The following is a 144,179-nucleotide window of genomic DNA, read 5'->3' on the forward strand; positions in this document are numbered from 1 at the left end:
GTAGTTCAATAGTAAAATGAGATGGATGTAGAAAAGATTTGTATCAAAAAGTAAAAAACAAAAAAAAAACAAAATGATAACGTAGAAAAGGAACGTTAATACACAAATTAACACGATAAATGTGACAAATAGAACAACAATAGAAAACGACTATGCATACACGTTTTAAGTATCCCTTTGTCCATGACAAAATGCGAAAAACAAAAGTGGACAAAGAGATCATAACGTGTTCTGCTAAAATGCATGCCTATCTTTACCTATTTTCACACCATTTTCTTGGTAGGGATTTTTGTAACAATTGTTTGCTCTAATTGTTTTATTCCAAGAAAAAAAATGTATAGGTAGTTAGAGTTTTCTTGATAGTTTATAATTAAGGCATGTAAATTATATGTTTTATAAGCCTCATTTGACGCTATGCCATGTTTTAATTTACATAACGTAAATTACATTGTTTGTTGCACTAATAATCATGTAAAAGAAAGGTAGTTAATTTGAATGTTCGTATAAGTAAACAATTTATTTATAATTAAATCTAGATTTCAAATTAAATTTAATGAATATAAAAATATGAAAGTACTTTGGATATTTGCTGTTACAGACATATTATAAACATACAACATCAGGTTTTTTAACATCGTTGTTCTTGATAAACTTTATCATATATTGTAGTGCATTTAATTACAATGGTATATTAGTGCGCATTTTTTAGAGCGCTTGTTGTTTTTAATACATAACATAAGTTTCTAACAATAAATGTTACATTATGGCTACGCCGCATGTAAAGTGTCACCTTATTTATAGAGATAAAATAGTTGTATTTACATAACGTAAATTACATATATTGTTGCACTAATAATCATGTAAAAGAAAGGTAGTTAATTTGAATGTTCGTATAAGTAAACAATTTATTTATAATTAAATCTAGATTTCAAATTAAATTTAATTAATATAAAAATATGAAAGTACTTTGGATATTTGCTGTTACAGACATATTATAAACATACAACATCAGGTTTTTTAACATCGTTATTCTTGATAAACTTTATCATATATTATAGTGCATTTAATTACAATGGTATATTAGTGCGCATTTTTTAGAGTGCTTGTTGTTTTTAATACATAACATAAGTTTCTAACAATAAATGTTACATTATGGCTACGCCGCATGTAAAGTGTCACCTTATTTATAGAGATAAAATAGTTGTACCAGCTGTGTAATAATAATTTAGGCATGTATCTGTTATATTTTATAGTGCTCATTTTACTTTATGCTTTTGATTTAAATTAATTATTGTGTTGCATTAGTATCAATGTAATTGAAGGGTAGTTAATTTGAGTTTTTCGTATAAGTAAACAATTTATTTATATTTGAGTCTAATTGCATTTAAATTTTAAAGTATACAAAGTTTAAACATTTTTAGTTTCTTATTGTAGTATTTTGAATATTTATTGTTACAGAAATATTATAAAACATACAACAGCATGCATTTTTTTTATATCCTTAAAAAATTACAGCAACAAAACAACAACAACAGCAGTATGTCTGTATCCTCTTACAAATTTCAAAAATAGAAGATTCATTTACAATACTACGTGGATGACGCAAATAAGTTGTAAAAATGCAAAACAACATGGAACGACAATTCTGAATATGCTTAAGAGAAAAACAATGCAAAAACACTGAAAAATAACTGATGCGCTGTGAAAAAAAAAGTGTTACCATATCAAAGTGCCACATCATACTATTATATTCGCGCTTCTTTTTTAAAATAAGTAAGTGTATACAGCAAGCACTTTTTTTAAAAAGCGTTTTTCGATAATTTTCAAGTAATTTCAAACTCTCAGTTCGTATTATTTGTATTCGTATAATATACTTGCATGATCGATTAAAAGCATGTTCGATACAGCGTGCTTCAATTTGGTTCAGACAACAACTTACAACCAGAGTATAAACATTGGTTATATTTCTCACGTACTGTTAACTTTCTACGTGATAGGTTTAACCAATGACAGTTAAATATGTTTACTACACATTATGTGTTTATATGGTGATAGGTTTAACCAATGACAGTTAAATGTGTTTACTACACATTATGTGTTTATATGGACCGAGTATATACACATTTGTATATAACGTTATCTACTCGTTTACAACTAAACATTTATATATACGTTTACGCCCATACTACATGTATATATATAACCTTACCTTCTTTTTTACAACTATTCATGTATATATATCTTAACACTCATACACGTTTTAACACGCATGCGTTTAAATTAAGTTACATTAAATGTTTAATATATCAATTTTAATTAATTATTAAATTATAATTATTGAGACTAAAACTTAATATATAGCCATGCCCACTTGTTTTACACTAAGCATGTCTGTACACATTAACGCACATACACGTTTATACACGATTTTTGAGCTACATTTAATATTTGTTTCCATTTTGATATTAATTCATCAATACCATTCTAATGCTATTGTTAACAATATAAGTATAGCGTTATGAGATATGTCATACTTTGAAGAAGTTTTATTATCGATTATATTCACTAATTTGTCAATGTATATACATGATTATGATATTTTTACAAACTGGCATTCGTTTGAGCTGGGGTTACAAAATATGTGTATGAACTATATGCTGGATATAATCAGCCAAAGTGCAGCGGATATTATCTACGCTTGACGTGTGTGTCTGTTCAACGCTCTGCAATGTCATCTCGGTTCATCTGTATACTTCAGCACAAAGATAAGGTTATGTTTACATGTTCATATCAATGAGGTTTCTGTACTGGGCAAACTGGATCACTCGTATGTCCCCACTTGCACTTTTATGGTGTACTTTCCCGTCCCACGACCAGACTGCTTCTTGGTCAGATTTGGTCCTCTTTATTGCCATAAGAACTTTCTGGTTGATTTGAGTCAAATCCTCATTTAAGAAGATGTCAGTCCCTTTAAATTCTCGTCTGTTTGACATGATGGTATTTCTTTTCAGCCTTGATACGAATTTTACTATAATAGGACGTGAATGACCGTCTTTGGGTTTTCCTAATCTGTGGGCGATATCAATGTCTGATTCTTGTAAGTTTATCTTTGGGAATTTTTCGTTCAATATATGTAAAATCTTATTGGTGGTTGTTTCAGCAGATTCATTTGTGTTTTTCTCTAAACTTTCAGAGATACCAGAGATGCGTATGTTGTTTCTACGCCCGTATTGTTCGAGATCGTTTAATTGACCAGTTTTATCATGCAGGATTTTCTTTAAGTTTGTGATGTTTTGGGCTTCATCTTCTTTAGTTGTCACTAATTGTTTTTCTAGCTGGTTTATTTTACTTTTGAGGTTGTCATTCTCTTTCTCCTTTTCGAAGAGCTTGCCTTCAAGAATATCAAGCTTGTGCATTACAGATTTTAAAATATCGTCTTTCATGAGGGTAATTGTATCCACAATGACTTGTTTAAGGGCTGAGTTTGTTCCTGAACAAAGGTTTGTAATCTTTACGTTTATTGCTGCCAATTCCTTTTTTATGTCTGTTTCTGCCATGGTCACTTCAATTTCTTCTGTAATGATTTCTTGTGTTTTACCTTTCTTTTTCTTTTGTTTAATTGTTTGTTTGTCTTTTTGTTGTTGTATACTGGTGTCTAATTCACTTCCACTGGAATCACTATGCTTTCTTTTGGATATATCTGACATCTCTCTACATGTGTTTACATTTTAATTTTGCTCAGTATAGCTGAACATTTATTGTGCGTGGATTGAGTGTCATAGGGTACTAGAGCATGAATATCTCGTGCACTTCGAGTTTTCACTGAGCAATGCTGTTTACAAAATTACAAATGGCTATCCATATACAACCTACGTTTTCCGACCATCGTTTGTTTATGCTGACTTTACTGTCATTTTCATGTTTTCTGTACTGTATAAAATGAGTAAGGTGTTACCGGTATATTTGTCGTCCAGTACAATCCAATTTTCACTATTTATGTATTCTATAAATCACTTAATTTCGTATATTTTATAAGCTTTGAAAAACGCGACTTATCACTTCCACGCATGCGCAGAACCTTACAATTACTTATAAACTATCAAGGTGGTAATAAAATGTATTGAACAGTATTATTTAAAATCGAATTTCTAATAACAAGAGCTTCTTTGATATATTTACATACATTGTAAATAACTGATTTATCACAGGAAAATAATAACTTTTGGAATTTATATACTGATGGGTTAATATAAAATATACGTTTTAAATATTTTTTTCTTAAATCCGTGTAACAACGGTATATACATATAAAATGGTATTCATCCTCTAAATCAACATAAACAATAGCGCTCATTTCGTGGTATGTTATTTTGGGCGTATCTGCCCGTTTGGATTCTCAACGGATGCGCAGAGACTCTTAATCAAAAAAATAATCGCAAACGACTGGGAACTAAGTCTAAATATGCTTCATAATCAAAACAGCTTTTAATAACTTTGTACATCACTAAAACAGAACTATTATTCAATTTACCGTACCACTCTTGTTTAAAATTATCAACAAGTCTACATTTGAATTCGCTGATAAAACTATTAACTTGTACAACATTTTGATTTTCAAAAACATAACTAAATCCATAATTATTTAACAAATTCTTTACATTTGAGACCCAGTTTCTACAACCTTTATTACAATCAATCAAGGCTTGTTAGTATACCGTTTGCATTATGATATTCTCTTTGTTGAGAACCTTAAATCAATATTTAACAATTTTAACAAATCTGTTTACATACAATGGGAATCTACCTAATTCTCCATAAACAGCAACATTACATGTATTTATTTTCACCTATAGCAATCGTTTACAAAATTTCAAATGTTCAATATCATCTGACTTGGTGAAGCCCCATACTTCTGAAGCATAATTTAGTTTAGTTTAAACATATTTATTTAAGCTCGATTGCATCGAAAGCCGAAGGCTTATATAAACGCTCTCGAGTCCGTTTCCTGGGCCTAGAACCAGTACTTGGTGTCTATGGGGGAGATCTAAAGAACGCTCCCACAGTGGTGATCGAACCTGTGATCTCCCGGTCGTTAGGCGGACACCATATCCATTACACCACGGCGACCTTTAAATAAAGCATAATTTAATATAGAACCCACAAATGAGTCAAACAACTGACAAAATATTTTTGGTTTTATGTCAAATTCATTGCATTTAAACAATAATGTATTCATGGCTTTAAGGGCTTTACCAACCAAATGCTCCTGAGTAAGTTTTAAACTTCCGGTATAATTTAACACTGTGCCTAAATAATTAAAGTTGTCAACCACTTCAATAACATTACCATTGTATGTCCATTTTTCGTTATCTTTTAGCCCGCCCCTCTTCCGAAAAACCATTATTTTTGTTTTCGCAGTGTTTACATTTAACCCCCAAGAATTGCAATATAAGTATAAGTTATCTAAATGAGTTTGCACTTCAGCTGGTGATTTGCCTAAAATAGCCATGCCATCCGCAAATAATAATACAATTAACACAATATCTTCTATATAAAAGCCAGAGTTAATGCTATCTTGTAGGTAGAGTTCAAGGTCTTCAACAAATAAAGAACTAAATCGGTGACATTACCTCCTCCCCTTGTCTCAGGCCAACAGCATAACTAAAATAATCTGAGTAAGATGAACATGATTTAACACGAGACTTGACATTTGAATACATATCCTTAACTATTCTAAGCAATTTGCCTTGAATACCAGACTTATACATTTTCAGCCATAATGCATTACGGTATATACTATCGAAACATTTTAACATGTCGACGTAAATAACATACAAACGTTTATTTCCATTTAAATAATTTTGAACAATTGACATCAGTATAAAAATAGCATCAAAAGTCGAATATCCTTTCCGAAATCCGAACTGCGCATCCGAAATAATAGTATTTTCATTGCAAAAACTTTCGATGCGCTTATTTAAAATCGTGGAAAATAATTTTGAAAAACAACTTACTAGAGTAATCCCTCTATAGTTATTGACATCGTTTACAGAACCTTTTTTATGCAAAGGGATTATAACCCCTTCTGTCCACTTATCGGGAAAGAAACCCGATACAAAGATACCGTTAAATAAGTCACACAAATGGGAAGATAAAATATCAGCACATTCAATAAAATATTCATTCAAAATACAATCACTGCCAGATGATTTATTACGTTTTAAATGTTTAATTGCATACTTAACTTTTTCAACAGATATAGGTACATCAAGTTCAGGAAATGTTGAATTTTCTGTCTGTCTGTCTATCTGTCTGTCTGTCATTAACAAATTATCAATTCTCTTATCTCACAATGACCTATTATATAAAATGAGTTTCATTAAACTACTTTATTCGGGAGGGTGGGACTGGGGAATTCAAATTTTTTAACGCTGTGTGTTCCACTCTTACAAAACAAGTATGAACTATTTTTCGAAAACCCGTGCGCTCGAGTTAGCAATTCGACCAATCATAAAAAAGTTGACAGTGAACATCGCTCAACCTTATTTTTAGAAAGATATAGTGAGAACTTGTAAACAGAATTAACTTGCGTCATAAATTAAACATTTTAATTCAAGATTAAAATTAGCCAATTTCTTTCCTTAAGTTTTCCTCAGTGAGAATTTATATAGAGCAATAACTACAAAGAATGACAAATTCAATAATAGTTAAATTTGTATTGTCCTTGTAACACAGCGAAATTAATTCAAATATTATCATTATCTAATTTCCAATTCGAACAAGAAATAATGTAAATCAAAAAGATAATCTGATCGTACATACAATTTCATTTAAGGCAATTATAAGTCACATGTAATAATTCATAGAATATTCATGCAAAAGCCAACATAATGCCAAACACACACAAACAAAAAATACAATAAAAGCAACACAATCAAACAATAGCACATAATAACTTATAATAAGCGTGTCCATTAAATTACTGAAATAATATAAAGCGTGCAAACTAAAGCAGCAATGACAGACAACCTATAGAACTGATCATATATAAACATCTAACGACAACATGCATTTTCTTACCTACTGTCTTTACATGACTGCACAATGAATCAGTCTATTCTGATTTCTGTGAAAAAAAATTAAAATTATTTACATATATACACTATTCGACACATGTTTTATATATGTCCAGATATGAATTCAACAATTTCAACTTTATCTTTTAAAGACATATGCAGATATCTTCTAAAAGAGTGAGTAGAATAAGAATTTGGATCTACATCACATTTTGATAAAATTTCACGCAGCTTGTTTAAATAAATGTTATATGTGACTGGTTTTCCTGACTTCAATACAAATAGAGGAGATCCAGGTCCAGCAGGAATTTTACTTATCATATCCTTAAATGCTGCCACAAGACATAATGTTGAATTATTAACAACTTCTAATGGACTGGTTAATACACGTTGTCCAAATTGTATAGTTTTAGTCCATTTCATTTTAACCAATAACTTATGCTGCTCAATAGACACATCACCCCTCAATAAGAATTTAGGATCTTTTAGGTCTTGTAATGTTGTTGGGACTAAATTAGATTTTCGAGCTAATAAAAAAGCGAAAAGAAATTAACACCAGAAAACTGACGAGTTTATGTCAGAATTATCTAGTACCGCATACATTTTTATCAAAAGTTCTGGAGATATGGGCAAAGCTTGTTTAACTTGATGACATAGCATTCTAGAAACGCCTTTAAATGTTAGATTCAATATGAAATTATTTACTTTATCTAAAGAAAACCCAAGGATTTGATGCATGGTTCGAACTCCACTGACATAATTACGAATTGAATCAACTGATTTAAATGATCTACTAAGAAACTGTACATATAATTGTAAAGTAAGGGTTGAAGCAGGAAGAAAAACTAACCAAAAATGTAATCAAAACAAAAGAAAAGATTCCCACTGGATCTTCAAATTTTTCCTGGATCCCTCAGCATAAGCTCGTCTATTTGAAGCTCTCAAGTCCTCACCAAGTTGACACATCTGTCTGTCTTAAACAACATGAAACACTACCAAGGATAAATAAATGTAAAATCCTTTTCTTGTACAACACTATTATACAAAGTAACTTCTTTTGTAATGTCTTCAAATGTCTTTCTATGACTTTCATTTAAATGCCACCTAGACAAATGATCTGCTATCCTGTTATCAACACCAGATATGTGTACTGCCTTAATTTCAAATTCATTTAAAGCTGCATAAAATATTATTTCTCTCAAACATTTTTGCATAAATTTACACTTTGCTTTTCCTGAATTTAAAGCAATACACACAGCCATGTTATCACATTGCACTACATTTTTTTTACTTTTGAATGTCATATGCCATAGATGTACACACACTACAATTGTCAACATTTCTAGTGCACTTATATGTAAGTCTAATTCTTGTATGAATGTGGGAAAAGTTGCATGAAAATAATGTCCTTGAAAGAACCCCCCACAACCACTTAAACAAGAATCACACGAGAAGGTTTCATCTGGAGAAGACCATTCTTCTACCGAAATTACTGAAATACCATTGTATAATGGCAAAAAAGTTTTCCACCACTTTAAATCCAACTTCACTTCATCTGGTATTGCATGACTATCATGTTCACAGTTCAATGCATATACCTCCCTAAGCCAGTTCAATAGTCTGTTGATAAATATACGGCTGGCTTTAACACACGCTCCAACGAAGTTCAGCTTGCCTAGTAATTGTTGAATCTCTTTCAACGAAGCGACTTCCTTACTTAACCAATTCTCCACTAATAACAATATTTCAATCAACCTATCTGGTGATATTTCCATAGCCATTTTTATAGTATCAAACATAACACCTAAGAAAATCATTCTTGTAGTTGGTTTTACAGATTTATCTGTAGATTCTTCCAAACCACATTTTTGTAAAATATTTTCTTAACATAAATAAGCAAACTCAGCATACTGTACTTTTTCAGCACCTGCAAAATCATCTAAATAATTTAAAACAATTACACCAAGTGTAAGTAATATATATGCTACAGCATTTGTTACTCTTTGACAAATGTTGACCTTAATACCATGGGTAAAACAGTATCACAAAATATGTGCTTTTTGTATATAATGACACTAAATTATAATCACCGGGACAAATGCTTATCTGTTTATAAGCCCGTTTAAGATCCTTTTTAAACAACAAACAACCATTCCACTTTGCTTTTATCAATTCACACATGTCATCTATTTTTGAAAACACTAAATTTATAGAATACCCTAGATATTCTGACTTGTTAATAAAGTCATTTAAGGCAGAACCTTTTGGAAAACTTTAGTCTAAAATTATTCTCCTATCTGAGACATCCTTTTTTGGCACTGAGTTTAACGGTGAGATTTTTAACTTACTACTAAAAGGAGTAGATTTAAAAGGACCTAACACAGCATTGTAACTTTTTTCTTTCAACAAATAATTTAGCATAGCTTCTGGACATTCATTAGCTCCTCTATCATTATAATACTTCCACACTGGAAGTATGGTTTCTAATTTATCATTATATTCTACTACACCAATAGGAAAACCATACTTTAACAATTCACACACTGTCCTATCATTATAATCATGTAGCATTGTCTTCATAAATTCTGTTTTGATTCTATTATTTACTGGAATTTTACAACCAATACAATTATATTGTGCCAAAGCTTTAACTTGTTCATGAATTCTTATCATCTCCTGCATATCATTATAAGAATTATTTGTACATGAACATATTTTGCATGATTTTGAATGTGAACACAGATGTTTATTTAAATTGGAGTTTAAATTATCTAATTCTGATTTAAAACAATATGTTGGTAGAAATTTGTCTATTATTACATCGTCTTTTTCAAATTTGTTTGAAATATTGTTTAGTCACATCAGTCGACTTGGACACTCCTGTGAACACTCAGGATGCTGAATCTTTTTGTCCTCTTTTTGCCAACATGTGGCACAAATATGTAGGGCGTACCGCATTTTCCCTTTCACCACAGCTGTGTGATCGTTTTTGTGTTGACATTTGTTTCTCTGGTAAAGCGAACAAAACCACTCATTTGACTCTTCTTTACCGACAGTGGCAGAATCTGGTTTCTTGCTTTTAAATGTTGGCGAAATTAATTTTTTGATATTGCTTGACTGTTTCATTTGAAATTTGTTTAAGATAGCAATTTCTAAGTACTGGAATTCATCATTCCATTTTTTTCTTCCCGAGTTCAATTTCTCTAAGCACAGCCGCGTTATAGCATTTCAGCCCTTCGAATTCATATGTCATACTAAGATACATTATGCGTTTCAGCAATTTCAATCTACCGTTTCGTTCTGTTGATTTGGTTTTAGAGTCAGAAATTATTTCTAATTCTCCTGCTATAAATAAATTTAAATCCAAACTTTCAAATGTCATGTTTTTGCTTACAAATTCATATCTTAGGTAAGTGTGTGGATATCTTTGAGAATGTTTAACCTTATCATTAGCTGTAATTGCAATGCCTGACTTTTTACTTTTAATTGCCTTGACTGACCGTTTTGAACTAATTTGGGATATTTCTGAATTAGAGCTAGAATCTCAATCAGATTCAGAATGCACAGACTCTTGTTCTGAAAAGTTATAAATGGATTCACTGTCAACATCCGATCCAGATAATGATTCATCTATTAAACCCAGCTTTGATATTTGCTTCTTAACTTTATTTGTAAGTAATTTATCTTTTCTCAAGTCATCAATTGTAAGCCTATGTTCATGATCACTCTTTTTACTACTTTTACTTTTAGTTTTATTGTATGTGTTACCGTTAGAAAGTACTTTTACTTTACCCTTCAGGGATTCGATCTTCGACTTCTGTTTTTCCAGCTGCTTTTTTGTTTCATGAAAGTCCTGTTTTTTTGCGCAGTTGTTCTTTTTGTCTCTTTAGATTTTCAATTTCTTCCTTCATGTGCAAAAGCTCGTCTTCATCGATTGCATTGTCCTCGAGCAACTGTAGGACGCCATTTTTGTTTACATGTACTTCTGCTGTAGCCTCTAACTGGGTTGCCTCGGTCGACTTTTCTATGTTTAAATTATGTTCGCCCACGTCTGCCATCCCTGAATCGTTCAATTTCTTGTAGTTGATCTTTTTTGTGTCCCTCGTGGAACGATTACTCATGTTTATCCTCAAAACAAAATTTTAATGTCTTTGGTTTTGGGTCTATTTCCATACGTCGTATCCGCACCATGCACTGTTCGCGGTTTGATGTCGAATTCGCACCATGTACTTTTTGCAATTGTTTATACATTAAAAACACACACTTTTAAAAAACATCAATGACTATTTACACAATGAATAAAGTCACAGTTCGTACTTCATGAATCTATTTAATATTTACACGATTCAAACGATTGGTGTGTCCATTTAATAATGTACAATTAATTAAATGAGGTGTCAGCAATCTCTACTTGACAAAAGATTCCTGGCTCGAAATGTTCCTCCAATTTATCACAACTTCCGATCATCAAATTTTTTATCAAAATTCAAATTTTTTAACGCTGTGTGTTCCACTCTTACAAAAACAAGTATGAACTATTTTTCGAAAACCCGTGCGCTCGAGTTAGCAATTCGACCAATCATACAAAAGTTGAAAGTAAACATCGCTCAACCTTATTTTTAGAAAGATATAGTGAGAACTTGTAAACAGAATTAACTTGCGTCATAAATAAAACATTTTAATTCAAGATTAAAATTAGCCTATATTTAAATCGAAACGTCTTCCACTGGGGACACACAAATAACAGCTACATGCCCCTTTCAAATCGTCCGCCAATATTAAACACATTTACAAGTATCTGATCATTATAGCAAAGCCTTTTTGAAGCACTTCTTTTCCAAGTGTTGTAGTACATGTATGTGGTTAAAATGTTTTTCAATATCGACTTCAGCGTTTAACCCATTTATGCCGAATGGACTCTCCCATACTTCTAAATTGGATCATCTCATTTCCAAAATTAGGGATGTCTAGTATATTTATTTCTATATTTAGAATATTTCTTACAGAAATTCCTTTAAGCAAACAGCGCAGACCTTGATGAGACGCCGCATCATGCGGCGTCTCATCTGGGTCTACGCTTTTTGCTAAGGCCTTTTTACTAGCCGCTAGGCATGAATGGGTTAAGAAAAAAAACGTATTACATGAACTTTAATTTCAAATTGAACCTGATAATTTAGAGAAATATACGTCATTTTAATCAAGAAACTCGGTATGCATTTAACAGCTCCTTAATGATATTATATTTTTTTGGAAAAAGAAGATTTTTCGAAAATTCAGCTTTTTATGAGTTGTGTGAAATAAGAAAAGGTTATCGAACACGTGTTCCTCCAAGATCTTGGCGAATATTACCTTTGCCGGCATCGATTACCGGTTTCCTACATGTATATAAGACGTAAAGGCTGAGGGATGGGTTTTCGTCGGCTCCACGACCAATCGAACACGCTTTGCTTCTTGACTAATCGTTGGAAACAAAGCTAGCAACATTTCGCGCACGTGAATAATTAGGAAGAATCTTATTGGCTCTCGTGTCCAAGGATACAGAGAAATTAAGCCAATCAAACGACGCATTTTCAAAAAAGTATTGTCCTATTTATAGTTCTTTATTCGCTATCAAGACAATAGCGTTATCGTTTACCGTTATCCTCCCACATGATTGTTGCTGCAGTAACTTCATTCGAAGAGTATCTAAACCTTAAGTGTGATTTTGTTGGTCATTAATTTGTTTAGATCCGCCCAATTTCCGTAAGTCTCGTTAATTGATAAGGACGAGTGCTGGGACACAATCCGGGTCCGCACATGATGCAGCTTAAGGCACGCTATGAAGGATCTCATCAGATAACATACACTGATCTCATAAGCGGACTCACTGATTTCATCAGATAGCACACACTGATCTCATTAGTGGACACACTGATCTCATCAGATAACATACAACACACATTGATCTCATAAGCGGACACACTGATCTCATAAGCGAACACACTGATCTCATCAGATAACGCACACTGATCTCATAAGCGGACACATTGATCTCATCAGATAACACACCCTGATCTCATAAGTGAACACACTGATCTCATCAGATAACACACCTTGATCTCATAAGCGGACACACTGATCTCATAAGCGGACACACTGATCTCATCAGATAACACTAACTGATCTCATAAGCAGACACACTGATCTCATCAGATAACACACACTGATATCATAAGTGGACACACTGATCTCATCAGATAACACACATTGATCTCATAAGCGGACACACTGATCTCATAAGCGAACGCACTGATCTCATCAGATAACACACACTGATCTCATAAGCGGACATACTGATCTCATAAGCGGACACACTGATCTCATCAGATATCACACAATGATCTCATAAGCGGACACATTGATCTCATAAGCGGACACACTGATCTCATCAGATAACACACACTGATCTCATAAGCGGACACACTGATCTCATAAGCGGACACAATGATCTCAACAGATAACACACACTGATCTCATAAGTGGACACACTGATCTCATCAGATAACACACATTGATCTCATAAGCGGACACACTGATCGCATCAGCGGACACACTGATCTCATCAGATAACAAACACTGATCTCATAAGCGGACACACTGATTTCATCAAATAACACACAATGATCTCATAAGTGGACACACTGATCTCATCAGATAAAACACATTGATCTCATAAGCGGACACACTGATCTCATAAGCGGACACACTGATCTCATCAGATAACACACATTGATCTCATAAGCGGACACACTGATCTTACAAGCAAACACACTGATCTCATCAGTGGACACACTTATCTCATAAGCGGACACACTGATCTCATCTGATAACACACACTGATCTCATAAGCGGACACACTGATCTCATCAAATCACAAACACTGATCTCATAAGCGGACACACTGAATTCATCAAATTACACACACACACTGATATCATAAACGGACACACTGATCTCATCATATCACCCACGCTGATCTCGTAAGCGGACAGGGCAGCTTCAGACCAAACTGTGCCAATGCACAGGGGCGTCTATGAGATCCATTTTCGCACGACGCGGCTCATATATTACTAAGTTAATTGGCTTCTTGTAGACAGTACTTTCAATTTGAATATTAATAAACAACATTATTTTTAACTGACAACTTCGCAAAGGAAATGTTTGGTTTGATGAAACGAGAGCACGGAATCGCCAACGCTTATATTGTTTTTCATTGTATATATTTTACTAATTTCAAACGGTTTTTTGAATTGGTATATTTTTTTTATTTACACATTCATCGTGGAATTTTATGAATAGCTTCTGTAAAACAGGGTCAGTGGTTTCCATGTTGTCGATTGCAATAGAAGGACAATAATCTTTTCAAACTGAAAGCTCGCATTGAAATTTTGTCAACGTGTAGCCGGAGCTATGAAACAAGAGATTATACCTCTTCGAACGATTTTGAATTATTGGTAACCGATAATTTCGCTGGCAAAGGGATATAGACTCTACTGGATCGCTCAATTATTTACTTAATAAACATAAATATTTTGTCGATCTCGTTATCACTGTCGATGTCTTCAAACCATGTCTGGTGTAACCTGGTATAAGAGACAATATTTGTACATGTGTATACGTAAATTGGGATAGCGCCTGTTTCGCTATATCAAAACACGATGAAAATCCGAGATAGCGTTTTTAAGACATGCTCACAATTAAGCGACAGTTGCTTTGCATATAATAATCATTGTGTCAATAGTGTTGTATTTTCCTCATGAGTTTATTTGACTGAAAAAGAGTGGATTGTATTAGTAAAAGTGAAACATATGGTAAGTTATATTTTTACTGTAAATGTATACGAGCGTTCTTTTCCCCGTATTTAACGAGGTGGACAGAAATTTAATTTAACTGTAACTATTTATGAGAATGTACGTGTACTATGTCACGAAATGTTCAATTCTTAAAAAAATCACTGTTAATTACAGAAGTGCACATACACGTTACAGAAAAGTACATTTTCTAATATTCTTAATCGGAAGTCGTATCGTTCTGTGCATATCAAGTAATATTTGGATTAAGATATTTCCATGTGAAAGCTATATTTGTTAATCTGTAATGAAACAACATTTTAATGGATTTATGTAAAGCAGTGTTGTTTGGAAAAGTAAAATAATGTGTTATTTAATATTCCACTTTTCTGTACCTATTAAATCTGCCTGATATTATTTGTTTCTCGAAATTAGAAAGACATCCATAACTACTTTACATTCGATTTCCTGACGGCGGGTTTTGGCCAAAAATGTATGATACAACATGAAAATGGCGAGGTCATGTTATAATTTTCAATAGCTAAAAACTGCAAAAATGCCAGTCAGCTAAATGTGTGTAATTGCATACAGTATGTATGGTTATTTTGAATCGTATTAAAGGGATCTTTTCACGCTTTGGTAAATTGACAAAAATGAAAAAAGTTGTTTCAGATTCGCAAATTTTCGTTTTAGTTATGATATGTGTGAGGAAACAGTAATACTGAACATTTACCATGGTCTAATATAGCCATTATATGCATCTTTTGACGATTTTAAAACCTAAAAATTATAAAGCGTTGCAACGCGAAACGATTGAATAATTTGGAGAGTTCTGTTTTTGTCGTTAAATTTTGTGAAACTACGAAGATTGCTTATATAAGGTATAAAATACGTCACATATGTGTACTCGGCGGAATAGCTCAGTAGGCTAAAGCGTTTTTACTTCAGGACTCTGGCAGGACTCCAGGGGTCACTGGTTCGAAACCTGCTCCGGGCAATGTTCTTTTCCTTTTTTTAATTTTATTCTTGATTTTTTACTGAAGCTTTTACTATCCAATGTTTACATTTATCAATATAAAGCATTTAATGAATAAGTTAAAAAATGCCAAAATCTGTGAAAAGGCCCCTTTAAAATATTCATAATTTAGAATGTGTGGTTACAAACGAAATTGCATCGATAGTGCATTTGCTTTTTTGTATCAGGCGATCTATTTGGTATCAAAAACATGTCATTTTTTAAACAAATATTTGTCATGCACATGTCAGAATCAAGTAAACGGAGAACTCATTTGTGGATTTAATGCAAATAATAGTTACAAGCGCTCAATTTAATGCGAATAATTGATCTATGACACGACGGTTTTTAGTTTAACAATATTAGAAACGGAAGAATTCGGATGAATATAAAACTCGGCCTTTTCGCCTAAACATTCAACAATGTAATCGATTCAAATCGCTACCCAGTGGTTCAATAAGTCCAAATGCTAATGTATTACCATAAAGTTGGGAAATCAAAACGAATAATGTCATAAATCACATTGATCTTTGTGGATTTTGCATTTTTATTATCATTCCTCGCACAGATTGAATTGTAATGAAAAGTGATTGCATCCGATCGAAGACTGCCTAATTGTTATCAAACAAATTACCAAATAAACCAATTACAAAATTTCGGGCAGTCAAGTTTAATGTGAAAGGAAGAGAACGACACTTTTAATATTTTAATTACATCACTAAAAAGATGCAAATCGATCCAATAACGCTTTATTTCGTGTGATTAACTTTCAGTCAAAGAAAATTGGACGCTTGATTTGAAAACTGATTACATTCAACAAAATCATTCATAAAAATGGAAACGGGTGGTTGGTTAAATTATAATGCGGTATGAGTGTTTGGAATAAGAAAAAAGAAACACAAAATGCCGAAGCTTTCTCTTTACAAACGAACGAGTGCAACTTGTGTTCGTATGTAAACATGTGAGATATGAAAGAACTGATTGTGGCAGTGACTTAACCCATTTATGCCTAGAGGACTATCCCATCCTTCTCAATTGGATCAATTTATTTCCAAAATTAGGGATGTCTAGTATATTTATTTCTATATTAAGAATATTTCTTGCAGACATTTCTGCAAGCAAACAGCGCAGAACCTGATGAGACGCCGCATCATGCGGCGTCTCATCTGGGTCTACGCTGTTTGCCTAGGCCTTTTTTTTAGACGCTAGGCATAAATGGGTTAAGCAGGGGCGTTCAACCAAGTTTTTGTGATAGACGTCAATCAAAATTTCGTTTCTAGTATTTTGTTTTCACTGACAGTTGGCGAATGATAGTTCAGCTACGGTAGGAATTATAGGGATTTTACGTGGAATAGTGTTTCCATTGAGGACGACGAAACATCTGAAACATCACCAGGCATTTTTCAAGTGCAATGGTATTTCTTAATAAGTTTTGTTTTTGTGCTTTGTATGTCTTTTGTATAGGGATAACGATATTTTCCAGTGACTGTTTATTTTTATATTCTAAAACGGTGGGCTGTTTATTATAATGTTCATATGATTTATGCTATTTTTGCGTTCAAAATGATATGTTTGAAGGTCATTATCCAACAAAATTAAGCAGTCATGTTTTAAACACCATTGTTTATTTATATCTATTTAAACATTATCTCTTATTTGTGCAGTCTGGTAAAAAAAAACTAGCTTTATTCGCATTACTATTCGCACAGAATTCCAGGAGATTATGTGACATACACAATAGGGTCATAGAGCCAATCGTTAATAGTTATTACATCAATTTAAATCCTAGGTACTACTAAAGGGCCTTTTCACCGATTTTAGCATGTTTTGAAGTTTATCATTTAATGCTTTATATTGATAAAGGCAAACATAATTGGATCTTAAAAGCTCCAGTAAAAAATCTAGAATACAATTTTTTTTAAAAGAAACAAAAGTTACCCTCAGCAGGGCTCGAACCAATTTGCCAAATTACCAAAACGTGATAAGGCCCCTTTAAATTAAGCCTAACTTTGAACAGAGTACTTTAAAATATCACGGATATTGTATATTACTATTATATATACCGTTCATCAATTTCATTTGACATGCGATGATAACATTTAAGGAAAACCCATTTATTATCTCTGACAAACGATAAAAAGACGAAGACATACATTATGCACATCATAATCTTGATAATCATAAGACAATAAAATGCAATGTGATCAATGATCTAAATGATGTATACATCTCTGTTATGAGATTGCTGTACACGTTAATATTTAGGTTTGAGCATGTATTGAAAAGAATGTTGTTTTTCAGTTTACATTTCTTTTCCATTTTGTTTATGGGTTTGTGAGCACAGTTGTAATAACGAAACGCCATGCCATACTTTTTATTGATAGCAGTGACCTTTTACTTAAAACAACAACAATATTATTAACATAAGCATGGCGAAGTAAAGACTAATTGTTTATTTAAAGAAATACGAGTGTCTTTGATATTTACAGGCAAAATAAACCGTGTACACATTATGCAACAGTGACTCTTTTTAACTTTTAAAACTTAAATTTAAATATCTGGAAATGAATTTCATTGAGCGATTAATAGTATATCAATATTTATAACTTGTACAATCATTCATACACTATTAAAATTAACAATGCTGAAACATGTAATTTCCATTTTTTGAAAATTCGCAAGTCAGTCCTTAAGACACTTTAATATTTGAACATATGTGGCCTTAACAAAGCTTACAACTCGCGACATCAAGTTTAATCAGGTGCAAAAAGCTAAGATGCGTTGCTTGTAAAGATTATAGTAAAACGTAATTGATTGATATGGACCACTTTGTTCGAAACGACAGGTATGCTCTTCTCCTCATCGGCCTCTTTCCCTCCAGCACCCTCCTTCTCCACCTCCCCTCTCCTCATTCTGTTCCCCTGCTTCTCCTCAACAATTTCCATCTCCTTCCCATTCTTTTCCACATCCTTCACATTCTCCTATCCCTCATTCTGTTCTCCTGCTCTCCTCAACAATTTCCATCTCCTTCCCATTCTGTACCCCATCCTTCACATTCTCCTATCCCTCATTCTGTTCTCCTGCTTCTTTTCAACAATTTCCATCTCCTTTCCATTCTTTTCCCCATCCTTCACATTCTCCTACCCCTCATTCTGTTCTCCTGCTTCTCCTCAACAATTTCTATCTCATTCCCATTCTTTTCCCCATCCTTCACATTCTCCTACCCCTCATTCTGTTCTCCTGCTTCTCCTCAACAATTTCCATCTCCTTCCCATTCTGTACCCCATCCTTCACATTCTCCTACCCCTCATTCTGTTCTCCTGCTTCTTCTCAACAATTTCCATCTCCTTCTCATTCTTTTCCACATCCTTCACATTCTCCTACCCCTCATTCTATTCTCCTGCTTCTCCTCAACAATTTCCATCTCCTTCCCATTCTTTTCCCCATCCTTCACATTCTCCTACCTTTCATTCTGTTCTCCTGCTTCTCCTCAACAATTTCCATCTCTTTCCCATTCTTTTCCCCATCCTTCACATTCTCCTACCCCTCATTGTTGTTCTTCTTCTCATCCTCATTATCATTAGCATTTGCGGTGATCCGAACAAGAGAATGCATTTTTGTTTTGAACCCATGAGTTTGGTTGGAACAAACGGGCTGTGCTAGGACGCACTTAGTCTATTGACTTAACGACCTTGCCTATGTTTTGCGCTTTTATATTAAAATATAGTTCTACTTTTTTGGAACCATATGTATATGACTCAAATACTTCAAAAACTTAACTAAACACTCATCTTTGAAACAAAATGCAGTAACTATAAAATTGCGCATTGCTCTAGACATATCAACTCATGATTTAATTATAATAATTTTCGCTTGATCGTTATTTATCAGTCAATAAAAGATTATCTTTTGTGTTTAGTGAATTTCTATGAAACAACTTTGGCTAACGCCGTCGTAGTTTTATTCTTCAAATCAGAAATTCGAATCGTTGCCTTTTGACCACCAAACAACGACGAATCGATGTTTATTTCCTTATAAACCTATTAGCTTTACATTGCACGTGTAAGTGGCAAATCGATGCAATGTGAGAATAAATTAATTTTGCACTCATCGTTTCGTTTAATGGTGATCCCGATGCGGGATTCAAAACTATAAAGGTTTAATCTTTATTATATATGTATAATGCCACATAGTGCCTAAGATATATTACTAAGGATAGTATTGATGTATGTTTGGTTTGCGAATAGTTTAATATCGTGTCTACCTAAATAGCTATAAGAACAGACACAACTTGTTCACGTCAAACTAGATGAGGAGAATACACCAATGTCAATTGCTCGTTTCGCTGATTAGCCATATCTTGGGTACGCATGCGACCCATTGATTGTTGTATAAACTCATGTAAATGGCGGACTGACGTTCATATACGTCGGCTGCATGCGTCATGATACGCCGTTACTTTTGGTCACGTGATTTTGCACACGTTCCCGTCGGAAATTGCACACCATTTAGTGTTCAAAACTATATAAATATTTTTCACTTGAGACATTACCATGCACACAGCCGCATATAGACGGCACACAATTTGTTGTTGTCGCGGGGCGGCTCCCGGCCGTTATGCCGCCGCATATAGCATGCAGTTCAGAATATTGTACGGACATTAGAAAAGGTGGTGTTAGAATTAAATGAACAGACATAATCGCAATGAAACCTGAAATGGACTCGTGTATTTTATTGTGTTTCACATAAAAACGTTAAAATTATCAAAGCCGAATAAAATAGTATTTAGCGTTTCATTTGTAGATGACATAGAACAAGATCGATGCAGGATTTGAAACTTTTATCCGTTAGTCTTTTAAATGCGTTGAAATGGACAGTTGCACACTTTGGGTTCGGGCAGATATTTTTATGAACAACATAATTTTAAAACGCAAATTGTTGTAATTTACCCTAAGAGGTGGGTGTATGTTATTCAGTGTTATCCAGCGTGGGTTGAAAATGAGAAATAATTTGGTATTTATTATCCCACATATTGTGTACAAATTAACTCGGCTATATTTTCTGTACATGTGTGTATATGTTTTACCTCATAAACTGGAAAGATATATATACAAAACTTTAGAATTCGCTTTCCGAATCTCGGATGATTGACAAAAATTATCATACAATTAAAAAATGTCAAGGTCATATAATTATTGTCAAACTCCAAAGAATTCAATAAGCCCCTTTAACAAAGATACATGCGTGTTATGTATGATGTTTGTATGGTTAGTTTGAACTGAATTAAAATATTTATAATTAAGCATATGTGGTTACAAAGACAAACTGTATCGATAGTGCATTTGCTTATATATATATATATAAGGCGATGTATTTGGTATCTAAAACATATGAATTTGTAAAACAAATATTTGTTATGCATAAGTAGGAATCAAGTAAACTGCGAACCCATTTGTGGATAGACTTGTATGCGGACAATTATAACAAGTGCTCAATTCAATGCGAATATTTGACCGAAAACACGGAGGTTATTAGCGTTACAATATTAGAATCGGAGGTATTTGTACGAATATTAACCGAGGGCTTGTCGACTATGTATTCGATTAAAATCGCTACCCAGCGCTTAACAAATCAGAATTTGAATCTATCAACATCAAGTTGGGAAAGATAAAACGAAGAATGTAATAAATCACAATGATCTTCGTGGTTTTTGATCTATTCTGAACTTTTATCGTTGAATGTTCATATAAAGTGGTTACTGGGGGTAAATACGATCGCATACATTTTAACTGTTTGCTTTCAGAAGTGACAACGTCCTTAAACCAGATGATCACAAAAATCGGGCCGTCTATTTACATGCGAAAGGCAGAATAAGTCACTTTAATGATGTTAATTACATCAGTAAAAAGATGCAAATCGACTCAATAACGCCTAATGCCCGATGATTAAGTTTGAGTCAACGAATAGAGGACGCTTGAATTGGAAAGTAATTAAATTTAACGAAACCATTCATTGAAGTGAATGCGGGTGGTAGGTGTGTTGGAATTCAAAAGGAAACACAAAATACTTCAACTTAATATATACAAACGACTGAGCGCATGTCGTGTTCGTATGCAAACACGTGGAGAATGGAGAAAGTAATTGCGGCACTGACGCTGTTTGTGATAGTTATAACTCAAAATTTCGTTTTCAACCATTTGTATTCACTGGCATAAAGCTATTTGTTACATGGAAAAGTGTTGTGGATGACGAAACATCTGAATGATCACTGGGAAGCTGTCTAGTGCATTGGTATTTATAAATAAGTTTTGTGAGTGCTCTGTATGTTCTTTTGTATAAGGATTACGAGATTTTCTGATGTGATTGTTAATTTTTCAAAGGGGAACTGTTCTTAAACCAATTTTACAAAACGCATGCTTTTTGCACACAATTTATTTGTTGAATATATTTATTAAATAAAAGTGAACATGCAAAGTTAAAACATTGTTCCATATTAATAAGTGGTCAAAATACCTACTAGTATCTTACGTGAAGAGTCGGAAAAAAATAAGCTTTATAGCGTTTCGCACAGAAAACCTTGGAATTAAAAGAAATTCAATTGACGAGCAAGCTTTCTTTTTAAAGATTGTTTCCTGTTAAAATCTACACCTTTGATGACATTTATTATCTAGATTTACATCATAGGTACTCCTGAACTGTCATATTTGAACATGTACAATGTCATACATTTATTCGGGTAAAAGATACTCAGGGATAAACTATTTAACTTCTGTATTTACCGTTCAGCAATTGTATATTACATGCGGTCTTTCAATAAAACAATCAATTTCTTATCTCTGATAAACGATCACAAAAGGGGAATGCACAAATTGTGCATGTCGCAATCTCGTTAATCTTATGGCAAGTTAAATGCATGTGTTCAACGTATCAGTGATCGAGGATTTGGAATGGTTTGATACACGTGTGTAAAAACATCGTTGCGCACGTTTATTTTTAAGTACGGTTGAAGAAGGTGTTTTTTCTATAAACATTTTTTAATTGGTGTATGGGTTTGTTAGCCGCTCTTGTTTAAAGGGTGTAAGTACAATCTTTCAAAATTCATAGCCGACATTTACCGTGTACATGTACTGTGAGAAAAAATCATGGAGAAGTAAAGACTAATTAATTAAAGAAATCGGAGTTTCTTTGTTCTCTACAGGCAAAAGAAGCAGTGTACTCATTATGCAACAGTGACTCATATTTACTTTGTTTAAACTTTTATATATAAGTTTCTGGAAATAAATTCTTAGAATGATGATAAGTTTGTCAATGTTTAGATTGTGTTTAATCTTTTTTTATAATTTTAAATAGTCACTCTTTAAACGGTCCGTTTCTTGTTTATACTCAAGCTCGGTCTTTAAGGCAATTTTATGATTGAACACATATGGCCAAGACAAAGCCTTAAAACTCGAGACATCATGTTTAATCAGTTGAACAAAAGCAAAGACGCGTTCCTTGTAAAGACTGTAGTAATTAGTAGATGATTGATCTGGACCGCTTTGTTCGAAACGACATACCCGGATTAATGCTGTCACACGATTGACATACTTCTTGACGAGTTTATATATTAACCGAAACGATAGCCATGATAAGCGTTGTCAAATATTGTTTAGGAATTTTAAATACCTTCTATTTCAAGTAGGTAACATTCATAACATAAATTATGCTACAATGTATATTAATTTGAAGTTGTAGGTCTTTAAAAACATATCACGATCCTTCTTATGACCGCTGTTTATATTTTTTCCCTCGCTTTCAATTATTTTTCTAGCTTTTCCTTATCCAATTTCGTCATTAGTTAGACAGTTAATATATTTAAAAAGAAAAAGAAGTAACCATCCTCCTACTTTCTCTTCCTTCACACCCTCGCCCTTCTGCCCTACTCAAAAACCTTTTTATTCTTCTACATCGCCTTTCCCTTTTCACTATATCCCTTCTCCTTACCTTCTTCTTTTCTTCCTTCTTTCTTTCGTTGTATCTTCCTTATTTCCGACTTTCTTCCCAACTTCCTCTTCCCCTACCTTCTAACTTTCCACCCCATTTTCTTCCCTTCCTTCGCAATCTCCTCCTTCTCATTCTCCTCTTCTTCCTTCAAATTATTCTGTTCCTCATTCTTCTCCCCTTTCTTAACAATCTCCTCTTCTTCATTCTTCTTCCCTTCCTTCACATTATTCTCCTCTTCATTCTTCTCCCATTCCTTCACAATCTAATCCTCCTCATTCTTCTCTCCTTCATTAACAATCTCCTTCTCTTCATTCATTCTTCTTCCTTTTTTTCCTTCACACTCTCCTCCTCTTCATTCTTCTCCCATTCCTTTACAATCTCCTCCCCATTATTCTCCCCTTCCTTCACAATCTCATCCGCCTCATTCTTCTCTCTCTCCTTCACAGTTTCCTGATCCTCATTCTTTCTCCCTACCTCCACATTATCCTTCTTCTCCTCTTCATTCAAATTTTCGTTCTCCTAATTCTTCTCCCTTTCCTTCACATTTTCCCCCCTCTCACTCTTCTTCACTTCATTCACAATCTCATCCCCATTATTCTTCTCCCTTTGCATCACATTTTCCTCCTCCTCATTCTTCTCCTTTTCCTTCACATTTTCCTCCTCCTCATTCTTTTCTCCTCCATTCACAGTCTCCTCTTCCCCATTATTCTCCCTTTCCTCTCATTTTCCTCATTCTTATTCTCCTTTCCTTCATTCACAGTCTTCCCCTCCTCATTCTTCTCCATTTCCTTCATATGTTCCTTCTCCTCATTCTTATTCCCTTCATTCAAATCCCCTCCTCCTTATTCTTCTCTCCTTTATTCACAATCTCCTCCTCCTCATTCTGCTTCCCTTCATTCACAATCTCCTCCTCTTCACCCTTCTTCACCTCCTTCTAATTCCTTATCAGTATCATCACTTGTATTTGTGGTGACCAAAAAGACAACGCCCTTGGTGTTGAACATATAAGTTTGCTTTGAACCAAAGGGCTGTGGTGCAATGCACTTCGTCCACTGACTTGACGACTTAAATTAATTCTCACACGTTTCTTTTATACGGCTATTTTATAAATAATACGTGAACTTCTTACCCTTATTGATACTCAGTTAAGGTTAAATAGGAGAAAAAAAATCGCCGATAAGAAACAAAATGTGTTTAACGCAATTGTAAAAGAAAGAAAAAAATATTAACGATCATTTATATTCGGCCTGTGCGACATGAAAATGTGCGTTACTTGTTGCGCGGCTATAATGAATATGCAATATCCTACTCAATGCGACGAGCTTTGATTTATTATAAGGAAATATTTGTCGACTTCTATTATGCAATGTTTTTTAATTTATGACAAAGTCTATTGTGTTGCGCTTCCTTTTGATGACATGTCCTTTTGAAGTTAACCTTTCCATTCTTTAGATATGATAATATTAAAACGAATTAATTGACGCAACACCACAATTTCAACAAACATTCCATTCAGTGTTAATGTATTTAAACCTGACCCACATTGTATTAAAATAATCCCATCATCTTTGTATTCTTATTGTGAACATTCAATATCGAGCAATTTTATGTTGATTTTTGTAATAACAAACGGATAACTATGTTTATGCAATTGCTAACAACAATACATATAATTATTAATCATAACATTTACTCACACGTACCTAGATATGTCAATATAATCGTTCCGATGAATTCAGAATGGCTGAAAAGACTAAGCGGTATGAAGTTTACTTAAATTAAGCAAAAATAAAAATGTCCAATAATTTACTGATTATACTGAGACATTTATTAAACGCATATATAACAAGGGCTGTTTGTAAAACATGCATGCCCCCCATATGGGCTCTCCGTTGTAGTGACAGCCATTGTGTGAATATGTTTTTTGTCACTGTGACCTTGACCTTTGACCTAGTGACCTGAAAATCAATAGAGGTCATCTGCCAGTCATGATCAATGTACCTATGAAGTTTCATGATCCTAGCCATAAGGGTTCTTGAGTTATCATCCGGAAACTATTTTACTATTTCGGGTCACCGTGACCTTGACCTTTGACCTAGTGACCTGAAAATCAATAGGGGTCATCTGCAAGTTATGATCAATCTACCTATCAAGTTTCATGATCCTAGGAATAAGCGTTCTTCAGTTATCATCCGGAAACCATTTTACTATTTCGGGTCACCGTGAATTTGACCTTTGACCTAGTGACCTCAAAATTGATAGGGGTCATCTGCGAGTCATGATCAATGTACCTATGAAGTTTCATGATCCTAGGCATAAGCGTTCTTGAGTTATCATCCGAAAACCATTTAACTATTTCGGGTCACCATGACATTGACCTTTGACCTAGTGGCCTCAAAATCAATAGGGGTCATCTGCAAGTCATGATCAATGTACCTATGAAGTTTCATGATTGTAGCCATTAGCGTTCTTGAGTTATCATCCGGAAACCATTTTACTATTTCAGGTCACCGTGACCTTGACCTTTGATACAGTGACCTGAAAATCAATAGGGGTCAACTGCGAGTCATGATCAATCTACCTATCAAGTTTCATGATCCTAGGCATAAGCATTCTTGAGTTATCATCCGGAAACCATTTTACTATTTCGGGTCACCGTGACCTTGACCTTTGACCTAGTCACCTGAAAATCAATAGGGGTCATCTGCGAGTCATGATCAATGTACCTATAACGTTTCATGATCCTAGGCATAAGCGTTCTTGAGTTATCATCCGGAAACTATTTTACTATTTCAGGAAACCGCGACCTTGACCTTTGACCTAGTGACTTCAAAATCAATAGAGGTCATCTGTCAGCCATTATCAATCTACCTACGAAGTTTTATGATCCTAGGCATAAGCGTTCTTGAGTTATCATCCGGAAACCATTTTACTATTTCGGGTCACTGTGACCTTGACCTTTGACCTAGTGTCCTGAAAATCAATAGGGGTCATCTGCGAGTCATAATCAATCTACCTATCAAGTTTCATGATCCTAGGCCTAAGCCTTCTTGAGTTATCATCCGGAAACCATTTTACTATTTCGGGTTACCATGACCTTGACCTTTGACCTAGTGACCTTAAAATCAATAGGGGTCATCTGCAAGTCATGATCAATGTACCTATCAAGTTTCATGATCCTAGGCCTAAGCGTTCTTGAGTTATCATCCGGAAACCATTTTACTATTTCGGGTCACCGTGACCTTGACCTTTGACCTAGTGACCTAAAAATCAATAGGGTCATCTGCGAGTCATGATCAATGTACCTATGAAGATTCATGATCCTAGGCCCAAGCGTTCTTGAGTTATAATCCGGAAACCATTTTACTATTTCGGGTCACCGTGACCTTGACCTTTGACCTAGTGACCTAAAAATCAATAGGGTCATCTGCGAGTCATGATCAATGTACCTATGAAGTTTCATGATCCTAGGCCCAAGCGTTCTTGAGTTATAATCCGGAAACTTCCTGGTGGACGGACTGACAGACTGACAGACCAACAGACCGACCGACCAACCGACATGTGCAAAGCAATATACACCCTCTTCTCCGAAGGGGGGCATAATTATGATTTAGCTGAAACGTCTTTTCGCTAAACGCATAAGGGACCATACATATAACAGCTACAAGTCCCGTTTGCAGTCGTATCCGTCAATACTACAGACATATTTCAGTATCTTAATATTATAGCAAAACCTGATTTGACGTACTTCACTCACTTAGTTTGGAAAATGTGTTTCAAACGTTTGTAAATGTCGACTTCAGTCTTTAAATGATTTAAGAAATCTATTGCACACTTTTGAAAGAGACCGATGCAAAATTTTATAGACTCGATCGTAAGAAATCACACAAAATCGTCATTTTAATCGATAAAATTTTATTTAAATTTAATAGCGCCATATCGATTTAATATCTTTGAGAACTGAAGAGTGCATTTTGAAAATTCAGCAGTTTAATGATATACATTAAATAAGAAAAAGGTAAAGAACACGTGATTCTTCGAGATCTTTGTGAATATTACCTTGCACGGCATCGGTTACCGTCAACATATGTGTCGTGTTCTGAGCAAACTGGTCATAATGCATGTGCGTAAAGTGTCGTCCCAGATTAGCCTGTGCAGTCCGCACAGGCTTATCAGGGACGACACTTTCCGCTTTCATGACATTTTTCGGTTAAATGAAGTCTCTTCTTAGCAAAAACCAAATTTAGGCGGAAAGTGTCATCCCTGATTAACCTGTGCGGACTGCACAGGCTAATCGGGGACGACACTTTACGCACATGCATTATGCCTAGTTTTCTCCGAACGCGACTCATATAGAAGACGTAAACGTGGGTTCGGTCATCGTCGGAACCCACGTTTACTCGAAAACGCTTTGCGTCTTGAATTACCATGGGATACCAGGCTAGCAAAATTTCTTAGCCATGAATAACTTGCGAGACATCGTATTGGTTATCGTGTCCAGTTATGCAGGGAAATTAAGCAAATTAAAGAACGCGTTCAAAAAACAGTTACTGTGCAGGCGGTGTTTCTTGTTCATTACGCACCATCATGCAAGGAAGAATCAAATCAACTTCGAAAAACACACACTGGTCTCATTAGATGTGAGATGGCTCCTGCACAAACTGCGCATAGGCGCAAGATGGTCCGAAGTTTCGCTTGCCGCATATGGCATACGACCTGTTTTCGTACTACGCGGCTCATATATTACTAATGTTTACCCATTTATGCCTAGTGGTCTCTACCTAGGGGATGTCTACTATATTTATTTCTATATTTAGAATATTTCTTACCGAAATTCCTTTAAGCAAACAGCGCAGACCCTGATGAGACGCCGCATCTTGCGGTGTCTCATCTGGGTCTACGCTAGTTGCCAAGGCATTTTTTCTAGACGCTAGGCATAAATGGGTTAATTGGCTCTTTGTAGACAGGTTTTTTTCATAATTTTGATCATTTTTAAACCCAGTAAAGTGGGAACTTTTCCAAGTAAATGTAAATTGGTTTGATCAAACAAGAACACACAATCTTCTTCTTTAATATTTCATATTCATTTTTTTAATTAATTTATTTGAAATGAATTGTTTAACTTGCTTTCTTTAATATTGACGCTCATATCACAGAAGTCAACTGATAGCCTAGAGATTTTTATTGAACACCCCTCCATTTATTTCTGTATAAAATGTATACGCCCCTCTAAAACAGTGTCGATTGTTTCCATGTAACGACATTTTCTATTTAAACTGACAGACAATAACTTGTTCAAACTGACAGCTCGCATTGAAATTTTGTTTAAGTTTAACCGGAGCTATGAAACACGAGAGTTTACCACTTTTAACGATTTTAAATTATTGGTAACCAATAATTTCGCTCGCAAAGGGCTATGAACTCCTCTGGATCGCTCAATTATTTACTTAATATACATCAATATTTTCTTAAGCTCGTTATCATTATCGATGTCTTCATACCACTGTATAAGTAAATTTGGATCGCGTTTGTTTCACTATTATAAAACACGCTGTTTGGTAAATCCGAAATAGCGTTTTTATGGCTTACTCTAAATGAAGTGACAGTAACTTGGCATAAAACAATCGTTGTGTCACTAGTGTTATAGTTTCTCCGGGAGTTTATTTGACTCAAAAAGAGTGGATTGTACAAGATAAAGTGAAACATATGGTATGTTATTTTTTACTGTAACTGTATACAGGATTTATTTTTCATGTATTTGAATCTATTTAAAGCAAGATCCGAAATATGTATTTGGTCGGTAGTGCAAATCAGAGATAATAGTAAATGAATCTATAAATTGTAATAATTAATTAAGAAATATCATTACATAAAACAACAGCCTCACAATTCAGATGTGGACAGAAATCTAATTTAACTTAAATTAATTATTAGAATTCAACAGTTACACAAAATAATTGCTTTTAAGTATATATTGTATAATGATGTCACTCAATCTTCAATTCTTTAAAGTTCAACATGAATATCAGATTTGTTTCATGTTTATGATACAATAACAAAATGCAGTTTCCAATTATAAACGTGAAGTCCAATTATTCTGAACCTATCAGGTAATGTATTGTATGGAAGTATTTTCATTTGAAGGCTCTACAATGATTGTTTACCTGTAACAAACGGTTTTATACGCTCATATAAAACCGCACGGACTAACAGTCTTTCGTTTATATACATAAACTTGATACAATAACTCAGCATCCACGTTTATCTATATATGGCAAAATATGAACACATGCACCATGATTAACTATGAAAATGTTGTTTATACTATCTTTTGTATGCACGTACATATAGAACTAATTCCATAAACGACAGAAGACCAGAATTTCTAAAGGCGATTTTTTAAAGAAATTTATTTTATTTTATTTTTACCAAAACGGGTTGTATGTTACACAGTATTATGCAGCGTTGATTGGATAATATAAATAACTTGGTATTGATTATTACAATTTAGTGTATTAATTAACTTAGCTAAACAAACCAGACAGCTTTTTCTCTCCCGGAAAATTAAAAAATACATATGATAAAAAAACGCTCTATAAACTCGCCTTTTCGAACCATGAATTGTGGTCAGGAATGCATGTCAGGCTTGTTTAATAGCACCCAATGGCCAAAGACTTCAAACTAGTCCCTTTAAGTAAATAAAATGCGTTGCATTGCATGCAGTTACCATTTATCTGATTCGAATTATATTCATAGCTTTAACATATGTTGTGGCAAAAGAGACCGCATCGATAGTACTTTTGCTTTGTTGGCATACGCGATCTTAAACATACGTAAATTCTTTAAAACAATATTATTAATGTAAATGTCGCAATCAAGTGAACTTCGAAGCTATATGTGGATAGTATGCGGTTTACAGCTACAAGTGCTAAATTCTATCCAAATAATTGATAGAAAATACGAGGGTTATTTGCGCAACACTAGAAACGGAGTTTAGTACAAGAATATTAAACTCGGAAATGTCGCCTAAAAATTCAACAAAGTAACCGAGTAAAATCGTGACACCGGCGGTTAAAAAAATGATAATTTTTTTTTCAATCACCGTAAAAAATGGGATCCAAAAAAAGAATATAATAACTCTAATCATTACTCTTAGATTTAAAATTATAATTTACGTTCATAGTACATATTAAATGTTCATATAAATTGATTAAATACGATCAAATACTTTGACGACGTACCCCAATAATGACCAAATGATGACAACAAATCGTCAGGTCCAGCTCAATGCTGAACGGAGACTGCCACTCTTTTATTATTTGGGTCTTGTTATGAGAAAACTGGGCTTAATTCATGTGCGTAAAGTGTCAGCCCAGATTAGCCTGTGCAGTCCGCACAGGCTAATCAGGGACGACACTTTCCGCTTTTACGGTATTTTTAGTTTCAAGGAAGTCCCTCCTTACCGATAATCAAGTTTAGGCGGAAAGTGTCGTCCCTGATTAGTCTTTGCGGACTGCACAGGCTAATCTGGGACGACACTTTACGCACATGTATTATGCCCAGTTTTATCAGAACAAGACACATTTGATTACATCATAAAAAGATGCAACTTGACTTCAAAACGACGCTTCATGCCCGGCTATTAAGTTTGATTTAAAGAAAACTCGACACTTTAATTGGAAACTAATTATATTTAACGATATTCATAGAAGTTAATGCGTGTGGCAGGGAGCATTACACTGTGCTGTTTCTCTTGGAATTAAAAAGGAAACACAAAATGTATCAACTTTATCTATAGTATCGAATGAGTGCATCATGAGTTCGAACGAAAATATTTGAAGTATGGAGTAACTTATTGCGGCAGTAATTCAATCAGAGCTGTTTACTCAAAATTTCGTTTCTATGCATTTGTTTTCACTGACAGTGGTAAAATTAAAATTAAGCTGCGGAAGGAATTATTGGTATTGTACATGGAATTGTTTGGAATGAAATGAGCCTCGCTCTGTGAAAAGGGGTTTAATGAACATGCGTAAAGTGTCGTCCCAGATTTGCCTGTGTAGTAGGCTTATCAGGAATGACTCTTTCCTCTTGTATGATATTTTTCGTTTAAAGAAAGTCTCCTCTTAGCAAAAATCAAGCTTTTTCGGAAAGTGTCGTCCCTGATTAGCCTGTGCGTACTGCAACAGATAATCTGGGATGACACTTTACGCACATGAATTAGACCCCCTTTTCACCGAGCACGGCCCATTTTTAAAACTCTGCTCTAAAGTGGCCATTATGTAAAAGCTACGTTGCCTTTCATTGCGTTTCGCATAGTATAACTCTGGATTATAACAAATGCAATGGAAGAGGAAGCTTTAACGATTGTTCACTTTTAAAATGTAAACTTTGATAACATTTATTTTATAAATTTACATGAAATGTACTTAAGAACTGTAACATTTAACAATGTACTTCAAACAAGTTACGGATATACTATTTTACTAGTCGATATATCGTTCATCAATTTCAATTTATACGCATTACTTACATTGAAGCAAACCTCATTTCTTATCTCTGACAAACGATCACAAAAGACGAATGCATACAATTGTGCATATCATTATATTGCTAATCTTACGGCAAGTTCAATGCATTTGTTCGCCGTATCCGTCATAAATCATTCGAATGGGGTTTATTCATGTTTGGGATATCATTGTTGTAGACGTTTATTTTTAAGTTTGATCCCCTGTTAAGAAGGATGTTTTGTGTCTTCATTCTTTTTTACATTAGTGTATAGGTTTATTTTCCTTGTTGTTTTACGGGTTTTATACGATATTTCATAATTGTAATTGATTTCAGTGAATGTGTTAAAGTAAACACAGGTATATCAATATGACCAAGACGAAGTAAAGGTAATTATTTATTTTAGGATATACGAGTGTCTTCGAACTTAACATAAATAAGTTGTGCACGAATTTTGCAACAGTGGCTAATATTAACTTGTCATCTATCTTAAATAGTTTAAGTTCCTTGAAATAATTTTCATATCGCGGTTTAAATTTACGTCAAGTTTAACACATTGTATATATGCTCTTTACTTGATCACTGTTTCAACATGGTTAGTTCAGTTCAAGAAGATGCGAATGTCTGTCTGTAAGGCGTCTGACCGTTTATGTACATATGAGTCGTGCTTTGAGAAAACTGGGCTTAATGCATATGCGTAAAGTGTCGTCACAGATTAGCCTGTGTAATCCGCACAGGCTAATCAGGGACGACACTTTCCGCTTTTATGGTATTTTCAGTTTCAAGGAAGTCCCTCCTTACCGAAAATCAAGCTTAGGCGGAAAGTGTCGTCCCTGATTAGCCTTGCGGACTGCACAGGCTAATCTGGGACGACACTTTACGCACATGCATTATGCCCGGTTTTCTCACGACGCTCCTCATATGTAAGGCGCCTGACAGTTTGAATACATATGTCCTTTTCAAGGCCTGACAACCTCGTGACATCACGTTGAATGAGGCGTACTAAAGCAGAGACACGGTGTTTGTAAAAACTTCAGTAATTACTAGATGATTGATCTGGTCCCCTTTGTTTGAAACGAAATACCGGGATTAACACTGTCACAATGCTGAGATACTAGTCGACGATTGTATTTAATCAGTTGGCCATATCTATAACCATAATAAGCGCTGTCAAATAAAGTGTCTTTATTTTTAAATATGCTCTGTTTTTAATAGAGTATTATTTATAATGTAATGTATGCTTTACACATTTGAACTGATAAGTCTTTAATATATATGTTAAGCCAGTCTGGCTATTAACTGGAACACTTCCACCATGATCACTACCATCACCAATACAAATACTACGACGTGACAACTAGAACTTTCACCTCCACAATATTCAAGTGTTACAGCGAAGCCGCTTCCAAATATTATTGAACAAAATAGATATTATAACAAATACCGAACATAATCATACGTAGGGATTATTACATTTTACAATCATGTTCATTATTGTTTGTGAATGTGCGTAGATCTGAAACTTGCCTTATGATAAGTCATTAATGAGACTGTTCATGCTTTAAATACGAGTTAATACTCGACCTCCCCTTCTTCGTTACCCTCCTTCTCGAGCCTAGCCCTCATCCAGACCCTTCTCCTACCTCAACTCATTTCCTCTTTATTTTCATAATCACTCAACTCCTCTACACCCATTTGCTGCTCGATCTTACCCTCAACCAACCTTTCCTCCTTTTTCTTCTCATTATCATTTTCCTTCTCGTCTCCTTGAACTTCATCTCCTCCTTCATCATCATCATCATCATCATCATCATCATCATCATCATCATCATCATCATCATCATCATCATCATCATCATCATTATCATCATCATCATCATCATCATCATCGCCGTCGTCGTCGTCGCCGTCGTCGTCGTCGCCGCCGTCGTCTCATCATCATCCTCATCCTCAGCATCATCATCATCATCAACGCACGTTGGTTTGGAACCCCGGGTCTGGATAGGAACAAACGTGCTGCGCAACAATTCACTTCTGATGACTTTAAGACAATTACTAATTTTCACACTATGCTCTTAGTACTACTCGTAATACTGCTATTTAAACGTTAACATTTCAATATTAATACGTGAACTTCGCATATTAACATACAAACCGTTTAATTTGGCAATGCAGCCATAAAAACTGTTATTTAGATGTCGAGGTCGCGTTTAATTACAGACAACATACGACTGTTTATCTCAGGGTTAAGCCTGGATTGATAAGTTTAATTGAATTCTTTGCCAAAAACAAAAAATGTACTATTAAATTTGATTTGAAACACAAACAAAGACGTACTGATTTCTTATTTGACTAATTAGGGCACACATGTATTCCAATACAAAAACATGTACTGCAAATAGTTAGTTGATGTTGTTCTTTTTCGTTCGTTTATTAAGTTAATGACCAAGTGTATAAACGGAGAGAAATCTTAGTCACTCATGAAATTCTAAAATTACAAGGCGGATAATACAATCACTCAATAGTAGATATATTTCAATTATAAAACATTGAATGGCGTAAATAATATAGTCAACCAGGTGTCAATAACTTTAATAAACGGTGTTTCTAATTTATTCGTTAATATGAAAGTAAAATGGAATTCGTACGAGAAAGTAAAGGACAATTTTAAGGTAACTTTTCTGATTTTATTGGTTGTGCTTGTTTACTTATACAAATTTTAAACAGTAATTAAATGTTTAACATGTACAACTTTCTTCGATTTAACATTTTGAACATTTAAATAAAAGGTTTTAGAGACATCATCCTGTATTATTTGTACAGGAAATTCTTTAAAGAAACTAAGTTGGTTAAGCGTTTCTACTGGGTGAAACATGTATACTTTTTATAAAATTCTGGTATACTATGTATTTATTTAAATAAGTGGAAGATATTAAAGCGGGATCATTCAGATTATCGGCATGTCATTTTATAAATTAATCAAAAATCGTACACCGACCGCAGATCGCAATGAAGATTGTTTGCAAGATTACTTGTACCAGGCAATTTTGACGCTAAATCGGTCGTTGTCGGCTATTTTTTATATCAATTATGTTCACATTTATGTCAATTTTTTTGTTAAATGGGCTCTTTATTATGGAAACTCATTCTCAGTTTCAGTTATTTTCAGTGATGCAGTTTTTTTAAAGAGAAGTTTGTTTAAGATCAACAATATCGTTTACGGTAATCGGTAGCGTGTTTTACGACATCGGATTATGGGCGGGAATACAACTCGGGTACAGTCTAATATCGACCGAGTACGTTTTAAGTATATTTACCTTACCCGGGGTACATGTAAGTATACTTAATAGTACCCGGGGTACATGTAAGTAGTACCTGAGCCGACAATGACCAATCGAGCGTTCGTAACGAGATTGTAACGTAAGCATTGGTGGCGTTATTTGATTATTGAAGACGATTTTTAGCTTATCTCCCGGTGTAAACTTGCTTGTTCAATTGTTTAAATTAGCACATATTTGAAAACAAACATGCGGCGATTTGATGTTTGTTTGCTTTTGAAGTTTAGTGTTTGTATATACACAAAGGCTTTTTAAAGCTTCCATTTAGAGACGTTGGTGTTTGGTGATTTATTAGGGTGTATTAAACACATCTGTAGATTAGCCAAGTGCCGAATTGATTTTTCTTTTCAGTGCAACTTTTCAGCCAAATGCGCACCTAAAAACTGTAATGTTTTACGTGTTAATATGACAAAGTAGCTCTATTTATAAACTTAATGCTAAACGAATGCCAAGTTACTAGAGTATATTAATACATACCGGTTGTTATTCATGCATGAATATTGAAGCAGTACTTTAAAAAAATCCATTGAAAAAACAACTATACATACTTAACCGACCCATGTATGTTCAATACATCAAAGTGGCGTAAAATACAATATGGTCTAGTACAGCAGATTTAAATCTATACTATAGTTGCATAACTAAAAATTTAGTTCATTGACTGGTGTTTTGAGACAGCCCCACCAATCTCATTAGAGCTCACGATTTATTTCAAGCTTGATAACCAATGCTTTATTATGTTATTCAAAATGTGTACGTGCGATATCTTCAGGAGTTGTATAGACCAATATGTCGAAATAGTCCTTTCTGATTCCCAATCTCTCCCTGTACATATAATCTTAGTGTAACAACACCGCGGTAGATTATTAATCAAAAGAAAACAACATGTTAATAATTCATTACCTGTGGTGTTGTGAGATAACATTGTTCTACAGCTTCATATATTATGCATACTATTATTGAGTGAAATAGAGACTTCTGCAATATATTAACGATCTGTTGATGTATCAAATCCACAAATATTCAATGTTGTCGCGCACTATTAATATGAAGTGAGTCGCCTTAAGATAAAATTATGTTTAAGTTAAATTCAAATTAAATTTAAGGTATTTACCCATATCATAACTAATAATGTAATAACATGATCTGGTTAGCCACGTCAAGCGTAAATTGGTCTTATGCCATCTGCGACCAGCGCCACTACAGACAATTCAGCGCATTCAAGTCTGGAGTTACCACACTCGCTAGCGGGACCATGAAACATTGCTTTATTTAACCTATTTATGCCCAGTGGACTCTCCCATCCTTCTCAATTGGATCAATTTATTTCCAAAATAAGGGATGTCTAGTATATGAATTTATATATTTAGAATATTTCTTACAGAAATTCCTTCAAGCATACAGCGCAGACCCTGATGAAACGCCGCATCATGCGGCGTCTCATCTGGGTCTACGCTGTTTGCCAAGGCCTTTTTTCTACACGCTAGGCATAAATGGGTTAATTTCATTAAATGTTTCTCTGTACGTGTTTCGTATAATCTACCGGTACTTACGGCGGACTTATAATATTTGCAAAGTATTAAGTAATTTAAGGAAAGGCGGTTTTGTAAATAAATTCCAATACACTGATCCGTAACGACTCCCGATTTTACGACGGTTTCCGCTGACGAGATAAAGTTACAATGCCACACCGATGTAGATAATAACTTACAAATGCTTTACAAAACGAAATATGCAGCGCGTGTCAACTAACCGTACCTTAGGCGGATTATAGGTGATATAATCTGGTGCACACACGGTGTGTTTGCACAATAAGGCGAATTATTTCCAATCTGTATATTCCATTGTTCAAACGCTGTCAGCTGAACTAATTCACTCTATGTTTCAGGACGATTTAACCCATTTATGCCTAGTGGACTCTCCCATCCCTCTAAATTGGATCAATTTATTTCCAAAATTAGGTATGCCTAGTATATTTATTTCTATATTTAGAATATTTCTTACTGCAATTGCTTTAAGCAAACAGCGAAGACCCAGATGAGACGCCGCATCATGCGGCGTCTCATCTGGGTCTACGCTGTTTGCCAATGCCTTTTTTTTATGGGTTAACATGTATGTAAGTTTTTTTTTAAATGTTAACGGAGGGCCTAAGATATTAAACATATTGTTTGACTTATGAGCAAAAAGGAATACATGTGTAACACTATTGTTTCGTTTTCATTCCGCAAACGATGTTTGTTGATTATTTTAATTGGAAGTTGGAACTAATCAGCTTTAAATATAGTTGCATATTCGTAATATTTGTTTCAATGAAATGAGCGACTCAATTTGGAAAACACAAACTTTTTTTCATTAAAAATAAAGCCATGACGTAGTGGTAACGGCATTTCACCTACGAAGCGGGTGTCAATGATTCGAGTCCAACGCAGGGCTCGATCTCACTTGACCGGTTGCCTTTCCAGTATGAACTTAAAGTGTGGGGTACAGCGATGACCTTCCTTTCAAGCAACCGGCATAAACGATATTAATCGAGAGTAAAGATATTCAGATTCATAACAGGCTGGCGAACGGGGGCACTATTATAAAATAAATTATTGCTCTTTCCAATTGTTAAAGTATTGATTATGGACGCACATAGTCGGCGTTTAATTTGAAAGCCAGTGAATATAGAGGCTTTCCGGGTACTTATTATTGTTTAATCGTGATCTCAGATTAATTGCGTTAAACTTGTCGCATTTATTCCAGCACATGCCGCAATTCAGTAACAATGTCTGTGTACCTAGGAGTAAGTTACATTTTTTAAAATTAAATTCTATTGTTTTGATATTTGTCCAACCTATATTATTTTCCCAATAATCTTAAAAACTCACAAGTTTTTTTTGGTTTAATTTTTCTGACTGTTAATTGCACTTACTACTAATTACAATAAAAATTATCGAATAACGCTACAATTTTACGTACTTTTCACGATTAAATTATGAACAATACAAGTGATACGTGTGCGGGGTGTGGATATTAGGTAATAAAGACTTGACAAGCCCATTTAGCATTATCTTTCATTGTTTTGTCTCTATAGGCATTCAAGACCTGAAAATGCAAATACCGGAACCACCGTTTTGATCTTTCCGATCGTCTTCTAAAGATAACGTCAATGTCATTCAGACGCTCCCACACAGAACACTTACGTATATGAGTACACGCATTTTGTCTAAGCTGTATAGAGAAAAATATTCTACTTACATAGTTTTGAATGGTAATGGTAAAACATGTTGAGTGTTTTTACTAAATCGACTTACTTATATGTTTCATGCCGACCGTAAAATATTTTAAGGTGTCCACGTTGCGGTTTTATGTTCCGAGTTGACGTGGCTTATTCACAATTGCGGAGCACCAATAAACCCTTACGAAAAGCCACAATAAATCACCTGAGCAGTTTGTACAGTTAAATGAGTGGTTTTTAAACCGTTTTGATTTGGAAGAATTTCGCCTAGTGGAAAATATGTAAGTAAAAAAAACCTTTATCATGCCATCGATCTTATCTCAGATTTTTCCCGACGAGTTTGAACAAAAAGATATAAATGTACATCAAACGAGTAGTCTATGAGAAGAAGAGTCTAAAAGATTGTTTAAAGTAAATTAGTCAACGTGTGACTGTTGTAAGAACTCACCCCAAATGTGTCGCACTGGTCTCCAATCCGTCCATGGCCGCATTTAAATATACATGTATCATTTTGACGGTGGCATGTTTATCATATGAATCGTGTTCTGAGAAAACTGGGCCTAATGCTTATGCGTAAAGTGCCGTCCCAGATTAGCCTGTGCAGTCTGCACATGCTAATCAGGGACGACACTTTCCGCCTTAACTGGATTTTCGTGTAGAAGAGACTTCCTTTAAACGAAAAATACCATAAAAGCGGAAAGTGTCGTCCCTGATTAGCCTGTGCGGACTGCACAGGCTAATCTGGGACGACACTTAACGCTTATGCGTTTTTGAAAACGAACCTCGACGTAAGGTCAATGCTTCCCTGTTGTGACCGCGGCTTATAAAATTCATCAACAACTGATAACACAGATTTGATGCTTAAAACAAAATAATAATGTTTGTAATAAAATATGATATATATGGTGATACCTCTCCAAAAATTAATTATACAAAGATATACCATACTGCAAGTCGAAACTACCGGTAGTGTTTGGTCAATTAAGAGCGTAGTGTACAATACGCAGATGTACTTGAGTCCAATATGGTACGTCCCCTGTGTACGAGTCTAAATCAATTACATTGCCCATTATACACAGCGATGTTGAATAAAGTTTGTAATATATATCTATGCAATTATGGTTTTTATTTGCATTATTCACGTTCAATTATAAACCTCAGCATCATGTCTATTGTTTCTGCGTTCACGTCATTTTAAACATACAAGCTTAACCATATACAAAACATACAAGCAGAACCATATACAAAACATACAAGCTGAACCATATACAAAACATACCAACTTAACCATATACAAAACATACAAGCACGATCAATAATCCACGTAACACTAGTACTAAGTGCAACCCACAATACTATATTAAGAACACAATAATATTTGTAAAAGTTCTTAAAGATTCAATAAACCAGATATGCTGGTCACGACCTGATATTTATTCGCAATGATTCAGAAAAAAACACCTGTAAGAACGTGAACAGCAAATTTAGAAATGTTGGGTTTGGGTTCCGAGAACTCCAAGCCGCAATCTCCACTAAGTCACCTTAAAACAGTATTTAACAACCGCTCTCGTCTAATTCGCCAGAGCATGTTCTGAAATTGTTTTAGGTAAGACTTGTGTCGTTATTTTATATGTCTTACACTTAATTTGTTTACGTGTTATTTAATTAAGTACAGCAATTCATAGTGACAATGGATATTCGTTTGACTGGGATTTAATTACAATCGTTTTAATATGATATTGTTTAACCCATTTATTCCTAGTGGACTCTCCCATCTTTCTAAATTGGATCAATTTATTTCCAAAATTAGGGATGTCTAGTATATTTATTTCTATATTTAGAATTTTTCTTACATAAATTCCTTAAAGCAAACAGCGAAGAACCTGATGAGACGCCGCATCATGCGGCGTCTCATCTGAGTCTACGCTGTTTGCCAGGGCATTTTTTCTAGACACTAGGCATAAATGGGTTAATTTATACGATTACTCGGTGTGTAAATAATTCTGTAGAATTTATTACAAAAACGCAGATGTTATTACAAACTGTATATGCAAGTTATCATATTTACCGTTTAAACATATTTTTGACAGCGTATTGTTTCAGGGAAATAGAATGGGCTGCTTTAAATTGTTTTCACCTCGCATTAGCCAAGGAATGCCCATAATATCACATCAGCTGCCATTGACGCTTAAAATAGTCATAATATCAATTGCATCCGTTTTTAAAATTATCCCGGATTAAATATAGGTATAATAAGGCAGTAAAAACACACACTTTACACATAACTCTCCCAAAGTCCTTATAGCGGTCACATGCGATTAATGATTTATCCGCGATTAATGCTTTGTCAAACACGACGACCACGATTACTTCAGTACTTTATGTTAATTCTACACAATGCGTACACGTTTAAATGGTGAACGTTCATATGTAAAAACACCAGTTGTTAAACCATAATATAAGTCTTTAAAATTCCACATGTTTATTTTCAATTAGGCTGCTTGTGAAATTGAGATACTTTGTGTGCGTAAGAAAATCCGGTCAGAGTCGAGTCGGTTTCGTAACAGAACGGAGTGATACATGAGTTTCTATGATGATGCCGAAATGCATTTCGTTTATGGAAGTACGTGCGTTTACACAAATAACATTTATATAGTTATACAATTTATCTATTTCATTTCATTTTAATACTGCTTCTTATAATGCTATTTAAATATAACCGTTTTATAATTTATTAGTAACCTTCGCATATGAGCATGAAATACGGTTTAATTTGGCAATGCAGAAATAAATACTGTTTTTAAGTTTTCGAGGTCTCGTTTAATTAAATGCTATTGTTTATCTCAGGATTAAGCGTAGATTGATAAATTAAACTGAATTCATTGCCAAAACAAAACTGCACTATTAAATTTTATAGTTTAAAACACGAATAAAGACGAATTGATTTCTTATTTGACTAATTAGGGCACAAATATGTTCCCATACAAAAACATGAACTAAAAATATTTAGTGTTTTTTTCCGTTCGTTTATAATTTAATAACCAAGTGTAATAACGGAGCGAAATCTAATACTGGTATGGAATTCTAAAATTACAAGACGGAAAATACAATCACTCAAAAGTATATTTATTTCTATTATAAGATATTGAATGGCGTACATAATATAGTCAACCAGGTGTCAATAAATGTAATAGCTTAAATATACGGTGTTTTAAATCCGTTCGTTAATATGAAACTGGAGAATTATAATTTGGACGGAAAGTAATGTTTATTCTTACGGTAACTGTTCTGATTTTATTAGGTGTGTTTGTTTAATTGACGCTCATAACATTCGAATTTTGTTAAAGTATTTAAATGCAGTATTTGTATTCCAGATTATTTAAACAAATAAAGTTGTTAAACCGTTTCTACTGGGTGAAAAATGTTTAGTTTAATAATATCCCTGATTTCTCTGTACTAATTTGAATAAATGGGAATCTCACATAAACGGCATGCCATCATATAAATTTAACAATAAACGTATTAACACCGGCTCTGCGTATCGCAATAAAAAAAGGTTTGCAGGTGTATTTTTAAACATACACTTGACTCAGATATAATTAGTCTTGCATTCAATAATAAACGATAACCTTATATTGTATGCCAGTTAGTTATGAGATTGTTACATTAGATTTGGCGGCATTATCTGATTATTGATGACGATATTCGTTTATTTCCCGATTTAAACTTGCTTGTGTAATTATGCAAGTCTGCAGAGAGTTAAAAACAAACACGATGCGAATTTATGTATGTTTGCTTTTGAATTTGGGTGTTTGTATATGCACAAAGGCTTCTTAAAAGCTTCCATTTAGAGACATAGGTGTTTGGTGAATAAGAAGGGCGTATTCAAACTTTTCCTAGATAAGCCAAGTGCCGTTTTTTCATTTCAGCGAAACCATTCAGCGAAATGCACACCTTAACATTTTAATGTGGTATACGTTTAAATTTGATAAACCAGCAAAACAACTAGATTATTAAACTGAATGCCAAAAACAATGCCAAAAGAACTGAACATAACAATACATACCAAATAATTTATGAATATTAAAGCAGTGCAAAAACAAAGATCTAACAAAATAAACTCATACAACATCGATGCAAATATATTTTGTATACATCAAAGTGGAACTTAATACAAAATGGTGTAATACAACAGATTCAAATCTATACTATAGTTACTTAACTGAAAATTCAGTTAATTGAATGATGTTTTTGCGACATCATGACTCACCTTAATGGAGTTCGATATAACATTCCAAGCTGGATAAACCACGGAGTGTAATCTAGAGTCCGTGGATAAACAATGCTTTATAATGAAATTCAAAATTTATACTTGCAATATTTAAAGTCATTGTATAGAGCAATATGTCGAAATAGTCCTTTCTGATTCGCAATCAATTCCAGTCCAAATAATCTTCGTGTACCAACACCGAGGTAGAATATTAACCCATTTAAGCCTAGTGGACTCTCCCATCCTTCTAAATTGGATCAATTTATTTGCAAAATAAGGGATGTCTAGTATATTTATTTCTGTATTTAGAATATTTCTTACAGAAATTCCTTTAAGCAAACAGCGCAGACCAAGATGAGACGCCGCATGATGCGGCGTCTCATCTGGGTCTATGCTGTTTGCCAAGACGCTAGGCATAAATGGGTTAATGAAATGAAAGCAAGATGTTCATAATACATTAACTCTTTTGTCAAAAGAGCAGCTTGTTCTACAATTTCATATGTATGCATTTAATGAATGAATATTATAGCGACTATATAGTTAGCCCGCCATTATATGTTTAACACTTTGAATATTCACTCGTTAATTGTATTATTTAATAAAATATAGCAAGTCATAGTACGAATTGATATTCGATTGACTTTGATTTCATTACAATGCTATAAGATAATAATATTCATTTAAAAGGAGTAACCGGTGTGTTAATAATTATTAAGAATTTATTTTAATAACGCTTATTAATTTACAATAAACATTACAACAGGGAGTATACTTAAATAAATAACTAACTATTAAAAAGAAGTCGATACCGTTATAGTTTTCATTTACTTAAGCCACGGACTCTAGATTACAATATAAACTCCGTGCTTAAGCATATTTTTATTATTATAAAATTATTTATTGTTTCAAAAACGCACAGTATGCTATTATGAACTGTGAATGCAAGCTAATATTTATATAATATTTTAACGTTTTATTTTAGAGAGCGTGTCCTGGTGTAGTTTCATAGAAATACGATGGGCTTTTTTAAATGGTCACCTATCGTACGTCAAGGAATATTTCAATATAACATACGTAGCGATGGACGCTTGAAACGAACATAAAAACAATTGCACATGTTCCTCAAATTATTCCGGATTAAATAAATGTATAGTAAGGTAGTAAAAAGAGACACCTTACACATTAATCACCCAATATCCGTATTACGGTCACATGCGATTAATGATTACCGGTAATCCGCGATTATGCTTTGTCAAGCGCGACGACCTGGTCTGTCCGCGACTTCAGCTATATGCAATAATTCTACAATGATTACACTTATAAATGGTTAACGTACATGTGTTGAACAACACCAGGTGTTAAACCATAATATAAGTTATTAAAATCCACCTGTTTATTTTCAATTTGGCCGCTTGTGAAATTAAGGTACTTTCTGTGCTTAGGTGAATCCGGTCAGAGTCGAGTCGGTTGCGTAACAGAACGGAGTGATACATGAGTTGATGATGCCGAAATGCATTTAGTGTTTGGACGTACGTGCGTGTACACAAAAAGTGACATTTATGTAGTTATAAAATGTATTTATATTCTAATGTAGACTCGCTTGAAGTGCAGATATTACTCGATATCACCGTCTGCAAAACTGTGAATGTGAGCATCTCTGGATTGTGCTTTGGTATAAAATTAGTCTAGAAAGAAGACACATTTGAAAATGTATCGTGGAACTTAATATAAAATTGTATAATAAAATAACGTGCATATATGCGTGTATTATGCAATTTTGAAGCGTTTTGAATGCAAACACGTTAATGCAACTCGTGCACCTGGCTATAACCAAATAAAGTGATCTAAATAGTCAAGGGGATTATCGGTTATTGACGAGATAATTCAGGCTTGGAATCGATCCACGTGGCAAAGTGATTGTTCATGGGGATTTAATGCGTTCGTGTCAGATTAACCTTATTAAAATAGTATTTGATAACGAAGCTACAAATTGTAAGTACGACATGTTTAAATGCTGATGTAAATTTGTTAATAATTTTACTACATTTATTAAATAAGTGATGCTACTAATATAATATTGTATAAAGCATAAATCAATTGCAACACTGTCAATTCTTGCACTTAAGAATGATTTTGAATTGTTTTAAAAAGTATTGGCAGGTGGAAAAGTATGTTTCGGATGGCTGATTAATGCCTTATCGTTCTGGCGTTTCGGTGGGTTTGAAGGTCGCCAACAAATACTACACAAAAAGAAACAGGGTGACACATGTTATGGTTGTCATATTGGCGACCTTTTTGTTGTTTCAGTGCGTATAATTGTCATTTTCTATTTTTTGGCGAGTTTCAAAGTCACCAACGCGACAACAAGCCAGAACGACAACTATACTTGCCAGAACGTCAGAAAGGGTAACAAATGTCATAATGCTTGTACTGGACGATATGGCCAAATCAACCTCCACGTTATTCGCGTTCTGGGAAAACCGGTCTTCCGTATTTTTTAATTATATTATTGTACGCTATGCAAATCGTGACTGGATGTTTTTTTTCTATAACCAACTTGTTAAATAAAAAGCATACACTGAAATCAAATAATATCCTATTTATGTTGGGAGGCGGAAAACTACAACGGGTGAGGCATGGTCAGGGGTGATAACCCCAAAAAAGGGTTAGGGTAAGGGTTAGGGGTCGGGTTAGGGTTAGGGTTGGGTTTAGGCTAACCCAAACCCTAACCCGACCCCTAACACTAACCCTAACCCTAACTCTAACCCTCTACCCCCCCCCCCTTGCGCAAAACCATACCATGCCTCGCCCGTTGTAGTTTTCCGCCTCCCATTTATGTTCGTGCAATGGGCATTTATAACATGTGGTATACTTATAGCAAGAGTACTAAAGGAATGCATGAACTGAATCAGCACGTGGCAAGGTTTATATGTAAAACAATGAAAAAGCGGTGTTTGAAATATAACGACGTATATGCTGTGTCGTTTGTTTGCAAGTCCCCGTGAATAAGTTTAAATATGGATGCGAATTCACAAAATTTAAAATAAATTTTAATGTTTATATATTGTAATTAACTTAGCCACTGAAGTATTAAAATACGTCTCTAAAATACGCAGGCTAGTCGTGTTTGCCGCAACTTCTTAATTGGCAAACCGACTTGAAGCCTTGTTGATCACACTTTACATTTACATAGTCATACCTTCAAAATAACATTAAAAGAAAATAATGTCGTTGTACTACCAACGACCATGTTGTGTTGTTAAATGACAATTGATCTTATGGCTTTATCCTCAAAGGGGTACATCGATGATATTTTTTACGGAAAGTAAAGAAATAACATACTAACATCTCAGGAAAATATTCGCAGTGTCATTTTTAATAATTGTACATTAAATTAGACATTTTTTTAAATGCTTATGTGTGGTATTATAACTTTTATTTCATAAAAAAGTGAAATATTATTCGCGTTAGCCGACATTTAACCTATGTACGAAAGTTTTTGTGATTGTTTGAAACGTGTTTTGTTATTGCTTTGTTTCTCAAAACGCAGTATTCGAAGATAAATAAAGACAACAAAATAGACGAACGTTAGAAAACGTTATGTGTTTATGACCTTTAAAATGGATGCAACTGTAATACTAGAGAAAACACAGAGGCAAAACAAACAACTTGCACTATGCTCTAGTAATTGCGCATCAGAAGCTTTAATTGTCTGAAAACTGCCTTATTCTCGTTCTCGTCTGCTGATAATCTAGAGCCGAGTGATTGATTGTTTCATATCCGAATTGCTGACTTGTAGCTTAAGTGTTCTACACTTCGAGGGCCAGACGGTGTCTGTTTTCTGCGTAGCTAGCCGTTCAAATAAAAACACCGGCCATGTGTAGTTACGAGATATATTCTGAAGTTATAACTGTTCAAACAATGTTTGAAATTTCGGAAAGAACTTCACAATTCGTATTCTTAAGTAAAATTCTCACAAAAATATTGCAATGCATTTAGATATTACATTTGTTCTAATTAACGTATACATCGTATATTCCCTTGAGCTCTTTGAAGTGCACTTAATTATTACCAAAAACGTTTAGTGGGATTGGATTTTTGCAAGGGACACTTAGTATGATCAGAGTGTACATATAATGCAGATGTCGATTTTTTCAAGTGGATACTAGCTATCCTAATAGCAGAATTCATAAGAAAAAACATTTATAGATCGTTAATACATTACACAGGACATTGCGCTTCTTTGTTGTTGTTCTGTTTGTTTTATTGTTGTGTGTGTGGTGGTGGTGGGGGAGGGGGGGGAGGGGCGGTAAAATATCCAGAAACTTCATGCAAAGTTGTATTTTGTCTTTAATTATTTCTAGTATGGGGCTTAATTTTGCATTGTTATATAGCAAAAGATGTGAAACCCTATGCTCAAAGTACCTTCACGTCCTTGCCCTCAGAAAAATCAAATTCACAATGGGTCTGTTAATTGTCCGCTTTAAAATCACATAAGGTTTCGAGGTCTCATTAGTGGACAGGGTAGCTCCTTACCAGACTGCGCGCATGCGCCGGCGAGGATTGAGCTTCACTAGCCGCATGTTGCATAAGACCAATGGTTGCATGACGCTGGTCGTATTTTTTATCATGTGAAAGCTACGCTCAACCGGTGTCTATCCTTCCACGACCCCGACTTCAGTAAAATTCAATAACTCACATTACTGTCAACAGTGCAAACACACGGACACTTTGAGTTGAAATATTGATATAAAATACGGTATTTAATAAGCCGTTTAAACTTTGGGCGATTTCGTTAGTATTCAGAGAGTAAACATTGTTTATTTAAACATGTAGAACCAAAGTGGAAATTTGTATTTATCTTTGGGCCTGCTCCGAAACCTACACTAATAAAATACCTAAATTATAATGCCTGTTAGAGTTTAAAAGATATTATTATACATACTAATTATCAATATTTAAATACTACTTTGGTATGGGTGGTGAACTTACAGAGCAAATATTTAAGTTTAAATGTAGCATTTGACCCAATTGTATTCGTTTACTTTTAGCGTTTAATTGAACTTGCTGTTAAGTAGACCGTCTTAACAATTTTACAACCATTCGCGTTTTTAATGTGTTTAAGAATTACTTGTCCGACTTTAATGCGAATATGTTCGATTGCAGTGTCAGCATCGTATTCTCGCATTCTTAAACAAAAATATGATTATGAATGTTATATAAAATTAATTAACGGTCTTATATGATACCATCACCCACATATTGTTTGCTTCAATACAATGTACAATGAGCAAGTATATACCGGTACGTTTAGTCGTATTTGCTGCAGAAATAAGCAATGTGTCTATGCATCGAATGATCAAATCTGATCCTATCTATGGGGATTTCCCACCTGTGTGCATGTCTTGTTAAAAAAAGTTTTCTTCTGTAAAACAGAACATTTAATCATTTGCAATTTTAAAACACTGGTCAATTCTTTATGTTTTCGTATTACTACTTTGAAAAAAAGCATAACGGAAGTCATGTTTTTTTTAATATACTTGCTTTAATATTAACAAATATTTAAAAAAAATCAACCAAATAAACGAGGATATGCAATAAATGTTTGGACACTAAATGACAAAATAATAAACTGTCATATTTTAATAATATGAACGTTAATGTGTCTTTTTCATTTTGTTTGTCAGATTTGTTTGTGCTTTGTTAAATAAGGATACGCGAATCACTATATTATAAGATTAATATACTAAAATCTCATTTACTGCTGTACATGTATCATTTTTACAACGACATATAATGTCCAGAATTTCTCATATCAATGTCCCAGTTGAAAGACACAAGTTATTCAAGATTGATTGCCGCATTGAAAATTACTTTGATCTCATTCAATTATCGCTATCAGCACTGAATTGTCGAATACTTAAATACGAATACTTTATTAGCCGATTTGTGCCAACTGCGGGACGTTGTTTGTTTCAGCTACTTATATACATTGGGTTCAATTCTAGTCGCGGGCGCTTAAACATGGAGCTTGTGTACTCCAGTTTGATTAGATACCAACAAATCCATGGAAATAGTTAATAATAATATTTACAATATTGAGAATTGTTTCGATTTTGAGTAAACGGATTCTCCATAGTTTTATGAAGGTATTATTGTCGTTGTTATTATTATTATTATTATTAATATTATTATTATTTTTATTCTTATTTTTATTATTATTATTATTATTATTATTATTATTATTATTATTATTATTATTATTATTATTATTACATCATAATCGTATTTGGTTTTATATAAAATACATCTATGCGATAGTCAATACTGATAAAGTTGTAAAAATGGATATTCACTAGATAACGTCGTGTATTCGAACTATGATCAATTTAGGCGGTTTAATATTATTCCATTTAGAGGCGTATATCAAGTTAATTTTACCTGTTCCTCATTTGGTTTGAATTTAATGTAATTCTCTTGACTCGCACCGATAATCAGCGATGTGTTCCCATAACATTTACGGAAATGTCCGTATCGTACCGTGATTTTGTTGCGTTGTGGATCATTACTTTTATCTTCGATCATTACTTGTATCCGTACCATGGGTTAATTATTGGTTGATTCAATCTGGTTGATTTCATCCCGTTTCAAGTAATTAAAACCTTTAAATTTGAGCGTATCTTCGACGCCTTCCATATGAGTGTTTTGTTTATTGACAACAAAGCATCGCTTAACAAGATACAGTAGAAAGAAAAAAAACAATAACGTGAAAATAGTAATGTACATTTCTTAGCGCATACATTGTTTTTATTATCTTTCCAGATGGAACTCTGTAGAAGCATGATTAGACACCGCTATAGCTAAACAAGCGTCAAAACGGAACATCCGGTTCTCAATGACTCGAAACGCGACGGACATGTCCGCCACGATTACTTTAAGTCGGCGCAAAGGGACAGGAAGCGGCCATCCCTTGTGGATGCGCACGCTTGAAGAGAAGTACCAGAAATTACATAAGAAGATCATCGAAAACACCGGAAATGCGCGGTTCTCGAACAGCGTCGGTCGCTCGGTGTATGATGGGAGGATTTCACAGGCTTTAAAAAGATACAAAACTATTGCTAACAAATCGCTGAGAAAGGTCAACGAAATAAACGGTCAGGATGAAAGTAATGTAAACAGTGACAATGAAATTGTTGATTTACCGCCGAATATTTCGAACGAGAATTCGCCAAACCAATATTTGGACAATTGCGACACAAATATTGTTGACAATGAAATGTGCGCAAACTGCGAGGAAGGTGTAGACAACAATTCAAAATCAAAGAGCGCAAGTCCCATATGTGACCAAACCGTTGAGGTACACAGGGCTCAAAGCGAGGCGTCTGATGTCTCAAAACACCACGAGAACCACGAGAAATCGCTCAATGAAACTGAAGTTATATTGAAAGTGGTTGATACTGAAAATTACACAATTGGCTGTGATAAAGACACGGATTTCGTGCCAACGCCACAGGCGGTACCGAGATTAAAATTTGATAAAAGTGAAAACAAAATAGAACGCGGAGCTGATATAGCGAAACCCAGCCGCTATGATCGAAAAAATCTTAAGACGTCGATAAGTCGAACGAGCAAGATAACGTCGAAATCGTGCCCAGCAAAAATTCAAAATCAGGTGAATCGAAACCACGGTCAGAAAACTTTACTGACTTCGCGGAGCAAAAGCGTCAACCGACACAAAATGTTCACCCCCATGTCAGCGGAAGCCAAGCATGCCATAACGGAGACCATACAGGAAATGAACATCACCGCCTCCAGTCAGACAGATGGTGAAGTGAATTTCGTACCCATCAGAAGCAGAACGTGTGTAAGAAACTGGCATACGCCTAAAAGAACGAAAGAGTTGCTGAATTACCGAGTGGTTTTGGATAGCACGGCCGAGCGACTTGCGAATATTGACTGTGACGGGGTGAATTTGAATAGTGCTGAAAAACAGAATTCCGGAAATGGAGGCTCGTGTCGCTCATCAGCCGGCTCAGGTACACTGAGTAGCGCGCGTGGGCTCGGGGAAGCCAAACTTCCGGATATTCTAAGCGGAAGTGCACGTGACCGTTACCAAGGTAAGAAACAGTCATACATACTGCCCGGGATCGGGAAGTATCGAATATCTCACGACGAACCTGTGTTCGAGATTACGCCACCTGGTTTTGATAGTCGCTACAATGACGTCATGCCTCACGAAGAAAGGGAGTCCGAGACGCCACCGCCGGATATCCGGCAGCGCGCCATCGATAAGTGTTCCGCGTGGCTGATTAAGTACAACAAATGAATGCAATTAACATATTACCGGTATATTCAGATGGGGATTGTGCTATAGTGTGCTTATCAACCACCGAGGTCGTTCAATGACTTTTCAGGCGAAAACAATCACTTAAACTTACGATTTAATGAAACGTTCAAATTATATCGTGAAAAACTGATTTATTCACATTTGTAAATGACTCTGTTGACTAATTAGTACTGTACGGGTGTTAATTGCAGTGAACAATAAAACAACTTGATCGCGTAATCGGTTGAAGTATCTTGAACGAACACTTTCTGATAAACATCAAGGCACATCGATATTTATGATGTTTCTGTTAGTTAATGTATTTAATGTTATGAGTGGAAGGTCCATTTTCTGTGGATCAACGTGGTGTTCAAGGCATAAATAGATAACCTTTCTGTATCAGAGATGGATATCATGTAGAGAAAATCCAAATTTTACAACGGAATGAATTGTTAGACAATGTTAATTAAAACTGTGCTTTGTTTGAAACATATGACAGAGCTTTACATGCAAGCCCCTCGCAGAGTAATCGTTAAGTACGAAGAATCACAAAAAGGCCAAAAGGATGTCGGGAAAAAACAACGCTGAGTACCGGAAGTTTGCCTTTTCTCGGACACAGCTCCGTTGCTTTCGTTCGGATGATATCTGCATCGTTCGGTGCCTTTTGTTCTCGAAGAGCGACATTGTTCTGTTATTGGAAGTCGGACCGACCGGAAGTAGTAATTGTGGGAAGGGAATTGTGTCACTATGAACGCAATTTTTTTCGGGACGTTTGGTGTATACGCATTTTAACTACTAACTAGACTATCATAGATGCGACAAATTTCCACGTATCTTACATGTATTAAAGAGCTAGAACACTAACAGTTTTACAATGAAAAAAGTTCATGAAGCACCAAAAAAGTTTATCTAACATAACAGAAATTAAAGCGTTGCTCAAAAAACGTTCAGACAATCAAAAGATATAGCCGAATTCCGTTATCACGACCAAGCATACGTCAAAGAGATGCTGAAATTCGATTTGAAGATAACGAAACGCAACTGTATATATGTTATGTTTCTCATTGTATATACACTCCGTGCGTATGTATTTGTACATCTTACGTGAATCCTCAATCCATCATCCAGCCCTTATTCTATTCTTCAACACAATTGTTGATAAGAGAACTTAAACCAGTTTACATAGTGTTTTTAATTAACAAGTTTGTATTACTATTAGTATTTATTGAATTTGTGTCCACGAAATAGTTTGTTTCTCCATTTTGTATTCAGAGTTTATTTATTTATTCACGTCATTGAGTGTTTTTGCGTCCATGATGTGAGAGATTGGCATTTATCTTGCTTCATTCAATGTCTGCTTAACCGTCGCAAACATTCTCATTTTTTAAAAGACAGGAAATTATTTAAACAAAACGTTATTCTTTTAATTATTAGAAACATTATAAAAAAGCGATGTAAAAATGTCCAAGCTACAGGTTTTTGAACCCGTGGCCTGTAGTACCAAAAATACACGAAACCACTAGGCTGAAAGGAAGTAAAAATGCTATGTCGAACATATAATTTCTGCTAAATTATCAATAAAAAGCTTTATTTTTTGTTCAAATGTCAATTAATGATTATCATGAAAACAACATTTAAAATGTGTTTTTAAGTTAGAAGAGTGTTCGTGCGTTTTTAATATAATGCATAACTCCTGTTTTGAAAACTGTAATTTTTACCAAACTGTGAACAAGTGCTTTTAAACGGGTTTATTCGTGTTAGACGTTTTTTTTTCAAATTCTAAAAACATTACTTGTGTATTTCAATTGGCAATACAATAGTATGGAATGTCATTAAAACTGCGAGTAAATGTTATTTCATTTATGAGTGACAAGGCATGCGTAATGCTTAGAGGATGGAACAATTGTTGACAGTTTATATTGATAGAAATTATTGCATTAATGCAACATGTATACATCGACCACTACTCTTTATCGCCCAAAATAATATTTGATGAGTTAAAACGTCCAAAATGAGTGTAATACGCACACACATATAATATGTTGTGGAAAATATGTGACTGGTTAGTATATTTTACTGCAAACACGGTATACTATGTGATATAGGTTGTATTTGTTTTATAAAAAAATGGACCTAGTTATACATTGTTATCAGTTTTAAACACACCACAATACGTAGTTATGTCTAAAGGGTGTTGTGTGTTTAAAGTTTAGAATGTGACATTTATAATTCAAATAGTATCATGATTTTATGTTATTATTCAGTATTATTGTTTTATAGATGTTTCTCTTTGTTTTTATATTGTTATACATTGTTAATTTATTTAAAAACAATATAATAAAATATAATTTTTCAACACGTTAACATTCTTTGTTCAGTTTAGACTTGAATTATGAAATATAGACTATGAATTTATTTGGTTATGCGAAAAGAAAAGCTCTAGATAGTTGTTCAAACATATCCATGACATATTTACAGATTAATAATAACACCTTTTTGCATGTTTACACAAACGAAGCATTCTGATTTGATAATTCGACCTCATGACCTGTTTTTCATTTTACGGTAACCACGGCGTATGAAAATTAATATATAAATATTAATGACCGTTTTTTATCAACAAGGAGAGAAATGTTTTTCGAATTTTTACTCGCAAAAACAAAGTAAGTGCTTCTTACTTTTTCGTTAACGTCAATGCTATGTCGTTCCACTGTGTATACGGGTGTTGCCTGCCTACTGACGCTAGATTGGTCATTGTCGGCTCGGGTACTTCTTAAAAGTACCCAGGGAACTCTTTAGTATACTACAATGTACCCCGGGTACGGAAATTATACTAAAACGTACCCGGCTTTATATGAGACTGTACCCGAGCTTCATTCCCGCCAAAAATCCGATGTTAAAACAAAATTCCTGCCTCAACATTATTGTTTATGTATAAGTTTCGATAATATTGAGACCGTTTTACAGAATATGGATACACATATGGACATACTTAATTTGAAAAAAAAGAACCGACAACGACCAATTCATCGTGAGTATTCACGTATATACGTTTAAGTATATTTTCCGTACCCGGGGTATGTTGCAGTATCCTTAAGAGTACCCGCGGTACTTATAAGTAATAACCGAGCCGACAATGACCAATCGAGCTCTACTAACGTGTGTGCTCATTCGCTTTTTGCGGTTTAATATTTTAAATTTTAGCCTATATGGGCACAAGGCGCTTTCACAAAAGTTTTAATATGACCACACAGTCATAAGGTGCATCATTTCAATAAATGAAAAAATAATTATCCATCTGATTCGACGAATAAACAATCACTGTTATCTCAAATGTGTATGGTTTTGTACGAATTCAGAAGAGAACGTACACACGCCAACATGCCAACGGAATTGCATGCATTTTATTAACCAGGTTTTCCGAAGGAAAAAACTGGTTATTAGATTGGCGAATGCGGGCGGGCTGGCTGGCTGGCTGGCTGGCTGGCTGGCGGGCTGGCGGGCGGGCGGAACAAGCTTGTCCGGGCCATAACTATGTCGTTCATTGTCAGATTTTAAAATCATTTGGCACATTTGTTCACCATCATTGGACGGTGTGTCGCGCGAAATAATTACGTCGATATCTCCAAGGTCAAGGTCACACTTTGAGTTCAAAGGTCAAAAATGGCCATAAATGAGCTTGTCCTGGCCATAACTATGTCATTCATTGTGAGATTTTTAAATCATTTGGCACATTTGTTCACCATCATGGGACGGTGTGTCGCACGAAAGAATCACGTCAATATCTCCAATGTCAAGGTCGCCACGACTAAAAATAGATTTTTTTAAAAAAACAAACTTACAAAGGGGGTTAATTTTGTTTGTTCATTTCAAAAGTTCAGTTTGAGTTTTCTCCCTTTATCAGATTTTTTTTTCACAATGAAAACCTGGTTTTGTGACAATTTTGTCCCTTGTTTAACATACATGCACGAACACACTGTTTTTAGTGTTTTAAGTTAATACGCTGGCCCCATTATCAAATTAAAAATACTTTTCATAAAGATGCAATTTATTATGATTGTTTATAAATAATTGCATTCTTCCGCGGACTTTTTCTTTTTGAAAGCTCACCTTTCAAGTTTGGTAGGGGTATCTACGCATGCGTTTACAGACGACAATTAACGCATTGACGTCACGTAATGGATGATGTCGTTCAACTGGCACCGAAACTGACATTGGGTTCATACTTCAGAGAGAAAAACCCCTTTTGCGATTTAGAGTAATAAAATAAGCTGATATAAACTTAATGTTGTTATTTTTAAGCATTGAATAGTATTTGTTTCTGCATTTTAAGAATGGTCTGGAAAACTACGCCGTATTTCTGCAAAACGGCGTCACATGCATAAAATACTGTTGAGTAATGTTCCTGATTATCTTCTCCTTACTTGCATTAACTCGGTTAGCGTGAGTTTGCATGTCAAGTACTTTAATCAAAAGCAATAACATGCACAGCAAATGTGACCCATACTGGTAAGGCCAGCATTTTTTTTTATTATTTGTTTTACGGGAGCGCCCGACCCTATTTTTCGACAAATACAAATAAAAATAAAAAGTCACTTTCGTTTTTTTATTTACATTTCACCCGCCGACCTGGTATTTTATCCAAAACTAGAAGAAAAAAAAATGCGCAGATTGCCGAAATTTTTTTTTTTAATTTGTTTAGTATACGGGTTGTTTCGTTGTGCCAAGTCGACTTGTAAAGCGTCAGCGATTTTCATTGGCTATTGCAGCCAATACCACACGCTATTAGCCAATCGGTGAGTATTTAACAAATGATTTTCATATTGCATTGCCGAAATGGCGGACATTAACAACAACGAGACATATGTAGCATATTTTAAAATCAAATTAATTAAAAACCGAGCAGAAACAATTTCAATTATAAAAGTTAATCTTCAGAACACCATTGTTGACATCATGCCCATATTATGTGATACGTAATTAAACATAATTAGAGTTTTTGCAGATGATGCAGAAGTGTCACCATCGATAACTTTCGGTGTGTTCAAAAGTTCTGGGTAGGTTTAATAAATATGCGTTTTTATTAAAATGTAGATCCTGTAATATTTTTATAGATAAACATCAACATTCCGAAAATGTCCCAGAAGTACTACTTTACGTTTCTTTTAATGGACATGAGGACTGAACCACAGGTACTTGCATCAATAATCCCGTTCCCCACCCACCCATATATATTCTTTATTAAGAAAAAAAGTATGCGACACAGCTTCTGAAGAAAATAACATTGGGTCCGGATGTTCGTATGTCCGTCAATGACACAAGAAAGTTTAATTGCACAGTAGCAAAATAGCATGCTTATTATTCTTCATTAACTTAAAACAAAACACCTTTTCCATATATTAAACTGTATAACTATTTTTATATCAACATTTTAACCATTTTTCCGGTACCGTTTGACCAAGTTACGCCCCTTTGTTTGGATCAGTTCATTTTATTGAATTTTTACAGACGAAACCAAAGTTTTGACTTTCAAAATGTCATGAAAAAGTAAATGGAATTTATTTCTTAATTATTTGATCAGTTTTGTAAATCAGAAATACATCTTAATGTATTTTTCAAAAATGAGTTATTATTCAGCCGAAATATGATGTTCTATCAACTGTATATTATGTTTTCATACGGCAGGATTTGTACTGCAAGGAATGCAAGTAAATTTATCACACCTCAGGCTTTGTTGATAAATGTGCTCAATTGGCTCTATGTATTTGTTCCAAGGGTTATTATTATCTTCAGATTTATATAGTTATCTCTGTTTATTATATATCCAAGAAAATGTCATTGCTGTTTCTCCTTAAAATAATACAGACAACACATTCCATAGAAATTTTCATTTGAACTTAAACTGTGAATAAAAGGGAAACAAAATAATGAGCAAAAGTTAACACCATTTTATTTTGACAATACTGTGAGTCTTTTACGAATTTATTTAAATAAAATACTATTTTAAAAATATACAATTACATAGTTCAAAAGTTGTTTTCTATATATAATTAATCTTGCGAGTAAATTATATACAGTCAGCAGAGTAATTCTACTAGAACAATTTAAATCTTTGCTACATGTACTATTTAATTCTTTATACGGCTTTCACATAAGAAAATGTTCAATGAAATAGATCTAGGTTTCTAGGTATATTGTTTCTTTTACCTCAATATTTTGTTGGGGCTAATGTGAAGCCAATGGACATGATACAAAAACTACGAAGATTACCACCATACAATGTCCCATACAAAATAATTATCGCCTAACCTATGCGTTTTCAGAGAATAAGATTGTTTAAGCTCTTTATTATATAAAAAAATATTAATCATGTGAAACAAGGACGGGTGAATTTTTACTCCAAATGTATGATTTAATCACACCAAAAAGAAGAAAATACTAACATGTTTCACACCAAATATTGAACCCCTGATCCTTGCGGTTTCTGTGTTGTTAGGGATTATCAAATACATTAATCTATATAAATCAGTTGACCCCTGAAGCGCAAACAGTTTTGACCACGGAGACATGCTTTGAGGAAACTTAGCAAAAGAACCACTATATGGTTGGCATGCAACGTAACAAACCAATGGGCCTTGCGGTTTCAGATAATGATTATATTATTTATATTTATAAGCAAAACAGTAACCCCTAGGGAGGGCAAATTTTCTGCATATTTGAACAAACTTCAAAGAGAACCTCATAACGATGTTACACACCAAATATTGAGTCATGCCCCTTGTGTTCACTTTACATATATAAACACTATAACTCTCTCTGAATATAACATGAAATGTTTTTATAAGTCAATAACTCTCGGTTTCTTAAATGAAATATTCACATTTTATGTACTAGAACTTTCACTACACAAAGTTTGGATCAAGATCAATTCAAGCGCAGTCTGATCAGGATCCAAAGTGTTCGCTTAACATCTTTAGAAGTACTGACTGAATGACAATAATGTTGAACATGTTGGATCCTGATCATACTGCTCTTTTGGAGCCAAAATGGTCGCAATCGCCCTAAGGTCCAATTTTCTGTTACGTGGCTCATTTTTTCTTATGAGTGATACAAATAATAATGATATAAAGCAAGTCTGTTGTATGTTAAAGAGTATTTTTAGTGTGCATATTCCACCCGTGGATGAAAGTTACAAAGTTGGTTGTTATTAAAAGCTATTAAACAATGTATAAAGTTTTTAAGTATTTTAATTAAAGTCAAATGCATGCTATATTTGTTATAAACATACATATGATATACACTCAACAAAAGTTTAACGACCACTATAATACACTACACACCTGGTGTGTTTAATAGTCTCTATTGTAGCAATATCGTATATTAATACATGCGAAAGGTGCTTTTACCTATAAATATATATATAAATATGTTTACTATTATTTTAAAAAGCTTCTACAACAGTGTAATGAGATATATAAAACACTTAAAGGTTAATGCATGTATACATAAGGCCAAATTTGCTGAATTTTAAATTTTCAAAAATAAAAAAATAATCGGTTTAGACAGTTTTATTTTTATATTTTTTTGGTAGACTGCTCACTTTTCATGCTTGTATTTTTATTTTTATTTATCCCCCCCCCCCCGACTCATTTTTTTGAAAAATTTCCCGTAAAACAAATAAAAAAAATGCTGGCCTAAAGGTCTCGTCCCGATAAATCGAGTTTATGCACGTTTGCATGCTTACGTGCTTCTTTTATACAAAATACACATTGTTAATCGAATAGATCATAATCCCATGGTTTGTTATGACGGCAGAAAATGATGGGCAATGCGTTTGACCAGTCAAATATTTCTTGGATGCTGCTAAAGAGAAGACTCTTGGCATCTGCTTTCGATGCCTCACGAAACACTTCAATATATCAACCAATATTTAATATCTTTACTTGAATACATATCTGAAGTTTGTTTTAAACCAACGACAACCGTACTTACGCTTTTAAATGCCAGGAAATTGTTGGAAAAATAAATATTTAACGTTGGTAAATTTGTCAGAAAACAATATCCTGTTTAAAATAATCGAACAGTTAAAGTAGAATGATTAAGTACCCGCTTAATCAGTCGATTACTGAGCACGTATATTTAGCGGTGCACATGGGCATAATCAAATACACGAAAGTAGGTCTCTTTGAAAACCGGGCTTAAAACATATGAGCCGTGCTCTGTGAAAAAGGGGGTTTAATGCTTGTGCGTAAAGTGTCGCCCCAGATTAGCCTGTGCAGTTCGCACAGGCTAATCAGGGACGACACTTTCCGCGTTTATGACCTTTTTCGTTTAAATGAAGTATCTTCTTAGCAAAAATCCAATTTAGGCGTAAAGTGTCGTCCCTGATTAGCCTGTGCAGTCTGGGACGACACTTTACGCACATGCACGACTCATATGCGTAAAGTATCGTCCCAGATAAGTGTTTGCAGTCATTACCGGCTACCCAAAAATCAAGAACGACTTCTTTCAGATTTTATGGAATTTTTAGTTTAAGGTATGTACGTTTTCTCTAATTGAAAGAAGTATCGGCGGAAATTGTTAGCCTTTGCGCACTGCAGAGACCGGCTCAGGTATTGATTTTATGTTTAAGATATGAAGGAAACGAAACACGCGGCGTATAATCACTGGAGCCAGCTCATTTTGAAGACGCGTCAAAATAAGAGATTCTTAGCTTAAATAAAAAAACGTTTTTTTTAATGTTTGTTATTGATCATTGAATAGTCATCGAATTATACGAATGCGTTTTAATCAAATTGTTTGGTTTTATTTTTAACGAGGCTACTGTTAAAACGTACGACCGCAATATAATACGAATAACCAACGTGTCGATGATATGAATTGGTGTCCTCTCATAAGCGACATTGTTTTTGTTGTTTTTTTTCACAATGCATCCACAAAAAGATGTTGTGACCATTGTGTTTACTTATTGTTCGGTCATGAAAATGACGTACGTAGCCGTATCGAGCCGGAAATGACGTACTTGCGGATTCCAGACACTAGCGCTACGGGCAATATGAGTCCAGGCCAATATTTACCAATAGGCTTAAAGTTTCTGGCAGGGCTTTAATTTATATCTTACTGACATTTATGCTTGCTGTTGCTAAGTCGTACTCTTTAAAGCACAACGATAGCTAGTCTTATTTATAAGACGCGCAAAGAATTTAGAGATACTTTTTATATGGGCTAAATTCTATGGAGCTCCAAATATTACCAATATAAAAAGTAGCTTAATATTTGAGAGCATCAACAAGTTCGACTAAACGATAGCCGGTATAAAGTGAGGCAAATTTTAGAAAGTAAAATGATCTGTTCTTAAGTTATTAAGTTAAGCATTTTAGGTTTCGTTTCATTAATTATATTGTTATATTATGATATGCCATTGTTTTCATTAAAAAATAACAAGTTGATAATATATATCATTATTTCAAAACCAGTTTTCACGCGCCGAAAAACGAAAACTGGTTGGCTCAAAGAGTTTTTGGACCAGCGCTGGCCCTGGTTTCAACAATATGAAATTTGGATTTTTAATTATTAGTATTATTAAATCTGATGATTTGCAAAAAAACAAGAATCGGCATCGTGTCACTTTGTTAGTCTCTCTCTCTCTATCAATCTGCAGCGGAATCTTCATCATCATCAACACAAGCAACAACAACAACAGCAACAACAACAACATCGTGCTCGTTTGTTGAGCAATCATCCGCCGCTTATCGTTCATACATGGTAATTTGACACACTTGAGCAATTCTCAATTATTGTATGACGCGTTCATTTTATGCCATTTTCATCTTTCAGAATTGATAGTTAATGACCTTTTCAGAATTCTTTATATTCTGTCCGGCATTCAAATAATACTGCGTTGAAAAGAAACGTTCGTATCCATTTCACCCTCTTTGCAAAAATTCAACAATGATACTATTGAAGTCTTAGCATTTCAAACTTGCAAAAAAATCACAAATATTTATTTAATCCGATATTATTTATGCATACGCATAATACCCAATTCATAATTCTTCATGCTAATCTTTCGTGCAATTAAATAATAACGAATTGAAAATAAATACATAAATGAATTGTGGGTCTCAAATAACTTTCTGCTTGAAGAATAGAACATTTGTTTGATTGACGCTCATTATTGCGATACAGACAACATGCATGAGTATTGCGATACTAACAACATGTATGAGTTTTGCGATACAAACAGCATGTATGAGTATTGCGATACAAACAGCATGTATGAGTATTGCGATACAAACAGCATGCATGAGTTTTGCGATACAAACAGCATGTATGAGTATTGCGATACAAACAACATGTATGAGTTTTGCGATACAAACAGCATGTATGAGTATTGCGATACAAACAGCATGTATGAGTATTGCGATACAAACAGCATGCATGAGTTTTGCGATACAAACAGCATGTATGAGTATTGCGATACAAACAACATGTATGAGTTTTGCGATACAAACAGCATGTATGAGTATTGCGATACAAACAGCATGCATGAGTTTTGCGATACAAACAGCATGTATGAGTATTGCGATACAAACAGCATGCATGAGTTTTGCGATACAAACAGCATGTATGAGTTTTGCGATACAAACAGCATGTATGAGTATTGCGATACAAACAGCATGCATGAGTTTTGCGATACAAACAGCATGTATGAGTATTGCGATACAAACAGCATGTATGAGTATTGCGATACAAACAGCATGTATGTATATTGCGATACAAACAACATGTATGAGTATTGCGATACTAACAACATGTATGAGTATTGCGATACAAACAACATGTATGAGTATTGCGATACAAACAACATGTTTGAGTATTGCGATACAAACAACATGTGTGGTGTACATTGGTTAAATGGAAAATTTCACATGCGAGCCTCGCTCTGGGAAAACCAGGTTAATCCATGAGCGCAAAGTGTTGTCCGCACAGGCTAATCAGCGTAAAGTGTCGTCCGCACAGGCTAATCAGGGACAAAACTCTCTGCCTCTTAAGAATTTTTCGCTGAAAATCGAGTCTATGTGGAAAGTGTCGTCCCTGAATTGCCCGTGCACAGCCTAATCAAGGAGGCTAATCAAGGACGACACTTAACACCATGCATCAAGTTCAGTTTTTCCAAACCGAACGCGGCTAATTTATTATATTCTATTTTCATTTTGTTTCGCAATATGTATACGTGTATTTATAATAAACTTATTTAAGAATCGGCATTTTATGTGACCAACAGCGTACCTGTAATCATGTTGCATTTTTGCGGAATTAATGAAAGAAAACTGAGAAGTTCGTACCTGAAGTCGATGAAAATAAACATTTGCAGTCTTTCCAATAAAATATATTTGTTCATTTCAAAGATTTTGCAATTAAGGCAGTTGAAAATTCATTTTCTTGGCTAGGTATTCAATGTTTTATAATCCCTTTAACAGTTCTGAAACGAAAATAAAGTTGACTTAAAAACAAATGAAAATCCCCAATTCCTTTCGCGCAACTCCTGCTCGATCAAATTACGTATTTCAATTTGAAACAAAGCAAGAGATACCGATTAAAACCTTGCCTAGGTTTTTTTGCAGCCTGTTTTATTTATAAAGCAAAGAATCTATAATACCAGCCGTCAAATCGATACGACCAGACTATCATATTTATTCGGGTCCGGCAATTTCAGGTTAAAGCCAACTTATGGAAACACAGCAAGCTGTTTGTAAGCATTCAATGTCAGGTAAAAGATGATTTGCTGGCATGTTCACGTGGTATAAGCTTACTTAAAAGTCAATTCAATGTTTGTCTATGTAAACGGTAAACAAAACACACCTAGCAACGACAAAAGTAAATACAGACATTGGCACCATAGCAAACACAGCCATGGTGAGCCCTCAGTCTTTATACAATCTAAATCTAATGGTGCTTGGAAAATTATAAAGCCATGTTGTATTTGTGCATATTAAAGTCGACTTTCTTTCGAAAGAAAAAAAAGATAACTGAAAAATTAATAGTTTTCCTTCTTTGACGAACTTGTGGGGTCTTGTCGGTTAAAAAAACAAAGAATATAAATGAAAGTCTCCGCCTTTGTATATAATGTTCCATACCTCAAAGATCATTGTCCATGAAGCATTCTTGCACTAGGGGGTAAGTCGGTGCAGAACTGGAATCTCCGTGCTCTTCGGTTGGAGCCCCACACCGAATTGGTTAACTGGTCGACTTAATAAGACTTGCTCCTTAGAGATACGAACCTTGGTAATGCGCGCCACACATCATGCCTTTGTGGTTACAATTTCTTGTGCGAAGTGCATCGTCTCATTGTTTTGAACATTTCTTGCACGCGACTAAACGTCTAATTATCATGCACATTTCTGGCTCACGCCAAATTGTCTCGTTATTGTTGATATCTCTTAAAGGCACATCTCTCGTTATTCTGGCAAGTCTTAACAGAACGCGCTCGCATTTAACAGCCCCAATTGGTTTTATTGAGCCAAAGAGTTTCTTTGGGATACGACTTGGAGCCCGTCTAAGTATACAATTTTTCATTCTTATACAAATTTCAGTCACGATTAAATTTGAGTTTAAGTGTATAATGGGCAAGCACCAACATATTGGATTTCTTGATTTTAGTAATTATATTCAATTCCTTTAGATTTGTCGCACACGTTTGCTTATAATCATGCATTGACCGTAAATGAATATTTGTTTTGATTTTAAATTTATTTTAACTTAGATTTGTCATAAAATGTTTGATAAGACATGGTCCGCTGGATCTAACGCGATTCACATTGTCTCATACCGATCAACATAATTATTCACCACATATTTTTAAACTTAGTAACGATACATGACCGAGGTACAGTACCGGCACGAAACAGGCCGGACGGACACACATACACACACGAACCTATAGTAAACAAGCCGTTTAATTGGTTCTCGATTACCCGGTAACACAACTCAACTTTCAAATTTTGATTATTAAATCAGTGTCTATGTATAACATATTGCCTAATATGAGCGATATACCGGTAATCTGGTCTTTTATCGAGTGCAATAGTTATGGCCCAATACATTGACCAGCTATAGATCTTGTAATTATATTGTGGTCATAGATAAAGTAATAGAATATCAATATTTGATTACGTATCAGTTTAGCTACATGAAGTGATTATGAATCGAAATTTCTATCGAGCAAAGGTTTTTTCCATAGCAAATTCATCGCATAAAAGTTCAATATTTGTTAGGCTGTGTAAAAACATACCCTCCAATACATCTTACGTATATATATATATATATATATATATATATATATATATATATATATATATATATATATATATATATATTTATATATATATATATATATATATATATATATATATATATATATATATATATATATATATATATATATATATATATATATATTCACACATTTGGCCAGTTACGGGGTCTCTGATTTAGAAATAGGTTATGGGGTTCCCACTTTAAATACATGTATCTCCATACCCTTTTTTATCCGATATAAACACGAATTAAGGTATATAGGGGTACCTACTATAATTATTGTATATAAATACGTCATTTATTTAACGTCTTATACAAGGAAATATATAGCGAACTTATTTGCGAGGTATATACAATTTCAATTTCAGACCTGATTGTGGTTTTCGATTTAAGACCTTATTGTGAGATTTGATTGCATTACCTCCCCTACACCCCCCTCATAGTAATTAAAGGAGCCTAGATTGCGGGGTTGTATATAGACCCCGTTTTTTATATTGACCTCGTAAGTACAGTCTGAAAACTACAGAGACCGCGTAACTGGCACTATGTATTGGTATATATATATATATATATATATATATATATATATATATATATATATATATATGACACTAATAAAAAGACAAGAACGGGTTACCAAATACCAGATTGCAAGTAGCTCGTTCAATGTTGTGAGAAGGGAGGTAAATATGAAAAGACTTCGCTGCGAAATAAATTAAGGTTGTCTTTCTCCAAATATTCAAATATCTTTTGCACCAATTCCTTTAACAAAACTCTTTGTAATAATGACATTAAATTACAAATATGTTAAAGGCATTAAAACAAACGAATAAATAAGTGCAACTTTTCCAGTTACCAAAATTACATAGTCAATCACACGCATCAAATACAAGAACTTTTTTACGGTTATAAAAACAAATAAAAACACGCAATGTAATACATATCCGTTCCAAATATAACATAAACAATATTTATGCAAATGAGCCGCGATATGGGAAAGCCGGGTTTTAAGCAGAGTCAATCACACGCATCAAATACAAGAGCTCTTTTCCGTTTATAACTACACATACAAACATCTGGCACGAATATCAAATTAACAACATTAAAGTAAATGAGCCGCGATCTGGAAAAAACGGGCTTATTACATTTGCATGAAGTGTTTCCCAGATTAGCCTGTGCAGTCCGCACAGGCTACTAATAGAAGAAACTAACCGAAAAAAACTGGATTTTCGTTAAAAAAAGAGAATTTCTTTAAACGAAAAATAAAACGATATACACGAAAATTGTGATCCCGGATTTTTATTTGCGGACTGGAAATGCTCATTGTTGACAATACTTAATGCATATGCATTTAGCCCGGTGTTCACAGAGTGCGGCTCAAACGACATTGTCCGACAATGCAGAGGTATGTTTTCAAAATAATGAAATCAGCGGAAAACAGCAGTCAAGATACAACCGTTTTGTTACATCTAAGATTAAGGAAGCGCTGACAGATGTAAGATGTGTTTGTTTTGCTTTTTTCTGTCTACATTTTTGTATTTAGTTATGATTCGCTGGTGTGTGACCTATTTGGCCGAGACATACCCGTACTGTCGCCTACAGACGACGAGCATCGTCAGTGACCAGCCGTCCTGGAAAAGAACAATTTATTTAGAATTTAAAAATAACAACTTTGTTGTTTTTTTTATAAAGAATCATTCCACTTACTAAGAGTGAAACAATAAAGCATGATGCACTGTAAATTATTAAGAAACTTAGGTTAGATACTCACTTCGAGCAGGCCCATGCATGTAATAAAGATACATAAAATGACAGTCTGCGCACTAATATGATAGTGGGGAACGTAAGTGCATTTCTTTAATTCAAACACTTAAAGAGAGTGACTCATGTATAAAGTAACATACGTCAAACTGTTTGAACAAAGTACATATGACCCGCGGCGTGCGTAAATGGGTCTCGTGTCATTTGCGACCAGTGCAGCTCCCAACCAGCATGCGCATTTGGTAGTCTGGACAGGAGCTACCGGTACATTGTCCGCCAACGGAACAAAAAAAACAAACTAGCGTGACTTTATATCGGACAGAATAGCTCCTTGAATCGCGCAGTCTGGTCTGGAGCTACGCCACCGCATTAGACCCATTTTCGCATGATGTGGTCCAATACAATATTGGTCCATATATTGAATATAAAATGGCGGATGTCATGCCGAAGGTGTTATCTGCAATTAACAAATGACTAAGATGCTTCACCTATTTATGAATTGTTTTGATACGTGAATTACCTTTATGAGCGATGGTACGTCGATCCAGAAATTTCGGTTTGGAATCAAATCCATCCCAGATTGTTTTCGTACAACATTGAACGCAACTCCCGCCAACATGTACGTGAGGAGTAGCGAGAAGAATCTGGAAACAAATCAAATCGATGTTAATAACATCTGTGTCCGATATAGTTTAAAAAATTAAAATAAAAAGATTCATATGAAAAAGATTATTAAAGATAGTGTTGTTGATATTTGTGATTGTTGTGTTGGTGGAAATGATGATTATGCTGTTGGTGAACATGATTATGATAGTAACGACGAAGAGGATTGTGATTATGATATGAATGATGACATAAAAATGTGTGATGATGATGAAGACGACGACGCTGCTGTTACTGCTGATGATAATGTTTACGGTGGTGGTAGTAATAAAGGTGTTGTCGAAGACAATGGTAGAGTGGAACATACATTATTAGCATGACTGAGCCGCCACTGAGTGAAGCAGAACCGGAACTTCCAGTCGAAGGAACTGCGCATGCCTGGTGAGCGTTAACCGTCATTTCCTGCAATATACCAACATTGGTCTATATGAAGTATATGTACATGTACTAACATAGATGTCATTGATGAACTAAACAGGAACGTTTTAATTGACTGACTGAACATTTATGCAAATCGACATACATCAGATTACTATGTAAAACTTTTGATCTATTAACAAATATTTACATAAAGGTTATAGTACTCAGATTAACAATGTATTTTATTTACAACGAAATGTTGACATATAAAAATCACGTATTACATTAAATTTTAGATTTCATAATCCAATATTGACGATAAGAGAAAGCCAAACATTGCGTTTATGAGTAATACAATCATATATTTTGCTTCAGAATGTGTGTCATCAATGGGCCTGATCTCCGAGGAGCCACATATCCGGACGACTTACATAGACGGCCGTTGACGTTTCACCGGCAACCGTAATGGAAGGGGAGGCGGCTGGGTCGGTATTACACTGCAATGTCACGACAGTTTTTCTAAAACAAAGGCAAAAAATATAAACAGTGGCGGTATCAACGCTACAACAACAACAACACCAACAAAAATACAAACACAAGAAACAAATTAACAGATGAATTTTTCTAATCTAAGAAGTCATGCTGATTTATTTATTACTATTCGGATGTCTGAACTGTGAACATAACAAAGTAACATTTTCTTTGAGAGTTCTGTTGTTTATGAAAGACCACCTTATTGGGTTCCGTCTACGAATGTTTTTATTATTTAACAACCACCGACCGACCGCAAGTATGGGGACTTTGGACTATCAAGGTTCTTTTACGAAGAAATTTTATCTCTGTATGCAATATCACTGGGGGCTGACGAGGTCAAAGCGTAGTCCGTTTCGCTACGACGTCGGGTATATGTTTTACTACGAAAACATTGATTAAATACACATGACATCGAGAACGGATTAGTCGAAAATTGAGTTTAAACATGTAAGATTATGCTTTTCTAATAACAAAACACTGAATTTAAGCACAATGACATTTCATAGGGCTGTTACATCAAATTATAATCCAAGATGTGTCTGGTTTATGCGGTTAAACATGAAATATACCGCTGATTTATAAAACTGAAGTAAAGTTTCACTTTAAAAAAAAGCAATTAAGGTTTACAACTGTGTTTAAGTGACACAATTTTACAATTTCCATATTGGTCTATGTATCGTTAAGCCACTGGTGTGTTTAGAAATGTGTAGGGTGACCCAGTTATCAGAAATAAAGGCTAAATATTATTATTAGGCATGATCATGTCTCTGACAGTATACGTATATGCCTCGCTACGACAACGCTTTAGCGTGTATGCGTTTCTCACAGAAGACGTATTGGTTATCTCTCAAAGGCAAAATAAAGATAAGTGTTTTTTAATACGGAGTCATGGAGTGGCTGGATGTTTCCATTGAGGAAGAGGTACTAACAACGGCACAACATGATCCGAAGCGCACAGTCGACATGGTAATGCACATTGTGATATAATTAAATTCACGACTAGGCCAAAGGAAACGATTTAAATCGAAAATCCATATATAAGATGACAGTTGAGAGTCGAGAACCTAATGTCGTCGGTCTCAATAAAAATGACGCATCTTCACCTTGTGACAATCACTTATACGTTCATTTTGATAGAGACCGACGATAGGTTTTCAGCATACGGTTCTCTTTATCAAATAACATTCAATTCTCGTTATCCCCAACTCGCTTATTTCGAAACTCTGCTTATGTCAAAGTAAATCCCATGTCCCAACTTTGATCATTATTTATCTCATACGGATTTTGATTTTTACATTGTATATATCAAAGCGATTTTCTTGAAAATCGGTAATCGTCAACTAATTTTGAGATGAATTTCATGTTCGTATACATGATTTTACCTGTAAAATCCACACCTGTAACAGCCGTAAGGTGTGGAAAGTAGGACCCCAATGGCATAAATCCGCAATTGCATAATCAATATATCGTTGTAAAGGTGTGGCAGTGGGTTTCTGTCACAGGTTATTGTTTACTGCGTACATGACGGCCGGTAAATTTACCTCGTGTTACAATGCGGTTAAGGCCCAGTCTCAATATGATGCCGGCGGAGCCCCAGTGCGTGATCAGGCATCTACCGGGATGAACCGGGGCCCTACCGGGATGAACCGGTGCTCCACCGGGATGACCCGTGGACGACCGGGGACAACCGGGGCTCCACCGGGAAAGTATTAAAATGTTTAATACCTCCGGGATGAAGCGGGAGTCACCGGGTAGGACCGGTAACGACCGGCGTGGCACCGGGAACAACCGGGACTGTACCGGGTACAACCGGGACGGCACCTTAGCTCCACCGGGGCCCAAACACACCCCGGCAGAGCTACGGCAACGCCCCGGTAGAGCCCCGGTGAATGCCGGCAGAGTCCCTTTATAGCTACGTTGCATAAGTAAACCGGATCTCTGACGGTGCCGTCCCGGTTGTTCCCGGTGAAGTCCCGGTTGTTTCCAGTGCCAAGCCGGTCATTGCCGGTCCTTCCCGGTAACTCCTGGTTCATCCCAGAGGTATTGAACATTTGAATACTTTCCCGGTGGAGCCCCAGTTGTCCCCGGTTAAACCGGGGCGTTGCCGCAGCTCTGTCGGGGTCTGATGCCGGTATAGCCCCGGTGAGTGCCGGCATAGTGACGGTATACCGGGGCTCTGCCGGCTTTCACCGGGATCAACCTTTTCGTTTTGATGTTCATGCGCACAGTGAAGCACGGCATCTTTTGCACTGGGCAATGGCATGAAATGGATACAGAGACTTGGTTGAGCAACCTATACATTATATTTGTACTTCGTTGCGCAACCAATACATACTCTGTGCGAAATCTATACATAAAGCGACATGTAATTACCTTTGAAACAAAGCATTTGAATAATTAAAACACATGTTCGTAACCTGTTTTGTACTTTAAAATGTGTAATGTACACTGAATCAAAGTAACATGTAGTTTTATTTAATTTAAGTTACCGTAATTGGTAATTTTAACAGAATGACCACCTTATGCATTGCTTCAAATCAAAATATTTCGATTTAAGCTCAAAATAAACTTAAAGGTTGCAACTACGCGCATTTGTTATTAGTTTGTTATTGAAAATAAGTACCTACCATTACTGGATGCTCCGTTCTCTAATCCATAAACACCAGAAAAGATGAAACTCGCCTGATTAAGTAGTGTATTTACACAATGTTTTCGTAGTAAAACATATACCCGACGTCGTAGCGAAACGGACTACGCTTTGACCTCGTCAGCCCCCAGTGAATATTGCATTTACAGAAATATATATTGCTGACTATATTTGAATCTGGGAAAATCGGGCTTAATACATGCATGTAAAGTGTCGTCCGCACATGCTAATTGGGAACGCTTTTAAAGATATGTCCGTTTAAAGTATGTCTCTTTTACAAATATGTTCGTTTAAAGTATGTCTCCTTTAAAGATATGTTCGTTTAAAGTATCTCTCTTTTAAAGATATGTTCGTTTAAAGTATTTAAAAGCCCGGTTTTTCCAGAGCGCGGCTCATTTAAATGGACGGTCTCACCTGACTCCATCATCGCTAATGTAAGTAACTACTACGTCATCTCCGGTCATGGAAAAGGCGGCATTTGATTGGCTTCCGATCTCGTAGTAGACGTTATAGCGCGGATCATACTGGCAAACCTACATTTGAAAAATTGCAGTTCAACTGTTCACTATAGCGAAATCGATCACCTTACGCTAGAGTTTCGAATTAAACTGTTATAATAGTTGTAAAATGACATCAAATATATTTGCTTTAATGAATCAAAAACACGCCCGAATAAGAAAATATTAGAAAAAGAGTAAACAACACCAACACCAAATAACAGAACAAAACACTACATGATTTTTGTTTAAGTGAAATACTTTGTAGAGTGACTCGACAGTTAATCGGATTTGTAAGTTCCGGTCAGTGCAGTAGTACTCAATAAACTCCATTCTTTATTACAGTCATTGTGACAGTTCCGAGATGCGTTCCATTTCATTGATAAAATATTGGTAAATGATATCACTCATATTTTTTTCAATTATTACTATCTTAATTTTCGTGACGAATTGTTTGCGTTTGATTTAGAACACTTTTTTAAAGTATTTTATATTCAAACAAAAACACAACGGCTCCTGCAGATTTTAAGCTTCGGCAATAACTGTTGGTCAAATACATTACCTATTACTAAAACGAACACCGATGTCTGTCCTTTATTTAGGGTAATATCAAATCACAAACCGAAAACAATAACATCTCTACATATGCATTAACCAAATGTAATTCATAACTTCCATATTGGACGGCCAATTCAAAGCTTATAAAACGTTAAGATTTATAGCAACCTTTTCACAGAATTTGGCATTTATTGAAGTTTGTCAGCTAATGCTTTATATTGATAAATGTAAACACTGGATCTTAAAAGCTCCAGTAAAACAAGAATTAAATTAAAGAAAAAAAAGTAACCCTCAATCGGCCTCGAATCACTGACACTTGGAGTAAAAGCCAATCGCTTTGACCACTCGGCCATCCGTGCTCATACAAATAGTGTTGTATTTTATACTTTATATAAGCAATCCTCGTAGCAACACAAAATATATCGACAACAACATAACTCTCCAAATTATCGAATCGTTTCGCGTTGCAACGCTTTATAATTTACAGTTTTTTAATCGTCAAAAGATTCATATAATGGATATTTTAGAGCATGGTAAATATTCAGAATTACTGTTTCCTAACAAATGTTATTACTACAATGAAAATTTGCGAATCTGAAACAATATTTTTTCATTTGTCAATTTACCAAACGTGAATAGGCACCTTTAATTAACGTTAGGCTTTAGTTTCGTGAGAAGATTACTAGTTATATACATATTAATCACATACAATTCAAATACAAAATTAAGACTTGTATTAGGTAACCTTCTCATAGAAAATTATTGTTTAACACGGCGTTACAGACACCACGACGCAATATTATATAATCGTTGAATTATTCTATAATTGAAATTAGCAAAGTTCTGAAGCGCCACCTACCGCCACATTGGTGCACGTGCCCTCGTTGAAAGGAACGCATGGGTTGTAGGAAAACAGGTAGTAATCCCGTTGGGAGGGCTGGTCTTTGAACCTAGCATATGAATGATATTGACATATTAATCATAACTGAGGTAAAAAAAAGTTAGTTTTTTTCCTCTATTTGAAATCAGTCAAGAAAAAATCAACATCATATTTCTAACACATAAATCAACCCCGCCTGTTGCCCACTCACATTGGAGTACCAGGGGTCGGTTTTAGCGCTGACAGATCCACCATGCCCGAACCGTCATCAAACACACAACTGCAGCTCGACTTGTAGTTACAGTTCTTCCCCGTTACCATGGTGCCCACCGTTGCTATAGCAAACAGGACACATGCTACAAACGGCGTCTGGGGCTTCATTTTATAGAATGGATGATTTTTCCGGAACTTTTTTTATAATCTTAAATATTTGCTCAGTTTGATGTTGAGGTCAGTCGATACAATTTTGCTAATCGTCTCTTTGCGTAATAAGAACACAGTCATCGTGCGTAGCTCATTGTTACCAGCATTTTATAAATCCGTTTGCGATAAGAACAGATCCTTCGATTTTAATTATTTGCAACAAATTGATCCAAAGTACTTTATAAATCTGTACACTGTCGATAAGTTCCTACTTCTTCAATCACACTTTCTATGGGAACACTATGCATGCAAAATACATTTATTTAAACTACACAAGAAGTTAACAATTAAATCCCAATGTTAACTTGATAATCAGATACAAGTATGTATCAACTACATCAGTGTATATCAGAGATAAATTGTTTATTAAAATTATCTGTACAGTATCATTGATATACTGTGATACCACTGTGTGGTGGTGCATATTGACATATCATTTCATTGATAATACCCATGCGATAATATGGTTATGGTAATAACTAAAATAATGACTGACCCGCGTCATGTTAAAATGGGTCTTATTGAATATATACGGCCAACGTAACGCAAGACCAGCATGCGCATTCGCAAAAGCTACCCCTAGCCGCTAATAAGACCACGAAACCTTCCAAAAATCTTTAGTGCATAAATTACAGTTTTTCTTGCATTTTGTATCGATATTGTTAGATTAAAGAATAAATCATTGAATTCGTATAAAAACGGTGAAAAATTTCACGTTGCGTGCAGCATAACCGTGAACATAAATACGCTATCCATCGAATTTTCGGCCAAGAACACCGGCTTATGAAATAAAGTAATTCTAATACATTTAAAATTGTCATACGCAGCATAAAAGCTGTCTTTTATGCGCTAGTTGAAATTCTTTAGAAACCAAAAAAGTTTTACAAAATTATTTGAAGAAATGCACCAGATGCCGGTGTATTTACATCCATTCAAGTTCAATTGCGAAGCCCAAATAGTCACGTGATCCTGCACCCTGTATTCGGAACTTAACTTATTACCAGGAGCCAACAAACGTGTACAGTTATGTGCTCTTGTATCACATGACTATTCGCGTATTAACAATAGATCTTAGGTGATGGTAATTTGAAACGCAAAACATAACCCCGTGAATTTATGTCAAATGTATTTGTTCCACACGTAAATTAACGGATAACAAATGTTCGCTGAGTTCCGAAAAAAAAACGTATTCAACAACCGCACAGAGATATGACCGAGCATATTTACGCGAGGATGGTCGATGCAAATATTATCGTTATTATATACGATATTATTCTCCATTTTTAAGCCTGCGCCATTCTAATAGTATGTAGTGTTATTTCTGCCATGTTTGTAAGTGCGCTTGTGCGTGAGCGCGCGTGCGTGCGTGTGCGGTAATTCTTCTTGAATGCTCTGAGTTTTTATGAGTACATACCCATAGCTCTGAGTTCTTCCTGATAAAACCAAATTCCATGTCAAAATTGATTATAAAGTGTGTCTATAATGTCGGATTCAATCAACCTAAACAAACCCAATACCAATCCAATACCTTGAGTCCGGGCGGCAGAGTTTCCATGAAAAATCGTGTTAACAGTTGCAACTCCCAGCGACCCGGAAGGTCAATAGCTGGGAGTTGGATTATTGCAACTTGAGTGTGCGGATGCTTGCACGCTTGTGTGTGTCTTATTTCTTCTGTTGCGTTGCTCTCATAGATTGAGATGATACATCGTTTATCTTGTTTTACACCAACCTGTAAATTGTTCATACTGAAGGAGATATAGCGAGAATGATACTAGTAATACATGATTTATTGCACCATATAATTACTCGATTCGCTTCACAACATTATGGGTGTTTGCTGATTTATCTTAAATGTTTGATTCAAAATGGACACCAGTGATTTGATGTGGATACTCTGGGTTGTGTTAGAGATAGGACTTCTCATATTGTTATGGCTCTTTGTGAAATGGTGCGCAGCTTGTAGAAGGTACACGGTTATATTAACCCATTTATGCCTAGTGGACTCTCCCATCCATCTAAATTGGATGAATTCATTTCCAAAATAAGGGATGTCTAGTATATTTATTTCTATATTAAGAATATTTCTTACAGAAATTCCTTTATGCAAACAGCGCAGACCCTGATGAGACGCCGCATCATGTGGCGTCTCAACTGGGTCTACGCTGTTTGCCAAGGCCTTTTTTCTAGACGCTAGGCATACATGGGTTATGTTGATTCATTTGATAAATGATACCGGTATATATTAAATGTGTAACTAATGCATTGAATGCGCGTTTAATACATACATATACGTTCTGATTTCAAAAAAGGCTATGCATAAGAAAGGTTCATTTTTTATTTTAGAGATATGTGTAATCAGATACACTTTTAGTTGTTTAAATAAAGTTATTGATGTATTAATACGCTGTTTTATTATATTCGAATTTTAGAACCACAACAATGATTATGCCGTCAAATCCTTCCCTGGAGCGAATCCCAATCGCCTACAAGCTGAAATATGACTTCTAGAATAAACACCTAGGTAACCGATGCATAACAAGAGACCATGAAGAGCACCAATGCACTTAAAACATGAAGGAAATGGTCGCTGATATATTAGATCTTTAAATAACAAACAATATCCAATCAACACATATGATCAATTTATCAACAAGCAAATATTTTGAAAAACGAATGGGCGCGCCGATATAGTGAAATCTGTGCCACAATGATTACGGTGTTGGTTCAAACAACATCCCCACAAATGTCAAACATGTACATGTATATCCATGCAAGTCCATATACGTGTACATGGTTTAAAATGTAAACATATTTATGTTGATTAGTTGAAAGTCACCCATTTAACCATTTTTAGGAGGTAAACTCACCTTTCATAATGTGTAAAAATGATTTTGTTACCATTTAGACAAATTGGAAGAGAGCATGTTTATATTCTTGTACGGGCAATTAAACTCACTTTTTGAAATTGTGCAAGCTATGTTTCGATTTAAAGATGAATATGTCCTCTTCCGAAAATTGCAATTTAAAAAAATCATCATTTAACTTTAAAGGAAATGCATCTCGCCTGAAAGCAGACACACACAGAAAAAAGGGATTCGGTAGTGGAATTTCGAAAAAAGGACCACACTTAACTAATCCTAACAGTTCATCTTTCAACGTGGTCTCGTGCGAAATGTATCAACATTTTGTACGCACATGGGATATAAACACTAAAGGCACATCTGCTATTGCTGAATTGTTTTTATTATCAGAAAATTGAAGGATTTCTATAACAATGGGTACAATATTCGAATCAAACACTGAGGGATCGACCATTAAGCATAACAATTCTTCCGAGTGTTTTATGTCAGTATTGTTTAATCGTTCATAAACAAAACCATTTATGTCTCATATACATATGGCTTTTCGTGTGCAATTTAGTTCAATATAATGTTGTTTATTTGCTTGATTGTTTTGGTAGTGAACTTCATTCTTAATTTTATTTTTTATTTGATCAAAGAATAATGTACATAACTGCGTATGCCTTACATTAAATGAAAGTTTAACCAACTAATTTATCTAAGTATATAAATATTTTTAAATCCACATTTACATTAATTACATTATTGCATTACATTTGCGGCTTTGTTTTGTAATTTTGGGGTATATATAACAGAACATTCAAACTTTATGGCACTGCATACATGTTTTATATGTTTATTTGTAAAAAAAAAATATTGAAGTGTTTGATATACACACTAAGGTTCATGCAATCAGAAAATCATGAAATGTTATAATATTGTTGTTTAATGTTTGAAACGCAGTAAATCTTATGTTCATATGTATGTCTTTCCCTAAGCTCAAGTATAGCGTGATAGTACCAGTTACCGCTTTTGCTTTTTAATTTAAAATCACACACGAACACATCCGAAAACCTTTCCTGTTTTATCGTGCGTCATTTACAAGTTGTTATCTCCACGCTTTTCGGAGAAAAAGTGGGGATTATGTGGTTATCTCCGCCGTCTGTCCGTCCGTCCGTCTGTCCGTCCGTCCTGGCCACTATCTCCTCTTACACTATTAGCACTAGAACCTTGAAACTTACACACATGGTAGCTATGAGCATATGTGCGACGGTGCACTATTTGGAATTTTGATCTTACCCCTGGACCAAAAGTTATGGGGGTTGGGGTGGGGCCAGGGTCAGAGATTTTCCAGCGACCGCGATTCGAGAAAGGCTCATAACTACTCTGTCCCTTCAGATATTGCTTTCATATTTGGTATGCATGTGTATCTGGACAACACCTTTCCATGTGCATACACTTTTTGACCCCTGTGACCTTGACCTTGAACTTGAGGTCAGCGTTTAGGTTACGAAATCTGCGACCGCGATTCGAAAAAGGCTCATACCTACTGTGTCCCTTCAGATATTGCTTTCATATTTGGTACGCATGTGTATCTGGACAACACCTTTCCATGCGCATGAACTTTTTTAACTTGGGGTCCGCGTTCAGGTTTCGAAATCTGCGATCGCGATTTAAAAAAAAAGCTCATAACGTATGTGTCCCTTTAAATATTGCTTTCATATTTGGTACGCATGTGCATCTGGAAAAGACCTTTCCATGCGCATACATTTTTTACCCCTGTGACCTTGACCTTGAACTTAGGGTGCGCATTTGAAATCTAATATGTGGTTATCTCCGCCGTCTGTCCGTCCGTCCGTCCTAACCACTATCTTCTCCTACACTATTAGCACTTGATCCACGAAACTTACACACAAGGTAGCTGTGAGAATATGTGCGACAATGCACTATTTGGAATTTATATCTGACCCCTGGGTCAAAAGTTATGGGGGTTGTGGCGGGCCCGGGTCAGAGATTTTCACTCATTTTTTAAGGTTATTTTACATTAACTTTTTCATTTATACACCGATTTACTTCAGATTGATACTGAACATCTCTTGTGACAATAAGGTCAATCTCAACTATGTATGGCCCGATTACCAACCATGGGGCGCCCCAGGGTCAAACATGCGGCGTGGGGATACGCGTCGGCCTCTGCCGCGCCATTTCTAGTTTGCGATACTGTATTTTAAAATGCAAAAATTATGTACAGATATGATTCAGCGGTAATCGCTAGTTCTTATGTGTAATGATTTTTGCCCAATGAAAAGATATTGCTTTCAGAATGTTAACACATTGTTCTTACATTTAAGAAAAGTGCTTCTACTTTACAATTATGCATAATTATGGCAGATTTAATGCAATCTTGTTTTACCACATATCCCATTAATTGTCAGTATGTTTTTAGTCGAATAAACATCATACAATTTTAAATTGTGAATTCTAATTATTTGACCTGTACATGTAGACATTTTTTATGGGTTAAGCGAGACGAACATTGGTATTGGGCCGGAGAAGCGGCAGATGACCTCCTTTGTAAATTGTAACAAAAACTGGAAAACTGTGTAAATTGAAAATACAATTATTCCAGAACTCGCGGACAGACGGGCGCAACATGTCTGCCAAGTTTGAAGAGATAGTTCCACCATTTCTTGTGCTACATCTGAGGGGACAGTTGCTGTCAATTTGCAAAAACATATTGAGTACAAATTGAAGAAAAATGCCTCTTTCGATGAACTTTAATCTTTGCGACCTGAAGCGCTATTTGCCATTACGATCGAATAAATACCGGTATGCTCGTTTCGAGCGGTGATATAACAAAAATACGATTTATGACGTTTCATACTTAGAAGATTGCTAAGGCATTAACTGATTGATTTTTCGCAACTGCACCTGATAAAAAAGACTACACAAGTTGATATGTGTGTGATTACCAGGGGCGGTTCCAGGATTTCTTGTTAGGGGGGATATTGAACGATTCGCTGAGGGTTCAGTGGGCGGCAAGGGCCCCTGGTGGATGCAGGGAAGCCCCCTGGAAGCTCCACAATTTTAGTGAGTTTGAAGGCTTTGACAACCACTTCTCGAGCAAGTCACGCTTTAATATGTTATTTAGATCTAGTTCAGTGTGCAACATCAAATGAATTAACTTTAATTTGGCGATTGGAGGGGGGGGGGGCGTACGCCGCGTCCGCCCCCCTTGGATCCGCCTATGATTACCTCGTATCGTGTTAGATATGCATGTGTGCTATATGTGATACTCACTAAGGTAGCTGCCTAGGTATGCATGCACGGTTCGCATACGCATATTATAAACGGCAAGAGGCGGTTACATTAAAGTCTCCATAAGAAAAAGGTTTACATGTATGTCTGTGCTGTTCTAATAGCAATTTATAATACATAGAAGTTAGGGTAGACCTCACTGTGTTGGTACAGAATCACATACCTCACTGGGTAAGGTTAACCGCTATATGTGTGTGCGTGGTTGGGCGCGCGCATGCGTGAGTGTGTTTGGGCGCGCGCATGCGTGAGTGTGGTCGTTTGTTTGTGGGGGAACATTTCCTGTCCGGCTCATAACTGTGTTATGTATTTTGAAATTTCGACGCGTGCAAAATACAAGTCGCTCGCTCTAAGGTTAAGGTCATGGTAGAATAACTTTGTCCTGCATATTGGGATTTCTACTTAAATTGACATAAATAGTAATAATATTTAAGCTTCGTGTCGCTTAAACAAACATGTCGGTCGCTTCATGGTCAAGGTCTCAGTCAACACTTAACGTTTTCATTTTTCCTGATATTCATATATTGAAAGTGCATGTTCGTTTCCAGCCATAACATTTTCGCGCATCATGCGATGTTGAAATACATAAGCAACGGGTCTTCGCGTGTAACAGCCATGTTGCTTGCTTAAAAGTGCGGGACACAGTGTAAACTTGAATTTTGTATATCGTCATTATACTAGTAGCGGGAGCAGATGTTTATGTGACTGCCCGTTCTATTTCTTTATAGTTTATTTACGGTATTGAGCATCATTTCAAGATGGCATGTTGTATGCACCAACTTAAGTGCTTGCTTAAAGGGATCTTTTCACGCTTTGGTAAATTGACAAAATTGAAAAAAGTTGTTTCAGATTCGCACATTTTCGTTTTAGTTATGATATTTGTGAGCAAACAGTAATACTGAACATTTACCATGCTCTAATATCGCCATTATATGCATCTTTTGACGATTTTAAAACCTAAAAGTTATAAAGCGTTGCAACGCTAAACGATTGAATAATTTGGAGAGCTCTGTTTTTGCCGTTAAATTTTGTAAAACTACGAAGATTGCTTATATAAGGTATAAAATACATCAAGCATGTGTACACGGCGGAATAGCTCATTAGGTTAAAGCGTTTTTACTTCAGGATTCTGGCAGGACTCCAGGGGTCACTGGTTCGAAACCTGCTCCGGGCAATGTTCTTTTCCTTTTTTAAATTTTATTCTTGATTTTTTACTGGAGCTTTTACGATCCAATGTGTACATTTATCAATATAAAGCATTTAATGAATAAGTTAAAAAATGCCAAAATCTGTGAAAAGGCCCCTTTAAATGTCAATGTCACAATTATTTAATACACTTTATGTTTAACAACAGTAACACAGGACTGGTACATGCCGTGTTAACGTTTCACATTGAGTGTGTCACACAAAACTCGTTTTCGGTGTCATTTGACATACATCGGGGGCATTCGTATCCTTCGGATACTTTTCTAGTTTAATGTATATTATTTTGTGGACTGTTAAAGTGATATTATGGGCATGTTTCACTGTTGAATTGAGCTGAAAAGAATTAACAGGTCAAAAGAGTTAGTTTAAATGTGGTTTAATTATTATTTATTTAATTCTACTATTATGTCGGTTAATAGCTATTCATAGCTAATGTTTCTTTGTTACACATGTACCGACTTAAAATAAAATTTGATTTGATTTGATTTGATTTGTGGTTACTGATCAATTATCTGCAACTCATCTTGCTACCAGTTGTTTATAAAAAATTATTTTATATTCGATATTCTTACGTGACCCACCCAGTCCTGTAAGCTGAAATGATCCGTAAAACAAAATTGTGTCTTTGTGTCGTATGAACGAATCTGCACTAAAACTAAAGTTAGGTTCACATCGTACATGCATGACCAGTTGTCAAACGAAAGTACGGTTGATATTCAAATGAATTATTTTTTTCTTTTTCCGGGATATTGCTTTAGTATGTTGATGCTGCATTAACAAATATAAGTGTATATGAAGTGAAAACACCAACAATAAACAACGGTTGCGATAGACACCTATAAACTGTTAGATGCCCATTATATCACTTTAAACAAATAAAAAAAAATATTGATTATGTAGAAAATAACAGGTGTTTGCATAAAATAAGTCCCAAACAAAAAATGATCAAGTAGTATTTAAATTGTTAAAGCAGTGTCGGCCTTTTAAGGGGCCGTCCAACAGATTTTGGCATGTATTGAAGCTTGTCATTAAATGCTTTATATTGATAAATTTAAACATTTAAACTAAAAATCTCCATTAAAAAAAAACACAAGAGTACAATTTAAACAAGAGGGCCAAGATGGCCCTAGTTCGCTCACCTGAGATGAATCAGTTCATTCAATCTTTATCACATGTAAAACTTTACCTAGATATTGTCCAGACAAACATCCTGGTCAAGTTTCATCATTATTGAACCAAAACTCTGGCGCATGGAGTGTTTTTATTTTTGTAAGATTTGACCTGGTTACCTTTATTTTGAGTTGACCCTCCTAACCAAACATCAAACTTTGCTCACAAAAATTAATATGACCAAGATTCATAAAATCTGAAACAAAAGTGTGACCACTAGAGTGTTTACAAGGATTTGGTATAATATAATGAAAATTTGGACAATCTAAGGGCAATAATTATGGCATTTATTATGTGATTTTGCTCATTATCAAACTTGACTGAGATCTTTCAGCAACTTTGATAAAGAATGCTTGAGAAATGTGAATGCTAGAGTGTTTACAAACCAAATGTGGACGGACGGACGGCGGTCAAAGACCAATCCTAAAACCTCACCTGAGCAATCAGGTGAGCTAAAAAGTGTGTTTCACCGATCTGAGCCATTTTTCAAATTGTCCGTGAAATCAATAAAACCAATGTATTGACTAAGTTTCACGATGATTAGGCAAAAAATGTGACTGCTATAGTGTTCGAGCACAAGGTTTCTCTTTAGTCACACACGGAAAACTGCCCCATCCCCTGGCGGCCATGCTTTTTTACCGATCGGGACCATTTGCGAACTCATCTGAGATATATATAAAACCAATTTTTTCACCAAGTTTCATGATGATTGGGCAAATAATGTGACTTCTAGAGTGTTCACAAGCTTTTTTCGGCATAGCTGATTAACGTCACTTTTGACTTTAGATGACCTTAAGGTTACATTCATAAAAATGCCCGCGGCTACCCACGAAAGAATACACTTCATTTAGTCCATTGGCTGATTTGAGAATACCACCAGAACATTGGAAACATGGTCGCGTCTTTTTTTACACTGTTTTATTGCGTGTTCAGCACGAAACAATTTTATCTCTTATGAAAAGGCATGATAGATAGAACAGTTTTACACTCAACTCTTCACATCAATACAATTTGTGCGTAGATCTCTACACCTTTGTCAGTTCGCGGTTAGTGTGTGTGAATGCCAGAGTTTGTATACAGGTCATCGCTGGGTCTTCACGAATACCTTATGTTCTGACCGGAGTTCGCGGCCAGTAAAATAATCGTTATATAATAAAGACGCTATAGCGTGAACTATGTGAACTGCAATTTTCTTTAGACCAGTAAGATGTTAAATGAAAATATCCAGCGATATAATTATGGTATGTCAATAATAGATTCTTAATGTGTTTTCAACAATACCATGATAAATATTTTTTTAATTAATTTAACAAGAATTATTCCACCATATTTACTAATGTATTAAGCATGAGCGCGATGATTCTCGATACTGTTAATACTCGAATCAAATAGCAATGCACGACAAACCACTTAACAGGTTTGTTCAAAGAACGCGCGTATAAATATTTAAAATACTTCGCGTGTGGCCGGTTGGCTCATATGTTTTAATTTCACTTCCATTATTCTTTGGTTTTCTGTTTTGTATCTATAGGTTTATGACCAGCGATATGTAATAATGTAAAATAAGCCGCAAAAACTCCGCGTAACATCCCGTACTGCGTGTGATGGAGCAAAGAACTGCACAGAAAGACATTTGCTATCTTTGATCTCATTCATTGAACTCTTTACCTTTCATAAACTCCAATCACAATCAACGCCGTATATCTTTTTTAAAGATATTTCTTGTTTACTATATAAATTAAGAAAACTGCCCCCCCCCCCCCCCAGCAGCCATGTTATTCAACTGACCGGAACCATTTTCGAACTCAACTCTTGTATCAAGGAAACAAATGTTCATGAAAATTGGGCCAAAAATGTGACGTCTAGAGTGTTCACATGTTTTCACTATATACATATAGAGAAGAATGCCCCACCCACTTGCGTCCATGTTTTTTCACCGATCTGGACCATTTTCAATCTCGTCCGAGATATCAATAAAACCAATGTTTTGACCAACTTTCATGATGATTGGGCAAAAATTGTGACTTCTAGAGTGTTTACAAGGTTTCTCTATAGCCAAATAAGGAAAACTGCCCCGCCCACTGGAGGCCATGTTTTTCAACGGACCGGAACCACTTTTGAACTCAACCAACATATCATTAAGGCAAACATTTTGACAAAGTTACACGAAGATTGGGCATGAAATGTGACTTCTACAATGTTTACAAGGTTTTTCTTTTTTTTGACCTAGTGACCTAGTTTTTGACCCAGCATGACCCAGTTTCGAACTCGATCGAGATATCATTAGGACAAATCTTTTGACCAAGTTTCATGAAGATCGAACAATAAATGTGGCCTCTAGAGTGTTTACGAACAAATGTGGACGGACGGACGACAGACGGACGACGGACAAAGACCGGTCACAAAAGCTCACATGAACAATCAGGTGAGCTAAAAAAGGAAAAAAAAGTAACCCTCAACAGGGCTCGAACCTATTACCCCTGGAGTCCTGGAGTAAAAAGTCTCCCGCCTAGACCACTCGACCATCCGTGCTCATGCTTAAAGCGGGTGTATTTTTTACCTATATAAGCAATCCTTGTAGTATCCCAAAATAAAACGACAACAACAGAACTTTCTAAATTATCGATTCGCGTCGCACGACGCTTTATGATTTTCAGGTTTTCAAATCATCAAAAGATGCATATTATAGATATTGAAGAGAATGGTAAATGGTCAGTATTACTATTTCCTCAAATATATCATAACTAAAACGAAAATTTGCGAATCTGAAACAACTTTTTGACGATGCGAACAGCATCGTCCTAGGTATCATAACCATGATTTTTTTTCACAATGGCGACCTATGTAAAAGACCGAGCCAGTCCGATTGAGATAACTCGATTTTTCAGTTACTTCCCTTTTGCATTCGTCACTGCGTAGGAGATTGCTCGTCATTGATAACATTCTCATAGCAGAGTTGTCGTTCGTGTTTCAACATTCAACAAATGCCGCCACCATGAGAGTCTCGATTCAAAACTTTCTTACTGCATAAATTGGCTTGTTTCGCTATTTAGAAGCTGTCATTTAGGATATATGAATTATTTATTCACTAAATCTCCGCTTATGACAACAATAGTTGGAATTCGAAGGATATATACTTGATGTGAATGAAGGGCTTTCTGGATCGTAACAGCTTGACACGGCAAAACTGGCATACTGGTATTTTTAGTTATCAATATAAGTCACATTGTGTTTTATAAATTGTATTCGAGCATTTTGCGACTTATTGAATGACTATGATACCCGATATCAACATTTCATCGGGGATTTGCAGATCACCAAGCTGTCCTGAAATTCAACATTGATTTCAAACTCTTTACTGATTTGTATACTCTTTCTTAGTGTTAGTACTTTTTATCATTTTAAAGTTAAATGAACTGTGTCACAGTAAAAGAGACATTAAGGCGATTGTGGCCAGTTTGGATCTAGATCAGCCTGCAGTCGCTTGAAAGCTGTTTGCTTAAAAGCGTTTTTCTGACAATAATAAATAATTTAATTGGATACTGATTTGACTGCGCTTTTCCTGTGTCCTGGCTCAAATAATAGAATTGTCATTAATCAAAATATTTATTTCGAACATTAATCAATTGTTTTTCTTGTCCCTCGGGATCAATGACTCCAGCACTTTCCTGTTGAGAATTGAATACTGCTAAAGGCGATGCTAGGGGGCGTGAGAGATGTTGCACATTCCAGTATCGCTCGATTGTTCATTGTCGGCTCGGGTACTACGTACATGCACCCCGGGTACTCTTAAGTATACTTACATGTATCCCGGGTACGGTAAATATACTAAAATGTACCCGGGAAATTTAACCCTAAATCAGTCGTTGTCGACTATTTTTTTTGTAATAATTATATATACACATCAGGGCTTATCACTAACTTTTTTTCAACTAGCCCGTTCGGGCTAGTAAATGCAGAACCTACTAGCTCTGACCAATCTTTCATGTGCCCTGACCCAAGTATTATAAAAACCTTTATATTTATCATTCAACTTGTATTTTCTTGTGCTTGGAGATGCGCAATTATGATAAAATCATTCTTATTAGCTTGCCTTACTAATGCTATCGAATTCAATATTCATCTATTTAAGACATCTATTTGTAATCTTCACGCCATTTCTGGAGAAATTTTCTTGTTTTTTATTTCCTCATACTTTCTTTTACTTTCCTCCTTCCCTTTTCTTTTCGTATCCGAGGAACCCCCATCCCCACCCGTAAAGCCAAACTTAAACAACGACATGAACGTTAAAACCTTTTTTTCATAGATTGCCGGGTTACCGTCTTACAAGAAATGGTAAGTGAATCTTAGCAAAATAACGTGTTACGGTAGTTGTAACAATTGTACAGGGTTAACTCTCTACTAAAAGCCGGGATCGACCATTAATATTAGTTTTGCTAATTGAATTGCGTAAAAAATATTGTCAAAACACTTCTAATCTAAATAAAGTCTCTATCTTCCTCTAAATGGATTTATTAATCGTCTAAAGGATGGAATAACTTTTCCATATTGACAACAAATTAAAATTATTTAAAATTGATAAATAACTATTAATTTTATAGTTACTTTGTGTTAATGTCGAGTTTTATACCTTCATCATTCCGGACGATCCTGGGCGATCCCGGCATTTAGTTTCAAACGTATTTTCATTGAGAAAACACGACACTTCGAGGAAACCAATAAAAAACCGTGTCTAGCAGCATTCCGTTTAAAAATCGGTACTGACGTGTTTTACCAGGAAAACCGCCGGGGATTTTCTGCATTGTCGGCCTCTTTTTGATTGCAATCAGGGGGTTCCGAATCTATTTCGAGATACGATCCGTTTGTTGTCTCCGAACTCACTCTTTAATTGTCATCTGATCGTACTGTATTAAGATTTTTGCATCTTTGAAAAGCTTATTTAAAACGCAGTTTATTGATAAAGAACATATAATCCCGCCCAAAATACACACGACCGGTCGGGCATGTTCCTGGGACATTGGCTAGCCCGGACCAAGGTACAGGCAGTGAATGTAGTTCAGACGTGCCTTAGTGTTAAGCTCTGCACGTTTATGTCAATTTTCTGTAGAATGGCCTCTATATTACACATACTCAAAAAGCATGTTGATGGAGTGTTTTTTTAAGAGAAGTGTGTTTATGATAATCGGTTGCGCGTTACGACATCGGATTTTGGGCGCGAATACAACTCGGGTACAGTCTAATATGGACCGAGTACAATTACGTTTATTTACCGTACCTTGGGTACATGTAAGTATACTTAGAGTACCCAGGGTATATGTAAGTATACTTAAGAGTACCCGGGGTACATGTAAGTAATACCAGAGCCGACAATGACCAATCAAGCTCCATTATCCCTCATGAACCGACTCAAAAAACCGAGTCGGCAGTATTTGACTTAATTTTTGCTTTGGTTGCTCTCGAGGGATCGAAAATTTCAGAATCTTCCTAAAAGCCCTACGGGTTTGATCCCCAGAAGCGACATTGAAAACTAGCATACTTTGTTATCTAAAAGGCTGCTAAACCTGATATACAATGATAATGTGAATTTTCTCTCACATGATGTTCATCAGTCATATTATATAAAAACTTACAGCAGTAGTAAACAACTGGACAATAATTAATGAACACATCTTTCATTTGTCTTTGACACTTTGATTTTGACATGGCCTAGATTTAAATATGTGACTGGACTTTACCAGCACTCTTGTAACAGAGCTAAAGTTTAAATGTACCATTGAAGATCACCTAAATCCAGATTTGCTATAATAGACGTGTGGAAAGTTTTAAGGGTGTGGCAAGTAAGCAAAAATTGGTCATTACCCAGAGGCCACAACTGATCTATGACTGTATTAAAACAAGAAAAATCAGTGCCTGATTTATATTTCCTTAGATAGTTCAATAAAAACTAATTTCATAAGCCTGGTAACAGTTTAACGGTAATGCTACCAATGCGTCACACCAGTGCCTTGAATTTGAAATCTAGGACATGCATGGTCATTTCTTCATGAAATCACGACACAAAATTGTATTTTAAGTCCTTAATTGACCTGGCTATAGTTCTCAGATTATTATAAGCTCAATCAGTATATTTGTATCATTATTTATGCTTTGTGTATTGTAAACATATACACAATCATGCAGTTACATGATAGCAATAAATAATATCAAAGCTATCCATACTATAAAGGTCATTGACAAAGCCTATGGTCAAAATGTGAACACATTGAGTGTAATCGCCCTCTCGTGCCAGCAAAAACAACACGTTGACAGGTTGTCATTTTTGACAGTTCTACTTTCACTTTCATTTTGTGATATTAAACTATTAACAATTATGTGGCTAAGAAAAATATCGCCATTGCTTTTTATGCCCCCGGTAGGGTGGCCTATATCAGTTAAACTATCAGTCAGTCAGTCAGTCAGTCAGTCAGTGTGGCAGTCCGTCCGAAAATTTAATGACCATCACTTTTTTAATATTGAACATATCAACTTGATATTTGGCATACATGTGCATCTCATGGAGCTGCACATTTTCAGTTGTGAAAGGTGAAGGTCATCCTTCAAGTTCAAATGTCAAATATAAAGCGTCTGTCTGTCTGTCCAAAAACTTTAACATTGGCCATAACTTTTTCAATATTGGCGTGCATGCGTATCTCATAGAGCTGCACATATTGATTGGTAAAAGGTCAAGGTCATCCTTCAAGGTCAAGGTCAAAGGTCAAATTTTGCAATATTGAAGATAGCAACTCCATATTCGGCATGCATGTGTATGTCATGGAGCTGCACATTTTGAGTGGTGAAAGGTCAAGGTCATCCTTCAAGGTCAAAGGTAAAATATATGGCTTCAAAGCTGCGCAGCAGGGGGCATTTTGTTTCACAAACACAGCTCTTGTTTAATGTATTTTCTGCACATTTCTTCAAAAAACTTACATCAATACACGATTTTCTTCGTTAATTCAATCATTCCTGACAGACTTGTGTACATATTTCGCTTACATTTTGACGCGCGTAGGTAGGACCGCATTACCGCTTCCGAAATGTGTAAATCATGCGGCGTCTCATCTGGGTCTTCGCTGTTTAACAAGGCCTTTTTTCTAGACGCTAGGCATAAATGGGTTAACTCGTATACATTTTGTCGTGGAAATATTTTTCAAACCTTCGAGGTTACATTCTACAGCCTGTTAATCATGGTACTGGTAGCGAGTGGATTAAACCGGTTTAACCAACTGGCATTTTACAGTCATATTCCAAGTCCCGCTTTATTAATTCGATTCCTCTCTACATCAGGCTAAATGTAGTTCTATGCGAATTTCATTATTTATGTCAATTTGTTTGTTATAGTATTTTTTAAAATAATATTTCATGTACTACAAATATCCTTATTTTATTTATTTAGTTATGATATAATCAGAGGCGTATTTAGGTGGGGGGCTAGGGGGCTAAAGCCCCCCCAGCTGGCTGGCTAGACACGATTTTAAATAAAAATGAGCCCCTTACAGTTTCATTCCACTTGTGTATTTCCTGTCATTTGTCCCTAATTAAGCCATAAACAGCTGTCGATTTGTGTGATTAGCCCCCAGGCATGTGTACAGACGATCTAACCGTCGTCAGCTAAAGTGCATGCTTCATTGACTGTAAGTAATAAACTGCGCTATTTGATTGGCCGAAGAAGATACATTCAACTAATGAAATTCATCCATACATTTAGCTATAGATAAATGTTTACAAATGGCTGCCGCATGAAACGTGTGAAAAACAATCTTTCAATTTGTAGCAATTAAAGAGTTCAGACGAACGCAATGGACAATCATTATTATTTTCTCGGTAATTTCTTTGATGAATTTAATTGGTATTAGCTCTTTAGAGTGATAATCCTTTTGAGTAACAAGTTATTGCCAGTGAAATTCAACTGCACACTTAATGAATGGCAATTATTTTATTATTTTTTTATTTGTTTTTTTTTACAAATCGGGCTAACTGCTTTGATGTTCATCCATAGTTTTTATAATTAAAAGACTCAAAAATGAAGAATTACTTTGCTATATGAAACTAAATCATTTTCTTAAAGCGTGACAACATCGAGGCAGCAACACCCGAATTAAACTACACAAGAAACCTAACGACTCCCTTTGTTGACACTTTTGTGAACGAAATAGACACCCAATTCAATGATTTGCAGACTAAGGCAGCCATGGGATTGAAGTTTATACCTGAACAAATGTGCTCCTCTCCTGTCAGTGCTAGTGAACTTGAATGGTTCAATGATGATCTCCCTTCCCCTCAGTCCCTCCCTGCCGAGTTGCACTTTATATGGCAGGCTAGGTGGAAAGGTGTACCCAACCCACCTACTTCCCTTCAGGGCTCTGTTGCACATTGTGATTCCCAGCTGTACCCTACCATTTACACTGTTTTGTCCATATCATGTGTGTTCCCTGTCACATCATGCGAGTGTGAAAGGAATATCAGTGCCCAAGGACTTGTTAAGAAAAAAACTAAGATCATCAATGGGTCAGGACAGGTTGTCCGCTGTGTGCCTGCTTTCCATTCATAGGGACATGGACATAAACATTTTAATGTTGTACCTAAGTTGACCTATTAGGATATCCAACAAGGTTAAATAGGAGGTCAACCCATCCAACTCCATTAAAAAAATTATGGATAAAGATAATGTCTCCTACCACTTTAGTGGTTTGAGAGACATTTGATTTACCCCTGTGTGTCTGTCTGTCCGTGTGTCTGTCACACTTGATGTGTGAACTCAAGTTTTTTTTGTTTCACATGCACTTTTATCATGCAAAATGCTGATTAGATAGCAGGAAATCGCATCATTTCAAGGTGCCATTTAAAAAAAAATCAACGACGGAAGGGGACACCCCTCCCGCACCCTCCCCTGTTGAGCCCCCCCCCCTCTGAAAATTTTCTGGATACGCCTATGTATAATAGTATCAAAAGTAACAAATTTAGCAAATGCTCTGTATTAAAGAATATTGGTCATCAACTTTAATATAGTGCAAACACAATTTCATTACAAAATCGTGTATACATTCGTTTGCTTCGTCGAAACTGAAAAACGGATGTGGCACTTAACCCATTTATGCCTAGCGTTTAGAAAAAGGCATTGGCAAACAGCGTAGACCCAGATGAGACGCTGCGCTGTTTGCTTTAAGGAATTTCTGTAAGAAAAAGTATAAATATAGAAATAAATAAACTAGACATCCCTAATTTTGGAAATAAATTGATCCAATTTAGAAGGATGGGAGGGTCCACTAGGCATTAATGGGTTAAACAAGAAATAGCCTGCATCAGTCTGTTGTAAGTGGCAAAGCCATACCACTAAAAAAGTAAACCCCCTAGAAAGTGGCTATTTCCTTTTGTGAAGTGTCGTAGTCTTGAACACTAAATTAATTGTATGAATTCAAACATTTATATTCCGTTAACGACTATAAAGTAGAGTCTTAAAGATTCGGGTAAAAAATAGACCAGACTTTTTTACAGAGAATGCTTCAAACCACCAAAATGCACTACACGCTGCTGATTCTTGTTAACGTTTTATATACCGTTACAGGACATGATGAAAATGATCCAAAAATATCGAAGCTTCAAGTAAATGCAGATCGCGAATGGAAAATTCAGGAAGACATTGCGAAAAACCTTGCGACTTTGTCAGCAGAGGTAGACCGTCTAAAGGCGCAGGCTGACAATCTGGAACGTGAAGGGGCTAAACATCGGTCATTGGACACCGCAGCCCTTCGTCAGCAACATCGGCTTGAAAGAATTGAGAAACTGGTAAGAGATATCAGAAATCTGGAAGATTATCTTACCGATGATGGTGCGCTGGACAAACATTTTGTCAATTTAAACGTCACAGTGGAGAAGGAAATTGACGCTAAAATAAAGGTAGTAAACGATCGAGTCGGACAGATGAATGCGAAGATCAAAGAAGACCTCGGAGGTGTTGGAACCATAACCGATCGGATAGAACAGACGGCTGATAAGCGTAATGTGGTTGTTGGAGGTGTGGTCTATTACATGGGGATAGGAAGCGCCTGCACGGAGGATGTGGACATTTGTCGAGTCGGGAAGAGTGAATGTAGAGAGGGTATCTGCCAGTGTGAGCCAGGTTTGAGCTCCGATAGTCTTCGACAAACGTGTGTTGACAAATGCGAAGGTGGGTACGGTCGAAGCTACCAGACCGTCAATAACTACGCTATTCGAGGCTACAACAACATGGAGTTGTTGAATGTAACGCTCGAGAACTGCAAGGCAAGATGCGAAGCGGCCAACGCGTTCGTTTGCAGGACATTCGACTATTTTCCTGACTGGAAGTCCTGCTACTTGTCTGAGAAAGTGAAAAGCGATGTTGAACCGGTGAAAGCCTTTCCGAGCAATGATGGCACATACGATGCAGATCTGGATGTACGTGACAAAGAGGATGGATGGGAATACAACGGAGCTGCGATTCACTTCCAGAGAGATTGCAGGATTTAGAGAGAACTTTATGGGGACTAACAATTCAACATTTCTCTTAAACAATATTTTAAAAGAGGAGTTATTGGAATATATTCAAATGCATTTGTGTCCTTTTCAGTTGCCTTGCAAAACACACGTATAATAATATTAAGAGTGCGTGTTTGAGTACAAAATTAAGAGGAAATGTACATGTGGTTATGTTTTATATGATGTTCTTCTTTTTAATAACAAATATTCGTCAATAGATTCATGTGCCTTCCAAAATACGAACATATGTATTATATAATAACATAAAAAATTCGAAAGACCGAAATACCGTTTCAATAAGTTATCTAATTGAGTTACGACTCGTTAGCCAGTTGCGATGCTCACAATTAAGATTGTGTGTTTCAAACAACCAATACCAATAATAAATTGGTGTACGAATCGCAAACTTACGAATGGCGGTTTATTGTAATGTCATTCGGTGTTAGAAAATGGTTTCGCATAGACAACATACGTCATATCATGTACGCGTATCAACGCTAGCTACAAGATAGGACGCACATACTTAAATGTACGCAATAAACCTATATAATAACATGAAATATGATTGTTATACAATATAGGCTGCTTATATCGTGAATGAATTTGCAAAATAAGTCGTGTGCGATATGACCTGAAAGAAAATGGTGGACAAGATATAGTACTTATTCATAGAAATATGCCCACATAATTTCACGCACAATCTTGACAAACATTTAGGACTTGAGTGGTCATTTTAACCCATTTATGCATAGCGTCTAGAAAAAAGGCCTTGGCAAACAGCGTAAACCCAGATGAGACGCCGCATGATTAGGCGTCTCATCAGGGTCTGCGCTGTTTCTTTAAGAAATTTCTGTAAGAAATATTCTAAATATAGAAATAAATGTACTAGACATCCCTAATTTTGGAAATAAATTGATCCAATTTAGAAGAATGGGAGAGTCCACTAGGCATAAATGGGTTTAACCATATTTCATCAAGCGTCTTCATGATATTTGCCAGATTCTCACTTACTTACACATTTCCTGGACGTGTCTAATAAATAGTTCTATGAAATGACAACGAACGGCTGATCTTTTTTATAAAATGTTTTTATATCAACAAAGGCAAATTATATTTGCCTTAACGCAATGTTAAAACCAGAAAGTAACAGTTCAACGTTATGTAAGCAAAATTACTTACGCGATAGGTCTGTCAAACAAAACGTATCTAATAAAAACGCTCAAAAAGCTATACTACACATGTTTCAAATGTTTCAATTGAAAGTTTATAGAAAATAATGTGTATATAATGAAATAAAAATTACATATAAAGCGATATTCACAACTAAATGGGTCATATACAAGGAAACAACCTAGCAATAGGTCATTTTAGTTGTTCGCTTGCGAACAACTCAGGTTTGTACCACGCGTTTCAAGCCAGTTTTTCTTTACTACGATAAACTAAATAACTGCCCCATCTGCCGCATCCACGCAGAGAAAGAGTTGTATAATTTATGCCAGAGGTTGAGTTCTTCAACTTCATTCGTTCATAACAAAGACCTATAGATAATGTTATCTATAGGTCTTTGTATCGTGTTAAATGGAATAGTTTTGAACGGAGCGTATATAAAAAGAATCCATACACAATTTAAGAAATATACAATTTAGAAATAACAAGAGAATGTTTATGAATGATTAAAATAGTAGTCCAGTAGCTGCTGCATCTTAATCACGTGGTATTTTTTCTCAACACAGGCCATTCATAATCTGGGGCTATTAATAGATGCGGGAAAACTACTGCTGATCAAAGAGTCCAATACACTATCATGCGTATGTTGCGTAACCTCGTTAATAGTGCTTGCTACTACAGCGGGGTTAAATTTGATATGTTTGGGAAACGTTTTTTTCTCAACAGGTAGCGTCGATATCTCATGAATTCTCAATTGCACGGGTGATAACAAAGCAAAAGTATAAGGTAAAGCTTGTTTGTATTTACAGTTCTCAATTTATTAAACGTTGAACATTAGTTGCGAAAATGCTGACTTTGAAATAAAGTTTGAAATGAACGTTTCTAAGTAGTAAAATTATTGAGTGTGTTTTTTCAATAGTTAGTAGCATATTGACCGCATGAAATGTGTTGTATTATAGTAAAACCACACACGAGTGTTAATAGATACAAATTATACTACGGGAGTTCACATCATATGTGTCCTCACATGGCTTATTATCAGTTTATTACTCTACCATCGAAATATATCGTTTGTTAAAATTTAACACGCAGTTTTCTTTCGAAACATTCAAATCACACATTCATATTCGCCTCATGTGAAAATGGGTCTTATGAAGTTACGGCCAGCGTAGCTCAAGCCCAGTCTGTGCATTTGTGTAGTCTGGTCAGAGGCGATGCTGTCCGCTATAAAATCACTCAAGGTTTTATGGTCTCATTATGTATCTCCTGACCAGACTGAAGGATGCGCAGGCTGGGTGGGCTAAAGCTATGATGAGCGAATATGGCATTAGAACCATTTTCGCTTTTTAAATCTCATTGCGAGTTGTAAATGGCATATTTGTGCACAATGCATTTCGCTATAAAATTGATTTCAAAAAAGCAAATACAGCAAATTGGCAAATAAGGGTAGCATATTCAGGCATTCAGGAATGATATCCAGACGTTCTAAGCAAGTACGGTTAAAATTTTCGGTTAGATAATTCAACTATTATTTCTAAACGTGACACTATATTATTTCGGTGGTGTTTTTTTCTCATTTCATCTAAAAAAATACTCATCTTGAAAAGCAAAACTGTGTTTTTTGATAGTCAAGTATGTCTTCCCCTGACGATTTAGTGATCGAATATAGACCCTCAAATTCTGCAAGACGGATTTTAACGCCTTATTGTAACTGGGCAACAATTTGTGTCTATATGTCGTTTGCACATGCAGAGAGTAGTCCGGAATTCCGTACATTGAACAGTGTTACATCATTAACGCTGCGCACAGACAAAGTGATGCAGACGAATTCTAGGGGATTTCTCTCGAATCGGCCTATAAAATATTCGAATGTAAACATTCGTGCTGGCGTTATGTAGAGGTCATTTGAGGTGAAAAACTGTGTAAAACAGCTACGCCGAAAAAGCGCACGAGTGTTCTATACCAATTTAAAGGAAAGAGACTGGTTGACACCGTGTGAACTACTAGGGTAACAAGTAATGCATCAACAGCAAAGTAAGGTTAAACAGCGCTGTCTTTATGACTACCTAATTCGTGAGTATTTATTTATTTGCATCAATTATCGTATTGTATATTTTGAATTGTATATGGTGTCAACAAAGATTTGTAAAGGGAATTTCCAATATAAAATTATATTTTTAGTGTGATAGGTATTCGATATTCTAACAATATTCTTTTAATATGATGGTGATTGCAAATTTTATTTTATATTAACTGGTTCTCATCATACCATTTTCATCATATTGTTAAAGCTTTCAGAACGTCAAACAAGAGACATGTTGTTGTTATTTTGTCTAAGTTATCTCTAAAACATAAATATGAAGATAAACAGTGCACACACATCTCGACCTGTGCGTTAAGACACACTCCTTATAAATTTGAATGGGTTGTGTTCATTTCAAACTTTTGATTTTAAAAGCTATAACTTAATTTTGAAAATGAGTTGCGTCTAAGATTATGCAATGTCGAACAACTTCAATAACTTCAGCGCTTTGATTATTCAAATCAATAATTTTTATAAGAAGTCATATAGTTTAGTTATTGAGTTAAAATGCACAAACGGTAAAGAAAGTTGTTTCGCTTAGTGTTATCACTTTCTGAATTGATAAGAGAAATAATTTGCAATATTCGGTCTAAAGCAATAATTGAACGTATGTTCTTTCTCGTGCCCTTTAATATAGTGAACAATAAACATATTTTACAATACATAAATACATGTATGCATTTCTGCCATGTCATGAATAAACTGATAATAATAATAATTACTTTATATAATGAAGAATTCACATTAAAAAATAATTTCTTTTTTACAATGTGGTCTTCAGTAACATAACACAAGTATATATTTTGAAACATGCATACGAACATACAAGGGTAACATGAACTATACAGTTAAATGTCATAATCAATTCCGACGACGTGGACGACGACGAAGACGACGACGACGATGATGATGACGATGATTATGGTGTTTATGATAATACAAAATATGCAAAATATGATACAAAAATAAATCTTTCAAAATAAATCACATCAGAAACATCACATATACATCAGATGGTGTTTATAATGTAACATGACTGTTTATTTCAGATAAAATATTTACGCATGTTTCGAGTACCAAATTTTTGAAAGAAATATGTATGTATACGATAATTTTTTTAAGACTTCAGGTAGAAAAAACGCAATCCGTTTGGCATTAGTTTCCAATCCATAGCACTTCCCTGTAAAGAGCTGACTCGAGCGTGCGTATAACTTCAGAAAGATTAATCAGATGCGGCTTAAACTTATCCAGCAATATTATTACATTACAAGAATCTCGCAATCACGACGTCACTTTGTAGAAGATTAATTTTACATACGTTAACATCATGCGTATTCAATTTTCATTTCAAGACATTTCGGAGGCTACGAAGCACTTTGACATTTTCTACCAATAAACATCCCTTCAAACCCGGAAAACAATTTCAATGCCATACAACCAAACTTAAAAGCATCTTTTAGTTCATGTGAGGACATTGTTATTAACAGTTATACATGCCGTATGTCGTCTCTGACGTAGAATCGGAATCTGTTGTCTGTAGAGTCGAATAAAACGTCACTCGTTCATTTATGTCTAATAAGGAAGCTTTACTTCTGCACATCTGACATTTTGTTTTTAAATGACAAAACCATTTTACAATTATGCGGTTGTAATTAGACTTGTTATCTGTTAGGCACAAACACACGCAAACATTTCGTTGAAATGAGCTGTCAAATCGTTGGAATTATATTTCGTTCTAAGCAATTTTAAGCAATATAAACAGTTCATTGTTTGTGCGTTTCTCATGTGTGTGTTTAAAAACACTTTAATGCATCATTAAAACCCATAAAATAAAATAACCGCTAAATATTGCAAAACAGAAGAAAAATCGTGTTTTTAAAGAAATATATCACAACATTTGAAGATGAATGTTTCATGTGCATCAGGGCATTCGTTGCCCAATGTGACATCAGCAACTGTGCCGAGTCAGCGGATCGATGCGACAGACGTGTTTTATTTTACTTGATATCATTTCCAATATCGCTAGATGCCGCCCGGCAACAAACACAGTCGTCATTCGGTTCGCGTGGGCGTGCAGCGCGTTGCGCAACAATTCTTTATTTATAGATTTCAATATTTTCTTAAGTACTGCAGCATTGAAATGCATTTTGTTTGTTTTAGTTTACAGAAGAATCATTCTGATGGCATGTTTCCTTTGCTCTTAATATAGCACAAAGAGCCCAAATCGCTTAGTATAGACCTGTAGGTTAATGTAGATATACTAAATATAGACGACCGACTATTGCCCCTCGTGCTCCACTTTCTAAGTATTGGAAAATAGTGAAGCCGGTTTGCGTTTTCCAGAGCAAGCTCAGGCCTCTATGACGTCAGAGCGACGGGTTAATCTCACCAAAGACATGTAAAATTCACGCATTACGGAGACATAGTAAAAGTCTCGTGGTGCGAAAGTACGCAAAATGTGACCGCGATGAGTGTTAAAAGACGTCAAAACAGTTGATATAAGCTGAGAAGGACCTGGTTGTGGGTCCGTTTTGAAATGCAAATGAAACCAGCATGTGAATCAGAAGTTTGCATTATATTGAATGGCATTAGCTTAAAATTAAACCTTCGATTTCTGATAATCTGGATTACGTGTTGCATTCTGCTGCATGATATAGTGAGAAAAATATGTGACGTTCTACTGTCGTCCATTGCAAAAATCTAATAATAATAAGCTGTTTATTATCTAGATGAGTGCTATTTATACGCGTTTTAATAGACCATAAATCGATGGCTGAAGGTGGTGCAGTGAGCGACCGTTCCGTAGGTAAGTTGTAGTGTTATCAACATATTCGTCATTTATTGATAATATAAAACCGGGCTTAATAAATGCATGCAGGTCAAGTGTCCTCCATGATAAGACCTGGCAGTCCGCATAGGCTAACCAGGGAAAAAAACTTTTCGCTTTTATGGATTTTTCCTATGATAGGAAGTATATGCAAACTGAACATGTAGTCTACGTAATAATCTTGGACCACATGTAACTCATTAAATTGAAAGCGGAATATTATGATACAAAACATACTCTATGAACATTCTTTATAAGTATATAGTTTAAAAACACAAATTTTACTAACACTATTATTATTCCATGTTTTCTGATATAACCTGAATTAAACGACTCAATGATTTTCGCTCAATATGTACACTTTATTTAGAATCTACTCGTTTATCATTTGAGCTGTGATCATTTTGAGAAACCAACGATGTCTGATTTATGTTTAGTTTGTTTTGGGTTCAATTGATTCTAAACAAATGAATGCAAACTAAATGCGATTATACATATGATTGATCTTTTCAACATAAGTTTGTCATTGAAAAATAATTGTTAATGGATGCAAGCCATAAAGGTTATCTTAAATAACTGGGTCTGGAAAAAAACAATGCTCTAATGGAACAAAACAACTTATATTGGCAAACATTACAAACATTCAAAGTGATCAATGTATACAAAAATGGTCACCTAAAATGAATTCTATGTCAATGTTTTAAAACTAAAGAATATAAATGATTTATTTGGATTACAAAACTATTTTTGATCGTGTACCCGAATTTTAGTTACCTCACCGTATAAATTTTCAAAATGTGTAAACAACACCTTCGCATAGAAAAAGGCTGACAACTGAACACTATGTTGCTCAAATGATATTGGCAATAAATTTCATTATAAATTTAAGTGATCTTAGTTTGTTCTAAACCAGAAGAATAGACTGCTAAATCAGATTTAATCAATTTCATGTAATGCAACTCTCTTTAAAAGATTGGTGAATGAAAATGGTTAATTGAAATTAGCTATTTTACCAAGTTATTTTTGCAGTCCGCACAGGCTAATCAGGGACGATACGTTCCGCCTAAACTGGATTTTTGCTAAGAAGAAACTTTCTTTTAGCGAAAAATACCATAAAGGCGGAAAGTGTCGTCCTTGATTGGCCTATTCGGACTGCACAGGCTAATCTGGGACGACACTTTAAGCACATGCATTTAACCCCTTTTTCACAGAGCACGGCTCATATGAAATTTTGTTGCAACCGCCTGATGTTAACAACGTGTTTAACCCATTTATGCCTAGTGAACTCTCCCATCCTTCTAAATGGGATCAATGTATTTCAAAAATAGGGATTTCTAGTATATTTATTTCTATATTTATAATATTTCTTACAGTGCTGTTTGCCAAGGCATTTTTTCTAGACGCTAGGCATAAATGGGTTAAGTTTTGTTTATTAAACTCAACACATAATCATGGTATGCGGTAAATAATGCAGCATTTAGAACCATAGAAAGTTTAAACAATCTAACCATAGAAAGTGAACAAATTTAATATCCATACAAAATATACGAAATGGATACCCAAAGATTTGTTTAATAGTAACAGAACGTGAACACTGTTTTGCTTTAGGTATTAAATTTTGGTTGTACACTATACTTGATAAATTAATATATTCTTAAGCATGACAATTGCAAACTTCTAAAATTTGTGAATCAAAATATTTAAGTCTATGCATAAACATAAACAACTTGTTTAGGAATGCTTATATTAAAAATAAATCAACAACAGAGAAAACATATCAAGCAATCTTGTTTAGAAAAACCACTTTAATTATCATGAATGTCTTGTAGAACGTTTGTCGTATCACGGTTTTATGCATCAGATACTACTGAAGAATACCATGTTGTTGTATAATGTTAAATTATTCTTGAAACTATATTCTGTGAGTGTGTAATAAAACAATAAACATATATTTCTAATTTAGAGGATTACATATTGCAATATTGCTCACATAACCTGAAGAAAGATGTAACGACAAATAAGAATGAAGCTAAAAATTACTATACATACATGTATAAAACAAAATATATTACAAAATACAGACACGTTGAAATCACTGACAGCACGCGATTGAAATGAAAGAATTGGATGACATTGTGTACCTGTTTCCATTTTCAACATATGAACAAAGAGTGAACGAAAGGAAAGCAAAACTCACAAATGTTTATGATATATTTAAAGCAATACATGTTTGCAAACAAGAAAATATATGCTGTTATGATGTTATGCTTTTCGGGCGCCTTATTTTGTTTACGTCCACTAGCCTACTATGTATTAAAATAGTAGCGTATGGTTCTAAATGAGCCTGGTTCTGAGAAAAACTGGGCTTGATGCATGTGCGTAAAGTGTCATCCCAGATTAGCCTGTGCAGTTCGCACAGGCTAATCTGGGATGACACTTTCCGCCTTAACTGGATTTTTGTGTAGATGAGACTTCATTTAAACGAAAAAATACCATAAAAGCGGAAAGTGTCGTCCCTGAATAGCCTGTGCGGACTGCACAGGCTAATCTGGGACGGCTCTTTACGCGCAAGCATTATGCCCAGTTTTCTCAAAACGCAACATAAATATTCCCCTCCTAGTGATTTGTCTGCAGTTTCATTATTCCAGCTGTCATAATTTGTATACTTAATTCAGTTTTACATGTATTATGTAAAAGATTCATTTTTTACTAGCTGAATATAAAATACTAGTGATCACTTTAAAAGAGCACAACATTCGCAAGCAATATCCCTAAATACCACTATAAATCTTTTATTCAAGAGGACCTCCATATCATGTTCACATATATGTGTTTGTTCTTGTATATTCAAGCTTTAAGTGAACAGCTATATCTGGAAAAATCGTTTATAAATGATAATATATTTAGGATAAAATATAAACACAAACAGCCACTTGGAGGGTTTGAACATTTGAACCAAGATCATAGTACGGTATTGTCCACGTGACATAGCTCGCGTGTTGCGTCACGAGCAGTATGCTGGACCAATATTTATTAAAAAACACCCATTGTAATATATCCGAAATATCAGTTAAAGGAAGTTGTGAATTCAAATGTAAGCGATATACAAATTTCAAGCTATTGTGGTTGATTTATCATCATAAATATCATCATCATCATCATCATCATCATCATCATCATCATCATCATCATCATCATCATCATCATCATCATCATCATCATCATCAATTCCTTGACCGGTTTGATCGTTGGGGGGGGGGGGATGAGGGACAACGATACAGAAATCCTCCTCAAGTCGGGTCAATTGTGTGCTGAGAGTAATTCATCCATAGGAAGGGATGTCCACTCCTTTTCATCATCCATTCAGCTTTTCTTCTGGCGGCCTCGACGTCGACCTCCCTCTAGCGTGAGAACAGTCTTGCACAGAGAGTCGTGCCTAGTGACGTGTCCAAACCAAACTAACTCTCGTCGTTTGACGGTTGCAAGTAGGGGCTCTTGTGGACCAATAAGTGTTGCATTAATGTTCCTGACGTACTCGTTGGTCTTTTGCTCCGTATAGGAGATGGGAAGCAGTCTACGGAGACATTTATGTTCAAATGCCTGTATCATGCGTTCTGTGTCCGTATGTAGCGTCCAGGTCTCGCAGCCGTAGAGTAGGATGGAGACTACAAGCGAATTGTTGCGCCTGTTGGTGGGGAAGCTGATGGCACTGCTTATCCACAACCTGCTCAGTCTGGCTATCGCTGCGGTCGCCATGGCAATTCTTATTCGGACCTCAGTGGTACTGGTACCATCCTTGGACAGCGTTGCGTTCTCGAAGCTGGTCACTTCTAGCTTCTCGTCGTTCATTGTGATGTCTGCCCTGGTGTTGGTCGCGCTGTTCACCATGATCTTCGACTTCTCCGTGCTGACCTCCATCCCGTAAACTCTTGCTCTTTCATGTAGTCTGTTGGTGAGATATTGAAGTTCACTGCAAGTGCCTTCCATGAGGTTAATGTCATCAGCGAATTTCAAGTTGGAGATGTGTCTTCCACCGATAGGGATAGAGGTGTGGTGGTCATGGAGAGTCTCGTGCATTATCTTCTCAAGGAAAAAGGTTGAACAGGATGGGAGAGGGAAGACATCACTGACAGTGACGGACGCCCACTAATCATGTTCTTCTCTTCTTTTCTTCTTCTTCTCTTCAAGAAGACCCCCTGCTGTCAGTTGAGATGTACTGCACTTCTGGCGTTTCCGTAGAGTTCGTTCTTGAATGACTTGCACCAGCCCTTCGTAAATGTTGAATCCTCTCATAACATGCCATAGGCCAACATGCCACATGCGGTCGAAAGCTTATGAAGTTGTGGACGAGGTCACGTCGGGGTTGCAGGTGTTTCTCAATTATGAGTATGCAGTAAAAGATATGTTTCACTGTGCTCCGCCCTGCTCTGAATCCAGCCTGCTCTTTGGCCAGCAGTTCCTCGGCCTTACTTTTCAATCGATCAATTAAAGGATGATGCGTAGCATGACTTTGCAGGGATAACTGATTATACTAATGATGCGGTAATTCTCGCACAACTTGAGGTTGTCCTTTGTCGGTAGGGGTATAACCAGTGACTGGGTCCACTCCTTGGATAACTTCTTCTCCTCCCAGACATTTTGGAATAGTGCTCCCGCTCAGGCGCCATAACCCAGGGGACGCAAGTTAGGTCTCCCGCTCAGGCACCATAATTCATGGGTCGCAGATTAGATCTCACGCTAAGGCCCCATAACCCAGGGGTCGCAGCTTAGATCTCCCGCTCATACGCCATAATCCGATGGTCTCAGCTTAGATCTCCCGCTCAGGCGCCTTAACTCATGGTCGCAGCTTAGATCTCCCGCTAAGGCGCCATAACTCATGGGTCGCAGGTTCGATATCCTACTCAGGCGCCATAACTCATGGATCGTAGCTTAGATCTCCCGCTCAGACGTCATAACTCATGGGTGGCAGCTTAGATCTCCCGCTCAGGCGCCCTAACTTAGGGTCGCAGCTTAGATCTCTCGCCCAGGCGTCATAATTATGGGTCGCAGCTTATATCTTCCGCTCGGTCGCCATTACCCAGGGGTCACAGCTTAGATCTCCCGCTCAGACGCCCTTACTCAGGGTCACAGCTTAGATCTCCCGCTCAGGGGCTATAACTCAGGAGTCGCAGCTAAGATCTCCGGCTCAGGCGCCCTAACTCATGGTCGCAGCATAGATCTCCCGCCCAGGCGCCATAACTCATAGGTCGCAGATTAGATCTCCCGTTCAGGCACCATAACTCATGGGTCGCAGCTTACATCTCCCGCTCAGGCGCCATATCTCAGTGGTCGCAGCTTAGATCTCCCACTCAGGCGCCATAACACACGGATCGCAGCTTTGATCTCCCGCACAGGCGCCCTAACTCAGGGTCGCAGCTTAGATCTCCCGCTCAGGCACCATAACTCATGGGTCGCAGGTTAGATCTCCCACTCAGGCGCCATAACTCAGGGTCGCAGCTTAGATCTCCCGCTCAGGCACCATAACTCATGGGTCGCAGGTTAGATCTCCCACTCAGGCGCCATAACTCAGGGTCGCAGTTTAGATCTCCCGCTCAGGCGCCCTAGGGTCGCACCTTGGATCTCCCGCTCAGGCACCATAACTCATAGGTCGCAGGTTAGATCTCCCGCTCAGGCCCCATAACTTATGGGTTGCAGCTTAGATCTCCCGCTAAGACGCCCTAACTCAGGGTCGCAAGTTAGATCTTCCGCTTAGGCGCCATAACCCAGGGGTCGCAGCTTCGATCTCCCGCTCAGGTGCCCTAACTCAGGGTCGCAGCTAAGGTCTCCCGCTCAGGCGCCATAACTCATGGGTCGCATGTTAGATCTCCCGTTCAGGCGCCATAACTCACGGGTCGAATGTTTGATATCCCGCTCAGGTGCCATAACTAATGGATCGCAGGTTAGATCTTCCGCTCAGGCGCCATAACTCAGGGGTCGCAGCTTAGATCTCCCGCTCAGGCGCCATAACTCAGGGGTCGCAGCTTCGATTTCCGGCTCAGGCGCCATAACTCAGGGTCGCAGCTCGATCTCCCGCTCAGGCGCCATAACTCAGGGATCGCAGCTTAGATCTCCCGCTCAGGCGCCATAATTCAGGGGTCGCAGCTTAGATTTCCGGCTCAGGCGCCATAACTCAGGGTCGCAGCTTCGATCTCCCACTCAGGCGCCATAACAGAGGGTTGCATATTAGATCTCCCGCTCAGGCACCATAACTCATGGGTCGCAGGCTAGATCTCCCGTTCAGGCACCATAACTCATGGGTCGCAAGCTAGATCTCCATTTCAGGCGCCATAACTCAGGGGTCGCAGGCTAGATCTCCCGCTCAGGCATCATAACTCATGGGCCGCAGGCTAGATCTCCCGCTCAGGCTCTATATTTCAGGGTCGCAGCTTAGATCTCCCGCGCAGGCGCCCTAAACCAGGGTCTCAACTGTTTTGCAGTTACGAATTACGCCTTTGATCCCATGCGGCTTGTAACAAAACGTATTAAATACAAAACCCAAGTATCAATATTTAAAAAATCTATTTGCAATATCTCACATCTGAAATTATGTATTTGGCGATATACACTTTGAGCGATGTCTATACATTCACTATTTGTTGAGCACTGAATACGATAGATGTGATGTTTGGATGGCACTCTACGTTATAAGATTTGACACAGGTCTTTTTTGAAAAATAAACTTTATTTTTAAATTGGGAGTTAAAATGAAACAAAACGAAGTTTAAAGGTCTCTGTCAAAGTCGACAACGTTTATACATTTCAAATTAGACTATTGAATAGCCAGCCATATTGACAGTAAGGTACTTTTTAAGTGAAAAGCTTAAAAGGGCTTAAAGTACATATATCTCACTTCAAAAAGTTTAAGATGTATTTGAATTTTAATTATGTCACCAAATGGACTTAGATCAGGATTTAAAACTCTGGGTTGCGTTCATGACAAATTACCTCGTTTTAAGTTTCCGTTAGGAAATAAATAAACCTTAAATAATTTGGAACTACGTGTACTAATATTCACAAATTTAAACAAATCTAGTTTTTAATTTTAGTTTTTATTTTGAACTTGTGTTTCTATCTGCTTTAACATATCTTCATCAGAAACACAAGTTTCAATCCCAACCCACAGTTAATTAGAGAAAGAAATGACGTTCAAACTGAGTGGAGATTGTCAAAATTAATGTCAATATTTGTTGTTCCGCTTGTTCGTGAATAAATTCTTAAAAATAAATAATTTAACATGTATTCGTATATCATAAAATTACAAAACATTCAATCCAAACAGCAACAAATTGTGTGTTATGCCGCGGCGGAATAAATTTATGAAAAAAAATGCGAAACCATACGTCATAGGCACGTGGTCAATCGAAAGCATAATGCAACCGCACCGTTTCTTCAAGCGGATAGAAAAAAGTGGCGTTTTACGATGATAAATAATTTCGGTGAATAAGATGATAAGAAAATGATATGCGTACAACATTACAGTAACGCAATTTTATTTGATTTCCGTGCATTATCAATTGTCTGCGAAAATCGCGAAAGAAAGTAGTACGTGTGCAGTGTAATGCAGGGAACATCCGCCATTCTGTTGCTAAATGGCAACAGAATATTGCTAAATGTCAATTCCACATATCAACAAAATGAAACCCCAGTTGTATCAGCAGTTGATCATCCTCATTATCTCTTAAATGTCAATTATTTAAGGCAAGTTACCGATTGCCATAAAGTCAGGGCATTTACGGTAGATACAGGACAAAGCTACTCGAGTTATTGTCGTAAGCTAACCAAAGTACCTTAACTAAAACTTTTTGAAGCTCGATGAGATGAAACAAAAACAAGTATCTACTATATCTATCCATGTTTAATAAAATTTAGAGATATAGATTGGGCATCATACAGTTCACTATTCAGATCGTCGCCATGCGCTACCACGAAGAAGCAAACACTTTGGCTCTAAAAGGCCAAATGAAAATCAAATATATTTTACGTTTACATGGAAAGTATGCAATTATTGTCAGTGTGTAGAATTACGGCTGAATTTCGGTAGGGTAAGTAAATCCAGTTCTTTAATTATTTAAAGGCATTTTTGAATTAAAATATCTTTTGATATATGCAGAGCAGGTATTACCATGTTTGTTAGAAAAATCCTGGTTATTATTATTCAGGATTTATTGAAATATGGCTATTTGAAGTCGATGATGCAGAGATTTGTCCCCTATTAAGCACTTTAGTTACAAATTTCTATAAAGGTATGCCAGTGAAAAAGTTTGTGCACCGGAAATGATATCAACCAATGCCCCCGAGTAACATATCCCCCAGGGTTTCTTAAAAAAATGTATTGGTGGAGAAATTCGACTTTACATTCAACATGTTGATGAACAAATTATATGACCCAGTGCAGTGCCAAAGATGTCAAGATATGACAGGAGTGTATTTCATTTATAAACTTAAAAGATAACTATTACAGCTGATTTATGCCCACGCTGATGCATTTTAGATCATGTTCATTGAACTTTTAGGTTTCATAATTATATCCGTTCTGAAGCTTAGTTAATTGCCAGCTTATTTGTATCTTTTGTTGTTTTTAATTGCTTGAAAATCATTGTAAATGTAAAGCAATTGATTCACACAGGTAAAAATATACGTCAGTTAGGCAATCTTAACCTTTATATTAATAGTTTCTGCCTATAGGTCCAATTATGGGTAGACTTTCATAAATCTAAACTAAATTTGGATCAATGATACATGACTTAAAGTTGACATCTTTGCAAACATCTCCGACAATTCACGTGTGTCAATGTCTGTTTATTTTCGTTCTCTTTGGTAATGATGGTATGCAAAATGTAAACATAAATTTTCACAACCCAATCCAAACCTTCTTCTTATGGGTTTTTGCATAGATAACACGCATATACAGGATACAACCATATTTATTATATATCTATATTTAATCATTTTATTCCGAAAATGTTCTGCGTTTTCCTTTCATTAGTAAATCTAGCGCTAGAATCCCTAAATAATGTCAAAATGTATAAACTTTCATAAGGTGTATTATCTATGAAAGTCAATGGGATATGAACAATTGAGGGAGTCCAGTGCAAGTGTTCAGGACATGTGTTTGTTTTCTACGTAAGAGTATCATTAACTCCAAAATTATTTCAAACAGGAACCAAAAAGTAAGTATGAAAAGTCTCAGTTTTTTTAGAAAACCTGGCGGATATGTTACTCGGGGACATTGGTTGACATCATTTTCGGTGCAAAAACGTTTTCACTGGCACATACCCGTAGCCAGGGGGGGGGGGGGGGGGGGGGGGGGGGAGGGTGTTGGGTGCGTTCGCACCCAATGTTTTTGACAAGAAAAAAATGTGTACTATAAGTTGCACCCAACTTTATTCGACGCAAAAATGGTTATTTATCTTTTTCCTGAATCAAGTGAGTTTTCGTATTCAAGCGTTACAATAATGTTGAATTCAATAGGCAACCGACAGGTCATAATATAATTAAATTTCTCTATGAAGTCATTTCCAAGATAGACCGTGATTTTTATTTACAATTTTTAACCGCAGAATTGCTGAAATCAATAAATGTTTTGACAGCAACATGTGAAAAGATTTATGCTGTTATAATGAATTTAAACCGTTATAAAGTTTGATCGGGTGGACGTTAATGGTTAATGTTCATTAATTGTGACGGATCTTGAGCATAATGGGCAAATACGTCCTTGTTTCAATGTCCTGGTATACACTGTTAAGGACTTTGAGACCAAAGGGCCAGTAGTTTGTGGTTATAGGGTCTTTATGAAGCCTTAAGTTTTATATGTTTCATAAATTCGTTTAGAAAACAGATAACTAATTTTTTTAAATCGCTGGCAAAAGTAAAAGTAACCAGTTATACCATTTTGTGTCCGTTTAGTATTCAGGGTGCAGAATAAGCCTGGATTTCAGGTATTTACACACGGGCTTTACAGAATGTAAACACACCGTTCAGAACTTTATTTTTCCAAATATGTCACGTTATTGAAATACATTTTCAAAAATCTTTAGTGCATAAAAGACAGTTTTTCTTGCAGTTTGTGCCGATCCTTGAGAATACGTCTGAAATCGGTGACAAAAATTCAATTTGCGTGAAGGATATTTGAGCAGTATAAATGAACTTTTTGAAAAAAAGAACACATGCTTATTATATAAAGTAATTCTGATGTATTTCACATTGACAAACGCAGCTTAAAAATCGTTATACACTAGTTGAAATTCTTAATAAAAATTGTTTTACAAAGTTATTTGGAAAAAAGCAGCACTTACCGGTGTGTTGACTTCACTTAACAAAGTCACGGGATCCTGCACCCTTGTATTGATGCAAATTAGAGATGGTCCAGTTTTGTTAAACAGTGTTTGTTGTACAATACACTATTAGCACGTTTAGAGCAATGCTAGGCCTCTGATAGAAGCAGACAAACAATTGTTTTGAAAAAAGTCAAATATTTTCTATTAATTTGCTTGACTAATGAATGGTAAAATTTTAGAATGGTAAAATACACTAATTTAATCAAGATTCCAATAAATAATGATATTATATATTGTTATTATTGTTGATTTTACTTTCAATAAATGTGAAACTGCATATGTAAACAAAGTGTGTGCGCGCATACTAGTGTCGGGTTAAACGCCGTATAATATAATGTATTTCCGGTCGATAAGGTGGTAAATGAAAAATGGTAATGGGAAATACATGTATGTAATATCATATACATGTCGATCAGTCACTGAATATGGTCAATGAAAGGGAAAATTCATACAAAAATGCTCTATAACTTCAGTCTCTAAATACAGATAAAAAGTCATCAGAGTGCAGTGTTTTACGTGTCATTTTCAAAATGTTTCTAGGTTGAGGACCTTCAAACCCCCTCCCGCACCTACCCCCTTCGCCACTTCGTTGCTCAATAACATTCGTTGATGGGAAAATTCGCACCCCCGTTTTCAAAACCCTGGCTACGGGCCTGTTGCATACCTTTATAGAAAGTTGTAAATAAAGTGCTAAATAGGGGACAAATCCCTGCATTGTCGACTTTAGATAGCCATATTTCAATAAATCCTGAATAATAATAACCAGGATTTTTCTAACATACATGATAATACCTCCTTTGCATATACCAAAAGATATTTTAATTTAAAAATGCCTTTAAACAATTATAGAACTGGATTTACTTACGGTACCCTGCCGAAATTCAGCAAAATTTATCGGAAACTTTTCCAAGCACGTCCAACTTTTCACATCATATCGTGTTTCCGGGGGTAACCAAGGTTTTTTTACAAAACAAAAATATTGTCTAATTCATTTTATATATGCATAAATAACAATAGTATTACACTTGGCAAAACTATTTGCACCTTTCGCTTTTTCGCTATCGTGTCTTTTAGATAGTGTTTAATCATTTTTGTCACGCCAGGATCGCTATTAAGCGTTGTTTTCGCCTTTGATCTCTTTAGAGTGTGTATTCGTCTCATAAGCGTTTATTTTGCCACTGTCTTCTCATGATTGTATGCATTCGTGTTTCACATAAATTTAAGTTCGATTATATCATTGTATTCTTGAGAAATCAGAGTGTTTTCCTCTCTCAAACGAATTTAATTACTGAGATTTTATGTTTTATCGGGTGAGGGTGTGACTTGGAGCATGCGACTTTTGACTGAAAAATTATTCTCGACGTATAGGAGGTTTTGGGGATTCCGATAATGACGTCACGTTTGCGCATGCTCAAATTTTGGCCGTCAAAACTGCGGCCATTCTGCTATTGTTTGCATGTGATGAACCGCATCGTGATAAGGTTACAATCATATTCGCGACCCTTATTCGCGACCCTTTTGAAGAACAAAAAATACTCAGAACTTGAAATTCTTTCAGATTAAATTGAATCCAATGAACGAACACAAATAAGGACGAAAACAAACAACAAATTAATTGAATTTATGTAATCAACATATAGAAACTGATTTGAACCTATTTGTGTGTAAAAACTTACCTTGTTGCAGATTAACTAAATCCTCTTGATAAATGTAAATGCTTTTATTTAATTGTTCACACCAGTTTTGACACTCTTTGTTTCAGCATTTATAACCCAGTGTTTAATTGCCCCTTGAATATATTTCCCGTGATTCCGGGTCCAGGGGTAATACATATACTTTAATGGTATTTAACATTTCAGTTATGTGTAGAGAATTTAAACCAAAACCCTATTTAGTATTATAGCAACAGTCTCCAATGCCTGTTTACCGGTCGTGTTGTCAATGATATGATTAATAAAACTTATACAATGCACAGAACCAGTACATTTTCGTCTTGGTAAAGTGTAGCCTGTGATATTTAGTTGTGTGTAACCTAGACTTTAGGAATTTATTCATACGCACAAAAATGTAGTTCATTGAAATATAGTTCTCAGAAAAAAGGCGGCAAAAATCGCTTACCACAGATTGTCATGGTACAGTTATCATTTCTTAAAGTCGAAAAATTTGTTTCAGAGCCAAAAATTCTCTACAGATTATACGTGGGGAATCTGAAGCCAAATTGTTCGGAACAATCACTGCGCAGTCTTTTCGCTCTACATGCTGTCGAGGTCGAAAGCATCTTAGTGAAAAGAAGCTACGCCTTCGTTGATTGTGTAGACCAAGCGAACGCAGACAGAGGCATTGATAAATTAAACGGTGAGAAAAAATGCCTAGTAAGTTCTACCTTGCATTTGAACACGTGAAGCTGAATATGTGAGATGCAAACAATAAATGAAGTCTTGCCGATTGTGTTCACGCCGGTTTCTAAATGAATCCAACATGGCGGCGCGCCTTTATCGTCACGTGGTTCGAAAGAGTGCACATGCCAATTTTATGGCAAATAAATAAATGGTTTGATAGCAATAACTTGCGCATTTTCGTAAAACTTTTAATACAGATTATCAATCGAAGGGATGATAAGTGAAACGAAACTGATCATGAAACCAGTCTGCAAAACTAACATTTGTCTTCATAGCCAATGACAATGACTCAATGTGGCTATGAAACTCACAGGCAGCAGTATCATAAATTTGCACCCACACACAGGACCCTACCCCCCCCCCCCCCCCCCCCGAGCTTACACCAGGGGTTCCAGATTGTTAAATGTATACCTATTGTGTATGGTTTAACTTTTCAACAACGAATTTTGACACAAAAACACAGTTTGAAAAAAGTACCCCTTGTATACTATAGGTATTATATATACACAAGGTATGAAACGCACTATATGCCTATTGATGAAAGATTGTGAAACACTGGACATTACTGTTTTCATCGAGAACACGCATGTTTCCATGCAGTTTCCGAACTTATGCACCTGGATTCATTAAAAGACATTAAAAAGAACGTGATTACATAAATGACAAATCTGTTAGGCTAATAACGTTAATATTCAATTAACTTCGACTTTCTCGCTACATGTCTGTGTTTTGTTGCCAATTTTTGTCGACCGAATGCTCGGTTGTACAACATTCATATCATTGGCCAACACAATGCTGGCAATTAGACTAACCAGATGAAGCGTTATAAATTTAAAAGGGTGTACATGTGTAGACGAAACACCGAGCGACATTTAGCGAGAAAGTTTGACTTTTCTTTTGGTTTAAACAAGTCCTATAACAGTCTTCGAAATTAGCTTTGAAAAGTTACATGCCAGTCGGGCCAGTTACTTAAGAATTTTTACATGCCCAACATATATTTTACATGCCCAAACTTTTATAACCAAAATTATAACAAATCACAACATTTTAACACTTACATGCTACACATAGTAAAGCAGAACATTTGTTTCAATAGTAGTGAATACAATTACATCTAATCAATCACTAGAATTAAGACGGTCGATCGTTACACCAGTGCTCTTGAAAAGAGCGTTCTATGGTGTTCTCGTACCATTTCTTGGCTTCCTTTTTCTCTAAATCATTGTCAATTTTCTATTTTGGAAGTGCTTTATCGGGCTTAGCCCCATCAACATACCTAAGATACTGCCTCTATGTCGACAATGACATTTGTTTACATTGACAAAAACGGAAGCGTATTACTTGATTGAAATGATCGATTAAAAAAGCATCTTCTCGATTAATGTCTAGAGAAACCGTCGATAAGAACCGAATGTGACCGAACTGCATCGGTCAAAAACAATAACGATGACGTGGGCAAGCAGGTGCGTGTTGTTAAACCAATCGAATTTCATTGTTTTACAACTTACGGCAAGGTGTTTGTTCGCCAAATTGAAAAATAGATCTGCAAATATCAAGAACCGCTTACGATTTTTTTTTATAAACTGTCAATTGGCTTCAATAATTTACATGCCCGGCTGGCCACAAACCTGAATTTTTGTATGTGCCCGGCAGTAATTTTACCCGCCAAGGGCGATCGGGCGTGTGCTAATTTCGAAGACTGCTATAAATTAATATGATGTATACTTTGCTCGTATGATTGCAGGTCTTCTTTGCGAGATTTCAGACAGAATGCAGGTTGAACCATCTGTAGGACGGAGGAGGTATATTTATATATTTGTACTGTTTGCTGATGTTCTTAACAGTGGTTTGTGGTTTTTAACCAGGTTTTCCGAAGGAAAAAACTGGTTATTAGATTGGCGAATGCGGGCGGGCTGGCTGGCTGGCGGGCTGGCGGAATAAGCTTGTCCGGGCCATAACTATGTCCTTCATTGTCAGATTTTAAAATCATTTGGCACATTTGTTCACCATCATTGGACGGTGTGTCGCGCGAAATAATTACGTCGATATCTCCAAGGTCAAGGTCACACTTTGAGTTCAAAGGTCAAAAATGGCCATAAATGAGCTTGTCCGAGCCATAACTATGTCGTTCATCGTCAGATTTTAAAATCATTTGGCACATTTGTTCACCATCATTGGACGGTGTGTCGCGCGAAATAATTACGTCGATATCTCCAAGGTCAAGGTCACACTTTGAGTTCAAAGGTCAAAAATGGCCATAAATGAGCTTGTCCTGGCCATAACTATGTCATTCATTGTGAGATTTTAAAATCATTTGGCACATTTGTTCACCATCATGGGACGGTGTGTCCCACGAAAGAATCACGTCAATATCTCCAATGTCAAGGTCGCCACGACTTAAAATAGATTAAAAAAAAAAAAAACTTACAAAGGGGGTTAATTTTTTTTGGTCATTTCAAAAGTTCAGTTTGAGTTTTCTTCCTTTATCAGATTTTTTTTTCACAATGAAAACCTGGTTTTGTGACAATTTTGTCCCTTGTTAAATCTGTCTGATTGAATTGAAACAAATTAAATTATGTTTTATTTTAATGTTTTTAACCAGTTCTTCCGAAGGAAAAAACTGGTTATTAAATTGGCGAATGTCGGCTGGCGGAGCAGGCTTGTCCGGGCCATAACTTTGTCAATCATTGTGAGATTTGAAAATCATTTGGCACATTTGTTCACCATCATTAGACGGTGTGTCGAGCGAAAGAATTACGTCTATATCTCCAAGGTCAAGGTCCCACTTTGAGTTAAAAGGTCAAAAATGGCCATAAATGAGCTTGTCGGGGCCATAACTAAACTATGTCATTTATTGTGAGATTTTAAAATCATTTGGCACATTTGTTCACCATCATTAGACGGTGTGTCGCACGAAAGAATTGCGTCAATATCTCCAAGGTCAAGGTCGCCACGACTAAAAATAGATTTATTTTGAAACAAAGGGGGTTAATTTTAAACAATCAGTTCAGCTTGAGTTGTCTCCTTTTTAAAAAGTTTATCAGACGTTTTATGCCCCCCTCCGAAGAAGAGGGGGTATATTGTTTTGCACATGTCGGTCGGTTGGTCCGTCCACCAGATTATTTCCGGATGATAACTCAAGAACACTTAGGCCTAGCATCATGAAACTTCAGAGGTACATTGATCATGACTGGCAGGTGACCCCTATTGATTTTCAGGTCAGTATGTCAAAGGTCAAGGTTACAGTGACTCGGAAATAGTAAAATGGTTTCCGGATGATAACTCGAGAATGCTTAGGCCTAGGATCATGAAACTTCATAGGTACATTGATTATGACTGGCAGATGACCCCTATTGATTTTAGGTCACTAGGTCAAAGGTCAAGGTCACAGTGACTCGAAATAGTAAAATGGTTTCCGGATGATAACTCAAGAATGCTTATGCCTAGGATCATGAAACTTCATAGGTACATTGATCATGACTGGCAGATGACCCCTATTGATTTTCAGGTCACTAGGTCAAGGTCACAATGACTCTAAATAGTAAAATGGTTTCCGGATAAAAAACTTAAATCTTGGTTAAAGTTTCGGTCCGTCCACCAGATGGTTTCCGGATGATAACTCAAGAACGCTTAGGCCTAGGATCATAAAATTTCATAGGTACATTGATCATGACTGGCAGATGACCCTATTGATTTTCAGGTCACTAGGTCAAAGGTCAAGGTCTCAGTGACTCGAAACAGTAAAATGGTTTCAGGATGATAACTCAAGAATGCTTACGCCTAAGATCATGAAACTTTATAGATACATTGATCATGACTGGCAGATGACCACTATTGATTTTCAGGTCACTAGGTCAAAAGTCAAGGCCACAGTGACAAAAAACCTATTCACACAATGACTGTCACTACAACTGACAGCCCATATGCAGCGATTTTCCTCCTTCTTTATAAAGTACCGGTAAACGGTACTTTCCCAATCGAACGAAAATTCCCAAATTCCCAAAACGGTACTTTCCCAATCGAGCGAAAATTCCCAAATTCCCAATCGGCATCTGGAAAAATCCCAATCAGCGTCCGAATTTTTTCTCAAAACGATAGAAAGTTTCGTAAAAAAAACAACTTTCGGCGAGCGAACAAAGAAAATCGTATAGTTGTGTGTAACCACGCGCTCGATTAATTTCGGGTTTTATTATTCAGCGCATTCAATCAATAGAGTTGTTACTGTTTCCGGTTCTTTTGCCAGGCAGCCAGCGTACTGTTTTACGTCGGTTTGTAACCTTATCGTAGTTTGAAATGAGTCATAATAGCAAATATTATGCAAAAAAAACAATCGGAACCATCTATCACAGGACACATTGACAGCAATAATGATGCTGTGCAGGGAGGGATGCAAGCAACTGAGTGATGATCAAACATCAAAGATTGTTGAAATTTTCACAAAAATGAAAGAGAAAGACATTGCTTTAAAAGAGATTAAAACAACTAGTAATTGATTTGGTGTGTTCTTTATAATATTTTGTTATTTATATAAACTTTATAACTTAATGGTCATTAAGGCATGCCTGCAAATGATTATTTAAATGGATATGTTCAATTAAGTATGAACTGTATGATGTATTCAATAAGACCCAAACTTCACGACGTGATTTTCCCAATTTCAGGATTTCACGACTCGATTTTTCCCAATTTTGAGGTTTTCACGACTCAATTTTTCCCAATCGGACCGGTACAGGTACTTTTCCCAATTGGACAAGGAAAATCGCTGATATGGGGGCATGCATGTTTTACAAACAGCCCTTGTTAATAATTGATAACCTGGTTTTGTGACAATTTTGTCCCTTGTTAAAGTATTTTAAAATTAAAATTATGTGTCAAATGACAAATGTTGAAGGTAATAATGTAACAATATTGCATACAAATTAATGACTTAAACTTTAAGTTCATGTGTCTTATAGTTTAACTATATACTGGTACTAAAAAATAAAAGAGTAAGTTACCCTTTTTTAGAGAAACACATTATTTTAAATTGCTGACTGGTACTGTGAATAATTGAAATCCTCAAGCATGCCTTCCAATAGCTTCAGCAGTCTAAATGTTAACCCACTTGTCCAAAACTAGGGGCAAGTAAAATGAAAGTCCCGCCAAGTACCATACTTTGAATTATTATACTCTTGACAAGTGGCAAAATTTAAACTTGTTCATTAATAATTATTTATAATTATAGGTATACTACATAGTGTGCTAATGTGGGCAAGTGAAAAGTAAGGTTCACAGTTGAAGACTCGGCTTATACCATGCATGTTTAAGAATGAGTAAAATTTATATAGAATGCATACATGTAATAATATACAGAACCCACTGCTTTCAACAAAATTTGAGCACAATAATATTCAATTCACAATTTGTAGCAAGGCATTTGAATTATGATTTTCACCATAGTAGAAATTAAAAATGTAAACATGTTTATCTAAAAAAATAATGTACTGTTTGTTTTTAAATTCCCCATCTGTTGTTCCCCACCGCTTTCCCTCCAAGGTGACAAAAACATGGGTTGCCTTGATTGAGGTTGTTATGCCCAGTCACAAAAAAATGGAGTGCCTTGATTGAGCCCAGTGAAAAAAACATGGGTGCCTTGATTGAGCAGGGCCAAAACACCAACTTTGGGCAAAGGGCCACAGCCTTTTTTTCGGGGAAAAAAAGACACAATATTCTGGCTTTGGGGAATGAAAATGCTGAGGTAGATTGGAAATTTAGAGAAAAATGCATAATATTTAAGAAATTTCTGTAAGGAAAAGGGCCTTTTTGGTTAAGGGGAAGGAATAGAGGCCCCTGCGTAAGTTTGTTTTGGCCCTGTTGAGGTTGTTAAGCCCAGACCTCTCATGACCTGCTTCCTAACCTTGTTACAGGCGCTCCAACAAGATACAGATCAGGAATTTCCCCAACCATATTGGGGTGGAAGAATTAGAGGAGTTGGTCAGTAACTATGGAGCAGTGCAGAAATGTGAACTGGGTAAGGACCAATGTAGCTTAAACATTTAACTATGGAACCATGCAGAAATGTGAACTGGGTAAGGATCAATGTAGCTTAAACATCTAACTATGGAACAATGCAGAAGCTGAGTTGTAGCAGTGAACTGACCTGTAGCTACTTCTGGAGTGTCAATGATTGAGTTTATCTAATATTTATACCAGCATATCATTGGTATATTAAAGCATGATGCATGATCCAGTTAATACTGCCCTGACTTTGACAATAAATATTAATGCTATTTCAGTCTTTAAGGTAGGGCATATCATAAACAGTACTTTTGATGTTCACCCTGAACAAAGTTTATCATGGTTAATTATTAACCTTCCATCCGTCAGAAGAGGAAAAAAATGGAAAACAATATTAAATGGGAATTGCGTGGCCTAATGTTATTTGAAAAATAAAAAAAGCTGATGTTCATTTTAATTTTTTCTGCTCCGTCAAATTGTCTGTAAAACTTATTACTTCAAGAAGTATGCAAATTATGAGACATTTGTGAACTTTCATTTCAGTGGGTGCAGAGGGTCTTGTGTATGTGACATTTGACAGTCCAGATTCTGCTCAGTCGTAAGTAGTCAAGTACAGAGTGATTTCATAGGGCTAATCCTTTATCAGTCAGTACTTTTGTAAAATTACATTTTGAAACATTTAATCTGATATATAAAGTAATTATGTTTATGAAGTATTTCTTAGTACAGTCTAAACGGCCACCTGAAATTAATGGTCACCTGCAGACAACGGTCAGTCTGGAATCCCCCCAACGAAAACACTATATTACACTTGAAAATAGCGGCCAACTGTCCATAACGGCCAACGGCCACTATATTCCACTCCGAAATTCATAATTGAACTGAAATCGTCGGTAGTCTCAAGTCGCGAAAATTAAACAGACCGCACATCATTTGTCCTTCTATTTTGCGGTTAAAGCGTCTGATAGCGGTAATTGCCTTTGATACAGGGTTGGCACCAATCGACCGTCCCCGGTTTTAACCGGATGTTTTTACCGGCTAAAACCGCCCCGGTCAATACTCCCAAAGTGTTCATTACTGGTCAATACTAGTGGATTGAACTTTACCCCCAATTTTGATTAATATTCCATTCTTAATTAAACAATATTGATAATATAAATTAAATAGACATGTTGCCAAAAATGTCTTAAGCTAATAATACCCACTATGTTATACCTGTTCATGCAATTTGTAGGCAAATCTCTAAAAAATTTGCAAATTAGTCGAAGTTAGTCATTGGATTTTTCTGGTCGATTTTTTTTTTTTGTCAAATCTATTAATGAATTATGAATGCTCGGAAATTTTGTGCTTGATTCAACAAGAACCTGTCCCTGAACCATGCCCCACTGTCTCCTCAGTCTTCTCACCTATACAGGTTAGGGCTCCCAAAACTGATAATAGGGCCTTAAATGGCACCTTTTTGACACAACCCTTACTTGTCACGTTTTCTTGCCTGAAGTACTTTTTAAACAAAATAGTGAAAAAATATTTTATTTTCCATTGACGTAAAAATAAAAAACATAATAAGAAATAATTATTAAAAGAAAGAAATAATTGAAAAGAAGAGTCTAGAGTAGACCCACAATTGGTAAACATTATTTGTTGGCAAAATCAAGAACTTTGATTGCTTATTCATTTGAAGACCACTTGAACTTTAAATTATGAAAACCCTCTTACTACAGAAAGTAGACAAATTAGAAGTAACTATTAAATTAATAGCAAGTTATCTCCTTTTGTGTGAGTGAAATGAAATAGCCTAAGTGCATTTATGCTTCATTGTCACTATCAGAGACATAACACTGCATGGATTTTATTACCAATTATGGCTTAGGGGCCAGATTTATGACCCTAGAAACCCCAAGAGTTCTGTTTGTTCATCTCTTATCACATAGATATATCAATAGATCAGTGAAATACTATGGTAACTACAATAGTAATAATACTTTAGTAACAGATGTGATATACTGAGATAAAGATATTGCCTTAAGTTCTTTTGTTTTGAGGCCGTTTCCATAAATAATAAAGAAGTAATTTTTTACAGCTTTAAAGATTTTTTTACAAAAAATAACTAAAAAAAAGTTTATCAATTACAGAATAATGATTGATTTAATATAGAAAAGCTTAAATTCTTCCTTTGTCATGTTTAAATGCTACAATTTTCAATCGACCAGTATTGACCAGAAATGACCAGTATTGACCGGTTTTAAACGGGTATTGACCGCCGGCCTGGTCAATACTTAATTGACCGGTCAATATGCCAACCCTGCTTTGATATAACAAAGGCGGTCCGCTGCATGTAAACAAATAATGTGTTGAGAAGGTTTGTTTTCCGGGGATAATTGTCGGGGTGTCTTCAAAAGAAAATGTCAGCGTTTGTGACACGTTTAAAGTAATCATCGCTAATTAAATGACTGCTAATAAGTACTCTGCACTTCCACCATCCAGCACTGTCTGCTCCATCAGCAGAACATGCCAGTACATCGATCACTTTAAGAACGTTGCTTTGTCAAAGAATAACCAGGTAATGCTTGACTCCGTCATGAAATTTCAAGACGATTTCTTTGTGCACCGGGTCAAGTGTTTTAGTATTCAAAAAAAGATTAGCGAGTTTTTTAGCGTGGAGTGAATTGTTTTGATTGTTGCGAGTGATGATGGTTGTAGTGTTTTGAAGTTTTTTGCGTGATAAGTTATCTTGTTTATTCTGCATGATGTGCTATGTTTTTTCGTTATTAAGAATGAATGAATGTTTGTATTTTGAATGAGGTTGTTGAATAATAATGCTGTTTGTGTGATGTTTGCGAACGAATAAATAAAAAAAAAAAATTGCGTCATTTTCTTTGAATGAGAACGGAACAGTTAGACCGTATTGTCGGTTTATGACAGCGAATCCGCTTTTTAGACTTGTACGGACGTGACGTCAATGGCACGTGACAAGCTTTATTTACTGAATGAAAGAGATGCATGAGTAAACAATTATACTAGCGTTGATAAAGTCATTGCTTTAGTTTAACAATATGAAATTAAATCAATCTATAAGATATTAGTCTGTATTATTCAATGTAAGTAAATTCTGTTATTATGCTTAGGTAACGGCAATGAGCATTTGTTTTACACTGTATGCAAACAACTGGCTGGGGTAACGACTTAGCAATACTACCAACTGACCAACCATCTTAAAATTATGATCCGAATCCAACAGTCACCTGTGGACAACGGTCACTTTGGTCATTTCTCTTGACTGACCGCTGAAATCAGGTTTGACTGTATATTCAGTGATTTCAACTGCCCCCCATCCCCACCCCCCCTACTCAACCAAAAACACACGATAACAAAAAACCAACAAAAATATGACCAGAAACGCAATTACATCTGAATAGTTGTTAACATACATTTTCTTTCATCTTGTTTCAGTGCTGTTCAAAGTTTGAATGACATTGATTTCCAAGGGTCATCTATAAAGGTAAGACAGATTATGTTGCCAAAATATGTTATAACATTTCACCATTGCTTTTGATGGATTAAAACAAATATGTGCACATAGAATCATTTGATGTTTAAACAAGTTTTGATTATAATGTATTTCAAACCTGGCAAACCTGACAGTATATTGGAATTTGGGCCTCTAATAGCTATGTGACTACCTGACCTTGTTGCCAATAAAAGTTCATGGACTTGTGCCAAGACTGGTTTTCACACACAAGCCAATCTGTGCACACATGGTTCATACTGTGCTTGTTTTCCAGGTTGACTTTGCCAGCAACAAGATCCAGCGACGGCCCCGCCCAAACAACCAGGAGGGACCGATGCCCGAACGTCGGGACAACCGACAGCAGATGGGAGGACCCAGGGGACACCCCTTGGGGCAGGACAACAGGGTGCAGGAGCTACCTCTCAGGTGAGCTGTTGGTTGCCTTGGTGATGTCTGATTGTTTGTGTGGTGGGTCATCATCACACAAGCTTGTTACTACTCTAGGAGCCACATTTCTCTTCCAATCTTGGACCTTGAATCAATGAACATTGGTCATAAGGTTTATCTGGACATTATATATAGGCCCAGGGGTGGCGAAATCTAAAAAAACTATACTTGTCCACGGACAACCATTTAGGAAATATAACTTGTCCGTTGCTGAACTACACTTGTCCATTAATGTTTATATAAATTATAAACGCATTTATTGTTATACCTACACGTGTACCATTCTAACAGACCCTACGGTGTACACCTCCACGATAAAATCGTGGCCAGTTACTTAGAAAACTGATGATGGCAACAGTGTAATCATCGTTGATATTGTGCATTAGTGTATTGTCAAAACATTTGTTCATCACTTTAAGCGTTTAACAAAGACTCGTGGATTTAATTACACACAACTGTAAACGTTTTGTTTAATTCACAAATGAGCATAATTAAATGTGTTATCCTACAATCATTTCCGAATTTTAATGACAGCGATTGCCATATGCAACGTAACTATCCGGCTATGCTTGAATTTGTATGAAGTAAAACATGAGAAAAAAATCATGCTAGAATTTAGCAAACGTTTGGTATTAATGCATTTTAAAATTAAAGACGAACATTTAATATTTAGATACGGAATGAACGAGCAAACCAGCCTGTACACTGTCTTCTAACAGTCTGGCCGAATGTTGAAAATGCGGCATGCTCCCAGTCTCTTATAAAATTAGGGAGATCACTGGGCAGAAAAGTGCCCGTATTTTAGCTTGATTGCTCCGCAAATAGCACTGACAATGTAATCGCGTGTCAACATCCGGTTTTGTAAAACTTAATTACGGCTTTTATACAATGAATTTTTTTATATTCCTCGACCCGACTGGTTGTCCACGGACAACTTAATTGAAAAAAACCAGTTGCCCAGACAAGCAAATGTAAGACTCGGGCAACTCGGACATTTGATTTGGCCACCCCTGAGGCCGTCAACAAATTTGAGCGCTTAAGGGGCATCATGGCCGTCTTGTTTCAGTATATTTTTTGTAAGACAAAAATTGTGGTTGCTACTATTACAGAATTAAGTGAAAACTGTTGAAAAATCAGATCAGGATATGCTATAACTTGAAAATAGTTGATCAAATCGTCGCACTGGAAATATGCATGTTGTACGTGTGTTTTCATCATACAAAACTGTTGGTACTAAGGTAACAGTAATATGTGAAAAGTTAAATATAGGCATCTAAAAAATCTACCTAAGCTAGGTTGAAAGAAGTATGTGTTGAAAAAATAGGGGCATATATATACCTATTTTGGGTGGATGGAACTTATGGTGATCCTGTTATTACTATGGCAGAATAAACAGGGTATGGGACTGCTATAGTGGGGGACATATTGTTTTTGCCCTGCCGGTTGGTTGGTTGGTTTGTGTGTTTGTTTACTCAACTTGAACATTTTGCCATTACTTTTGCAATATTGAAGATAGCAACTTCATATTTGGCATGCATGTGTGTCTCATGGAGCTGCACATTCTGAGTGATGAAAGGTCACTCAAGGTCATCCTTCAAGGTCAAAGGTCTAATATACAGCTTCAAAGCGGCGCAGAAAGGGACATAGTGTTTCTGACAAACACATTTCTGGTTTTGTCTTAAGTTTTATATGGTGTCTAGTTATCCTTATTAAAATTTATTGATTTGTTATGCTCCCCCAAAAAAATTTTTTGGAGGAGCATATAGTCGCTGCTTCGTCTGTCCGTGTGTCCGTCTGTCCGTCCGTGCACAATTTTTGTCCTGGCTAATTCTCAGCAACTTATGACCGGAATTCAATGAAACTTTATGGGAAGCTTCACTACCAAGGGGAGATATGCATATAATCAGCGGGTTCTGGTCGGTTGATTTTTCACAGAGTAATGGCCCTTTGAAATTTTCCATTAACTGTACATATAGTGCAATTCTTGTCCGAGCTATTTCTCAGCAACTAATGACTGGAATTCAATGAAACTTTATGGGAAGCTTCACTACCAAGACGAGATGTGCATATTATCAGCACGTTCTGGTTGGATGATTTTTGACAGAGTTATGGCCCTTTGAAATTTTCCATTGTACATATAGTGCAATTCGTGTCCGAGCTATTTCTCAGCAACTTATTATGGGAATTCAATGAAACTTTAAGGGAAGCTTCACTACCAACAGGAGATGTGCATATTATCAGCCGGTTATAGTCAGATGATTTTTAGCTCATCTATTTTTTGAAAAAAAATTATGAGCTATTGTCATCACCTTGGCGTCGGCGTTGGCGTTGGCGTTGGCGTTGGCGTCGGCGTCCGGTTAAGTTTTGCGTTTAGGTCCACTTTTCTCAGAAAGTATCAATGCTATTGCATTCAAACTTGGTACACTTACTTACTATCATGAGGGGACTAGGCAGGCAAAGTTAGATAACTCTGGCGTGCATTTTGACAGAATTATGTGCCCTTTTTGTACTTAAAAAATTGCAAATTTTGGTTAAGTTTTGCGTTTAGTTCCACTTTTCTCAGTAAGTATCAATGCTATTGCATTCAAACTTGGTACACTTACTTACTATCATGAGGGGACTGGGCAGGCAAAGTTAGATAACTCTGGCATGCATTTTGACAGAATTATGTGCCCTTTTTATACTTAGAAAATTGACAATTTTGGTTAAGTTTTGTGTTTAGGTCCATTTTATTCCTTAAGCATCAAAGCTATTGCTTTCATACTTGCAACACTTACTAACTATCATAAGGGGACTGTGCAGGCAAAGTAATGTAACTCTGACTGGCATTTTGACAGAATTATGTGCCCTTTTTATACTTAGAAAATTGAAAATTTGATTAAGTTTTGTGTTTAGGTCCACTTTATTCCTACAGTATCAAAGCTATTGCTTTCATACTTGCAAGATTTATGAACTATCATAAGGGGACGGTGCAGGCAAAGTTATGTAACTCTGACTGGCATTTGGACGGAATTATGGGCCCTTTATACTTAGAAAATTGAAAATTTGGTTAAGATTTATGTTTTGGTCACTTTACCCCTAAAGTATCATAGATATTGCTTTCATACTTGGAACACTCACAAACTATCATAAGGGTACAGTAAAAGGACAAGTTGCATAACTCTGGTTGTCATTGTTACGGAATTATGGCCCTTTTTTGACTTAGTAACTTTTAATATATGGTTAAATTTTGTGTTTCGATCCACTCGAAGTATCAAGGCTATTGCTTTCAAACTTCAAATACTTACATGCTATCATGAGGTTACTGTACCTGGCAACTTGAATTTTACTTTGACCTTTGAATGACCTTGACTCTCAAGGTCAAATTATTAAATTTTGCTAAAATTGCCATAACTTCTTTATTTATGATTAGATTTGATTGATACTTTGATGAAACTACTCTTACCTGACATACCACAATAGACTTCACCCAAACCATCCCCCGTGCCCTCCCCCCCCCTCCCCCCCCCCTCCCCCCCCCCCCTAATTTTTTTTTTTTTTTTTTTTTTTTATAAGATCATCTCACAAATGACCACCACACCCTCACACTATACCCCCACCCCACCCCCCCCCACCCCCCCCCCCAAATTTTTTTTTTGATTTTTTTTTTTTTTTTTTTTTTTTTTTTTTAAGATCATCTCACAAATTATCACCACACCCTCACACTATACCCCCCCCCCCCCCGATTTTTTTTTTTTTTTTTTTTTTTCGCTTTTTTGGAAGATAATGTAATAAATGTCCACAACCCCACACTATACACCCCTCTTCACTCCACTCCTCCCTCCTTTGTGATTGAAAATGAGAGTCCCTTCACCTTTAAAAAGAAAATAGATGAGCGGTCTGCACCCGCAAGGCGGTGCTCTTGTTCACAGAGTTATGGCCCTTTGAAATTTTCTATAAACTGTACATATAGTGCAATTCTTGTCCGGGCTATTTCTCCCCAACTACTGACTGGAAGTCAATGAAGCTTTATGGGAAGCTTAACTACCTTGAGGAGATGCGCATGTTATTTGTGGGTTTTGGTTAGATGATTTATTTGGAGAGTTATGGCCCTTTGAAATTTTTAAGTTGCTAAACCATCCATCGTATTATTAGCTCATCTATTTTTTGAAAAAAAATTATGAGCTATTGTCATCACCTTGGCGTCGGCGTCCGGTTAAGTTTTGCGTTTAGGTCCACTTTTCTCAGAAAGTATCAATGCTATTGCATTCAAACTTGGTACACTTACTAACATGAGAGGACTGGGCAGGCAAAGTTAGATAACTATGGCATGCAATTTGACAGAATTATGTGCCCTTTTTATACTTAGAAAATTGAAAATTTTGGTTAAGTTTTGCGTTTAGGTCCACTTTTCTCAGAAAGTATCAATGCTATTGCATTCAAACTTGGTACACTTACTTACTATCATGAGGGGACTGGGCAGGCAAAGTTAGATAACTCTGGCGTGCATTTTGACAGAATTATGTGCCCTTTTTATACGCCCGTATAAAATACGGGACGTATTATGTGAAACCCCTTGGCGGGCGGGCGGGCGGGCGGCGGGCGGAAGGCATCACTTTGTCCGGACTCTAATTCAAATTGTATTCATCCGATCTTCACCAAACTTGGTCAGCAGTTGCATCTAGTTGATATCTAGGCCAAGTTCGAATATGGGTCATGCCGGGTCAAAAACTAGGTCATAGGGTCAATAAGTGCATTTTCAAAGGGGCCACTTTGTCCGGACTCTATTTCAAATTGTATTCATCCGATCTTCACCAAACTTGGTCAGCAGTTGCATCTAGTTGATATATAGGCCAAGTTCGAATATGGGTCATGCCGGGTCAAAAACTAAGTCATAGGGTCAATTAGTGCATTTTCAACGGCGCCACTTTGTCCGGACTCTAATTCAAATTGTATTCATCCGATCTTCACCAAACTTGGTCAGTAGTTGCATCTAGTTGATATCTAGGTCAAGTCCGAATATGGGTCATGCTGGGTCAAAAACTAGGTCAAAGGGTCAATTAGTGCATTTTACTTTGTCCGGACTCTAATTCAAATTGTATAAATCTTATCTTCACCAAACTTGGTCAGTAGTTGCATCTAGTTGATATCTAGGCCAAGTTCGAATATGGGTCATGCCAGGTAAAAAACTAGGTCATAGGGTCAATTAGTCCATTTTCAACAGCGCCACTTTGTCCGGACTCTTATTCAAATTGTATTCATCCGATCTTTACCAAACTTGGTCAGTAGTTGCATCTAGTTGATATCTAGGTCAAGTTCGAATATGGGTCATGTCGGGTCAAGAACTAGGTCATAGGGTCAATTAGTGCATTTTCAACGGCGCCACTTTGTCCGGACTCTAATTCAAATTGTATTCATCCGAAACTTTTAAACAACTTTTTATCCTGCGTCAAAGTGGTATGGGGGTATAAGTCACATTCAGTGACAAAGCTCTAGTTGCTTTTGCAAAATGACGTGTTTCGTGTTACATCAACACTGCTTCCTACAAAGGTTTTATACTTATATCGATATTAGCTGTGAGCAATCTCGACTCGCCCACATCATCTGACCTCTTTTTGTTCTTGATATTGACCGCCTTTTGTACTTTGACTTATTCAAATGGGCCCATGAATCAATACTGAAGAAAAGTCTTTCACTAAGGGTATATTAATTGAGCGCAGCATTCTGTTAAATATTTAACGCCCAGTCCTTAAGAAAATATAAAAACTTGAAAAAGGGCCCATATCTTGAAAAGTTGAATGATCTGCTAAAAAATAAATCATTTTTTATAGGCCCGTTTTAAAAAACGGGACGTATTATAGTTTCACCCTTGGCAGGCGGGTGGCAGGCGGGCGGCGTCCACAGCAGTGTCCGCTCTCTAATTCAAATAGTTTTCATCCGATCTTCACCAAACTTGGTCAGAAGTTGTGTCTAGACAATATCTAGGTCAAGTTCGAATATGGTTCATGCCGGGTCAAAAACTAGGTCACGGGGTCACTTAGTGCATTTCAAGGATTAAGCATGATGTCCGCTCTCTAATTGAAGTAGTTTTCACCCGATCTTCACCATATTTGGTCAGAAATTGTGTCTAGATGATATGTAGGTCAAGTTCAAATATGGGTCATGCTGTGTCAAAAACTAGGTCACAAGGTTACTTGGTGCATTTCAAGCATTTAGCATGGTGTCCGCTCTCTAATTTAAGTAGTTTTCATCTGATATTCACCTAATTTGGTCAGAAGTTGTGTCTAGATGATATGTAGGTCAAGTTTGAATATGGGTCATGCCGGGTAAAAAACGAGGTCTAGAGGTCACAAAGTGCATTTCAAGCCTTTAGCATGGTGTTCGCTCCCTAATTGAAGTAGTTTTCATCTGATCTTCACCAAATTTAGTCAGATGTTACATCTAAATGATATCTAGGTCAAGTTCAAATATGGGTCATGCCGGGTCAATAACTAGGTCTTGAGGTCACTTAGTGCATTTCAAGCATTGAGCATGGTGTCCAAAACCTTCGAACGGGCGTATCTTGTGACAGTTTGGCACTCTTGTTATACTTAGAAAATTGAAAATTTTGGTTAAGTTTTGTGTTTAGGTCCATTTTATTCCGTAAGTATCAAAGCTATTGCTTTCATACTTGCAACACTTACTAACTATCATAAGCGGACTGTGCAGGCAAAGTAATGTAACTCTGACTGGCATTTTGACAGAATTATGTGCCCTTTTTATACTTAGAGAATTGAAAATTTGGTTAAGTTTTGTGTTTAGGTCCACTTTATTCCTACAGTATCAAAGCTATTGCTTTCATACTTGCAACACTTATTAACTATCATTAGGGGACTGTGCAGGCAAAGTTATGTAACTCTGACTGGCATTTGGACGGAATTATGGGTCCTTTATACTTAGAAAATTTGGTTAAGTTTTGTGTTTTGGTCCACTTTACCCCTAAAGTATCATAGATATTGCTTTCATACTTGGAACACTCGCAAATTATCATAAGTGTACAGTAAAAGGACAAGTTGCATAACTCTGGTTGTCATTTTTACGGAATGATGGCCCTTTTTTGACTTAGTAACTTTGAATATATGGTTAAATTTTGTGTTTCGATCCACATTACTTCTTAACTATTAAGGCTATTGCTTTCAAACTTCAAATACTTTCATGCTATCATGAGGTTCCCGTACCTGGCAAGATGAATTTTACCTTGACCTTTGAATGACCTTGACTCACAAGGTCAAATTATAAAATTTTGCTAAAATTGCCATAACTTCTTTATTTATGATTAGATTTGATTGATACTTTGACAAAACTACTCTTACCTGACATACCACAATAGACTCCACCCAAACCATCCCCCGTGCCCTCCCCCCCCCCCCCCCGAATCCCACCCCCTATTTTTTTATTATTTTTTTTTAAAGATCATCTCACAAATGACCACCACACCCTCACACTATACCCCCCCACCCCCCCCCCCCCCCAAATTTTTTTTTTGAAACTGTTAAAAAACAAAGATTTATTTTTATTATTTTATGTTTGAAATACCGTCCAAACCATCGCACCGTAGAATCCCCACCCGAATCCCACCCCCACCCTAATATTTTTTTTTTTTTTTTTTTTTTAAGATCATCTCACAAATGACCACCACACCCTCACACTATACCCCCCCCCCCCCACCCCACCCTCCCAAATTTCTTTTTTTCGAAACGGTTAAAAAACACAAATTTTTATTTTATTAATTTATGTTTGAACTACTGTCGAACCATCGCACCCAAGAATCCCCCCCCCCCCCCCCCCCCCCCCCTCACCCCCACACTATACACCCCTCTTCACTCCACCCCTCCCTCCTTTGTGATTGAAAATGAGAGTCCCTTCACCTTTAAAAAGAAAATAGATGAGCGGTCTGCACTCGCAAGGCGGTGCTCTTGTTTTGTCCAAAGTTATGCCCCTCAAGACATTTCCTTTTATCTGAATATATAGTGCAATATTGTGACAAAAAAAACCTTTGGGGAGCATCACCTGTCTCTGACGGTTTCTTGTTCAAATTGTAAATGTAAAATGAAAAAAACAAAAACAATACAGTTTTCGCTCTTCTCTATTTGCAGGATGGTGGTAGGCAGTGAGTTTGTAGGAGCAATTATCGGCCGCGCAGGGCAGACCATTCAGAACATCACATCACAGACACGCGCACGGTAAGGATGTCATACAGGCACTGATGCTACACTTACATGTTTACAATTACATGTGTGCCGCGGCATGCGAAAATTGTTAGTTTGCTATATTAAGTCAGTTAAGCTCCAGACACGCCTGCACATTGCAGGGAATAATCTAGAATTTACTATCTATGGGTCCCTGAACTCGCAGATTTTAGACCAATGAGTTCCAGGCCAAAATTAATGAGTCCACCTTGAAAAAGAATGGGTCCCACATTTTGAAAGATACCAAGTAGTGAAGAAAATATGTCTAAATCACACTAGCTTAATAACTATACTTGAATTAAACTTTTAATATCTCACAAACTTTTTGAAACCAAAAAAAAAAACAAATTCAGAGTTATCACTATCTTGTTTGCCTTCACATAGGCTATAACATTATCAGTTACATGAATGTTACCTGTTATAACATTTCAACTTGATTCAAATCGATGATAATATTATTGTTAACATCCGAATTGCGAGCTTGATAATATTATTGTTTACGTCCGAATTGCGAGCCGTTGACCAACCATTATTAAAGTTAGATTTGTTTGTTTTGGATTATTAAGCTTCAACACCTTATTTTGGTGGCATTTTTTCTGTATTATTTATGACTAAGTTACACAAAGTTAAAGCAGGTTTTCATCCGGGGACTCGAGAAAATATAACACATTCTATTTTAAAGGTCGATTCTAATTGGTTGTTATTATACATCAGTGGCTCGACTAGAGCCAATCAAAAGACTTGCTGGAGTCTTCAAGCCTCATTCGGTTAAACTCAGCGTTCATTGCTACACTTTTGACTCGTACACAAGATGGTTCGTACCTATTGTGATTCGCGTATGCGTTAACGGATACAGTTCAGCAATGCGTCCGAGTGGACGCACATATTTCAAAACGATGCGTCTATTTCAATATTTGTGCGTCATAGACGCGGGACGCACATGTAGATTATTCCCTGCATTGGCAGTATGGTCAGTAGCTACCCTTTCGGTTACAAGGTCAAGCTCCTTACCAGACTGCGAATGTGCAGGCTGATTTACACATGGCTTAAGACTTTTTTTCCATGACACATCATGTGTTTGACAAACATGTGTCAAGGTCTTAATATTATTGATACCGGATAAACATGTAATGATTTGGTTAACTCTTACTTGTAGCTCTCAATTTCACTAATAAATCGTTAATGTGCATATAATGCTGCTCAAATTGTTTGCACTATTTGAAGTTGCTGTAGAATTGATTGATGTTTTGATCATGAATATTAATGTAAATGGTTGGATCCATGCTATCTATCTCAAAAAAAAAATCAGATACAGTATTGTGAATCCTTCCCAACATTTCTTCAATATTAGCCGCCATTTGAACAGTTTATGGTTATACATGTGTGTTTAACAGATTGCATAATTGTCTGACATAATTCAACACCATAAGGACAATGTATCTGACTAGGCCTGTAAGTGACAAGCTGAACTGGTAGCTAATTGATGTGTATTGCTTTGTTTCAACAGGGTGGATGTACACAGAGCAGATATGACAATGACTCCGGAAACTGTGAGTGATCTGTGATATTCTCATGTGAAAATTCAGATGTGTGAAGTTTTAAACTTGTGAACAAAAGCAAAGATGAACTGGGTAAATAATACCTGGTACCTGGCATTAAAGACTTTAGAAATCAGTTAGCTATGTGTCTTCATGCATATAGCAATTAAAGGAAGCCAATACAGCTGCAATAAGTGTTTGAAGACCTGGGTAATAAATATTACAGACCTGTTTACTTCTACAGATTCGCCGTAGTTACTACGGATTATTTGGCTAAACTACGCACTACGGATTTGTACTGAAAAACTACGAATCCATCGATCAAAATGGTCAAATTTCAGTTTTTAATCGTACTTTGGCTTATTTTCGGTCTTTGAGGGTAATTTATCAATCATAATCATTTTGGCACTTGCGTAGTAAGTAACGTTCAAATTCAAACCGCCCGGGGAACAAATGCTGATCGAGCTTGTCGAGTCGTCACCGAACAACAACTGACTTGCGTATTGGTTCGCAAATTTAGCCGAATATATACGATTTTACGTTGCTATCCAATATACACATCTCTCTCTCTATTGCGGAGAATACCGAAAATAGTCGATGTATCGGGATTGAGCACGCCTGTTTTTACACACGTCCAAGATGGCAGCAAGCAGACGAGAAATTGCGATTAACAGCAAAATAATAAATAGTAAAATACCATTCAAATTAGCAATGGATATCATATTAGGGAATAATGTACTGCGTGTGTCAATTCACGCAAAATACTACGTTTGAGATAAAAATAAAATATTTATCAGAAATATGCACCGTGAATGTGCGTCACGGAAACAAGTGTTGGAAAATTGTAGTTCAGTCTACTCACAAAGTTAAAGCATTTATTATAATGAGTATCGTTCGCAAAAGGAAAGAGACAATAATGATTTGATTTATATGTTAGTGGATCTGTGTATACTCCGATTCATATGCACATTCTGCTTTATTATGTTTGTTACGCTGTACAGTTTAATGAAATAGCATTGAACTGAGGTTGTCGAGTGCAAGATATTGAAAGGTAAATAAATAAAATATATTATTTTAGCTCCATTTAATACATTATTAACACAACAAGAACACTAAAGGGTGTTTGTCAATATTTGTTTATGTTTTCCCCTTATGATATTTAATTTTAAAAAATACTGAATTAAATTAATAGCTACTCTTAAAGAGCTTATGATCAAATGGTGCATTTAAGAATCTATAGATTATTGTAAGTTTAATATGCATGTGGATGGATATTAATAAAATATTGTCTTCATTGTAAGAAGACATAAAAGCAGCACTTTATAATATAAAAATGCTGTCAAACATGCACTTAAAAACAATTTTAATTCTGTTACTTATAATCATATTTATAATGCTTAATGTTTCCCAATTTCATGGTTTATCGCGCTATTTTTTCCAATTTCATGGTTAATCGCGCTATTTTTCCCAAACCAAATGGCAAAGGCTGTAACAAATAAAAGCAAATAAAATCGCTTAACAGATTTAATTATTAGCAAGTAAATTCATCTAATGCTTTATGAACCGTTTGACTGATATGTGACTCAGTCATGGTGTTTTAATGCTCAAAATGATTGAAAAGGTTAAAACTACTGACAACAGCCCAAAACTACTGAGAGATGCCCTCCATACTACTGAGAAGCAATCGGTAGGGTAAACAGGTCTGATATTACCGGTTACAACTGAATATTATGCAAAATGTAGAAATCGGGCACTCTTGCTTAAAGCACTTGTGTACGAAATCTCCCAACAATTCTGGTGATTTCTTTCCAGGTGATCACCATCAAAGGCAGCCCGGAGAGCTGTGCCAGTGCCTGTGTGGAGATCATGAAGATTGTACAGTCCGAGTCACAGGCCCTTGTCAAGGGGTGAGTAGCATTGCTAATCTGTGGAAACCACTTAAAACCTATCTATTAAAGCGCTTGATGTCTTGTGTGGGAGATGTCAAGAACGGTTTCACAGTGGGGATCGAATTAGTGACCTCCCGGTCTCTAGTGGGAGACCATTTCCAGTATGCCACGGCAACATATGACTGGAAACTACTTCTTTGAGCGCTTATATTATGGTTTTCTCATGGAATATGATTTTTCATAGGTAGTTGTATTTCATAACTAGAAATGGCGCGGCAGAGGCCAACGCGTATCCCCACGCAGCATGTTTGACCCAGGGGCGCCCCAGGGTTGGTAATGGGGTCATGCATAGTTGAGATTGACCGTATTTTCATAAGAGAAGTTCAGTATCAATTAAAGGTGAATTGGTGTAGAAATGAAGAAATTATAGTAAAAGGCAATTTTGGATGGGCGTGGCCTATGTGGGAGGGATGCCCGTGGGTTGGTAATGGGGCCATACATAGTTGAGATTGACCGTATTGTCATAAGAGAGGTTCAGTATCAATTTGAAGTAAATCGGTGTAGAAATAAAGAAATTATAGTAAAACTGCAATTTTCGGTGGCCTATGTGGGCGGGGCGCCCCAGGGTTGGTAATGGGGCCATGCATAGTTGAGATTGACCGTATTGTCATAAGAGAGGTTCGGTATCAATTTGAAGACAATCGGTGAAGAAATGACGAAATTATAGTAAAATAACCTAAAAAAAATTAGTGCAAATCTCTGACCCGGCCCCGCCCCAAACCCCATAACTTTTGGCCCAGGGGTCAGATCAAAATTCCAAATAGTGCAGGGTCACACATATGCTCATAGCTACCATGTGTGTAAGTTTCAAGGTTCTAGTGCTTATAGTGTAGGAGGAGATAATGGCCAGGACGGACAGACGGACGGCAGAGATAACCTCAAAATCCCCACGCTTTTCAAAAAGCGTGGGGATAATAACATCCAGTCTTCACGGTTACCACAATCCCAACAGCCCTGGGCACCCTTAAAGTGCAAATGTAATTTGGGATGGTAGACATTCAGTAATGGATGTTATAGTTGGTCCATAGACAAGATCGCCTGTTCATAATGAATGCAAAATGATTCAATCTAGGGATTAAAGGAATATTTTATATTTAACTTGTGTGTATTACCAGACACTGATATTGAGTAGAAGCTTATTCAACATAACTAACAAAACGTAAAAAGCTTTTCAGGAAATGAAAACTAGATATCTGTCTGTTATTTGTTTGTTGCTTCAATTTATTTAACTTCGTACAGTACACTCCACGCATTTTCCCCAAAAAACGTGCTCACTCCGCGTTTTTATTCCTGCTAGCGAGTGTTTACGCAGAGTTTGAAAGCGATGTAAAACGCGGCGTCTGCAGAGTTCGCTATACCCGCGGCGTGTATTACTTTAGCCTAGTCAGTAAATGCAGACAATTTTCGTTCTTATCAGCGACCGCTGCGCAACACCGCGTTAGCAGTGTGCTACTGGGCATGCCAAAAAATAAAAACATTGTCATTAAAAATTGTTTAAATACTGTGGCTTATAAAAATAAAGATAATTGTATAAACAATTCATTCATGTTTTTATTCACAGGTACGTCGACAATATGAATGAATATACGAAACGTAAAGCGTAAAACACATATAACACCAGAATAAATGTTCAGTTTAATTTCCAAATGAGAATAATTGTTTGTAAACCGAAACACGCTTCCGATTTTTAATGTTAACACTACGTTAACAAATGCTTCCAATATACAGTCATCATGTATATTTTCCGACAAAAGCGCGCAAAAAATATGCTACAATGTACAAGTTCAAGGTTTATGCGTGAAAAGCGTGGAAAGTGTGCGTGTATTGATTTTTTGATACAAATTTTGTATTGCAGAGCACACTGATTTCTGTTGATTTCGGTTAAAAGTTTCTTTGGTATTTTTTAACACAATAATAACGCAAATAATTTTATATTTCCTCCAAATTAATTTCATTTCAAATATCTTTATCGTTACGGTATTTTAGTATAGTAATTATGGAAACAGTTATTGTACAATATACTGATTAAAGAGAACATCTGGACGGAACTGGATAAAGTGTTTGGCGTTATGTGTTGTTTTGACAAAATGGATTAACATGTGTGAATGTCACTCTGTCGATTTGGTCCATAATTACTGGTAAACATTGTTTTGAATGTTGACGCAACTAGAACACAACTGTGAATATTTAATGCAACTCTCAACTCAATTGTTACCACCTCCTTTTAGCAATGGAATAACCTATGAAGAAAAAATAAATGCTTTAGTGAGCAGTGAATTGACTTTGTTCCGACAATTAAAACCATTCCTTATGCATTCGTTGAACGTGTTTACTTTGAAAGTTATGCATTCAGACAGGAAGCGGCTTTCCTTTGATAACGTCAAACTGTCAATTCACACAGATTTCCGAGACTATTAATAGGTTATATTAATTGGTAAGTATCAGTTTAAAGACGACGTTTTGTTTGTAGTAAATCAACGAGTTTTCTATACAACTACTTCTGCAACCACGTGCGGATTGATCTTTTTTTTTTTTTTTTTAATGGTATATTATATATATTATATATATAAATAAATATATATATGTACTTGTAATAAATGTAATTTTATTTGAAAATCAGGAAGTCAAACAAAGTTAAATTGATCGTGATCTCGTAAAACACGAAGTTTCCCCGCGTTGCCAATGCGAAGGGCCGCCGGGTCGGCTTATCAATTTTGCCGATCGTTCAATGCGGCGTCCGAAATCATGCAAAAGCCGCGTATCGCGAAATTTTCTTAACCTCCCTCGCCGTTACTGCACGCGGCATATGGAGGGAAATTGGGGAAAACGCGTGGAGTGTACTGTAAATGTGTTGGAAGTCAAAAGAGCTTAGTGATAATTATTATTGTACATTTTTTTTACAAATAATTTGTTCTTTGATTATTCTTGGTAAATGCCTTGTATTTATTTCCCTGTGAACTGACATTTAGTTGAAGTGATTTTCTCTGTTGTCAGCAGGAAGGGTCCACAAGATCAGCTCGGTAGTGACAGGTAAGCAAGCTCTTGTAAACTTAAAGCATCTCATGATGTTTTTTGTATTTATTTATGGAAGATTTGAGGAATTACTAGATTTTTTATGTCCCCCACCACTATAGTGGGGGACATATTGTTTTTGCCCTGTCTGTTGGTTGGTTGGTTGGTTTGTTTGTTTGTTTGTTTGCTCCAACTTTAACATTTTGCCATAACTTTTGCAATATTGAAGATAGCAATTTCATATTTGGCATGCATGTGTATCTCATGGAGCTGCACATTTTGAGTGGTGAAAGGTCAAGGTCAAAGGTAAAAAAACAAAACCAAGGGAAGTAATAAGCTTTAAAGGAGATAATTATCTGAACCTGCCAAATGATAAAAAATTAAACTAAATCAAAGCGGCGCAGAAGGGGACATACTGTTTCTGACAAACACATTTCTTGTTTAATATTAAAATTTGTTTTTACAAACCCATGCCATCAGCTATTGTGTGTGTCTTTGTCCATCAACTTATTTTATATAGATGAAATCACACCTATTTTACAGTTAATGCCAGTTTGTTTTTCACCTTATATAAAAATGTCTTAATGTCTATTCTTAACTACTGGAGAAGTGGTGACAATAAAAACATCATTTGTTAAGGAAAATCAGAAAATACATGACTTCTTGTTTATCTTTTCACTACTATGTCAATATAGCACTAGATTTTGTATTTCCCAAAGCAGCTTTTCAAGTGATATTTCTTACCAATAACCAATAGGCTAGGGCGTCTCTCCCATCAGGACAAGAAAGAAAAACTGGCAAACATACTTTTCCTTTAACATCAATGTTAAGTCTTCATTTTCTGTTTGCCTACATTTTCACCATATACTATCGTTAAACTCTGTTATGTTCATGCCCCATACAGAGATCACCCGATGAAGGTGTTGTGCCCCAACAACCTGTGTGGACGTATCATAGGAAAGGGTGGCTCAGTGATCAAAGGTTTCATGGAGCAGTCTGGAACACACATAGTTGTCTCCAGGTAGGCTTGTAGTGTAGAGGCTTCCAATAATGGCAACCATATTTTAACCCTTTCAGTGCTCGAACCAAAGTTTGAAGGCCTTTGCAAACAGTTAGGATCCAGATGAGAGGCCAAAGAACGTGGCGTCTCATCAGGATCCAAACTATTTGTTATTCTGATAGTATTCTTTGAAAAAAATAAAAGAAAATGCTAATTTTACAAATTCAGCAGACAACATTTTAGCAGACGACATATTTCCCAGCATGCAAAGGGTTAATCTAATTAAATTGCCATATTATGCATTCTGTGCAAGTAGATATTGCATGATATTGTATGTTTAGTTTGAACAACAAAACAACAAATGGTCAAGGCAGACATGGAATTTTTTGTAAAATCACAATTTTCAAAGAATCACTTTCAGATATTGAATCATTGTGTTCTAAATGTTGTAATGTTACTGATTATGAGTTGTGTATCATATTTGTTCAAAATTCATGAATGAATTAATGAAATTTACATATTAGTCATGTTCTGAGAAAACTGGGCATAATGCATGTGCATAAAGTGTCGTCCTAGATGAGCCTGTGCAGTCCGTAATCTGTGTTTTCCCGGTTCGAATGTTTACATGTTAATTTACATTTACTGTATTCATACGCGTCTTAAATAAACTATGGCGTACCGTTTTAGTCATTGTTTTGTCAATTTTTAAAGTAAAAAATACAATTGTTGACTGTTTTCGTTAGTTGTTGTATATAATAAAAGGAATATTACGCTAGTCAATTGTTCCAAGAGTAGTTTGCATCACTCTCGTGGCTTGTGCTATTTCGCATCATTCTCGTGGCTTGTGCTATTTCGCATCACACACGAGGCTCCGCCTCTCGTGTGATACGTCATCACACAAGCCACTCGAGTGATACAAACTCTTGGAACAATTGACTAGCGTAATATTCCGTATGTATTAACTCCCATGCTAGACATACCTTTCAAGTAGCTGTGGAACAGGAAATATTGAAGAGTACATCAATCTTTATTTTTCAACCCAAGTCCACTAATTGTTTGTTGAATACGTACACTCTCATCATGTCAGTGTTTCCTTTCAGTGCCCAGGATGGCACATACTACGCCGACAGGGTGGTCACATTCACTGGGCCCCTTGACAACTGTAAGAAGGGCCTCGAGATGGTCTTTGAGAAGATGAGGAAATGTGCAGAGCTGGACCAGCAGAACTTCCAGGTACTTTGGGCTGGACTTTACAATCACTGATGACATTATTTTGTCCACTCTAGCTGCAATTTTTTTGTTATAACAGTTTAAAATATTTTAATATCTTTTGGATTTCCAGGTCATTCCCAAAATGAAATGTTAAAAAAAAATCCTAGTTTGAAAAAAATATCCAATGCCATTTTTTTTATAAAGAAGTGTCTTTTGATATGTTTAAATTTTATTTCAATTGCATCTAACAAAGTATCTAACTATAATTTATATTATTTTTTATACCCACGAAGGGTGGCATATAGTTTTGAACTGTCCATCAGTCAGTCTGTCCGTCCGTCCGAAAACTCTAACATTGGTCATAACTTTTGCAATATTGAAGATAGCAAGATATTTGGCATGCATTTGTATCTCATGGAGCTGCACATTTGGGTGGTGAAAGGTCAAGGTCATCCTTCAAGGTCAAAGATCAAATATTTGGCTTCAAAGCGGCGCATAATGGGGCATTGTGTTTCTGACAAACACATCTCTTGTTTCTTATAATTTGAATTATTATAAAGAGTTCTTTCCAATTATTCCCTCAAAAGATGGACTTTTGTCACTCAAACATTCTCAAACCCAAAATGGCCAGGCAAAGGCCTGAATTTTCAGTCTTGAGAAACTGTATGTAGCAGTTAAATACTACGCAATTTAACGAACATCTAACCTTTTGCAACTTTTAGCATGTACAGATTATTTCCAGTTAACTCAAATTACAGCTGCAGGGGTTAACGTAAGAAATTGACACTCACTTGCCCGGGGGGCAAGTTACTTTGAACATCTACTTGCCCTCATAAAAAACTGGTTGCCCTATTTTTAAGTCTATTTTTTATTGTCATTTGATCTTTAAAGCATTGATACACATGCATTATTATGCTAGATCTAATTTCAGGTATATTCAATGTATCAAAAATAAAATAATAATCGTTTTTATGCTCCCCGAAATAAATTTCGGCGGAGCATATAGTTGCCAGTTTGTCCTTCCTTACTTTCTTACTTACTTACTTCCTTACTTCCGTCACACTTTTGCTACTGTTTCTCATAGCGACTTCAATACTTAACCAATTGCTTTCATATTTGGCATGTAGGTACCTTGCATGGACCTTTACCTTTTGATGAGGTTTGAGATCACTGGGGTCAAGGTCAAGGTCACCGAGGCTAATAATAGACTTCCTTCTGTCACACTTTTGCTACCGTTTCTCATAGCGCCTTCAATACTTAACCAATTGCTTTCATATTTAGCATGTAAGTTCCTTGCATGGACCTCTACCTTTTGATGTGGTTTGAAGTCACTTGGGTCAAGGTCAAGGTCACCGAGGCTACTTCCTTACTTCCGTCACACTTTTGCTACCGTTTCTCATAGCGCCTTCAATACTTAACCAATCGCTTTTATATTTGGCATGTAGGTACCTTGCATGGACCTCTACCTTTTGATGAGGTTTGATGTCACTGGGGTCAAGGTCAAGGTCACTGAGGCTACTTCCTTACTTCCGTCACACTTTTGCTACTGTTTCTCATAGCGACTTCAATACTTAACCAATTGCTTTCATATTTGGCATGTAGGTACCTTGCATGGACCTCTACCTTTTGATGAGGTTTGAGGTCACTGGGGTCAAGGTCAAGGTCACCGAGGCTACTTTCTTACTTTCGTCACACTTTTGCTACCGTTTCTCATAGTGCCTTCAATACTTAACCAATTGCTTTCATATTTGGCATGTAGGTACCTTGCATGGACCTCTACCTTTTGATGAGGTTTGAGGTCACTGGGGTCAAGGTCACCGAGGTTACTTCCTTACTTCCGTCACACTTTTGCTACCGTTTCTCATAGCGCCTTCAATACTTAACCAATCGCTTTTATATTTGGCATGTAGGTACCTTGCATGGACCTCTACCTTTTGATGAGGTTTGATGTCACTGGGGTCAAGGTCAAGGTCACCGAGGCTACTTCCTTCATTCCGTCACACTTTTGCTACTGTTTCTCATAGCGCCTTCAATACTTAACCAATTGCTTTCATATTTGGCATGTAGGTACCTTGCATGGACCTCTACCTTTTGATGAGGTTCGAGGTCACTGGGGTCAAGGTCACCGAGGCTAATAATAGACTTCCTTCTGTCACACTTTTTCTACAGTTTCTCATAGCGCCTTCACTATTTTACCGATCTCTTACATATTTGGCATGTACTTACCTTAAATAAACCTCTACCTTTTGATGAGGTTTGAGGTCATTGGGGTCTAGGTCACCAAGGCTGATAATAGATTTTTTTAAGGTGGTTATTAACACATAGATTGACAAAGCGCATCATCAGGGAGCATCCATCAGTTTCACTGATATTCTTGTTAGTCCCCTACCCGTTTCACCGTTTTGTATCCGTCAATCCATCACACTTTTCTGGATCCTGCGATAACTCTAAAAGTTCTTAATATTTTTTCATGAAACTTGGAATATGGATAGATGGCAATATGGACATTATGCACGTCATTTCATTTTGTTCTTACGTCAAAAATTGTGGTTGCTATGGCAACAAATAGACTAGAAATACTGCTGAAAATGGTGTTTTTTTCTGGATCCTGCGATAACTCTAAAAGTTCTCTATATTTTTTCATGAAACTTGGAACATGGATAGATGGCAATATGGACATTATGCACGCATTTCATTTTGTTCCTACGTCAAAAATTCTGGTTGCTATGGCAACAAATAAAAAAAATATTCTGACAATGGTGGAATTTCTGACAATGGTGGAGCCGGTAGGGGACTTTTATTGCTTGGCAAGAGTCTTGTTATAATATAAAGTTGTCAACAAAACAAAATCTGGACAGTTTTATTTCATTGAATCGTCACTATTGAATACAATACATATGAAGAGTTTATTACTATTAAAATTGTAAAACGGTATACTTGTCACTTTATCTATACAAGTTATGGCATAGATTAAAAGGGGGGGGGCTTCTTGCAATATACAATCGAGACTCTTTATCAAATTCAAGCCATGGAAATTCATCAAGCCACGATGTTTGAAAGTTACGCTTTGGTGATTCATTTTCATATTTTTTTTCCTTTTTCGGTTGTTTTGGTTTGTTCCTTTGAATGTTTCGAGTTACTTTTATTAAACATAGAAAAGATCGGCTGGACGCTACCGTCCGCCTTGTTGAAACGTCTGCCGAGTAGAACTTGTTTTGAGCGTTAAGATTGGCTTATACAACGCAAGCGACCAATCAAATCTCGTTTTACTTGTACTTGATAAAAAAATATATTGATCCAAAGAAAATAAATAGATACAAGGGGAAAAGTCGAAAAAATACCGCAATTATGCTAGTACGAAACGGACTTGCCCAGCAGACTATCTACTTTGGAAAATCACTTGCCCGCGACGATTTTAACCCGGCCCGCTTTAAAAAAGCCCTGAGCTGAAACAAATACAATAATGATAAATAATCCTTGTTTCATATATGACAATTAATATACATTCCATAAAAGTGTGTTAAGCCAAAGCATGTGAAATCATCTGTATACATTGAATAGTGGTTGATGTGAAAACGCATTTTAAATCCTGTAGTATATCTTCAATTGAGTGTATGTTGTATTTCAGAACAACATGGGTCCTTATGGAGGCATGGGGCCAGCAGGGCCTATGGGCCCAAACTTCTACCAGGGAAACAGAGGGGGCCCCTTCCCTGGGCCTAGCGGTCCCTACCAAATGGTAAGATGCTGTAATTGACTGCAGCAGTCTGTTCAAGCAAGCTGACTTCTTTTATTTACATAAGTCAGAAAATGCTGAAAAATTGAATCCTGGATTTGTAGTTAGCCTGCCTCACCTGTGCAGCATGCTTTATTAGTGCAGAGGTTAACGGTTTGTTCTTTTTTGGATCATTGGGTATTACGAATCAAGAACTTAATAGGCTTTTTCCCTTTGGAAAGTCCTTTAATAAGAAAAAATCCAATTGAGCCTTAATTTTTTTCTTTGAATGGTTGGGCTTGCTTACCAGTTGCTCATTTTAAGAAATATGGAATCAGCTTTTACAGTATTAGATCATGAAAACAATGATGACAGCATGGTAGCCGTACTGAAAGACACTGTGGATGTGCAAAATATTGCTGACTGAGTGTTTCATGGTTCTTGAAAAAGATATTTTTAAGGTTTCATGAGGACATATTGGGCACCAAGTTAACTTAATAAAGATACACATGGATTGAAAGATAAACACGTATAAGCTAAACACAGGGAAAATTGTGTTTAATGCATATAGGTGAAGTTTTATCCCTTAGCCTTTATAGAAGACTGCTTAAGCTAATCTGGGATGACACTTTCAGATTTTACGGATTTTTTCGTTGAAATGAAGTCACTTCTATACAAAAATCAAGTCTACGTGGAAAGAAAGAGATACTTGAAGCTCATGCATAGAGCACCTGATCATATGTTTTGAACATTTTCCTTTTCTGAAAGTGAACTCCTAGCAAGTGTTCTTTGTTTAACAACTGATTTCTGTTTGTCATATTGACGGAATTGTTTGAAAAAAGCTTGAAACCCATGATGACAGCATGGTAGCCGTACTGATAGATACTGTAGAACTGCCTTATATAGCTGACTGATGGTTTCACGGCAATGTGTGGGGTTTGCGCATATACTTGTCGACTTGCTATGCAAGAACAGTTGCATCAACTTTATTTAAGCTTATAAAATCCTAGTCTTGTAGTTTGATATACTTGGGCAGTTATTAAGCGAGTCCTTGGTCTTGTATTTCATTGCAATAAAGTTATGTCAATCAGTCCATAAAACACAATTGTTTCTGCCCTTCTACTCCAAACAGTTTTCAGAAGAAATGCATCAGTCTTTATGAAATGTTTCAAATCTGCCTAACAAAACTGAAAGTCTGTACAGCAAAGATGAATTAGGATCCAGTGAAAGGTTTAAAAGCTGGTTCTCATTTTCATCACTTATCTCACTTAATCTTTCACTTTAGGAAATCTCTATGCTTAAGATTTGACAAACGAAAACATTACAAGCAAATTGAAACCCATGATGACAGCCTGGTGCGCGAACTGAAAGAACTGTTGAACACCTTTAATAGCTGACTGAGGGTTTCATGTTCAATTTAGAGCATTACTTAAAAATATAACGATGGTTGTAGAATAAATGACCGTATCGTCATGAATCCACCATTAGTCTATAATATAACAATTAAAAATTAAGGCTAAATTGTATAATGGCTGCTGGTATATAGTTTACAATTTAGTTTCATAGTTTCATCGGTTGTTTGAACTGTATATTTATAACCTTATGCATTCTACAATAGTTACTAAAGTGGAAGAATATAAAACATATATGTATATGTTTGCTTTGTGTCTTGGCAAGTCCAACATAATTTACAACACAGTTTGTAGGGCCTGTGTTTTGTTTCACCACTGATTGGGTTTGTTATATTGACTGCCTGCTTTGAAAAAAATATGCAAGAGACAAAAAGATGACCGAATGGTAGCCGTACCAAGGACATTGTATGTCTGCCTTATATAGCTGACCGAGTTTCATGGGGAAGGGGGTTGGTTGCTTGAGTACATTTACTGGTAAACTTCTTATGCTTATGGACAGAACAGTACTTTTGTACATACTTCACCTTGAGCTCATTTTGAGAGCTTCATCGCCAACTCAGAAAATACAAAAAAATATAATTTTAGGTTGATATACTTTGTACTTGTGGAGTTCTAAATCTTATCCTTGGTCTAGTATTTCATTGTTTATTTCCATCATTCCATAAAACACAATTGTTTCTGCCTTCTAACTCCTATTAAACAGTTTTATGCATAACTTTATCCGACTTCATGAGTGTTGCAAATCTGCCTAATAAAACTGAGAGTCTGAGCAATAATATTGTACAAAAACAATAACAAATTGAAACCCATGATGACCGCATGGTAGCCGTACTGAAAGACACTGTAGATGTGCCTTATATAGCTGACTGAGCGTTTCATAGGAAAGAGTTGTAGTTGCTCAAGTACATGCAATAGGATACTATGCTATGCCTTCAGTTCATTGAGAACAATGGCATTTCTTTTATACCTTACAGCAGTGAAAATAAACAAATTGTTATTTTCACAGGTGAAAATAACAAATTTTCTCAACTACGTTTTCTATTTTTAGATTATCATATCAA

The 144,179-nt window shown here is 36.0% G+C and overlaps 5 protein-coding genes and 1 long non-coding RNA gene across 12 annotated transcripts in view; 4 read left to right on the forward strand and 2 right to left on the reverse strand.

Annotated features, from left to right (window-relative positions):
• Positions 1 to 12,907: 12,907 nt before the first annotated feature.
• Positions 12,908 to 27,974, reverse strand: LOC127854634 (cilia- and flagella-associated protein 251-like). The gene is made up of 7 exons (XM_052389697.1): positions 27,963 to 27,974; positions 24,769 to 24,837; positions 24,464 to 24,620; positions 24,243 to 24,400; positions 23,989 to 24,156; positions 18,746 to 18,877; positions 12,908 to 13,081 (listed from the first exon to the last, which is right to left on the reverse strand). The coding sequence occupies exons 1-7, from the start codon at positions 27,972 to 27,974 to the stop codon at positions 12,908 to 12,910; spliced, it is 870 nt and encodes a 289-aa protein (XP_052245657.1).
• Positions 14,542 to 53,921, forward strand: LOC127854997 (uncharacterized). Of its 5 annotated transcripts, none has more exons than XM_052390234.1 (3): positions 14,542 to 14,926; positions 21,724 to 22,230; positions 50,059 to 53,921. In XM_052390234.1, exon 3 carries the CDS (start codon positions 50,132 to 50,134, stop codon positions 51,560 to 51,562), a length of 1,431 nt encoding a protein of 476 aa, XP_052246194.1. In that variant the 5' UTR covers positions 14,542 to 14,926; positions 21,724 to 22,230; positions 50,059 to 50,131; the 3' UTR covers positions 51,563 to 53,921. The 5 variants fall into 5 exon arrangements, with proteins under 5 accessions (XP_052246194.1, XP_052246195.1, XP_052246191.1 ...); XM_052390235.1 differs by having other exon boundaries at positions 21,724 to 22,211; XM_052390231.1 differs by lacking the exon at positions 21,724 to 22,230.
• An 11,665-nt stretch (positions 53,922 to 65,586) lies between these two features.
• LOC127855011 (uncharacterized) lies at positions 65,587 to 73,578 on the reverse strand. Its single transcript, XM_052390304.1, has 7 exons — positions 72,994 to 73,578; positions 72,762 to 72,852; positions 71,262 to 71,380; positions 68,098 to 68,185; positions 67,614 to 67,708; positions 67,164 to 67,287; positions 65,587 to 66,513 (listed from the first exon to the last, which is right to left on the reverse strand). Exons 1-7 carry the CDS (start codon positions 73,161 to 73,163, stop codon positions 66,448 to 66,450), a joined length of 753 nt encoding a protein of 250 aa, XP_052246264.1. The 5' UTR covers positions 73,164 to 73,578; the 3' UTR covers positions 65,587 to 66,447.
• A 1,328-nt stretch (positions 73,579 to 74,906) lies between these two features.
• Positions 74,907 to 76,597, forward strand: LOC127855025 (uncharacterized). Its single transcript, XR_008037322.1, has 2 exons — positions 74,907 to 75,171; positions 75,635 to 76,597. It is a non-coding gene; the product is annotated as an uncharacterized LOC127855025 (long non-coding RNA).
• A 14,563-nt stretch (positions 76,598 to 91,160) lies between these two features.
• On the forward strand, positions 91,161 to 92,829 carry LOC127855005 (uncharacterized). Its single transcript, XM_052390294.1, has one exon. The coding sequence runs from the start codon at positions 91,271 to 91,273 to the stop codon at positions 92,258 to 92,260; it is 990 nt and encodes a 329-aa protein (XP_052246254.1). The 5' UTR covers positions 91,161 to 91,270; the 3' UTR covers positions 92,261 to 92,829.
• Positions 92,830 to 98,273: 5,444 nt separating this feature from the next.
• Positions 98,274 to 144,179, forward strand: part of LOC127854992 (insulin-like growth factor 2 mRNA-binding protein 3) — a 63,795-nt gene continuing 17,889 nt past the window's right edge. The window contains exons 1-14 of one of the 3 annotated variants that reach the window (XM_052390218.1): positions 98,274 to 98,325; positions 110,895 to 111,077; positions 112,866 to 112,923; positions 117,028 to 117,131; positions 117,662 to 117,716; positions 120,569 to 120,617; positions 120,901 to 121,052; positions 129,188 to 129,274; positions 130,788 to 130,830; positions 132,631 to 132,725; positions 135,762 to 135,797; positions 136,684 to 136,800; positions 137,880 to 138,012; positions 141,620 to 141,730. In XM_052390218.1, coding sequence (XP_052246178.1) covers positions 98,289 to 98,325; positions 110,895 to 111,077; positions 112,866 to 112,923; positions 117,028 to 117,131; positions 117,662 to 117,716; positions 120,569 to 120,617; positions 120,901 to 121,052; positions 129,188 to 129,274; positions 130,788 to 130,830; positions 132,631 to 132,725; positions 135,762 to 135,797; positions 136,684 to 136,800; positions 137,880 to 138,012; positions 141,620 to 141,730 — 1,260 coding nt within the window. In that variant the 5' untranslated portion in view covers positions 98,274 to 98,288. Of the gene's footprint in view, positions 98,326 to 110,804; positions 111,078 to 112,865; positions 112,924 to 117,027; positions 117,132 to 117,661; positions 117,717 to 120,568; positions 120,618 to 120,900; positions 121,053 to 129,187; positions 129,275 to 130,787; positions 130,831 to 132,630; positions 132,726 to 135,761; positions 135,798 to 136,683; positions 136,801 to 137,879; positions 138,013 to 141,619; positions 141,731 to 144,179 lie in introns of those variants that run through there. The other 2 variants (XM_052390216.1, XM_052390217.1) reach the window with 2 other exon arrangements.

The sequence above is a fragment of the Dreissena polymorpha genome, chromosome 13 (genome assembly GCF_020536995.1).
Source record: "Dreissena polymorpha isolate Duluth1 chromosome 13, UMN_Dpol_1.0, whole genome shotgun sequence".
NCBI lineage: Eukaryota > Metazoa > Mollusca > Bivalvia > Myida > Dreissenidae > Dreissena > Dreissena polymorpha.

Bases quoted from the DNA above. Each gene is read 5' to 3' on its own strand.
- LOC127854997 (XM_052390234.1), top strand. From the start codon at position 50,132: ATGACTCGAAACGCGACGGACATGTCCGCCACGATTACTTTAAGTCGG.
- LOC127855011 (XM_052390304.1), bottom strand. From the start codon at position 73,163: ATGAAGCCCCAGACGCCGTTTGTAGCATGTGTCCTGTTTGCTATAGCA. The intron at 72,853-72,993 runs GTGAGTGGGCAA...TTCATATGCTAG, and splicing joins CCGACCCCTGGTACTCCAAT to GTTCAAAGACCAGCCCTCCC. The intron at 67,288-67,613 runs GTATGTTCCACT...ATTTGTTTCCAG, and splicing joins GGCTCAGTCATGCTAATAAT to ATTCTTCTCGCTACTCCTCA.
- LOC127855005 (XM_052390294.1), top strand. From the start codon at position 91,271: ATGCTTCAAACCACCAAAATGCACTACACGCTGCTGATTCTTGTTAAC.
- LOC127854634 (XM_052389697.1), bottom strand. The intron at 24,621-24,768 runs GTGAATAAAGGA...GGAAAATGAGAG, and splicing joins AGAATGAGGAGGAGGAGATT to GAAAGGGAGAATAATGGGGA. The intron at 13,082-18,745 runs GTCCATATCAAT...TTATGAGATCAG, and splicing joins CTGTCGTTTCGAACAAAGTG to TGTGCGTTATCTGATGAGAT.